Source organism: Rhamphochromis longiceps, linkage group LG10, assembly GCF_057381845.1.
Source record: "Rhamphochromis longiceps isolate RC_006_pf linkage group LG10, R_longiceps_female_GT1.1, whole genome shotgun sequence".
NCBI lineage: Eukaryota > Metazoa > Chordata > Actinopteri > Cichliformes > Cichlidae > Rhamphochromis > Rhamphochromis longiceps.
This window is the reverse complement of record NC_140566.1, coordinates 12,184,875-12,326,912: the sequence shown is the minus strand read 5'-3', so window position 1 is coordinate 12,326,912 and position 142,038 is coordinate 12,184,875. Positions and strand designations below refer to the sequence as shown.

General features: G+C 41.3%; 10 protein-coding genes across 19 annotated transcripts in view; 4 read left to right on the top strand and 6 right to left on the bottom strand.

The window, feature by feature from the left end:
- slc8a4a (solute carrier family 8 member 4a) overlaps positions 1-26,528 on the top strand; it is a 28,129-nt gene extending 1,601 nt beyond the window's left edge. Inside the window, exons 2-8 of the mRNA XM_085420203.1 lie at positions 1,100-2,515; positions 2,662-3,179; positions 11,862-11,968; positions 13,735-13,853; positions 19,509-19,608; positions 20,998-21,270; positions 24,726-26,528. Of these exons, the coding sequence (XP_085276329.1) occupies positions 1,175-2,515; positions 2,662-3,179; positions 11,862-11,968; positions 13,735-13,853; positions 19,509-19,608; positions 20,998-21,270; positions 24,726-25,105 (2,838 nt within the window). The 5' untranslated portion in view covers positions 1,100-1,174 and the 3' untranslated portion in view covers positions 25,106-26,528. The remainder of the gene's footprint in view (positions 1-1,099; positions 2,516-2,661; positions 3,180-11,861; positions 11,969-13,734; positions 13,854-19,508; positions 19,609-20,997; positions 21,271-24,725) is intronic.
- A 5,677-nt stretch (positions 26,529-32,205) lies between these two features.
- LOC146660371 (zinc finger MYM-type protein 1-like) lies at positions 32,206-34,493 on the bottom strand. The gene has a single exon (XM_085420202.1). It carries the CDS (start codon positions 34,474-34,476, stop codon positions 32,263-32,265), a length of 2,214 nt encoding a protein of 737 aa, XP_085276328.1. The 5' UTR covers positions 34,477-34,493; the 3' UTR covers positions 32,206-32,262.
- A 3,378-nt stretch (positions 34,494-37,871) lies between these two features.
- LOC146660370 (uncharacterized) lies at positions 37,872-63,283 on the top strand. Its single transcript, XM_085420196.1, has 5 exons — positions 37,872-37,997; positions 38,088-38,239; positions 52,738-54,860; positions 55,217-55,519; positions 59,836-63,283. Exons 3-5 carry the CDS (start codon positions 52,754-52,756, stop codon positions 60,099-60,101), a joined length of 2,676 nt encoding a protein of 891 aa, XP_085276322.1. The 5' UTR covers positions 37,872-37,997; positions 38,088-38,239; positions 52,738-52,753; the 3' UTR covers positions 60,102-63,283.
- A 9,171-nt stretch (positions 63,284-72,454) lies between these two features.
- gng3 (guanine nucleotide binding protein (G protein), gamma 3) lies at positions 72,455-78,687 on the top strand. Its single transcript, XM_085420201.1, has 3 exons — positions 72,455-72,941; positions 73,781-73,880; positions 77,170-78,687. The coding sequence occupies exons 2-3, from the start codon at positions 73,782-73,784 to the stop codon at positions 77,296-77,298; spliced, it is 228 nt and encodes a 75-aa protein (XP_085276327.1). The 5' UTR covers positions 72,455-72,941; position 73,781; the 3' UTR covers positions 77,299-78,687.
- A 74-nt stretch (positions 78,688-78,761) lies between these two features.
- Positions 78,762-81,890, bottom strand: banf1 (barrier to autointegration nuclear assembly factor 1). 2 transcript variants are annotated; one of them, XM_085420199.1, is made up of 3 exons: positions 81,741-81,890; positions 80,794-80,933; positions 78,762-80,346 (listed from the first exon to the last, which is right to left on the bottom strand). In XM_085420199.1, exons 2-3 carry the CDS (start codon positions 80,917-80,919, stop codon positions 80,200-80,202), a joined length of 273 nt encoding a protein of 90 aa, XP_085276325.1. In that variant the 5' UTR covers positions 80,920-80,933; positions 81,741-81,890; the 3' UTR covers positions 78,762-80,199. The 2 variants fall into 2 exon arrangements, with proteins under 2 accessions (XP_085276325.1, XP_085276326.1); XM_085420200.1 differs by having other exon boundaries at positions 80,794-80,953; positions 81,741-81,841.
- A 172-nt stretch (positions 81,891-82,062) lies between these two features.
- Positions 82,063-85,060, bottom strand: prdx5 (peroxiredoxin 5). The gene is made up of 6 exons (XM_085420197.1): positions 84,768-85,060; positions 83,450-83,584; positions 83,236-83,367; positions 83,043-83,081; positions 82,896-82,960; positions 82,063-82,394 (listed from the first exon to the last, which is right to left on the bottom strand). Exons 1-6 carry the CDS (start codon positions 84,861-84,863, stop codon positions 82,289-82,291), a joined length of 573 nt encoding a protein of 190 aa, XP_085276323.1. The 5' UTR covers positions 84,864-85,060; the 3' UTR covers positions 82,063-82,288.
- Positions 85,061-90,212: 5,152 nt separating this feature from the next.
- esrra (estrogen-related receptor alpha) lies at positions 90,213-101,849 on the bottom strand. Of its 2 annotated transcripts, XM_085420194.1 has the most exons (8): positions 101,589-101,849; positions 99,837-99,939; positions 93,562-93,945; positions 93,000-93,116; positions 92,780-92,893; positions 91,724-91,891; positions 91,085-91,354; positions 90,213-90,625 (listed from the first exon to the last, which is right to left on the bottom strand). In XM_085420194.1, the coding sequence occupies exons 3-8, from the start codon at positions 93,938-93,940 to the stop codon at positions 90,372-90,374; spliced, it is 1,302 nt and encodes a 433-aa protein (XP_085276320.1). In that variant the 5' UTR covers positions 93,941-93,945; positions 99,837-99,939; positions 101,589-101,849; the 3' UTR covers positions 90,213-90,371. The 2 variants fall into 2 exon arrangements, with proteins under 2 accessions (XP_085276320.1, XP_085276321.1); XM_085420195.1 differs by lacking the exons at positions 99,837-99,939; positions 101,589-101,849 and adding an exon at positions 98,731-98,887.
- Positions 101,850-106,538: 4,689 nt separating this feature from the next.
- On the bottom strand, positions 106,539-123,214 carry kcnk4b (potassium channel, subfamily K, member 4b). 3 transcript variants are annotated; one of them, XM_085420191.1, is made up of 8 exons: positions 122,799-123,214; positions 121,577-121,706; positions 121,023-121,284; positions 110,007-110,121; positions 109,731-109,891; positions 109,009-109,195; positions 107,716-107,858; positions 106,539-107,627 (listed from the first exon to the last, which is right to left on the bottom strand). In XM_085420191.1, exons 3-8 carry the CDS (start codon positions 121,209-121,211, stop codon positions 107,019-107,021), a joined length of 1,404 nt encoding a protein of 467 aa, XP_085276317.1. In that variant the 5' UTR covers positions 121,212-121,284; positions 121,577-121,706; positions 122,799-123,214; the 3' UTR covers positions 106,539-107,018. The 3 variants fall into 3 exon arrangements, with proteins under 3 accessions (XP_085276317.1, XP_085276319.1, XP_085276318.1); XM_085420193.1 differs by lacking the exon at positions 122,799-123,214 and having other exon boundaries at positions 121,577-121,709; XM_085420192.1 differs by lacking the exons at positions 121,023-121,284; positions 121,577-121,706; positions 122,799-123,214 and adding an exon at positions 112,236-112,349.
- On the top strand, positions 112,539-120,814 carry LOC146660365 (uncharacterized). 6 transcript variants are annotated; one of them, XR_014913525.1, is made up of 3 exons: positions 112,644-120,262; positions 120,401-120,500; positions 120,708-120,814. XR_014913525.1 is itself a non-coding variant. In XM_085420190.1 (3 exons), exon 3 carries the CDS (start codon positions 114,025-114,027, stop codon positions 119,926-119,928), a length of 5,904 nt encoding a protein of 1,967 aa, XP_085276316.1. In that variant the 5' UTR covers positions 112,644-112,940; positions 113,079-113,178; positions 113,386-114,024; the 3' UTR covers positions 119,929-120,802. The 6 variants fall into 6 exon arrangements, 3 of the variants coding, with proteins under 3 accessions (XP_085276315.1, XP_085276316.1, XP_085276314.1); XM_085420190.1 differs by having other exon boundaries at positions 112,644-112,940; positions 113,079-113,178; positions 113,386-120,802; XM_085420189.1 differs by adding an exon at positions 112,539-112,600 and having other exon boundaries at positions 113,079-120,802.
- A 6,437-nt stretch (positions 123,215-129,651) lies between the features above and the next one.
- Positions 129,652-139,336, bottom strand: adssl (adenylosuccinate synthase, like). The gene is made up of 13 exons (XM_085420186.1): positions 139,048-139,336; positions 138,468-138,570; positions 137,902-137,970; positions 134,287-134,337; positions 134,145-134,211; positions 133,914-134,021; positions 133,401-133,482; positions 132,639-132,765; positions 132,381-132,535; positions 131,843-131,967; positions 131,606-131,703; positions 130,563-130,712; positions 129,652-130,450 (listed from the first exon to the last, which is right to left on the bottom strand). Exons 1-13 carry the CDS (start codon positions 139,279-139,281, stop codon positions 130,398-130,400), a joined length of 1,422 nt encoding a protein of 473 aa, XP_085276312.1. The 5' UTR covers positions 139,282-139,336; the 3' UTR covers positions 129,652-130,397.
- Positions 139,337-142,038: the final 2,702 nt, after the last annotated feature.

Here is a 142,038-nt window from a genome sequence, read left to right as displayed (position 1 = left end):
GCAGGTGCCAAACATGCAGCTTTGCCAGACTGCTTCTGCTGTAGGTGTGCAACCTATTTCTGAGACAAGGATGGTCTTTAAATTTTCATTAGAAAACACCAGACACATTACTAGACATCTTTCCCTCTCCTCTTTTTTCACAGATGTTAATCCTTTGAAGAGTTTAGCACAGTACTCCCTGAAATGTCTATTCAGGCCATTAAGATACTGCTGGTGGGGGGGGCACTGGGGAATTGTTTTTACTTGTCCCCTGATGCCGTTTCCATTGCTTATGTAAAATTTTAAACTAAATTAAACTAAGCTAAACGGCAGATTGGCTGATCTCAGTGGTAGCCCGCATCTGTGGATTTCTCAGCTGATACCCATCTAAGCGTCAGTCTGGTTAATTTCATATAACACATGGTATTAAAGCTGCTTCAGCCAGCCCACGAGTTGCTGTGCATATGCATGCTGCTTTGCAACCCCACTCCACCCTGTCATGCTCTGTCTGACTTAATCAGAGAAACTATGTTGGCAAATATAAATTACTGCATGTGGAATGGATTCTTTTAGGTAAGGTGGTGATGATTGAATTGCACTCAGGCATCCAGCTTTATATTTCATACTAGACCTGAGAAGTGTGTTGGACTCTCTAGACACTAGAGCTGTTCCTCCTTTAAATCATCCTATAATATATGTACCAGTAGGGCTACCTAAGAACAACTGCTCCTTTCTTGTTATTCTCGTTGCCAGTGGATATTATTTTTGGACTCCCATCTAACTCGACAGTACCGGGTGGACTGAGTCAGTTTTTCCCTCGATACTACAAGTGCAAAGGGTAACATTTTCACTGCGGTTTAGCACAGAATGACCACATTATATGTGTGGGAGTCGTACAGGGTAGTTCAATACCAGTGACTCAACGATTAGTAGGTGCCAATATTTCTGGCTCTCTAAACTCGGACCAACGAAACTGATGGATCCCACATCATTTGCATACAAAAGAGCACTTTTGTGGTGCCATATTGGGGTTATTTTGAGAATATAACTGAATAATGAACATCTGACATGTGGCTTTCTCATCCACCAGGCAAATTTCTTTTTTTTTCCTGTCTTTCAGAGGTTCATGCGAACCTTCACATGTCACGTGCACTGATCTCTAGCATTAGAAGACTCAAAGCATCACCACACCATCATGTTTCTACACAAGCGTATCTTGAACTGCTCTCCACCTGCCACCCCATGCATGTTCATCTCTCTTCTGCTGGTTCTCCTCCCGGGAGTCACCCGGTTCTCCTACGGCAGCAGGGATGATGACATCGGCAGCAGCCCAGGCAACTGCTCCAGTGATGACAACTGCTCCGAGGGCGTGGTGCTGCCCATGTGGAATCCCCAGAACCCCGCAGTGGGTGACAAGGTGGCACGTGCCATTGTTTACTTTGCCGCTCTCATATACATGTTCCTGGGCATGTCCATCATCGCCGACCGGTTCATGTCTTCTATCGAGGTCATCACCTCTCAAGAAAAGGAGATCACCATCAAGAAGCCTAATGGTGAGACAACAACAACCACTGTGCGCATCTGGAATGAAACGGTCTCCAACCTGACCCTGATGGCCCTGGGCTCCTCGGCACCAGAGATCCTGCTGTCTGTCATCGAAGTGGTCGGCCATAACTTTGAAGCGGGAGCTCTGGGTCCCAGCACCATCGTGGGCAGTGCTGCTTTCAACATGTTCATCATCATTGCTCTCTGTGTCTATGTGGTGCCAGAAAATGAAACCCGCAAGATAAAACACCTGCGGGTGTTTTTTGTCACCGCAGCCTGGAGCATATTCGCCTACATCTGGCTGTATCTCATCCTGTCAGTGTTTTCCCCCGGAGAAGTGCAAGTCTGGGAAGCAGTCCTGACCTTCCTCTTCTTCCCCCTGTGCGTTCTGCAAGCCTGGATCGCAGACCGCCGCCTGCTCTTCTACAAGTACGTCCACAAGCGCTACCGAGCCGACAAGACCCGCGGCATTATCATCGAGTCAGAGGGAGATGCCATGTTCACTAAAATGGACTTGGAGATGGATGGACAGGGTGTGAACTCTCACACTCACCCCAAAGAGGCTCTGGATGGGATGCTGGAGGGCGTGGAGGATAGTGGTGGGATGAGCGCGGAACAAGATCAAGAAGAAGAGGCTCGCAGGGAGATGGCTCGTACTCTAAAAGAGCTAAAACAGAGGCACCCAGATAAGGACATGGAGCAGCTCATCGAGATGGCCAACTATCAAGTGCTGGTCCAGCAGCAGAAGAGCAGGGCCTTTTATCGCATTCAAGCTACGCGCATGATGATTGGAGCGGGGAACATCCTGAAAAAGCATGCAGCTGACCAGGCCAGGAAGGTGGTGAGCTGTCACGAGGCCAGCGGGCAAGAGGAAGATCCTAACACTATCTACCTGCAGTTTGAAGACTCTCATTATCAGTGCTTTGAGAACTGCGGCTCACTAAAGCTGACCGTGAGTCGGCACGGAGGAGAAAGTGGCTGCACTGTCAAGGTGAGGGGGGAAAGCACAGAGATTGCAAATGCTCAAGGTCAATTTTAAATCACCTTTAACTGCCTGAGGCATAAAGTATTAATATTAATATTTTTATTACAACTCCAGCCACTACATATTTGATGAAATTTTTTTTCCCTGCACAGGTGGAATACCGGACGGAGGACGGGACTGCCAATGCAGGTTCAGACTACGAGTTTGCTGAGGGCACGTTGGTCTTCAAGCCTGGCGAGACAACCAAAGAGTTCACTGTTGGCGTGATCGACGATGACATTTTTGAAGAGGACGAGCACTTCTACGTACGCCTCAGCAACCCGCGCATCGTGCACAGAGCCGAGGTCTCAGTCCTGGAGCCGAGCTCCATCACCTCCAGCAACAGCATGGTGGGCCTTCCCTCCCATGTTCCTCCAAAGGCGGCACTGGGCAATCCTCACATCGCCACCGTCACCATCTATGACGACGACCACGCTGGCATCTTTACGTTTGAGAGCAACTCCACAAGGGTCAGCGAGAGCGTTGGCAACATGCAGGTGAAGGTTCACAGGACATCCGGGGCACGGGGAAAAGTGGCTGTGCCCTACCACACTGTCGAGGGGACCGCCAAAGCAGGGGAGGACTATGAAGAGGTGTCCGGCAAGCTGGAGTTTCAGAACGATGAGACCATGTGAGTGCCAGTTCCTCTTGTTCATCACTTGATTAAACATCACCGCCCACACATTGGTACATTAAACTGTCCTGCTAGATTACTGTAAGTTATCTATTCTGGTAACGAATGAAAGGCCTATTTTTATGACTCACAGATACGTTTGCTCGGCGAAGTTTAGCTCTTTTCGCAGGGACGATGTGGGAGGATAAGAGGATATAATTGTGCGGCAGATAATGAAAGATCGTGGAGATTTAAAAGAACAAGAAAAAGGAGGAGAAGAGGAAGATGAAACCCAGAAACAGTTTCCTGTGAATGAATTAAATGCAGCCTGTTGGGATTTCTGTGGAAGTTCTGTTGAAGCTCATTGTAATGCACAACACTAAAGACTTCCCTGTGGAAAACAAAGGAAGCCCACACGAGCAACAGAGTAGAAGAGGGGGGAAAAATCAGACAGGTGACTTGCACGGCAGCTACTAAAACAGGTGCATGCACTGGAGCCCGTGTGGTTATTTTAGTTAAAGCATTCGTGGATGCACCAGCAGAGATGAGGAGAGAAAAAGATGAGGGAGGCAGAGTGCAGAGAGCGAGGGAGTGAGAGAGCGCTGGAAGAGTGATGTTTTTCCAGCTTTTCTTTCTTTCTTTTTTTTTTCACTTGAACGCTGTTTGAAAGGGCTGGCTGAATGATGAGTACACTTGTAGTGTTTGCTTTATGACGAGATGAGCAAAAGACCTGGCAGTTACACAGAACGGTTATGTTTTGTTTTTTTTAATTTCTTACTTTAAAAAAAGAAAGAAAATGCCCTCAACCGTACCGAGCTCATTACAAAATGATTTACTGCACGGCAAAGGACGAAACAAAGGAATCAAATGTGTCAGATGCATCCGTCTGCGCGAGGCTCGTGCGTAGGTGTATTGTGTAGGTTGGCCGAGTGGGAGGAAAGGCAGGTGAATACATGGTGTCAAAGAAAACGCAGATCTCCCTATTTGTCTTTCTTCTTTTTTTTGCCTCGCAGCGCAGGTGAAATTTGAATATACTGCTCTGTTTTTAGCAGTTTCCTCGCGCACAATCTATGCTTTTTCTCCTTTTTATGCATTAGTCTATGTGTATAATTAAGGCCGTATTAGAGTGCTGAATCTGCTTTAAACCCACATCAAGCAACATGTCGCTCCAAAGGGGAACTAAAAAGAGCTTCTTGAGCATCCAAAGCAATTAAAGAGAGTGAAGAGGGGTTAAAGGGGTCCCAAAAGTTCCCCTCATAGCGCAGTCAGCTACAGAGGCTGCAGTTAATGAGTCAATAGTGTATAACAATGTGAAATGAGAGGCAGGCAGCTGGCATCTGCATTCAAATAGAGACCGAGCAGTAGATACAGTCCTCACCTACTGAGCTAAGACTGTGCTCATTCGACTGTAGAAAGCTGACAGTGAAAGTACACTTCATAATATCTGGAGTCATGCTTCCCTTAACAGTCGATGTGCAGCAGTGGAGAGGACTGGGGGTGTGACTGTGGAGAGTGGGATCCAGTGGGGCAGGACAGTTTGTTATCAGAAAACAGATGAAAAGAAAACCCAGACCCAGCAGAAAAAAAATGCCAAAGCAGTGTTCAGCTACTCCTGTCCTCCTCGGAATAGCAAGCGAGGACTTAAAGGGGAATGCGGGAGTACTTTGATCATAGGTGGGAAAGGTTTGACTCAGATCTTGAATCGAAATTGCCAGGTCGAGCAGCTGACTTATCTTTTAAGCTGAATCTAAATGAGTTTTCTAATATTGCTGCTGGAAATGCGCTCATCTCTGCGTGCCACCCGAAGGTGTTAATGTTTGACTCTGATGCCGAGCCAAAAGTTCACCACTTTTGGAGAGCTTAAGTCGAAGACTGCCAGGCCAGATTGTGCTCCTCTTTACGCAGCGTGTGAATTCTTTATGCCAGTCAGTCCTGTTAAAAGATGTAGGTGAAATGGCATCATCTTGAAGCGTCGCCGTCGTTGTATGCGTCTATTTGTTTCTCCGAGACTATAAACTCACACCCTCTCTGTGTTAAATGCACGTCTGCGCTCATTACTGCTCAGCAGGCTGCCAAAGTTCATCGTTCAAAACCGAGCTGGCTTTTCATACCCGAGTGTTTCCCCGCTTGTTCGCGACAAAGAGATGACACTCGGCGACGGTCCTCTGGGCACCTCTGTGTTTGCGTGTTTGTTACAGGGTCTCAAGCTTTGTGTGTCTTTGTGCTCACGTACATCTGTCTTCCCCCGTCAATATTTGAGCATGCAGAGGAGCAAAAGAGGAAGCCAAGTTTTTAAGCTTTTGATGCGGAGCCAGGAGGAGCAGTTTAAAATCTAGGCATGCATATAAATAATAATTTACCATTGAAATTCTGCTCTGCAGTAAATAAATTATGATGTACAGACACAAACCTGAGCCAAAATAAACAAGCTGACATCAAGCGCCATTTTACATTCTGTGTTTATGGATTAGAGGAAGATCTGCAATAGACCCTTTGATGCTCGTATGTAGCATAATCTCATATCTGTTCTCGTTAGTGCCTCAAATATGCGCCTCTATGCACTAGTTGAGTCTGAAGTGGATAATGGGGGCAGTTACATAAGCTAAAACAGATAGAAGGGGATCACTTTTGAAAAGAAAATCAATACACTGATATTCTTTATCGCTCACGCCTGAGGTGCTCGAGCTCGATGACATACAGAACTTCCTGAAAGACAAACAGATTCAGGGCTTGGTAACATTAACACAAAACATTTGCAGACCAATGTTTACATATTATAGCTGTTTAATGTAACTTGGAGGTAGTCTCAAAAATATGTGGAAAAACCAGCAATGTAGGCTACTCTTGTTTATGTTTGGGCTGTTAGCCTTTAGCTTAGCAACTGCTGCAAAGAAGACAGAAGCTATAACTAAATAACTTTTTTATGGCATTTTTCCTTTATTGATAAGAAAGTGTAGACAGCATACAGGAAAACAGGAATTGCTTTGGGCAGACTCAGACCCCTGGCGTAACCTCTGGCATGCAGCTTCTTTATAAATCCTCATTAAAAAGAATGAAAACATCCAACTGCAGTTATTGCGTATCCTGTCCCTTCAAATCAACTTTTCAAGTAGCCACAGAGCTAATCACATATTAGCCTTCCTGCTTCCATGTCACAAAGGACGGCACTGTTTGTCAATCAGTGCACCACCATAAGTCACTGTGAAATTTCTTGACTTTTAATGGATAATAGACATTTGTGATCCCCAGTGGATGAAACATCTCAATGTGTTTTGTACTGGGGTCAAATATTGTACAGACAAACAGTCATGGTTCTCGGAGGATGGATCCTAATGTCTTTGATGGCCTAACGTTTTCTCTTGTGCTGATATGAGGTTAACATTTGTATCTCTGAGCGTAATATCTCTGCAATTAGTGCTACGAAATTAGGTCCACCAGTTAATGCTCACCTCTAGAGGAACAGTAATGAAGTGATAGCATCCCTCTGGTCAAAATCCTTCCCAAAGCCAACCGTGCTTTACATTTATTGCAAATTAGCAAGTGAACATACTAAATTGAGATAGTGAACATGTTACACAGTACACCTGAGGAGAATCAGCGTGTTGTCCTGCTGACATTAAAATTTACCACTGAGCTTAAATTCAGGGGAGCAGCTAACACGGCTGCAGGGTAGAAATGAATTTCAAATTCTCCTCGTCCCACTTGTCTCTCCCTGTGCTTATTAGTTCAGACCATTCTCCATTATGTTGCCACACATTTTTGCAAGTACAAGTTATCAGTGGTGGAATAATTTGTTATTATCAATGTCAAAACGGGTTTCTTTCTGTAGAAATTTTCTCTACATAATAACCCAACAACACAGTGGAGACACAGTAATGTAATGTAATGCAGCTGCTTTCTGTTTATAATAAGCTACACTGCAGCCTCTCTGGAGCTGGCTGAGATTCAATATCTTGCTCAAGGACACTTCAGCACTGTAGGCAGATGCTGACATGCCACTTTGATTCATGGCTCTTTAAATGAACGGAGGTGCTAGGTCCAGCTGTGGATTTTGACACACTGTCATGCATTCACTCGGTCTCCCTGCCGGCTTAATTTTTGTCAGGGTCTCGGGAGGGCAGAAGCTTTCTTTTTTTTTTCTTTGCAGCAGGCAGAGGGTAGAAATTAGAGACACTCTCTCTGGCTACAGAGTGAACACAGTCATACCTGTGGGCAGTTTGGAGTCTCCGGGCCTCATGCCTTACTGTATATGCCTCTGGATTGTGGGAGGAAACTGGAGCATCCTTAAGGAACCGACAAAAAATGTGGAGGAGAGGGAACCTCCAAATAAAAACAGAACTACTTTAAGAGTCACAGACGATATGTATGATGCTTTCTTTCTGTAGGTGACAATTATGACCAACCTCCTTTTTCTCATTTCTCTGGTTAAGTCAAACTAATCCTGATAATTAATTTACAAACAAGGCATACTTTTTTTAGCATTCAACATACTCTCAGTAAATGTAAGACAACTGCAAAAAGAGCCAGGCAGATGGAGAACAGATTACGGTTGTTGCAGATAGAGCAGAGATCAATCTTTAGAATGCATGCAATATTGTCTGTGTGACAGATGCAATTGGAGGTTTATACCACTGCGGCTACTCAGAAACTTTCCCAGGAATTGAGCCAACCGGGCAGCAGAGATGGCTGATGGCTCCGCAGTGTAATGTGATATGGAGCAAGCCAAGGATTTACAGTGTTGATAAAATCCAATTGTGTCTGTAATAATCAGAGTTTACATTGACTTGCAGCGACAGGGCTCATAAAGCAGGACTGTGTGCTGTTTAGAAAATGTATTTTTAAACTGAACATTTTAAACCCAAGCGTACGAAGGAAATTATAAAGGACCACAAATTTTAAAAGATAACTTTACATTTTGGGAAATGTGCTAAAATAAAAAAGAACAACTATGATTTTGCAGGGAGTTCTATTCGTTGTAAATAACTGGCTCAGCATGAATATTGTACAGCTGTGGTCAAAGGTTTACATACTTACCATGACAAAAATGAGGACTATGATTAAAAGCCCAGACAAACATCAGACAGAATTATGTCAGAATTAGGCCAGAAGCTTGTTAATGGTTACCAAAAAAAATCTTGTTGATGTGCAACTTGCTAAGGGACATTTAACCAAATGTTAACGGGGGATATGATGCTTTTGACACTGTGTGGTTTAAAAAATATCTAATACTAATATAAATTCAAACTTGTGGACCCAATTCTTTTTTCTTTTGTTTTTTCAAACTCATTATAGATGTGTGCTGTATAATCATTTCACTATGAACAAAGAACAGTTTAAAAAAATCATCAAAAGCCCAAAAGTATAATGAAGTTCATATAAAATGATGAGTATCTGTAACTTTAAGATGAAATCCACAAACTTACATTTTTACATCATCTAAACTGACCTGAGAGCTGTGTTGTTAGCTGTAGACTGGGCTCAGCTAGGCTAGCTGTTTCCCTCCATCCAGACTACATGCTAAGCTAAGTCGACTGCTTGCTATTCTACTTTAATAATTTGAGTGCAGACATTAAACTGTCATCAATTTTCATTTTCAGCAAGAACACAAAATTGCGTATTTTTTTAAAATGTGAGACTATTCCTTTAACGTATTTAGCTAGTTAGCAGGTGTCTGACTTAGTTTACTTTAGCTAACTTTTTTAGCTAAATCAGCTAAATTGTGATTATTTTTACTTACAGTGAAGATGAAGGCAGAACTTCATTGATTTCATATTTTGATTAGTTTACATGCTTTCATTGGTAGTCATTTACGTGCTGGAAACATTTAAAATTAAAAATGCATCACTTCATCATCTGAACTGCTTTTGGGTGGTGATGAGAGACAAAACCACTCACACTCTCAACCATAGACAGTTTAGAACCAGTCAGTCTAACAAGCGTGTCTTTGGATTGAGGGAGAAAACTGCATCACCAGGACTAAAACTCAGTAGGCACAGGGGGGAAAAAACGCAAATTCTACGCAGAAATGTGGCAGCATAAATTCTTGCTGCAGGTCAGAGTCTCTAACGACAGAACCACTGTGCGCATGAAAATTAAAAATGTGAAATATGTTCTTAAGCTTTGGGCTTTTAAGGCGTTTGAAAATAATCTGCAACTTTCAAACTCTGGTGGTACGATTTTCTTTGAAGAATTGAAGCATAAATTCAGCTTGAATAGATTTTATTTTGTGTGTGAGTATTGCAAGCTGCCCTGTTGTCATCCGTTCTCGTAAAGTATAACCAAACTTTTGAGCGTTTGAGCCGCTTACGTGCCGTGTTTCCTGCCAGGTAAATGACGCTCCGCAACGTGGTGACGTCATTCGGGGCGACTGGAATCGATAAGAGAATCGTTTGCAAAAATGGCAAAGAATTCCAAGGAATTGAAACAGTGGGAACCGGTTCTCAACAAGAACCGGTTTTCGATACCCATCCCTAGTTAAGAATGACAAGAGTGACATCCTGTTCATCAGAGGCTTCACATTATAAGCAAGCTGCATAGAAAAAAAGATCTGGAAAGTGAAATCTCAGCAGAGAATGTTAAGTGACGGCTGTGTGCAGACAGGAATAGGACCCAAGGTGCAGACTCCAGAGACAAACTTAAACCGAAACAGCTTTAATGCTGAACTCAAACATAACATAACTGGAAAAAATCAAAATAAACTAACACCGGTGGACTGACAAAACACACAGCAAAATAAACGGTAGATTGCAACACGGACACAGAGAAACACAGGGCTTAAATACACAGAGGGAGCAATCAGGGAAAGGGCAACAGGAGTGAGACACAGCTGGGGCAAATCAGGCCTAACGAGACAAAGGAAGCAAAACTAGACACATTAACATGAGACATGGACTTTCAAAGTAAAACAGGAAACATAACAGAGACTGAACAAAAGACACAGACTCACATGCAGTCACTACAACAGAGGTAGCTTTTATATCAGAACATTCTCCTCATCTCTGCCTCCAGTGGCTTTTGAGATTGCTGTGTGTTAGGCCTCAGTTACACCAACCTAATACAGACTGTGAAGCAGCACTTTGCCACCAGTTTCTCCTAGCGACAGCAAACAACCTACCACACGCACCAACCAGCCAGGGGAATACACATTTTTCTCTGGTGACCAGTGGTTTCCAGATGGTTGCAGACTAGTGTGCAGGACTGGAGTGTAGCAATAATTAAATCATCCGTTCTTCCATTCGTAACTGTCTTTTCTTTAGCAAGCACTGCTTGTCTTTAGCCACTCAGTTTTGCTTGGTTTATTTGCGCTGCTAATGCTTTTGAAATACTAACAAAGGTATTACTGATTCAAGTAAAATATATTTTTTTAAAAAGAGGGATGGAACTACTTTACGTGAAGGACCAACTCACCGAAACTAAGAAAGCAGGAGAACTAATCTCACCACAGCTGTTTTTTAGTCTGTTTTGAAAAGTCACTTTTGATTTTCTCGCGTTTTGCATTATCACCCACCTCTTTTTGTCTGAAATCAGTGCAAATGAGCTTCAAACTGTGGCAGCAGTTTAGAGTTAGACTGCCAGCTAATCAGCCCGATGCATTAAATGAACCCGGGCCCCTGCTGCTTCTCGACAGCCTTTAATTTCTCGTTTGGATTTTAGTGGAAAATGTAAATGTTCGTCTGTATATTCTGCTTATCTAGGTACGCTACGGCAAGACAAACAGTGTCTGCCTAAAATGTGATGTAATGTCAAAATGGCTGCTACATTAGCACAATCCACAGCAGCAGTGCCTTCACGGCGATTCAAAGCAAATATACCATGCACACAAACTCTTTTGTTCCTGTTGCGAGGTCTCCAGGCTGCGCTTCACGTTGCTCCCACTGGCATGACTTAGCCTGACATTAGACAGCCAGTGACGTATCGTTGCTGTTTAAAATAAACTTCTTCTTCCTCAGCAAGCAAAAGCTCTTCATGCGTGTTGTCAAACCCTGAGTGTATATGTGTAGACAGAAATAGACAGCCACCCACATATCATTAGGGAGATGGAGGGAGAGGGAGAGAGAGAGACTGGCTGTGACAGTGTGGGCGAACGAAGAGGGCTGAAGAAAATATGTCGGTCACAGTTTGACAAAGCAGCCTCACGTTTTTGAGCTCTCGGATTTAAGAGCACAAACTATATATATATGTCTTATCATGAGTCCCTGTGTAGATAGGTGACATAATTTCCACAGAGACAAAGGTAATAATTCAATTCCTCATGACTTCTAACTTGAGTGTGTGGGAGGGGTGTGGGCTATTTCGCTTTAGTTGTGCTCTAATGGAATTAATGGTGCAGAAGGAGTCCGCCCTCTTGTGGGGTGTTAGGAAAATTTATATTTTAGTCTTTTTTTTTTCTTCGTAGTGTTCGGCAGCGCATGATATTTGTCAATTTGGGGGAAATGTTGAGCTTCCACCTTCTTATCTAACAGATCTGTTTCATGATTCACTGTGTAGGCAGTCTACCTCTTAGCTACTCTGGTTTTATTTGAATGTGTACGAAAGCATAGTCTCAGCATTGGAAGCTGCTCTTACCTGCCTGGGATCTATTTTGAGCGTGTTTAGATAACAGAGGGTTACTGCAGGTTGACTCATACGGGCAGCTACTTTTATTTCCCCTAAACAAAGCTAATCCGCTTCTCCTTGTTCCCCTGACCCCTCGACCTTTAGGAAATTGCTGAATGTGAAGATCATTGATGATGAGGAGTACGAGAAAAACAAGACATTCACAATTGTGTTGGAGGAGCCCATACTGCTGGAGGTGGGACAGAGACACGGTGAGTGGATGACATCACTGTGTGCTACATGTGCAGAGTGATATGTCACTCTATTTGGTGGCTTGAGATAAATGTGTGCACTAAATGCTTGGATTAATGCAGATTAAACCTTACAGCACAACTAATCTCAAACTTCCTCATCAGGCCTTATTCATGAAGACTGAAAGTCTAATTGATGTACTTAAAATTGCTCAGGGTTAGAGTAAAAATGTCATTGTATTTCATCAATGTTATTTTTGAGAGCTTTTACAGTCAACCGTGGCTCAGGGGGTTGGGAAGCGTATCTGTAACCGGAAGGTTGCCGGTTCGATCCCTGGGCTCTCTGTCCTGGTCGTTGTGTCCTTGGGCAAGACACTTTACCCTACTGCCTACTGGTGTTGGCCAGAGGGGCTGATGGCGCGAAATGGCAGCCTCGCTTCTGTCAGTCTGCCCCAGGGCAGCTGTGGCTACAACCGTAGCTTGCCTCCACCAGTGTATGAATGCGAGAGTGAATGAATAGTGGCATTGTAAAGCGCTTTGGGTGCCTTGAAAAGCGCTATATAAATCCAATCCATTATTATTATTAATCATTCAATTCAGTTCAATTTTATTTATATAGTGCAACAACGGCTGCTTCAAGGAGCTTTATACTGTAATAATACAGAAAAAAACAATCAGATGACCCCTATAAGCAAGCACTTGGCGACAGTAATGGTAAATGGCCTGCATTTGTATAGCGCTTTTCTAGCCCCTAAGGACCCCAAAGCGCTTCACACTACATTCAGTCATTCACCCATTCACACACACATTCACGCACTGGCGATGGCAAGCTACATTGTAGCCACAGCTGCCCTGGGGCACTGACAGAGGCGAGGCTGCCGGACACTGGCGCCACCAGGCCCTCTGACCACCACCAGTAGGCAAACATGGGGTTAGTATCTTGCCCAAGGATATTTGGCATGCAGCCAGGGTGCAGCCTGGGATCGAACCACCGACCTTCTGATTAGTGGCTGACCTGCTCTGCCACCTGAGCTACAGCCACCCCAGGAAAAGCTCCCTTTTAACAGGAAGGAGAAAAGACACACTGTGGAAGAGAGCTGTAATTACTGTGCAATAGCTGCTTTTGCAATTGCATGTTAAATTAAACTAACTAACATCAAAAAAGTACTTGTAATACAACTGTGCTCATATCAATACTCACTCAGACTCTTTGCTAAATGTGATCATATTTTAATGACTGATGATTTGCAACCTAAAAGTACTGTGGATATATTAAAAATGTGACGTGTAGTCAGAAAATGTTTGGGAAAGTCCTGTTTATGAGACCTATTTATATTAATAACATACGATTCTGCTTATTATTTATTAAACATAATGACAATAAACACATACAAGAAATGATAAGCCAGTAATGAATGCAGAAAGAATATATCCCTGAAGTAAATTACTAAGTAGAGAATTCAAAACATAAATAACAGAATACATATTCACATAATCCACTATTATAAATAAAACCACTGACATAAATAAACCTAAATCCTCTATTCCAAGTACTTTTTATGCTCTTGATTAAATTTTGAGTATCAATATGCAGACTGCCGTGTTTTATTTATTTCAATACGTGTCTCCCCAACATCTCTCGCGTTGGGTTTACCAATTATGATTGGCTGATCTGTCACTCAGAGTCACTGTAATGGACCGTAGCACACACAGAGGACTGACTTTCATTATCATCCAAGCACCATGTAGGAAATCCTGGATGATAGTTTATTCTTGTGCTGCCCTAGGTGACACTAATGACAACAAGACAGCAGTGGGTCCGGAGGACGTGTCAAAGATGGGCTGCCCATGTCTGGGAGAGCACACCAGGCTGGAGGTGGTCATTGAGGAGTCTTATGAATTCAAGGTAACACAAAATCAGCAGCTTCGTAACTCAGAGCCGACATGGACTGACTTTACAACATTAACCTGGAAAAATGCAGCAATTTCACTAATGTCACAGTATTTTGGGTTAATATATATTTTACTTTTGATGTGTGATAAATTATGCAACTCATTAATCTTCCAGTAGATGTGTTCACGCATCATTCAGCTTGAATAGTCAGAGTTAAAGAATTTGTATCATTTGCCATAATGCAGAATTTATAGCAGTACTCCATCTGTTTTGTATTGATAAGTTGGGTGTTTTACAAGAGACAATAAATGGTAAATGAACCGGTACTTAAATAGCACCTTTCTACTCGGTTTGAGCACTCAGAGCACTTTTTATTACAAGTTTTATTCACCCAGTTCCACACATATTCATACAACACTTTCATCTAAGCACTTTATCTAACGTCCACAGACACACTCACATGCCGATGGATGTGTTGAGAGCAACTCAGGGTTTAGTATCTTGCTGAAGGATACTTTGACATTTGGACTGGATGAGCAGTGGATCGATCTCAACTCGGGAAAAAGTACAAATTTTTAAAAAAGAAAGAAACTTCAGTTACCTTAACACAACATGATATTAGGCCCAAGTGGCAACCTCAGAAGCTGGACAAGGAAGCAAGCCAAAAACGTAGTGGAAAAAAAATGCTGCTAATTCTGAAAACAAGCTCATTTCCAGAAACTCTCTTTAGAACAGAATTAAACAAATTTGCAGCCCGGTAAGAAAAGGCACTGGGATTGCTACTGCTAATTTTGGTATTCATGAAAAATGTGCTGAGGATGACTATTTATTTAATTCACTTTAAGTTATATCCAGACTTTAAGTTATGTTTTATTAGAGGCACGGTGTCTTCTGTGACGGGTAGGTGCTGACACATAGGAAAAGTCACTGAACTCTGCCTGTGAGCTAAATTTGTGGTGCCAGTGCCATTTGGAGCTGAAAATCTGATTGATGAGAGAGTGGTGTGCTAACGTACTAGCTAACGCTAGCAACCTTGGTTAGCAAGTAGCATCCATAGATTATATGGCAGCAACAAAATGACCTGCTGATTATTTGTCCTGCTAATAAAATACTAATACGTCACTCACCAAATCTGGAGTTCTTGGATGAGCTGTAATAAACAACAGACCATATTCTTTATCACATAGTTGTACACAAACATCAATATCGGCACAACTGTCAATCAACAAATGTTTGTGCTCCGCTGTAAGCCCTGCAGGTAGAATAATGCTCTTTTTACCTTGAAGGTCGAAGCTAGGCATGGCTAGCCGAATGCATTTCAGTAGTAGTCAAAAAAGCAGGTGCTTCCTAACACAGAGAGAAGATTCATCCATCAATAGACTCTGTTCATGAATAGAGCCTAATCAGTGCTTATCTAGTGAGTCATAAATGCACAACAGTAGTGGTATAGATTACATGTTCCATCATTTACTACTATTTAGTAAGTAAGTACTGCCTATTTACAAGATGCCATGTTGGTGTTTTGAAACCACAAGTGGTGAGGAAGGGGCATATCTGACTAGGGTTGCCAACTCCCTGAAAAATAAATAAGGGACACCTCGTGGCCAGTTCACCCTTCCCAGTGTGGTGAATTTTGTAGCTCTTTTTTTTTGTGTGAAATTATTTTTTAACCATTTGACTTGAATTTGATTTAAGCAGATGCATATTCTTTGTGATATGACCATATGGGAAACAAATGATCATTTAGGCATTTGTTTTTAGCTCAAAATGACAACATTAACACAGTAAAACAGGTCTCTTTCTTAAACAGAAGCCTGTCATGCTTAACTTTTGAGAATATAAGTAAATCTTTCTTTAAAAGAACTCTGTCCTGCTTAACTTAAAATTATATAAATTAATAGAAAACAATAGAACGAAAAATATTCTTGTAACAGTGCACATATAGTGCATTTAGTACAATTGGCTTCAGCTGAGGTATTATTTCAGCTTTTCTAATGCTAATCAGCTGCTCCTGTTTGTAAACCGGCTTGTTCCCATGATTACGCATCTTAACTCATCATCATTATTAATCTATGTATTACTTTTATGTATTAGTGATCTATTTGTTGTAATCATCTATCCTTGCAGTTGTTTATTACACAAAATAAATTATATTATCACACTTCTGGCCACATAGCGCTGATATTCACTGCACATGCCCATATTAACCTTAACCAGAGGGTTTAAAAAAAACAAACCAGTGTTTACATACCATATCTGCTTCTGCCGTGGCCTGGTGGACAAAAAATTGGTTAAGGGTTCCCCGAGCTTTCACGCCCCTCATGTTCTTCATGTGCCCACCACTAGAAGCATGCCTATGGAAAAAGTGCGCCGGCACACAGTGCAGTGCGCTTTAAAGGTGTTATCGTGCATTTTCCCAGCCAGGTGTTTTCCTTTTCCCATTCCTCCCTGTACTTTTGCAGCCTTTTTTTTCTTTCTCTGAGCAACAAACATTGCTGCTCTAATGCTGGGCTTACACTGTGCGATTTTTGGCCCATTTTGAGACGATTTTTGAGTCGTGCGACCGATTTGGTGATCGGCCCGATTTTGGCCTTCATCGTGCATCGTGTAGTATACGTGGGGTAACGAGAAGCGATTAACACCTCACGACCAGCTCCCGATCATCAATCGCTCGTGAGGGTGTCACCACAGCCGCTCACACTGCTCACGTGCAAACACGTAAACGTCGGTGAAAAAGATGGAGCAGCACGGCTGTGCAGCGTGTGATCTGGACACAAGCGATGGAGGCACAACTTGTAGAACTTTGGAAAGCTCATCCGAGCCTTTTCGATGTGGCATCACAAAATTATCACGACCACAACAACCGTGAAAATAGTTGGATTTACACTGCTGCTTAATCACAGCTGCCTGATCAATGTTTTTCATTAGCAATTTAGCAAAGTTGATGGTAGTGGTGTGTCTGTGTGAGTGAAAGACAGAGAGAGAGAGCGACAGATTTTCTGTTATAACCTTCATGTTATGGAGGCACAGTGTGAGCACTCAGGTCGCATCAGAGCATCGGGCGGTATAGTGTGAGACCCTGCATCGTGACCTACCAACTTCTAACCCCTGCGAGTCAATCGTGCAGTTTGAGCAGGAGCTGAATAACGTGACTGAAAAAATCGCAGTGTCTGCCCAGCTTTAGGTGTACTGTCGTCCGAGACTTGCACCGCAGTGTCGGCGTTTGTTTCCTTGTTGGCCATGCTTGTTGTTGTGGATCTGTTGTCTTCCGGTAATCTGAATTGTCATACTCGAATTGTCATAAGTGTGCTGTCAGCTCATTGGTCACAAAGCAGGAGAGGGGCTGGGAATTATGTTTTCAAACAAAGCGTTAATTCCATAAACATTTATAGACTACTTTTGATTCTCACTGTATTACGGGACAAAGTGCGTCCCTTATTAGCTCAATACGGGACGTGTACTTTTGTTTCTAAATACGGGACCATTCCGTTTTTTAAAGGACGGTTGGCAAACCTATATCTGACTGCGCCTTCACATGCTCATTAGCTAACAGCTATGAGCTGTATACAAGTGGCTAATCACTTTTTTTCAGTCCTGGAAAAGAAGTCTGTGTTAGCATTTTGTTTTTGTTTTTTTCATTACGGGAAATAATATTATGGTTCTAGGAACCTGTGGCTGTGCAATACACCTGTACAGCTAATAAATGTATCATGCTAACAAAGCTAGCTAGCATCGGGTCTCCACTTTAAGGTCACCTCTGGCAAATATAATTAAATAAATAAAGAATGTGACCTGTCCACTCAACTTAAGGCTTTAAAATAGTGATGGGTCGTTCGCGAACGAAATGGCTCTTAGAGCCGGCTCTTTGACGTGAACGACGCGAGCCGGCTCCTTATCGCGAGCCGTCACGTGGGTTTTTTTTTTTTTTTCTTTCTCTCAGCCTCTCTCTCGCACTTTTTTCCGCTTCACTCTGCACGCGAGCCTTGTGCTTTACGCTGGGCAGAGGGGGGAGGGGCGGTAGTTACACTCAGTAGCACAGGAACAGAGCCAGAGAGAGAGAAAGAGAGGCAGGGACAACAACATTAGAAAGGTATAGTAATCATCCACAACTATTTTCGGTTGCAGATGATAAAGGATTGAGAAAGTTTATTCATGCAGGTCCATATGACAGAGAATATGCATGTTCTTTTAGTTTTCATATTATAATTTATATTTAATTGTGTTGTGGTTTGCAGTGTTTTGTGTTCTTTTCACTTTAAATTTGTGAAAGGAAAAAGCTGAAAATTTAAATAGTTAAAACTTGAAATGTGAATAGTTGATTTTTGTATTATATGATTTATTTATTTCATTTTATGTGGAGTGAATAAATAAAAGTATATTTACGGTGGCCCCTAGAGACAAAGCACATACAAACTTCAAATCACGTACGAACTCTGAAGCATGTACAAACTCCAAAACACGTAAAAACACGTACAAACTCCAAAACACGTAAAAACACATACAAACTCCGAAGCACGTAAAAACTCAGAAGCATATAAAAACTCAGAAGCACATAAAAACTCAAAACACGTACAAAAGACAACAGAAGTGCTCCAGGATGCTGGGCGCAGTGTTGAGCCTTTGTTATCTTGTGGCTACACAAGCCAGCAAGTACCAACAACCGGATTTGGTGTGTGGTAATAACAGGTAAATGAACTTTTTTTTAAATTATTTGAATATATATATATGAGTGCCTGTGTATAAATACACAAACAATACACACATGCTTTCAATTGTGTAATTTAAGTGATCTAGTAGCTCTGCTTTGGAAGTTCAGTTCATGCTAGAAATGTGTTTTGGAGTTTGTACGTGTTTTGTCTCTAGGGGCCACCGCATATATTTATATATAAACATATATAAATAAAACCACTTGTTTTTACGTTAGTAATTCCTTTTGTGCATAATTTTATATTATTGTTAATAATAAATTAATTAAAGCAACAAAACAACCTGAAGAGCCGGTTCGGAGCCGAAAGAGCCGGCTCTTTTTAGTGAGCCGAACCGAAAGAGCCGGGTCTCTAAAAAGAGCCGGAAATCCCATCACTACTTTAAAACAATAATCCAAAAAAACAATGACTGACATGTAGTGATGGCATTTTATTTTTGTGATCATGAAATAAATAACCCCCTGTTTGATGTGTAGTCTCCAGTCACAATCTGAGCTAACCCTTATCAGATAACTATGACATCATCGCCATTATACTTGTGCTGGAGCTACACAGATACCACAGATTCATACTGCAATCCTCTGCGCAAGTAAACTGATCCTTCAGCTTAAAATGGGTGGTGCAGCGCTCTGAGACAATTTAGGAACATTTAAGCTGTAACATGATACTGCAGTGATATTAACAGCTGCAGTTTTATGAGTTGGCTTGTGTTTCTTCACTGCTTTAAAGCAGCTTTATGCTCGCACACTCCCTTGCACACTCCCTTTCTCCTGGGGGCTACTGGGATTTTGTGCTCGCATCTGTTTTGGTGACTCACCATTGCTTCACACTGGGAGGACAGAAGCTGGTAATTGTATCTTGATTCACCACATCAGTGTCCCCAGTGTCATACAGCACTAAGATTGTACTGAGTATGTTATTCAGTGTGTGTTAATGCACCTTTCTTCTGCTTTCCTTGCAGAGCACAGTGGACAAGCTGATCAAGAAAACGAACCTGGCTCTTGTTGTAGGGAGCAGCAGCTGGAGAGAGCAGTTTGTTAGTGCCGTCACTGTCAGTGCAGGTAAGTCGCGGCGTCCTGAAATGTCTCATCTGTTCATCCCTCTGAAGGCAGTCCTGAAGAAGATTGAGCCTGCAGGCTGGATCCGGTCCACCCGGTCCGCCTGTTGTGCAGCGCTCACTTAGATATGTCTTTAAAATAAAATTTAAAATGCTCCGTTTAAGATTGCATAAAGAAAAAAACATCCCCAGTTTAACGGAAAGGGTTGAAAGAGCGTACAAAAACAAATGCTATTTTAATTCATTTTTGATCATTCTGAGCTTATTTGCTTCATCCATTTAAATCCAGACAGTTTATTAAAAATGCATGATGAGGCTCATCATAAAAACTAAAAGGGCCGGCTCTTCCTCAACAATTAATGGTTCTGAAGAATTTATGACGATGTTTGTGGTATGGTGAATCTTTTTTGGGGGGTCTTTCCAAAGCTGTCTGTGAACCTTTTAGATCTGCACTAGTGCACAAATCATTGGGCTAAAAGCTCACTTAGACTCCCGTGATGTGTCATTTGGTTAACATACTCTTTTCTTTATTTTCTCTCTCTTGCTGGATGGAGAAACTCAGATTTGCATTTGTAATGTGCATATTTAAGATAGAAAGTACACTTCCAGCATGTCTCTGATTTGAAAAGGATTGCTCAAAGATGCTGAAGGTTTTACTGATCTAAAATATGAAGATGAATATGATGACAAATTGGCACAAAATTTCTGAAAAGTCAGGATTTTTTAGTGCTCATTCACTTCCACAGTTTGGGTCTGAGCTGTATTATGAAAAATATGATGATATTATAAATTATAATGTAATCTCCTGCCCTCAGCGATGGCTGTCACTGGAATGGTAGCTCTACTAATTGCTGTGCTTTGGTCGCACGATGACACATTTGTTTTTAAATGGTGTGACACTAACTACGAGCCCCCCGCATGTGTGTAGTGCACTGAATTGTGACAACTGTGATGACTGCTGTATTGAAGCCACTGTATTCCTGTCCTCCTGTGGTGTATTTGTTGCACGTCTTTCTTATCTAAGCACAACTGGTCCAAATCCCTTTTGGCTTTAACAATGATTTCTTGGCTGTAGATAACAGGAGCAGTATAGAGCAGTCACAGAATGACTATGATAACAACGTGAATGGCCACATACCACAAAAGCAGCCATTGTCCAAACAATATCCACATTCACAGTTTCATCCAACAGCAGTGCATATTAAATCTTCTCTCCATTTTACAGTATCTGTAGAACATTTCCCAAAACTGCCAGTGTCTGAACAAACACAGTAACTGAAACTAAAATTATATCAATTTCATGGTGGCTTTACGGTGCTCTGTAAAGCCAAACAGTGGTCTAAATGAAGGTTGTGTTTCGCAGGCTTTCATGCATCTTTTCTGTCTTTGGTAGGTGACGACGATGAGGAGGAGAGCGGGGAGGAACGCTTGCCGTCCTGCTTTGATTACATTATGCACTTCCTGACAGTTTTCTGGAAGGTCCTCTTTGCTTTCGTCCCACCGACTGAATACTGGAACGGCTGGGCCTGCTTCTTTGTCTCTATTTCCCTCATTGGCGTTCTGACAGCTGTGACCGGGGACCTGGCCTCACATTTCGGCTGCACAGTCGGTCTCAAAGACTCGGTCACCGCAGTGGTGTTTGTGGCCCTCGGCACTTCTGTTCCAGGTGGGCATCTGTGCTTGTCGTTCAGTCCTACCAGCGGCCTTGTCCTGTGTCTCCTCTGGGCTTTTCCCCTGTGGCAGAAGCAGCTTGCGTAACCTTTTCCCCCACCTGTGCTGTCAGAGGGATTCTCTCCAAAGCTCATGTCTTGGATATTAACAAGTTGTAAACAGAAAAAAAAAACCTTGTTTCGCTTGTTAGTTTCGCCCTAATTATAGTCCCATTTTGCTATTTCCTAAACACTAACACTGAACACAAAAAATGACTATGAAAATTAGGTTTTGGTTTAATAAACAAGGGTTGCCAACTCTCACGCTTTGAGACTCCTTCTTATCCTCTCATGCTTCCCTAAAAAATCCCGTGCCAAATAAGAGAAAGCCATGAAGCCCCCCTTTTTGAAAAAGTCACCATTAATGAATGTAAACTAGGTCTTAATATAAGAGTCAAATTCTCGTGTTTTCAGTTGTTCAATGATCCCTGAACTTGACTTCAGTAATTAGCCAGCTTAAAAATAATTATTCTTGACAGTCAGAAAACAACATTGTGCTTTTTTACACTGCAGACAAGTGATCTGTCACATACAGAGTCACAGTTTATTAGCTACACATATATTATTTGATACATAACGGCATTTCTCTTGAGTCCTGAACTCCTTGACAGCTGGGGGCCCATTTTTATTTTACTGTGAGTAAAAGTCAGATCTGTTTACGAGCCAAACAATGTTTCATCAATGAGAGAAAGTTTTCTATTTTGCAGTTTCACAGTAGGCTATTGGCTGTATTCCCATAACCACATATAGGATGTGGTCCTTCTAATCATTAATGCAGGGCCACAAGACTACAACAGCCTAATAACAATTAACGTACACACAGAGCACCATGGGTGGCTATTGTTTTATGAGAACAATATTACACAAAAACTGTGTTATTTTCAGCTTTAAATAACTGAGTTTCACAAAAATCTGGGTTGATTCTGTTCATCTGGACGCAGCATTTTCAGTGGGAGAAACGTTTCGTCACTCATCCAAGTGACTTCTTCAGTCTCAGCTGACTGCAGGTTTCCCCAGCTTTATAAACAGTACATCGCACAATGACTGAAATTAGCCCACTGGACAAGGGGCTGTGAGGTTGCTAATCATTAATATGCAAATTGTCATGACCACTGATCAACAAACAGTGTTGGGAAGGTTACTTTTAAAATATTTTCCACTACAGATTACAGGATACATGGCCCAAAATGTAGTTTGTAATGAATTCCGTTAAGTTATTCAATGTGAGTAACGTATTCTGAATACTTTGGATTACCTAATATATTGTCTTGCTTTTTACAACTACATGAATGTAATATTGCTGTGTGATTTATTACTGAAGGCTACTCGCCACCGAGCTAACATTGTTAGCTAGCATTAGCTGAGGTTAGACTTGATGGATAGCATTAACAACCTGCTGGCTGCAAATAATCATGTGCAGTTCTGAAAGCAATACCAACTAGATTTTAAAATCTTAATATAAAATGAGTAACAGTAGGGTGGACATTAGGTAAGGCTGCAGTTTTTGCAGTGATCTCGTGTAGAAAACTATTTCTGTATCAGTAATATGTTTTCTTTCTGTCTGCTTTCAGAACTGCACATGATTATTTGCAGCTAGCAGGTTGTAATGCAGCCTTCATTAATAGTAATAAATCACACAGCAATAGTACATCAAAGATACTGAAGTGGCACATAGCCCAGGTAGCTACCACAACTAATTTCGACGAATTTCCAAGTAAGAAATGAATTCTTGCCCGTGCACCGCTGGCTCTGTTGTGCTGGCTTTCGGTCCATTGTGTAACTGACGCCCCACCAACATTAACAGGACGCTTAGATAAAGCCTCTTATTGCGTGTGCTGTTTGGGTTTTCGGCAATGTGTGGAATTATGAACATTAGACCAAAATTAGACCATTGATCAAAGCCCACTGATCAATGGCCAGGAGTACCATTCACAGAGAGTTGGGGAATGGCTGCAATCACGGCATTTTAAGATGGTGAAAGATGTACCCTTAGCCCCCCCCCCTTCAATTCAGAGATGGTCTTTCCTTTTTTCACGTAAATGGCCTCCTTGACTCCGCGCTCAAACTAGCGTTCCTCCCTGTCCAGGATATGTACATCCTCATCATTAAAAGAGTGTCCACTGGCCTCTAGGTGTAAATAGACTGCGGAGTCCTGGCTTGACGAGGTTGTGCCATCCACTTCCCCAGAGGTTGTTTGCCATGTATAAATCATGGCAATCCTCCAGGTACTTAACAGAGTACACTACACTACTCTGCTTGTGTCAGGGGACCCAATCCTTGAGGTGGACCAGTTTTTGGCGCAACATGTTTAAAAGCCAAGGAGATGTGGTGTTTAGAAAAAATGTGTCTCAACCCTTTGGGATTTACTTACCTGGATGATTGAGCATGCATCAAGACAATAACTGTTTACGACAATTTTGAAACACAACTAACATCACTTTAAATGTAAGTGTTGTTTTTAATACTTGAATGAAAACCCTTTTTAGTCAACGACTGGAAACATGGACATCACCTAATCCTGTGTTTCTTCCTTTGCATTATTCTGGCAGGCCTTTACTCCAGCCATCTCCAGCTGCTGCTTGTTTTTGAGTCTCTCTTTTTGAGGGAGTTTGTATCAGTAGTGATTCAAATGACTATCTTAATACAATGTTAATTTTATTATCTATTTATATTTATATATTTATATTTATATCTGAGTATGATTTTTGTTTTCTTTGACAACCCTTTTTTCCAGGAAAGCCTAATCAGACTTTCATGTTTTTAAGTGTAACCAGAGGTTTGCACCTTGTTATTCTTGTCTTTGTATTTCCATTCCAAAAAGCATGTCTTGATTGTAGATTCATAAAATAATCCAGTTTTATACCTCCTATTGAGTGTTCTTGACAGAATCGATGAAACCAACCAAGAAATAACTTCTGCAATCATACACTTTAGTCTTCTGTAGTCTTTTGGGATGTGTGGTATTGCTGAGCTGAACAGTCCATTTATTCGTTGTAACCATGATCTAGTTTGTTGATTTGGCCACTCTTACAGCTTAGGCTGTGTTCCTAAGTTTTTCCTTTGAACTTTCAGCCTAATCATGGCCTCGTTGCACTTGCACGGACACTTTGGACTTACATGCTAAGAGTTCCAGTCACAACTACTAAATCAACTCCAGATCTTTAATGGCTTAATTTGGTAAATATGCCTCATCTGGCCATGAAATTACTTGTAAGTCAATTATTTTTGAGCCTTTGAAATTGGGAAACTATATACAGTATAATAATGGCGGTACTTCCTAAATTAAGGCTTGAATTTCCTTAAATACATGTAGTGCTTATTGTACAGTCCCTGGTGTTTGTGGCACCTGTACTCAGTCTGTGCACATTACTGATTACTTATATATATTTGCCTATTTCTCTCTCTTTTACAGACACTTTTGCAAGTAAGGTGGCTGCCATCCAGGATCAATATGCTGACGCCTCTATTGGAAATGTGACGGGCAGCAATGCGGTCAACGTGTTCTTAGGCATCGGAGTGGCGTGGACCATTGCAGCAGTTTACTGGTACACCAAAGGCAAGGTGTTCAAAGTGAACCCGGGGTCCCTGGCCTTCTCTGTCACCCTCTTCACCATCATGGCGCTGGTGTGCGTGCTGGTGCTGCTCTACCGCCGACGTCCCACCGTGTCTGGAGGAGAGCTCGGTGGCCCACGGACAGCCAAGCTTCTCACCTTCTTCCTCTTCCTCTCTCTCTGGTTCATCTACATCCTGTTGTCCTCCTTGGAGGCGTACTGCCACGTGCCTGGCTTCTGAGACAGAGGGAAAGGCACAGACACAAGCCCTTTCCTTGTTTTTACAATTTACTGAACGTGTTTTCTCTCCGTTTTTGTCTATTTTCACAAAGGTTTATAACTATTTGTATCATTAGTTATTATTAATACGGCACAGTATCTGACTGACTCTGATTCTTTGGACTTTGGTACTTTGCTCCCACCTATGCTGTGAAGGATAGCTTTAGCCACTGAAAATGAAGCTCTCTTGACTTTATTCCTTTTTTGAAATATTATATCACATGACACATTTATCTAATCATTTCTATCACCATAAATTATATTCTGCCACTTGATGCATACAGACAGCTTTTGGCATTGGATCCTTTCTCTCTCTGTTTGTAGATGTTAAGAAAGCACAAGATTGAAGAAAACGTCTAGAAGAATTCTCCTTTTTGGCCTTTGTTATATAGCGGAAACTTAAAGATGGTGCATGGGACGGCATTACATAGTACTTGGCATTTACATTAAGTGGAAGACAGAAGTGACCAGTAAAACATATTTGTGAGATGATATTTATTACTTAGTCTGTACAATTATTCATTGTATATCATGTAAAAGATGAACATTGTGCGTGAGAGTGTTGTGAAAGGTGTGCTTAGTTTTGCACGTTATCAGATAACAACAGTTTCTTAGTAATATATTTTAAAGTACCGTATGTAATATTTTGACATGGGTGTTGATGTGTTGATGTGTTTGTGTACATGTGAATCACAGCTGTATCATACTCTATTCACTGCCTGGTGCACTGTCATGTTTGACATAGCCAAGATTTTTTTGGAAAAATAGCCTTTTTTTTAAGCCAACCTGGAGCAGAGTGCCTGCTTTTAATTGTACAAATACTTTAAGCACATTTATGATTTTTGTGTATGCGTGTGTGTAGGTGGTGAGTGTGTGCTCCTTTGCACTCCAGCACAAATTGTCAAAAAGCATGGCACTGTCTCCATTTTGACTCCACAAAATGGTACGGGGTGGTTTGTTGGTAACAGAAGAGAAACAGAATTTGAATATGGATATTAAAAGGACTGCAGTTTTCTTATCTGTCATGCTGACACTGTGAACATTATTCAACAATATCTCTTTTAGGAAAAGCACAGCAGAGAGCAAACGGGCTCTTTTAAATGAGAGTGGAGTACACTGTATCATATCGCAATCACCAAACAAGTCCATCATTTGACATGGAAAATGTGCTAAAAGAGAAGACATGTACAGTGTGTCCCGAGAGTGTCTCCTTGTGTTGCACCGCAGTTGATACTGAAATCTGTTTTTTATTTAACCTAGAATCTGTAGAGCCATATTTATTGTAACAGTATAATAGTAGAGGTATTTATATGATCGATTTTAGTTTTATTGATATGCACGTTTAATGTATAAAAAAAGTGGAAATAAATGTTGCTCATTTATTATGCCGTTAGACGCCTTGTCATCTTAATTTAACTTTTTGAACGATGGTTTAGATTATACAAACCAGGTCGTCAATGACTCTCACAAACTACTCTTAATAAAGTTAAAAGTACAGTCAGCTAGAGACTAGCCAAAGAGTTAGCATGCTAAAGTAAAGGCATTCATGTGCTGTGGAGAGAAATTTTAATTCATGTCTGTACAGTCAGGCTCCAATTATGAGGGATGACACCTGTGTTTTATCATCGGAGAAGTGGAGTCTATCACCATTTAAAGCAAAAATGCAAATAAGAAAGACAAGACAGCTAGCATCTGGAAAAAATAATCATTCCTGACTTCTAGCTTCATCTCCTGAACTAAAGTGAGGGCTTTAAAACATGAAACCATGCACAAACATGCTTATTTATTCCTGATATTGTCAATAGATTAAACATATAACCATCCTTTCTCTGGACAGCTGACAACAAGAACAAACCAAACAACAACAAATGGTTATAAGCTAACATGATGCCAGCTAATGTTAGGTTCCTAAAAATCACGCTTTGAATCTGATAAACAGTATAATTATATTCTTACATTGTATGACAGTTTATTCACTAAGTGTCCAAGTCCAACAATGTTTGGTGTTTTACTGTGTTTTACAATGTTTTACTGATGCCAACTAACAGCAGCTAACAGCGGCATAAACAACAGTGTTTACCAACAGAAAAGCACAGAATATCTTCAACTCACCTTAGTGTGGTTGTTATTGGTCAGTTTCATTGACTCATCAACTCATATTGAAACTTTTTTTTCCAGATTTTTGCAGCTTCCTCCAGAGTAAATACATGTGGACACCCAGCATATTGAGAAGCTACACTCACTACAGATGAATTGTTTGTCCTACAGAGGCCACCAACAGAACTCAGTTGACAGCAATCTACAATTGACTAAAATATGGTGGTGAGATTTTACACACTATAACTTTAAGACATTACCTTTAGACAATGAGCGTAGATGTATTCAGAACTTTCCAGTTAGCATCAATTTTAAAAAGGCCCCTGCATGTTTTTCATATGTGCTAAACTACATGTCGGGACACAGTCTGCAAGTACATGACTGGCCTGTTTGGCATTGTTGACGTCCTACTGTGCATGTCTAACTACTTTTTCACTGCAATTCCTGAATTTATCAATGAGAGAATAACTATTATAGCCTCAGTATAACAGTAAAAATCAAAGCATCAATATAAAGACTCACAAATGTCGGCAGATTCCTGGAAGGTGGCAAATAAATATGAGAGAATGTAGTGTCTGACAGGTTAGGCGCATTTTAAAAGTGATTTAGGTTTCATCATGTTGATAATTGCCTGATAAATAGCAGCAGCAAAAACAGAAAATCATTTCAAAGAGAGGAAAAATGGAGAATAATTTCATCATTTTCCCTCGCTGCAGCATATGCTGTGTCTTAATAACTGTTTTTTTATTGCAGGCAGAAGAATGTACTAATTGCAAACACATTAACTGGGAAACGAGCCCCTGCTGAGGTAAAAGGAGAATATTATTATTTCTTGTAGGCGCATACATTCCACTTTTCACACTTTTGTGACTGTAAAATGTGAGTGCTAGTGCTCTGCTTTATAACTCAAAGGAATGAATTTTTCATTTTCTGGCAAAATTCATTCCTTTGAATTATAGAAAAGGAGTCCCACGCTCTGTCAACTCTCTGGCACGTTCTGCATTGAAGGTCCAAGGTGCCGTATATGTTGAAGGGCTGCGGTCTGAAACAGTTTTGAATGGGAATGCTTGGGAGCTGACGAGACATGCAGAACATCACGTTCTTTTGATCCCCCCTCCCCAGGTTGTTCACCAGGATCAGCCCTGCAATAGCACTGAGAGCAATTTCGAAAGAAGACCTAAAACAGGAATGTCAGAAGGAGAATGTTGCAGAATGGCATTCATTTGATTTATATTGGATGGGTCTAGCATTATTGAATAGAAAATGAGTGACTGACTTAATATGCATACATACATACATACATACATACATACATACATACATACATACATACATACATACATACATACATACATACATACGCTTGATGCTAAAAGCTTGCTGGATATGTGCTAGCTGTCTAAATAAGCAGGTACAGGAAAAGGTTTTTAAAAAGTGTGCAGTAGTAGCAGCAGCACGGAATTAAAGACGTGGATATATGAACATAGCGAAGCATTCAGTAGCTAAAGAGACAGATGTTTCCCCCAGGAGTTTGAGGAGCTTAAACCCAGGAATAACAGGACACCAGGTGGCAAATAACATGAAAGTAATGGTGCTAATAATTTTCTGTCCTCTGGTTGTGTGAGTAGGAAGCTGTTTGCTAACAAGTTCAAACAAATTCAATGGGAGACAGTGTCTGTGTTACAACTACCCTGTGGTCAAAAAATAAGTTTTGGAAACTAAGGCGTCCACATTTTAATTTCCTTGGACAGCGGTTCTTAGCTTATGTGTCCAACAATCATCCATTCTGCTTATCCAATTCTTGTTCCCCGCTGTCATTGGGCGAGAGGCAGGGTACACCATGGACAGGTTGCTTTGTTGCAGGGCTAACACAGAGAAACAGACAGTCATTCAAGCCTACAAAGAATTTAAAATGGCCAGTGAACCTAACCACACTAACTGCATGTCTTTGGACTGTGGGAAGAACATGGAAACTCCACACAGAAAAGCTCCGGTTTGATGGTGGATTCAGACCCAGGACTTTCTTCCCGTGAGGCAACAGAACTAACCACCACACCACTGTACTGCTCTCCTCAAACACTCCCAATAGTTAAAAAAAAATTTTTTAATTCCTCATATCACCCCCTCTAGTTTATTTCTGCACTTTCCATACCTTAAGGCTGTCCCGTTGTCAACAAATGAAGTGAACGACGACTCTCAGACCCTTTTATCCCTTTAAAGCCTGAACCCTGAATTAATTGCCAGAAAATTCAAATCTTTTGAAAATGGAATGTTTATTGAATCTTCTGACATTTTTTTCAAAAAGACACCGAAATATAAATTGGCAGATATGAGTTTAATTTGTATCATATTTGCTATCTCGCTTTTTTGGGCAATTTATTGCTTAAAAATGCAATGCAATTTATTTAGATTTTACAGGAGGGAAACACTCTGATGATATAAGCCTCAAAAACTCACACAAAGTGTGTCAAATACATACATGGCCCATTAGGGGCTTATTTTAACCCTTTCATATAAATTTTAGCTACTTCAAGTATATTTTGCAGCAAGCAACGTGAAGCAGTGTGTGCTTTATTACTCTGCAGTTTGGGTTTTTTTGATGATCCTTTTTTATTACATTTCTATGTTTTGACAAAATTGAGAAAATTTCCTGTCTTTAAAGGAAAGAGCATGGGAGAAGATCAGACTCTCGGTCCCTCAAGTTCCTTTGGCTGTGCAGAAAGTAAAAAATGCAAAATAAATAGTCCCGAACTGACGACAGCTAGACGCATTTTTTTATGCTGTCAAGGTAGCGTCACAAAGCACTGTCCCGTTTCTATTCACACCATTTTGAACCTGTATAAACCCAAATTCTTAAACACTGCTGCTAAAAACACAAATTTTATAGCAGTCTTTGGAGGGTTTGGTGCGTAAGCCTTTCGGTGGACTGGGCCGAGACACACCTTATTAAAAGAACAGTTTGCCATTTTTGCTTTCTGGCCAAGACTTTAACAAGAACAGGTAGGAAGATTTTGTTTCCTCTGGATGGAGCGAAACCCACATATTTCCAGTGTCTGTGCTAAACTAAGCCAACGAGCTGCCGGCAGGAACTAATTATGCCATCAATCTTCACATCAGACTCTCAGTAAGAGCGTATAAACATGATCAACTTGTTCCTTCAAGGTTAAGACAAGATCCTGACGGTTTCATCATCAACAAATTCACAAAGAAACTCCGCACAGCCAGATACATTTCCTCCTAACAGGTACTGCAGGTGGAACTGAAACCTCCTGCGCTATTTTATTGTTATACCTTACGGGGCTTCCTGCAGCGTTTAGTTGACACATTAGAAATAGACACATTATCTAATTTACATTGCACCTGCAAAACTTGATAATTCACATTATAAGATTTACTCATCATTATATAACCACATGCAGCAAGGGGGGAAAAAAGATCACCCTCACTCATCCAGTAGGATGTAAACTATTGTGTGGCCCATGCTGTTACAGTGATAGCCGTGAATGGGCCTGAATTAAGTCAGCTATGTGAAGCGACTCTAGTGCTGGCAGGGTGAGATCAATCTCTCAGCAATTAGTATCATTTTGGAGAAGCACAGACCGATTGTGTTTTGGGAATCACTGCAGAAATGCACAGCATGAGTGAAGATAACATCAGACAGACAGTGTAATGCTTTTGTATTGCTCCAGTGATAATTCTGCTGCAGAAGTGTCAATACAGAGATTAGGTTGAGGTGGGCCAATCAACCCTCAGGGTTTTTATTTTTTACTCCAAGGCTTCAAAGAAGCACAGGAAGACAAGTGTGTGTTGATTAGGATACAGTTTGTGGCAAATACATGTTTGGCAAAACTAATAGCTGAAAATTATAGTAAATGTGATGCTATGTGTAAACAAACAACATAGGTCAAGTGTGTCATAGCTACAGGCTGTTCTACTCCCAGATATGTTAAAAACAAGAGTAATAGGAGCCGGTGGACCCAGATCCCAGCCAAAGTGAGAAACACGTAAAAGTCAGTTCATTTTAAAGAGTGAGTGCCGCTTCCGCAACATCTAAATGTCTCCATTTTCAGTGTGTCTCAGCAGCCTAAACTGCTTAAAATGTTAAAATTAGCTTGTGGCTACATTCTACTTCATGATTTCACACAAAGAGAAGATCATTTCCTAATCAGCACGACACGCATGTCAATCATCTCCCTTCCTCCCGAAGAAAGAAATCTGGCTTCCCTCTGTTCAAGCTGAGATCAAAAATATCATACTGACATAGCTAATGGTGTGTGAGCGGGAGTGCAGATTTAAATTTTTATTTTTACGATACTTCAAATCAAACCTACAGAGAAAAACAACCAATCATGCATATTTGACAGACTTTATAAGTTTTTAATGAAATGCATAATGGGTGATAATGTAATTTGTCAGTTAGCTATTGGACTGGATTAATGTATTCTTTTTATTTATTCGTTTGTTGCTGATCAGATCAAATGTAACTATCAAATCTAATTTATTTATATTACATACTCAGCATGAGGCTGAGGCATGAGAAAACAAAGTGAGCCTCTATTGGTTGATACAAAAAGGTACAAAATTAACAAAGGTGATGAAAAAAGCAAGACTGTAACAATATTGTAATTTGATTGGGGATGACAAACGGGGGAGTGAGGAGACATGGGTATGAGCAATCAGTAAATCAGGAAAAGGCAGATGGGGAAGTAAAACTAATTCAGGACCAGGGGCGTCACTAGGTTTTAAGGACAGGGGGGGCTTAGCCCCCAAGAGATGCACACGACATGAACGAACGTAGTGAATGAGCACAAAATTTCACAAACAGAAAACAAAGACTGAGAAATTGTTTTCCTACTTTTTTGGACAGATTAAACATCCTAGGCCACCAATAGATCTATTGTTTTATTTCAGTCTGCTTTATAATACAGTACAACAAAAAAACAGAGGAAATGTGTTTGCCGCATCAATAACAAGAAAAAAACTGAAAATAAAAAAGTACATTTTTCTGGCTGCAATCACCAGTTACTTGGTGGGTGGAAGCATCAAAGAATGACGTCTGTTTTTAAGAGTGGCAAATCGGTCAATCACTCTGTTGTGACTCAGATGCTGAAGCGTGTCTTTTTCAATAGACATGACTGCAAGACTGTGAAGTCTTTTCTGACCCATTGTTTGACGCAGCCAGGAGTGCAGCCGACGCAGTGCACTAAAGGACCGTTCGCACGAGCAGCTGCTGACAGGCACTGTTAGGGCAACTTGGATGGTTGCCTTCAGAGAGGGAAACATGTCTGAATCAAGGAGGTTGTACACAGACAACATATTTTTGGGTGGACATCCAGCCTCTGTTTTCCGGGTAAGAAAGTTTCTGGCCACCAGAACCTCCTCTTTTTTCAGGTCAAGTCTGTAGTGCTTTGCAAGTTCATTCAAGTGTGGTTCACTCAAGAAGTTCTCAGATTTAGGACTGCATGCCTGGACGCCTTTTAGCAGCCCTGCATCTACACTGTAAAATCTTTGATCAAGCTCGCCAACCATCCGATCCACACAAGGGAAAAGTAACTCTCTTTTCAATGTGTCTGAGTTGTTCAATTCAGTGCGTGAACCCACAGTTGCCTCCAGGACAAAATCCTCCATTTTCCTCTGTTTGTGCCTTGTCTTGGCACCTGGTTCAGGGATACTGTGGGTGTTACACAGGGCCTTGGTTTTCTCATACAGCTCTGTAGCAAATGCATCTGAGTGTTTGCCCTTAAGTGTGTCACACACAGCTTGTTTGCAGATAAAAGCTTCTGCCAGGTCTAAAGTCTCTTTCTGCAGGAATTTGTGGAGTCCTTCGGTTACAGACAGAATCGACTGAAACATCAGTAGTGCATAGACTGCTGAGAACTTGTAGAGCTTTGCTCTGAGACCAACAGCTATGGGGGATCCAATTGCAGATAGGCACTCCAAAATGGCAGGCAATGTCTCAAGAACTGCACTGATTGATCGCAACTGACATGCCCAGCGAGTGTTTGAAAGTTGCACAAGCTCAGTTTTTGTCAATCCAAGCTTTGCCTGAGTCTCCATGAACTTATGATGATTGACTAGGGAGGTGCTGAAGAAAGAATACACACACTCCAACAAGCTGAAAAGCTCCACAGCCTCTGGGACAGCCTTGCAAGTATTGCACAAAACCAGGTTGAGTTGATGAGCATAACAATGCACATAGATAGCCTCAGGATGGAGCCTTCTAAAATGTGCTTGTACACCTCCAGTGGAGCCACTCATAACGGCTGCACCATCATATGTTTGTGCTACACACTTAAGCTCTGCAAGACCATAGTTTTGGATCTGCTGCTGAATCTCATTTGCAATGGACTGGGCATCAAATGATTTTATCTCTGCAAGTGCAAGGAAACGCTCCTTCACTGCCCCCTCTGACACGTACCTGACACAAACAGCTAACTGCTCTGCCTTTTTATCCCTTGCCTCATCCACCATGATGGAATAGACTTTAGACTTTGTCATTTCAGATACAATGACACTAGTAACTTCCTGGGCACAACAGTCAATCATGTCATTCTGGGATGTTGGTGAGATATACTGTGCATTTGATGGGGGATTATGTTTTTGAAGAAAAGGATCAAACTCCTTCAAAAGCTCCATGCACGCAAGAAAATTCCCTCTGTTTGGGCTGTCTTCACCTTCATCATGGCCACGAAAAGGGAGTCCCTGTCTCCCTAACATAGAGGTGACTGCAACAATTCGTCTGAGATACTCTCTTCTTTCGACTATCTCACTCACATTTGCAGTTGCTATCATCTGTGCAACGTTTCCCTGTTTGCTAGTTCCCTGGTAGCTTTTCCATGTAACAACACTGTCCTTATGTGTTTGTGCCATCTCATGCTTGCCAAAGATGACTAAAGCTTTCTTCCAGTTCTTGCAACCGTTACTGACCAAACTATCATGTTTGATGTTTTTGCCAAACACTCTACATGGGAAGCAGAAAGCTGCACTCTGGTTGACTGAATATTCTAACCAGTTGTGCTTTTCAAACCAGCTGTGGTTAAATGCTCGCTTCTGTGTACCAAACGTATCATGTGGATAGCTCTTCAGCTTCACCTGTCTGGGCCCTGTGTCTTTGTCACCTAAATCAAACCCTGTAGTAGAATGAGTTGCTGCAGCTGCTTCATCATTTTCCCTCTCTTGGCCTGTTTGCTCTCCTCTCTCTGTAATAACTTGATCTTCCTCTGCCTCTCGATCCATTTGCTGCAGCTCCTCTGTCTCTCCTTGCTCTCTCTGACTTGAACTTGCCTGTTGACCTTTTTCTCCCTCAGCCACTCCTTCTGCCTCACCCTTCAAGATACATTAAAACATACTGAATTGTAATGTAAATTGCTAATATCATGACTTCTGCTCCCGCTCCACAGTAATTTGTTGCTCCCAAATATTTTGAAGTTACAAACATTATATTTTGAGCACGCATGTGACTAAAATGGTTGCAATTTAAAGCCCTGAAAAATATTACTAAATTACTTGAATTGAAGTAATATTAAAATAGAACCCTCAAAAATATGTGAGTCAGGCTAATTTGACTTATATATATCTCTCTCTCTTTGCTCTCTCCACTTTCTAACCTTGACTCTCCTAAATAAAAGCTCAAGTTAAACAGGTCTTATATGTTGTACCGTGACTGAAATGTTTCATATTTCATATCCATATTGAGTCCCATAAAATTCTAATCAGACTGTCTGCATCACAAATGACTCCATCCTTTGACTCACCTCTCCAGCAGACGTCTCTCCCCTCTGCCTCTCTGTGCTCCTCTGCCCTGACTCCTACAGGTTAATGGGGATGGAGTGATTATTATTATTTCCACTGATGATAACCATACCTGAATGAGCTCAGCTGGATTTTTCAGAGCTAAAACGAGTGACAGAAATTAAAATTATGCTAACAATTTAACTTAGTGCGCTAGCCAGGTTTTTATTTACAAAATGGGGAACACCTGGTTCATTATTTACATGGGATTCTCTGCTGTTAGCTGGAGCTAACTAATTGTTACTACCAGCCAGTGATGAAGACTTACTTTCTTGAAAAACTTGCGTATATCCATGATTTCTTGCCGTTTGCCACATGCACGCTAGTGTTTCTGCAGGTGTATACGAGCGGAGTGTAAAGTAGCAGTGAAAACGAGGACTGGATTTTCAGTCATGTGGATGTCCCCTGTGAACAACTGGAAGGGATTGGATAACGAAGCACTGACGCTACCTTAACAATGTAAAGCGAAAGGGACCAACCGAGTTATGATCATATTTGTGTGAATAGCGACAGGTTTATATTATTATTTCTTTAAACTCATATTCCTGCATCTTTATATTGAATTTGTCTGCAAGTTCTGTAAAAAAAAAATCGAATAAGTTAAAAAAAAACAAAACCCAAAAAAAACCACCACCAAATTATTTAGGGGGGCTTAAGAATATTTTAGGGAGGCTTCAGCACCCCTAAAATAGGCCTAACGACGCCACTGTTCAGGACAGAAAAGAAAATCAGGACATAACAACCTGAATACTAACACTAACAAGAATATGGTACAAAGGGATCAATGCATAAGCGCAAGAGGAGACAGAGGGAGGCACAAATAGAAACAATGGGGAGACTGCTACAAATAATAACACTAATAAACGAGATGTGAACCAGAGTACAAGATATCACAAAAACTGAACTCATCACTAGTAAAAAAAAAAACTAAAAAGAGACTCAGAGATATCACAAAACGAAAGGCCGCTAAACGGGTAAATAATCACACTCACCAGAACTATAAAAGCACAAAATGTTAGAGATCAAACAGAAATGAAAGAGAAACCCAAGCTAACAAGAACAGAAGTGAGGCCACACAGAACACATTAACAGAGATGAAGAATCTTTAAACCCCAACTCCCATGACCCAAACCCTGCACCATGACAGATAGGAAACAGTGTGCAAGAAAAAAGCAAAGGACAGACAGAAGGTTGTGGAAAAGGTGAATATTTACATTTTGTCTGAACTTAAAAGGTCCTCGTTATTGCAGATATGTGAAGTGCTTTCACTGTACTTTCTCTGAAAGCATACATTTCACTGGAGGCTGAACATTCTGATAATAACTGTGGTAGCAACAATAGTTGGAATCCAAATAGCTGTTTCTCCACAATCATCTTATTGAAGCCCAAAGACTAGAATATCAGAAAATAATGCATAACTGCTGGCGTAAATTATGACTATTGACACAATGACCTGTTCAAACTACCTTTTGAGCCAAACATCTGGATTTATTGTTTGTTTCTCTATATCATTCTAGTGATTCAGGATGATGGAGGTCAAAAATGGCAAGTTAAAGTGAAACCGCTGCAGCCAGCTCATCGCTAAGAGCGGATACAGGCATAGATTCAGGAATCGAGCGGCCATCAGCCACCTCCTGTAAATGGATGATATCAAGCTGTATGCCAGGATTGAGCGAGACATCAAGTCACTGATCCACCTCACCAGGATATACAGCGAGGACATCAGGATGTCATTCGGTCTGGATGAGTGTGGCCAAATGGTTGCAAAGAGAGCTCCCAGTGGTAACAGGAGCATTAGGAGCTGTAACCCTGAAACTGGAGAGTTGGCTCCAGCAGATTCCAGGCACATCAGAGGTCTCAGTCTCTGTAAACTTTTTTTTTGTCATATAGATATTTCTATTCTATTTCCTTTATTGTGCTTACTGTAGTTCTTTATAATTGTCTTTATTGTTTTTTAATTATTATTAGTTCAATTTATACGTTTTATAAACAAACTTTGACATTTGAAACAGAAGGGTGCAGTCCTGGGAATCGCAAATAGGCTATACAGTACTGCACAACCCTCAAACCTGAGCTTGGGATATATACTGTACAGAGCCTGTGCTGCCAGTTTCAGGACAAAATCTGCTAAAGAACAAATTCTGAATAAAATATGCAACATTCAGGAGCTAGAAAACATTTTTAGTCTTCATCTTAAACCTGTAATCAGCTCTGCCAAAAGAAACAGATGTAGCTTTTACGTATTTATTTCATTTCATTTTGATTTTATTTTATTTTTAATCACTTAATTAATGAATTATTGTGGGAAATGTTTTGATTGGAGAGAGTTCCACGTAGAAGTGGGCAAATCAATCAAAAAAGCCACAGTGTCCATATCAGTGCTGGTACTGGTATCAGACCGATACTATAGATAGCATTGATACTTTGTTTCTATCCTCTTAAGTTCAGTATGTAGCCCACTGAATTGTGTTACATTTTTTTAATGAAAAAACATACCTCAAAAATGCAATATCTCTGTGGCTTTTTGTGTTGTCTGTCCTTCTGTTTAATTTATAGCTTATAACTTAAATGACAGAAGTGGACCCAAAGTGCCATAAAGACAGGGACATTTACGTTCCAGGTCTCCAAAAGTATCGGTAACGGTATTGGTATCGGCACTACTTGGTATCCGATCGATACCAAAATTCGCAGTACTGCACACCACCAGCTTTACATTATCCCCTCACTTTTTCACGTCCTCCTCCTCCAGCCCGCACGTGCTGCGTGCTCGCCCCTGAGTCCTTCCTCTCGTGCGTGTAGCCATTGGTTTGGGATGATGTCATCCGCAGTAGAGACAATAGAGCCCTCCTCCCCCGTCACTGTCTCCTCACACACGCTTCGCAGCTCAGAGTGACACACGCTCAGACGTGACGCCAGCTGAGTTAGCCAAGCACCCCTGATGACATTTCCTAATTTATCTGTTTACTGTGAGTCCGGCAGAGCTGTGCATCGTCTAGTCAAAGCAGTTTTTTTTTAAAGAAATAATTCTTATTTGTGATTTTCCTTTTTCTAATAAGCTTCACCTACAAACGAGCAGGCAGGGGAAGGTGTTACACAGCTGGATCATACCAACACATCGGGTCGTGCTATTCGGGCCACTGCAGACATGAGGAGCTCTCATTCCGCTGCGCATAAATGATGAAAACACTACGGGACTGCCACTCTTGATGTAAGTGATGTTATCTTTTATTTAAATTTATTATTAAGTAAGTCGTCGTAGTGCACGGTCCGGTCGGCCTGCAGCCTGTGATAGTCCCCCATCAGCATCTGCTTTCAAACGGTTTATCTCACAGCACAGATCTGCTCCTGAACGCCGTCATTGTGCAGTCATGTGAATGCAAGAGAGAGAAACAAGAAGAAGAAGGCAAAGCATGATCGTGCATTTCAGCGCTGGCTGCCGGATGCCATCAGTCATCTGTGTTTGCAGTGATAAGCGGCGTGTGCCATTTATTGTGATAAATAACTGCAGCCCCGTGGAGGGGCTAAGCAAAGAACGACACGTGAACTCTTAATTATGCACGTCCACGCTACATCAGAGGCAGGAAGTGAAGGTACAGGCCTGCTGGCCCGGGCCCGCATTAGCTTCATTTCTCGTCATAGTAAAGGTTAAAAGACCGTGCCACGGTGATGCGATTAAAATACGGAGAAATTAGACGGTGCGCCATCTACCGACTGCACAAACAGCAAGTAAAAGATTGGCAATTACTGGCCTTTAGTAAACATGAGTGCAGAGGAAGAATGCGACTGTTTATTTTCGCTTGTAGTAGTGCTGATGAGATGAGGAGAGCTTGTTGTTTTAAATAGCAGGATCCAGAGATTTTGATGCCATTTACAGAGAGATGAAGGTGCAGACACACATAAATATGCCAGCCTATGTAAGTGACTGATGACCTGTACCTCCACCATACACAGGAGGCTGGTGGATTACAGTTAGGCTGTGGTCAGAGTGAAGCATGCAGGTTGCTTAGCAGCTTCACTAACTTTACCAATGACACAAATCTGCAGGAGAATCACTGCAGTGGCATCGCATAGACACAAAACAGTTTCAGATGTAAACCTGCCCTAGGCTCCATTGTTCCTATTAATATCGCTCTTTAACCTGACACAGTCAGTTGTGGGTTTAGTGATCACCCCGCTGAGAATAATCGTTCAGCTCTGCTGTTCAGTGTTGACCCAGTGCTTCGGTCAACCTGTCCAGGTGAAAGCACGAGCAGTTCTGCTGATGGTCCAACGCTTCTGTCAGACAATGCTAAAAACCTCCATCTATTAAACCAAGGGAAGAGGCATCAAGGTGGCATTTAAAAAGTGGTTAAACTGATTAACAGCAGCTGATTAACTCTGAAATATTTTCAACTTATGTATAAAACACAGGAACATGAGCATCACTTGAGATTACTTAAAAAAAATGATCACATCAGAGTGATGTAGTAGCTTGAAGGACATGAAGGTTAACACCCTCATCTTTCCTGTGATGAGTATGCATATTCTTTATGTGCTTGAGTTTAATGTCAGAAGGCACACACATCAGGAAACCATAGAAACAATGTTACAGCCACGTAGGTGTCCAAAATCACTCTCTATGTTCTACTTTCACACTATATATAATGATAATGTGTGTGTCTGCAGTATTTCAGTGTCCTTAGAAAGTTCCTCATGGAAAAGTACAGTAGGTACATTGCATCATACAGATCCAACAATAATCACTGGGCAAGATATAAAATGGCAATGATAACTTGGCATCTTAAATATAAATCTAGTGTTGACTGAAGAGTAAACACTTAGTACCGTAGTAGCATTTTTCTCCATGTGGATGTGCATAATCCTCTGTAAATGGACAAAGGCCTCAAACAGGTCTTCTGTTGTCACACCCAAAGTCAGAGTCAGCAGACTAGTCAGGATGACTGTTAAGTGATCACAGGGTTTGATTGTTACCTGAAATGAATCAGCAAACTCAGTAGCTTCTCCAGAGTGGAGCTGGCTCGTTCTTCTCTGTTTCATGGGAAATTGAATATGTTTGAGTTTAAAACTTTTCGTGCTCTCTGACGTGTTATAGGCCACAGGAGATTAACTGATCACATTTGCAACCCTGCTGTGAGGAGAAGTGAACGATTCAGAGTCAGATAACTTTATTTATCCTAATGGGGGCAAGTGAGAGAGCAGAGAGCGTTCTATAGTGTGAAAGAGTGCAAGGAAGTAAAATAAAATAATATAAAACAACATAACATATACATTGAAGTATTGGTAATGATGGTAATGAATGAAGGGTTGGTTTAGAGACTGCTGGACTGTATGACTGACTGAAACGGGAGCACTGAATTGGTGGCAAGCAGTTAAAAGTAGATGATTTAATTTGGATTACGAGCTGGTATTTAAAAAAAGGAAAACTAATGTGTGTTGTCATCTGCATGCTCAAATACAGGAAGTCACTGCTTTTCATACATGGATCCTAAATCATTTATAACAAGACGTCTTACCAATGCGAAACGAACACTAAAGTGGTTGCTATGCAAGTGAAGTTCTGAAACATTACTAGTTTATTTAAAGGCAAACATACACTAAATATGGCCAAGTGAGTAATAACGCACAGGATTACCTTGATTTCTTTTTAAAGAAACAGCCAATGACAGCCTGTCTGATTAATGTGAAATAATACACTGAAACATGTGATCCGGCTCCATATAGGGCTCCAGACCTCAAATGAATCCTCCCAACATGACCTCAGAATCGCTCCCACTGTTAGTAATGATTAAATCATTAAGCGTTCCTCCTTCTAAATGTTGACGCCGTCGGCCAGCCTTGGCGCTGAGAGAGATGCCGCGACAGCCCCGGGGTGTCCTGTATTATTATTTTCATGCACACTCATACTTTCTTAGGGGAGGGGGTTTCTTTTCGAGGATATGAGGGAAAAATAGAAACCGAGTGTTGTTACCACGCTGCAACTAACAGATGCTGCTGTTGACTTTTTTTTTTTCCTTTTTTCTGTTCTAGTTGAGCGACTCTCTGTCAAATAGCATAAGGTTTCGGTGTTACCTGCAAGAGACAAAATGATTTGGGACCCAGTGGAGCTTTTCTGCTCTGCTCCTCCAAAGGTTCTCGTGTGTGTGAGGTCTTTAAACTAGATTTAAAGCCTTCCTGCCCGCCAGTTAAACCTTCCCCCTTCACTGGTTTAGATCAGGCTTGCAACAAATGATCACACACAGTCACTCAGAGGGCTTCGCTACGCGTTGTTACATCTTGTTTGACAGTTAATCTTTAAGACTTTTTTTTTACCTTTGTTTGTAAGAGTCGACATGTCAGAAAGTTACAGTGTGAGCTGAAATCCGGTGGATGGAAACGAGAACATTTCAAGAGTTTTAAAGGTAATTGAGACGGCGTTCTTTTTACAGAGATTATATATTCAAAGAATATTTCTCTTCTTATCTTTACCTGACAGAGGGCTCAAGTCCCAACCAACCACAAAACCTCTTCCTGAGCTCCTTTTGTCACTGTCTATTCTTAGATTTCTATTTTAGGATTGTCATTTCTTTGGCGTTCCGATAAAACTGCACAGAGCTTAAACGCCTTCCTCATTGTGCTGTTACACACCACAGCATCATTGTTTTTTGCGAGGTTTAAGAATACAGCATATAAACAGCAACGAATTAAAATACACTGACAATTAATGGCCTTTAAAATGTCCATGTGAACAAGAGTCCAGAGGAAGACCGTGAGTGTTTATTTGTGCTTGTGGTGATGCTGATGAGACGACGGTGAGAGGCAAAACAGAGTGCTAGCTAGATTCGCTAACCTGACTTTACAACCAAAGCACATCTGCAGCGTCATAACACAGAGGCAAACCAGTTGCAAACATAAACGTGCCCTGGGCTGCGTTTTTCCTGTTAATATGGCTCTTTAAATGTGACACGGTCAGTTGTGGGCTTATTGATCACCCTGCTGAGGCTAATCATTCAGCTGTGCTGTTCAGAGTTTGAACAGTTGACCCAGTGCTTTGATGAACCTGCCCAGGTAAAAGCACAAGCCGGTGATTAGCACTGGTTTTCTCTTCGGTTGGTAGTTGGTATTTGGCATTTTTGTTAAATTCAGAAAAGGAGAAGAAGAAGAAGAACTGCACAGATGTGCGAGGGTTATAACACCACACGTCCTATCACTTCTTTTTCTAGGTGTTAATTGTTAAATTATTTGCATGGCTTTTTGATAATCTTTCTTGCGGTGCAGCACTTTGGTCAACGTCTGTTGTGTTTAAATGTGCTATGTTCATAAACTGAGTTGACTTAATGCTCACTGATTGGCCAGCTTGTGCTGTTGCTTCCATCACTTTCTGTCTGCTGACTGTGGCGATTAGGTGATGTAATTATTTTGACTTTGCCTCCCTAGCCCGTAGTGGTGGAAGCTGTGTTGAGACCGATTGCTGTTAAAAATTAAAGCATGCAAAGAACTAACGCACACCAGCAGAGAGCATAAATGCCTTTTGAGCCAAACAGCAGGGCGTTTTATTTGAGATGTTGGATATTTAAGAATGGCCGTAAACGATCCTTGTGTGTCATTATTGTAACATTATCATGCCTTTGTTGGCAAAATACTCTGATTTGGGCATCTGAGTCACAACGAAGTCATCACATACAAGTGAGTTGCCAGACATTTCCTTTGTCTCAAGTGAATGCATCATTAGATGTGCGACTAAGGTCTGATTAGAGTGTGACTCACAATGACTTGCGCACATCTCTGTGCCGTTCTTACGCACACAATAACCAAACTTTTTTAAAAACTAGTTTCTTTATCTTGTCTAACTTCACTTAGTCTGAGGTGTCAGTAGTTGTCACTTGATGTCATTACAGAAAAGCCTGACGTTGATAACGCATTATTTATGCTGTTTTAAATGCGCTTCCAAAGCTTTGTTACAAATAATATACTACTGCAATCCAATCCCTTTTTTTCTGACACACATTAATGTAAAACAGTGTTGTAGATGTTAATTTTCTTGCACAAAAGGACAAGAACGTGACGGTAAAGTTTACTACGAAAAAACTGAGTCGACAAGGAGCGATGGTGAGCTGTTCCTGATGTTTCTATACAAGAAAAGGAAGAAAATGAGATTCTGGGTTCTCACAATAAGGCAACAGAAGGGAGAATTTCATGGTTTGATTCAGGAGTTGAAGCTGTATCACGCCGGCTTTCATACATATTTCAGGATTTCAGTGGGGCAGTTTGAGCTCACATCTGAGGTGGTAGAGAAATACTTTCAGAGATAGTCAGATTGTATATTCAGTAACGGTGCACGTTTTGTTGCCAATTGCAGGATTCTGATTGGTCAATATTGTTTATTTGCATTAGAAAAATTTGAAAATCGAGTTTGCTCCAAAGAAATAATTGCCAGAAATTTGTCCTACGAAACACAGTCGCTGTGAACGGTCACATTCACATTAAGCATAGGTGAGTCCGAAAAACATTTATAGTGCGTGAACGAGTTTCACACGTCTTAAAAATGATGTTAAAGCTGAGTGTACACCTAGAACAGCCAAAACTTAATTTACTAATACATAGAGTAGTGTAATTAATTACTATGTAATATGTAATACACAATCATACCTCAGTCGGTCAATAACACCTGACACTGACACATTAACCTACTTGTTTCTGTGTCAAAATGTTATTCACATCTGATTCTGACCCACTTTGGCAACCAGCTATCTGTGCTGGGTGCTTTATTAGTCATTATCATTCATATCATACTTAAGATGGGCAGGCGGAGCCTCGCTCCCTGCTCCCTTTTCCTATCTGCAACCCACTGCTGTCACAATTAACATTTCTACCCTGGGGCGTGTTGAAGGGGGGACTACATACTGCCGTGACTCCACTGTCAAGGCACCCAATGATGATGGGCAGAGTATGTGTTTTGCTTACATGTAGAACAAATTTTGTGCGCTTGGTACTTGGCTGCTTCTGGACTGGATGTTTCCCATAATGCTTTGGTGGTCAGCCAAGTGTATTATCAGTGTTTAGCAGTACAACAGAGGAGGAGTTTTCTGCTGCTTGGCTTGTTGAAGCTTAACGCCAAGTCACGCTCGAGTGTTTAAGTCCTGACAGGTCCTGATGATTGGTGCATTATTCTCTGCCATCAACATCCATGCAAGTAAAGGAAACTTGCTCTGTTTACTCTTTAATGAAGACATAGAGGTACATAGAGTAATTGGTCTAATTCACTAAGCCACTAAAATCACTAAGTCATATATGTAGAAAAAAAATTAGCTTTTATTTTAAGCTAGAATTTTAAAGGATTAGTCTGCACTTTTTTGCAAAGAGGGGCAGATTTTGCAGGCTGACTGAGCAGGTTGCAACTCCACCAGCTACCATTAGAGTTCAGAGACTCACCAGACGCTATGATGCTATCACAATACTTCACTCACAATAAGATAATATTGCGATTTTGCAATGTGTTTAGCATTGCAGTAGTGTATATTTTGATTTATCACCTTTTTTTCAGCTACAAATCACAATCTTCAAAGTTAAGTTTTGACAATATGTATTTTATCCAAAGTTATATCCCATCAGTTACTTATGGGGGGGGGGTAGATTGATGAGACTGACAAGCACACTCCCATTAATCAGTCTCTAGGGTAAGTTTTGAAGTTATATACAATCTGTTTATTATAATATAACAATTAAAAGTGATCAATTTTTGATGTGTTGCTGTCAACAAAGACAGAAATTCACATTTAACTATTACATTTGACCTCAACAACCTTACTGTTCTACAGCAGTGTAACCAGAATACAACCAGCTGGCAGCCAGTTAGGTTGAGTCAACTCGAGTTGTGCTCACTGACAAAGACTCATTGGTCAGCCAATGTTATCTCAGGGTGCTGGTGCATGAGATGAGCCCTCTTGTTAAAATACTTGGTTTCAATGTATTGCTACAATATCAAAATATCGTGATACTCTGCTGTATCGATTTTTTCCCTCTCTCCCGCAAAAGACTGCCAGCTGGTTAGCAGCTACTGAATGTTCATGCACTTACCTTTAAAGCTTAATATGTAATTCATTAATTTGTTCAAGCTGTGCAAAAGTGAGGGAGAACCTTTTAAGGGGAACTGCATGTAGGGCCATTTCCAAAACAGAAACAGTCACCACTGAAGTATTGTTACTCTAAATTTGAGGACAACAAGTCTCAAGGAAGAAATAGTCCTGCAGCGAACATTCCATTAAACTGAGAGTGGTATTGATCTCCTTGTGTTACTTCCAGCAAGAAAGGAAAAGAATACATTTTTTAAAGTGCAGAACATATAGTCCTGCTCTTGCATTGCTTCATGATTTTAAATGGGAGTCATCCAGCGTCATAACATTACATGATGACATAATTTTCACCAAACGGTAATACATAGGCATAAAGAGCTTACTTTATTCATTTTATTATTATATGTTATTAGTGAGCATCCATCAATAATTTGAATCAACACATTTCCTTTACATTTGACACTTTACACTACAGAAATCTGTTAACTAACTTTCACACCAGCTTGTGTCCAGTGCCCATAACTCTTTCTTTCCATCTGTCCGTTTGCTTATGTGTGCGGAAGAGCAAAGAGAGCAGCAGACCGCCTCTTGTCATTTTGTGCCCACTGTCAGCTCAACACAAGCAAAAATGTGGAAATGTGGATCGTCCTCTGACAGAAACAGCCTGTTCATCAGCCTCTGGAAACAAGTGACTCAAGATGACAAAGTTTCCTGCCATCCTCATGCTCAAGAACCCTTACTGTTATATATAAAAAAAAAGAAGCATGACAAAAAAAACACATGCAGTGGAAGAGATTCTTTAAATCAACCCATTTAGAGTTATTGAGCATCCTCAAAGTGGTGTTTGCTCTGCTGCTGTCTGCTCTGTGTTTGCTGTAAGGTGCATTGTGATGAAGTAGCTACTTAAAACGGGGGTGGGGTGAGAGAGAGCAGAAATATCGCTATCAATCTTGCAAAACCAGACAACCATCTGCTCCCAAAAAACACCAGCTCCCTCCCCTCAACAGCTTGTCCCCAAAAACACTCACTGCAATGCCTCTGCAGCTGGAAATGGACCACACTGCCTAAATCAGCACTGCGACTGATCACTGTGGGGTTATGCAGTGATGGCCCTCCCACTGTAAGCTTTACACTGTCCTCCTGTCATGCATATGAGGGCCTTATTGTGTAATGCATATCAGGATGCACTTCTTTTGTTCTCGAAAAAAAATTGTTGGATTTCTTTAAAATTGCCTGGTTGACATGGGAAATCACTTAATGCTTCATTCAAGGAAATTATAATTTTATTGCAGATATTTCTTTGCTGTGGGAGAGTTCAGTCGTATGGAAAAACATTAGGAATACCTTTTCTTTCTGGTTCTCGCCTGTGACTGTAAAGCCGTTATCTCTGCTCTGCTGGTGGAATATGAGCCGAGGGAGGGCGTCATGCTCTCCCCCGCAGGATCATGCAGCTCTTACTAACAGAAACTGAGTGGCACTCTTTTTTTTTTTTTCCTCCCCCCTTAAATATTGCTTTTAAAGTGCAAAAGTTTGTATTTCAAATCATTTTACTTTTATGTGCTCTAATTCAGAAGCAGCTAATGTGATTTAAAAGCTTAGCAGAGTATAGATATTTTTCCTGAAGTATTCACACATGAGCGTGTGTGTGTGTGCATGTGTGTGTGTGTGTGTGCGTGCGTGCGTGTGTGTGTGTGTGTGTGTGTGTGTGTGTGTGTGTGTGTGTGTGTGTGTGTGTCATTCATCCTGCGGTGCTTGTTTATTCAGTTTCATGTAGCCTGCTGTCAAATGTTTCATACAGAATCCTCAGAAAAGTGCTCAAAACATATTGAAAATATACAGTTAGCTTTGTGCACATACTGATATGAATTATGAGACTAATACACTTTACGTATTACATACAACAGCATTATTTACCATTATTGAAATGTTGTGTGAAGAGTCAGAGTTAGTAACACATTAATTTGGCCCATTAAAATGCTGAAAGGGTTTCTTTTCTAACTTTCTTTAATATCTCAGTGAGCGATAAGCCAGTCCCTTTTGTGCCCATGCTCTGCCAATATGCAATAACAGACTGCTCTTTGTTGTGCATCTGTGTGCGTGTGTGCGTGCGTGTGTGTTTTGGATGCAATTAGAGACAGCCTAGGATCTGTCAACTTCAGCTATTAACAAGGCGCCAGCAATGAAAAACTGTCAAATCCTAAATTGAAAATAACAAGCCTGTTTCTGTGATCACAAAACAATGAGTTTGCCCTTTTAAAAAGGCTTCAAACAAACCCTGTACACTTTGTACCCTCACTATTATTTTAAAAAAAAAATACAATTACTGGAAATGCGTCAGCCCTCGGCATGTACAGCATGTTGGCAGAGCAGGTAGCTTGCAGACTTTTATCAGATTCCATTAGACGAGCAGGTTAATTAGGACCAACCGACTGCAGTGATTTTACATAAACACAGCTAATTAAACACAAATTTGATTACCGTATTTCCCGGACTACAAAGCGCACCTAAATATTAGCCGCACAAGCTAAAATCAGGGGAAAATCCTGTTTTGTACATACATTAGCCGCACCTGACCAAAAGCCGCAGGTGTTTCAATGTTGACTTATCATATGTAAGAGAATATGCACAAAGGGAATTGTCAGGAAAGAGATGGCTGTTTGGAGACATCACTTTTATTAATATTTTGAAAAACAAGTTATGGGTACATATTTGCACATGTAGTACATAACAGTAGCCTACAGCACACCAGAAAAATAGATTCGGACTACCTTTTAGGCTCAGGTGCAGTGACACAGCTTTAACAAGAAGAAAAGTCAGTCATTCACCACCATCTTTCTCTTCTTCCTGCGCACTAAAACCACCAAAGTCCTCTTCTCCAGTGTCGGATACAAACAGGCTCAGGATGGCTTCGTCATCCACTCTTCTTCTCTCCTTCGTTGTCACTTTCAAAACCAAAGAAATCCTCATTGTCAGTGTCAGAGTCGAACACCCTCAGAAGGGCCGTGGCGGTGTCCTCCTCTCCATCATGCAGCAGTCCAGCCCTTCAAAATCCGTTGGTGATCGTGGATGTTTTCACACTTTTCCACGCTGTCAGAATCCACCGGTGGAGTTGGGCATAACTTGCTTTTTGGGCATAACTTGCAAGTTTATCGCCGCTCATCATCCACGACTCCCGCTGAACGCGTACCGCTACTTTGAAGTTTGTTTTTCGCGCTACTTCGTACGGCACTACGTTGCCTGGCGGACGGACATGTGACTAACATACCACTCTTGAACCCCGATCCTTCCGCCAGGCAACGTAGTGCCGTACAACAGCGGAACACACAAAACAAATCGTCTTACGATATGACAAAAATCACGGACAATCTATAGAAAAGCCGCACCTGACTAAAAGCCGCAGGGTTCAAAGCTTGTGCAAAAAGTAGCGGCTTATAGCCCGACATTTACGGTAATCGTTTTATCAACAGCTCTCATACCCTTGTTTTATTCTCGCGTACTAACAACCCAATGTGCTTAAAGTATTAGCATAAAAAGTACTTGTTCTGCTGGGGTTTGTTAACCGTCCTCCAAGTACAGGATTTTCTGTGCTGCACAAATATGGCTCTTTTTCTGTTGTTTCATATTGCATACACACATTTACATGTTGTTAAATGTTGTGTAATTTGAGGAGTTATTTGAATAAGAGAAATAAAAAACTAAAGAACATCTCAAATGTAACTAGGGCCTTTAAACTTTTTTTATATAACTGCTTAAAAAAAGTTTGGAGCCGCTGCTCTTTAATTCTTGGACATTCTTACTTTGTGATATTTTCTTGAAAACATCAAGTTTTTCTTATTTCAATTTTAATTAAATGCTCTATCTCACAGTTATAAATAATTTTAAGAAATCCTGGAGAAATCCTTTTGGTTTGGTCCATTTTGGCCAAACCTGACCTCTGAAATCCATCTAACCCTGCCAACCAGACCAATCACATCCAATCTCCTTGGCAGATGTGAAAATAGGATCTTTTATCAATCTTTAATGTTGCCTTTGAAGCACCGAATGGGCTTAATTTAGAAGATTAGGCAGAATTCCTAATTGAAACTTTAAAAGCTGTGGTGTCTTTTGTTCTTGCTGTGAAACAACATCCTAACATCACTGGTGTGCTTTGAGTGTTTTCCTTTTTTCTCTGTAGCTGAGTGAAAATGCCACTAACCAGCCTGCACTTTACAGCATGTGACAGAAAAGTAATCAGAGTGATAGAGACTTCCACCATGACAAAACTGGGTCATTGTAACACCCACCCCCTTCACCACAGGCAAGGCTGAAAGAGGAAAAAAAGATGAGGATGTCATCACCAGACTCTGTGCGTGGATATAAGCATGGGGACGCTGGAGCGCGGTTTGCTTTCTCTATGGGTTGGTAACTGTGTTGTGGTGGGACCGAAGGCATCCCCAGATCACTTTGACGTGTCCCTTCCTTCCCCGTAGTCTGTGGTTTATAGTGTCACGTTATAATCTGCCTCCCTGTATTTTATCTCTACCCTCTTTTGTTTCTGTCAGCCGGTGTCGTCCCGAGCTATCTGTTCCTCCCAGCACCCACTTTAACCTGTTAGTCTCCCATTGTGCTGAGAGACTTTTGAATGTTGCTTCACAGTTGTAAGCTTAAAAAAGAAAATCCACTCTCAACAATCACTCTCTAAAAACAGCTCTATGTAATTTACCAGGTGGATTGATGGTCTTCTAGTTTGCTAGATCTGCTAATATAAAAAGATCAGTATAGGGAGTGCCTTTATGCTTTTAGGCTGAGGGTTAAATTGAAAGAAGTAAACACCGAGGGTCAGTCTGTGAAACCCAGCCACTGCAAGTGCCTGGTTAGCAGCAGTCAGTGTGATCAAATACCGAAAATTAAAATTACAGCTAGGAAGGCGTCTGAGATGACAACATTCAAAAGATGGTTAGAAGTTAATATAATCCTGTGAGGTTTATTTTACTACAAAAAGGTTCATTTCTAAACCATCTTAGTTTGTGATTCATTTTTGAAGTATTAAAGTATTAAAGTAGTGAGTATCTAAAAGCTTAGCCTAAAGGTGTTCTACACATGAACAGTGCTAATAAAAAGCTGTGGAGGGGCAGAATGACAAATTAAACATTAATTTAGGTCTTTTATCAAAAAAATGCTAAAAACAATGAGAGCCCCAGTGACACAGGCCTAGAGACTGGTCAGCAACCGCCTGGCAACCACTGGTCGACTTCTCCAACTGGTCGGCAAATGGTTGCTGGTAGGTGAAAATGGTCAGAACGAGGTGTACAGGGTTGCATTAGAAACCTCCTTAAGATTGCATCATTGCTCATTTGCACAATCGCCATGGACACCCATAGAGGGCACCAACTTATCTGCAGTCACTAACTTCTGGCTGTGTGGTAGTGAAACAGAAAAGTGTGGCACATAATGGAAATGGATACTGTTTCCCTTCAAAGTAAAAGTTGAAAGGTTCTGTTTGTAGTAGCAAGGCACAACTTTAACTTTGAAGAAGATTTGCATTGTTTCAGTGCCACTGGGCAACCAGTTGGTGAATGTTTGCAGACAAGTCAACATCTTCCATGTAAATGTTTAGCAACCAAGGAGGTTTTTGGTGTAGCAGATTTCATCTGGCAACTGTCAACAAACCAACCGGACAGAAAATACACATTTTTCTTAACAAACGTCAGTTGCACAGCTCTGGGCTTGTGAGACTGATGCATACAGAAAAGGCTTAGGTCCAGAAATCAATTTTCAGTGACTGAAATCAGTTGCCCCTTTCACACTTCACTAGTTTATACCAAATTTTCAATCCCAAAGCATTAAACATTAAACAAGCAGACATTAAAACAGCCTCCCACGGCTATAAGGTTAACCAGGCTGTACACCTTTTATGGCTGAAGTAAAGGCAGGAGTTAACGAATAGTTTTTATTTTCTTTGTCAGAGAAAACTGTGTTTAGAGCTCAACGCGAACATTAGCATCCTAATATCCTCCCAGCTGACCAGCCCTGGCACCAGTGCAACCATGTCTGCTAGTGTGGCAAAAAGGAAATTAAAGCAGTCCATCAACCAAACAACTCACGGCACAGTGAACATCACAGACAGAGTATACGTGCCAATGGGTGGATTTCACCTCAACGACAATAATATGTCATTTTAACCTTTCAAAGCAGACCTAGTTTATAATGAATGTACCAAAAAAAAGTAAAAATTTCAACTCTGACATTGTGAAGTAACTGCAGCGACCTGTTATTAGAAGCATTACTCATTCAGACAGTTTAATGCTATAGAGACACTTCAATGTGTGTTTTATTATTACACTGACTTCATCTCTTTTTGCTGCGTCATGATGTGAAAACTTTCTCTCCAGCTGAGCCGTGTTGTTGTCTACGTGGTGACCTTCTGTTTATACCATGGCCTGGACAAATGCTTGTTTTTAATTGGCCCAAAGGATGTGGTTAAATTAGTTGCTACCAAAGACAGGGTGAACGGCCTAATGGCTGTGGGCAGGAAGTCTTTCATCTCAGATAATCACAAAGTGAAGAATCTCACTGAGCCATTAGCTAACTGTGAGTCACTAGGATGTTCCGCAGTGAAAATGCACTGCAGAGACGGAAATACAAAAAGACATTTTGTGCCGAATTCAACAGATTGAAAAACGTTAAGTGCCCAAATCAGCTTGGCATCCACATACATATTTCAGCATACAAACAAAATAAAGGCTACATAATGTTAACATCCAGAACATACTATGTTCAGCAGTATATTCAGCTGCTTTTAACATGGTCTGTTATTTCATGTTCACACATCTTGTTGGGGACCTCTCAGAGGGATGAAGGTTACTGAAGCTTGTTTGATGCAGCTTTTGCAACAGAGCTGCTAAGAAGCCTCACTGCTATCAGGATTAGCTAGGATTATTTGCTGCTAACAGCAAACAGGTACACACTCTTGAACCTTTGGATTCAGAATCTCACAGTTGAATGCCAACAGGATTACCCGGGAGCAGTTTCAAACTGAATGTCAGATTCCTATAAATACAGATGAAGGTTAAAGCGTCTGTCCACTGGCCCTGGTATAAGCAGACTGAGATTGTGCAGTGCATGTTTAAATGGATTCCTTAAAAGTCATTACTCCTGTGATATCCATTCACCTTAAACATGCACCTCTATGGGTCTTCACTTCATAGAATTTCTCTTTCATTTGCAGCAAGTATGAAGAGAAATACCACCAAGTTAATAAAGGTCAAAACAGAGATTGTTGGTCGGTTGTTTTGTATTGACTCTTGGCATGGTTTGTCACGAGGAAGACACCTTTACAGGTGACTTACAAAAATATACAAAACCTAAAAATCTGTTGATGTTGTGAAAATAGTTGTCATTATTGTTGAGGATTTGGAGCTTTACATTTCACAAATAATTTTGCTCTTCAAAAAAACCCACTGAAAGCTGTAATTACAAAAAATCTTTCATTTGCATCTGTGTACATCATACAACTCAGGAGCTGCAAGGCAATGTTCATAATCTTTTATGAGCACGTGCTGTTTGCATCTAAACTGAAGGAATGTAAAATGTGCCCCTCATTTCCAGTGTATATGTGAACTAAGACTAAATCCCTGACTATTTTCTCTATCTCTCTTTTTCCCCTTTCACTGGACAGCTTTGCATAAACCCAGATGCCTCCCCTCCCTCTTGACGAACGCATAGTGGTCATTCAGCGCCCCAAAAATTTAGCCCTTTGCGAGGCTTCCCCACAGACTATCCCGCAGCACTCCTCTCATCTCACAGCCTCCTCCAATGGACAAGTCGCTCAACCTGCTCATCTCCATCCTTCTCAGTCCCAATTTTATTCACCCACCTGTAAATCTCTGACTCTGGAATGCAAGCGCAGGTCCTCTCGTGTGCAGAAATTCAAGGGCGACCAACCTGTCCTCCCGGCGGCCGTCAGACACATCCCTAGCCACTGCCACAGCAATGGCACGGTAACTCTCGGCCCGCGTCTGCCCTCACACACGCATACTATTGATATCAGAGTGACATTGGACAAAGGAGGAAGAGGTGGTGGAGGAGGCGGAGGATTCAGCAACTCATTAGGGCGTAGCGGGAGTATAAAAAGTGGCAGAGGGAAATGTGTCTCTTCAGGGTTCGAACAAGGACAGTGTGAGAGAAAAACCGGAACTGCAGGGAGGCCAGGTGGCGTCGAACACAGGCCACAGCGAATTCGTCAGCTGTCATCAGCCCCTGGTGGGGTCCTACAGTTTGTCCCCGCCCAGGCGCAGCAGCATAAGTTTAGGAGTGAAAAGGAGAAGGAAAACACTGGTTTTCTTAACAGATGTGACCACGAGTTTTCCTCTATAGGTCACAGGACAAGCACCAAACTGGGACCGGTCCATCAAAGCCTAAATAGTCACAGTCTGACCCACCACCACAACTCTGTCCCTTTGCCCCATGCTGCCATCCTAAACTCCACCTACCCCCCATCTCCTTCCTCCCAACCCACCTATGTCGCAGCCTCTCTTCAGCAACGTAGACAGCCTCACCCAGCCTCTCAACCCAGGGATCACCGCCCTCACCTTCTTCATGGTTTACCCCTCTCTCCTTGCTCCTCCCACGCTGGAGGGTTCCCCAGCCCTGACCACACCTGCACCATCGACTGCGCGCACCCATTCAGTTGTGGCTGCTGGAGGTTGGTAAGATGCAGAGGGTGTAAAGGGCACTCGGCTAGCTTTCAAGGAGGTGGTGGAAGCACTTCCACCTCATTTTCCTGTGGTCACAATGTTGGAGCAGTAAAGAGAGGAGGTAAAGAAATGGGCCTGAGAAATCTGGGTGGGTGTCTCTCCAACGCCTCCACCTCTAACACCTCATCTTCTAACAGCACTGCTTCTGAGTGTCGCGCGGGCCTGTTCAAACCTCTCCGCTGTGCCTCCTGCTCTGGTGAGGCTGGAAACTTTGAGAGTCCTGCTATTCTTCGCAAAAAACTTGTAGGAGGATGTCTTCCCTGCACCCCGCTGTCCTCTTCTGCCCCTCTGCGGGCAATACAGAGCTGCGTCACAGGCTGCAACCCCAAAGCTTCCCAAACGGGCAGTTCCACCTGCAGCTACTGCAGCAGCGACCCCATAGTGGTCACATACAACCCTCGCAGAGGCAAACCCCCAGGAAGAAGCATTCCAGCAGCTCATCCGATGTCTGTGTATCAAGCCGATGATGACGACTACAGCGTGCGCACCATCTGGCCCGAAGAATTGGCCAAGAAGATGACCCACTCTAAAGCTCAAAAAAATCACTGTGCTGGGGGAGGTGTAGGAGTCGCGAAAACCTGTGCGAGTCAGACCCAGAATGGCAGTAATGGAACAGGGCTCGTTCTCCTGGACTGTCAAAACCTCAAGGAGTACGCACAGACGCAGCTCACAGACCACGCTGGACGGAGGCGGCTTCAGCAGGGCAAAATGGCAGCCCTCGATTTTATGGGCTGCAGGTCAGGACCGGAGTACGACGACGGTCGGAGCTCGCTGAAGAGGCTTTTGAATAAAGCCGAGGATGCGGGAATGAGCGATGGGCCTGACCATGACGAAGACGCAGCATATCCCTCCTCCCCCTCTCCCCGCTCTGCCTCCCCACCGTCACCTGTGTCCTTTTCCCCTCCACCATCCGCCCCCACTACGCTAATCAAACCCAAGCCTTGGCAGAGAGACAGGGAGGGAGGACACACTCTGTCGTCGGCTCAGTCACTTCACCTGGCCTTGAACTCCCTGAACAGAGAGCAAGATGAGGAGAACAACAGAAGTAAGAACAGCTTAAAATCCAATTGTGCTGAGGCCATTGCGGTCAGTGATGTAAACCTGGGTCATAATAGCTGGTGTCAGCTTGTTTTGATCACAGCTGTTGATCAAAAATCTTTTGATTAGCTTCATTTTATGACAGTGTTAATGTTCTAGTGCAACCTGCTTTTATAATCTACCAATAATGCACACAGAATAATATGACCCACTTTTGCATCAGGGACAGAATTGCAGATTCACTTTAGTTTTTGTCGTTGCATTGTATTGATTTTTTAAGTATTCTCTTGATTTGGTGCTTTGTTGTAGCAGCTACTTGTTAACTCGCAGTTAACACCACCTCTCGACACTATCATTTCCCAGTGCGCCTCTCTCTGCCGCTCTCCTCTTCCTTGCCGGCTTCTCTTTCCGATGAGTCTGTGATGACTCCTGATGCGGAGAACGCTGTGGTCAGTCCCATCCTGCCCTTCCTGTATCTGGGAAATGAGAGAGATGCTCAGGACCTAGACCTGCTCCTACGCCTCAACATCGGCTACGTGGTCAACGTGACCACACACCTGCCTCTCTACCACGTCAGTTCTGGACTGCGCTACAAAAGGATCCCGGCCACTGACAACAGCAAGCAAAACCTTCGACAGTACTTCGAGGAGGTTTTTGAGTTTATTGGTGAGTGCTCCACCTCTTGTACATTGATGTGTGCAGTGTTGGGCACTGTGGTGGGATTACTTTATTAGGTAATAAGTAGGGGTGCAACGATACTCGTATCGATATTGAACCATTCGATACAGTGCTTTCGGTTCTGTACGCATATGTATCAAACAATACAAAATAAAATTTTAATTTATTTTATCAACTTTCCTTCTGACGATGCTGTCTGTGTTGAGCGCTCAGTGGATCTGCGCTTGACAGTGCAGCCTAGGCGGAGTAGTCGAACGCAGATTCACTGAGCGCAGGGCAAGCTAGCGAGACAGAAGTTAAGCTCTCCTTGCAACATGGCAAATTGAACCTCCCCCACCCTCATTCAGATCTGGCGTTTGGAACTATTTTGGTTTTCATGTGATGTATGACCCTGAAGGTAAGCGAGTCATGGACTAAAGTAAAACAGTATGTTGGATGTGCCATGCAATGCTCAATTACATGGGTGGGAACTAGTGTGTTAGCGCAGTTAGCTCGTTAACGTGTTGGCACGGAGATTTGCCGTGTTGTGGCGTTAACGTCATTTCAACGAGATTTACGCTGACAGCACTAGTGGGAACACAACAAATATGACTGCACATTTACACCGACATCATCCTAGTGCAAAGACAAGTGGAAGCAGACAAAAACAACAAGCACGCATGCTACAAACTTTACCCTAGTCATTTAGACAGCCGTTAGCACATGATTCTCCTTATGGGGACCTGATATGTTTAATATGCTGCTGAGAATATAGCCCAGAAGAAGCGTATAGTATAGCTTTTATTTTGGAAAGAGCCATTTCTCTGTAATAAACTCTCTTTTCCAAAGATGAGTGATTCCTCAATCAGATACAGGGCTCGCAAAATCGGCTGCCCGACGTCCTGGGGCTAGCGATTTTTCCAGTTGGGCTACCAAAATCTATCTCTGCCCTGTCCGTCGGGCTATCGTAGGACGGAAAAATATATGTCAATGCTTTTGCATTCTTTCGGAAATGTAGCTGGGTAATTATGTCATTGGCATCGATGAGCCACTGTCAGTATGTGACATATTGAAATCATGTTTGAATTTGCGCTTGTTTTTTGCTTTCACTTGTTTCACTTTGCAATCGGGCGAACTGTGTATAGAGAGCGACAGCACTGATTGGTGAGTGATGATAATTTGCGCACCAATTCCTCTGACATCGTCTTATCAATCGTTAGCTTACTATGCAAAAATGACAGGTGAAATCTCCCGCAACAAGCTTAAACATGTGAGAGGTTGATCGCGCAGAGAATCGATGAGCGTTATGTGAGTGCGTGTGCAAAAGCAGCAGGATATATATTGTAGCGGATCAGGGCTGTTCGGGGTTCTGTTTGTACAGTTATGTTTTGTTTATGTTGCCATAGTGACGGGTGACGCCCTCTCGCTGCGATGGTGTGTCCTTCCGGGGTCCTTCGTTGCTGTGCTGTTGCCGCGCTGAGCAGTTAGCTAGCGGCAGTGTTCTTCTGCAGATGTTAATAAACGGCTGTGCTCCCTGGCTAGCTCACGGGAAGCAAGACCAAACGATACCTCCGTCTCCTCCTTGTCTGAGCTCGCCACAATATTTTAGTTCTGCTGAGCCAAATAAGACAGGTCAGGGTGAAGAAGTGACAGCCAAAGAAAAGCTTACCACAAAACGGAAAAGTTATGACAAATCAGACTATAAGGCAAAAAGAAAGTTCAGCTTTATGGTTTCATGGACAAAAGAATTTCTGTGGCTGCAATATGACAAGCGAAATAACCAGGGCTGCACATAAGTGGTCCGCAGGTGCGCATTCGCTGTCAAAATAAAAAACGGGCACAAGATAAGAAGTTGCAACGCGTGTTTGCATACATAAGATTTTCAGGAGGAGGACAGACATTTGTTTAGAACTCTTAAAGATGTCGAAGAAGCAAGCTCCTTTAATCAATTACTGTGATGTTCCTCCACCTCCAAAGAAATGTCAGAAGGAGTCCGAACCACAAAAGAAGCACGTATTCTCGGAAAAGTAGTTGCAGGAGGTGAGCTGGCTTCAAACAAATGATGAACGCACAGAGATGTGGTGCGGAATGTGCCGTGAAAATTTAATAAATGACAAATTAAAAAGGCATGAGCATTTTTTTTTGTATCGGAAAAATATCGAACCATGACACCAAAGTATCGAACCGAACCGTGAATTTTGTGTATTGTTGCACCCCTAGTAATAAGGGGTTAAAAGTTCTACTTTAGTAATTACTAGTGCTGTCAGCGTTAATCTCGCTAAAATGATGTTAACACCATAACCACATTAATGCGGCAAATCTCCTTTAGCGAGTTAACGTGAATCGCCCCGTGCGAGGGCTACACAGCGTCAACGTGTTAGCGCGGTTTGGCGTTAACGTCATTTTAACGAGATAAACGCTGACACCACTAGTAATTACATTTTAAATACTAATCCAAATAATGGGAGGCTTAGCTTGTTTGTGGACCTACCAGCATTTATATAGAAGCTTGATATCAGTTTCTGCATTACGTAGAGACAGACGTAGTACATGCTATCTTAGCTATCTTTCAGATGTAAAAAGGGCTTTTACCAAAAATGTCAGCTTAGGTGCTAACTAGTAGCTGTGTCAGCACTGAAATGGTAAACCTACTGCCAAGAATTAGCAATTTTGTTGTGAGTGGAAGCTAGCATGCTAACATCAGAGCAATGCTAATTTTTAACTGTGCTAATTTATGTGTTATGTACAGAATGCATTGCATTTGGGCATGAAGAAGCATCAAATTACTTCATTAACCAAGAAACATTATTGAGAAGCAAATCTAGACAAAAAATGTCAATCTGGGCCAATCTAAAAACCACGATATGATTATGACACAGATGACCAGAGTGGGCATCTATAACCAATATTTCCCCGAGTCATGCCCTCTCTTCTAATATTGTTTTGAATAAGCACATGTGTGTGCAGGCACCCACATAGCATCTTAAATACACTGATCAGTCACCTTATTAGGTGAACCTTGCTGGGACCCCGTTTGCCTTAGAACGATCCAGAACTTTAAACAATGCTCAGTTGGTACTAAGGGGGCCAAGCGTGCCAAGAATTTACCCCCCACACCATTACGACACCACCAGCAATATGAACTATCGATAAAATGTAGCATAACACTTCAGCAATCTTCTTTTGGCTTATTTTGATGAGCCCATGTGGATTGTAGCTCCAGTTGGCATCTGGTGTGGTCTTCTGCCATGTGATTATTGTGTTAACAAGCATTTAGCAAGGCGGTGATAATCCTGTTTTATTAAGAAACTTTATTTGAAAGAGAGAGGGGCCAAAGAAGACGTAGAAGTCTGGAAGAAGAAAAATTCTAATTTTTAAAATAAAATTTTGTGTCCTAGTCAGCAAACCTTTTAGAGTGTTTTAGTAGATTTCACTGTTGATTCTATAAATGTAGTTTTTATGTACTAGGAACAATGAAATTAAAACTAATTAAGGTAATACATCAATTTGTCCAAATAAGTGCCTGAATGACTTCCAAGTGGCATACTTCTAGGAGGACACTGGTCTGAACTGGTGAACTTATTTGTACCAGCATTTCAACTGTCACGGTCCCACTGCTCTTCAAATACAAAAACAAGCCTCTGTCTCATTACTGCGACAGCTAGTGAGCTCAATTAGTGATGCATGGTATGCAGGTAGGACCCGCAGTTGGTCTTGTTGATAAAAGGATAGTGTAGCAAAATTAAGGTTAACAAGCTTCCCCTTACCAGAAGATATAGGAATGACATCGAGCATATGTTTATTAAGACGTCGAGCAGATAGCTGTTACTGTCACTTTTATTTTTCAATGATGAGCTAATGTTCAAACAGTGGTTACTCAGTGTCAGAGTGTTTGCGGGATGCTTTATTACTCCTTGCTGTGACTTCAGGAGTCAGGAGACTACTGAAGTCAGTAGTCTGCGATAACTGTTGCCTGGTAACCTGCTTTTTCTTTTTGTACTGAAAGAGAGAGGAAAGGCAGTGACTTGCAATGTGATCGTTAGTTCCTTTGTTTCCTTTAAAAGCTATTGTGTTAGTGTCTATGAAGTGAATTGCTGACTCTGTGCCATGCACTCTGTGATTCATCTGCAAGTTTATTTAATAGCTGGTAAAACTTTTTCTTTAAAGTTACAAATGAAATGAATTATTAAAAGCAAGTGCTGATGATGTACATGTTGCTAAATGTGTGTTACTTGTGTTTAGAAAAAAACTGATGCAGTGTTAGGTCATTTTTTTACTTCTTGAATGAAAACTGAGCTCATCCGTTTTGTTGCTCTCATCCACAGAGGAGGCATATCAGAGTGGACAGGGAGTGCTGGTACACTGCCAGGCAGGCGTGTCCCGTTCTGCAACCATTGTCATCGCCTACCTTATGAAGCACACCCTCATGACAATGACAGATGCCTACAAATACGTGCGGAGCCGCCGTCCTGTGGTGTCGCCGAATCTCAACTTCATGGGCCAGCTTTTGGAGTTCGAGAGGGACCTCAACTCTGGGGTGACTCCTCGCATCTTGATGCCTAAGCTTAACGGTGTGGAGACGCAGGTGTGAGAAAGGTCAGGGGTCGCGAGTGTATGGAGGGAGTTAGCGCAGGTGAAAGAGAGAGCAGGACTGAAGTGGCATTGATGAGGCATGAAGGGAGGACTGGAAAATGCTGTTGTGTTTGGCAGTTAGTGCACTTTTCATACTGTGAGACAAAAGACTGGACGGTTCAGTTGTTTAAGTAGTCGTTCTTAGACAACTTGATCTCCATCCAGCGTCTTGTTTTTAAGATAATGTGCCAATATTTTGTATATATCTAACATCACTCAGATATCTCAACACGTTTTTCTTTTTCGTCTAATGCCTCTTCCTTTCCATTCCCATTGTTTACAGTCACAGTAACACATTGGAAGATACTGACTCTGTTGCCATGAATCATAAATGCATGCAGAAATGGAAAGGAGGGACTTTAATACTGCTTCCACTGAACCGCTTGGATGCTTCCACCATATGTAGCAACACAGAGGTCATTTCGATGCACTTTATTTCCCGTGCGTTTGTTTTAGTATCACCAACTGAATTGTCACAAAGATGAGAAGAATTTGTCATGCAGACCTCAAACAGTGTTTTTGGTTCATATTAACATTTTTCTTTTTGTTGTTGTTGTTTTTTACTAATTTAAACACTGTACAATAGAGCATTATGGAGCCAGGAGGGAAACGTATCACAAAACGTGACAAACAGAGCTTGATGCTGGTAATGGCAGTTTTTATTTGAGTGAAGCAGCCTGTGTAGTAGAAAAGAATAGCAGTGCAGTATTGAACATTACACTTATTATGCAGGTTAATACACTAAAAGAAGCTTGTAATGAAAGTGGGAATGAGAGCGCAACACCTTTTTTTTACACTCTATGATTTCAAAAAATATTTAAAGGTTTTTCTGCTACGATGACACTGTGCAGTGTGCGTTGTTTCTTTTGTGGTTACTTTATAAGAGAGATGTTTTTTTTAAGCATGGATTTGTCCTGTTAGGGGGCGTGGCCCAATATTTTTTCAAATTAAAGAGCAGACAATAGTTTGATATAACATTAACATTTGTTTAATGTTAGCGTAGCCTATCTGGTTGGAAACTGTGAGCTAAATTGTTTTATTTCTGTGTTTGTGGTAATTTGTGTTGTTTTTGTTTTTCTAAACAGCAATGCGAAAAATAGATGCTTTTATTTTGTACCGTTTTTTAATTGCGACCTAGGCGTCGTTTCATAAATGGGATCGCCAGAACGGGGCTGAAGTTATTTTTTTCATGAACTTTACTACTTTACAAGTCCTCGAGACAAATATACTTTAATATTTTCATACCTTTGTGAACAAGTTGGAGGTTTTTAGCTGATGCTAAGGTTGTTAGCCCCTGTTCTTTCGCCTTGCTTTCCATACTGAATTTCTTCCTCGTGCGCGTCATGACTATGCATTCTCTTTCATTATGAAGGCTTTGGTTTGATTAGAAAAGGGCATTTGTTTCACTGTGAATTAGTCCAAATGTAAATCCTATTCAGGTTTAAGGTGTAACATACTAAAACAATGAGACTTGCGTTTGAAAACGATCTCATTGCAAAGTATAGTTACCTGACTTCCCCTTAAGTTGCTTACAAACTAGTTGCTAATAAAAGTGGTTGCCTAATAAATAAACCTCTAGGCAACCACTTTGAATCACAAGGAAATTGCACCCAACTGACTGCAACTGTTTAGAGACAGGTTGCCTCCCGCCAGGCAGCCTGTCTCTAAACAGTTGCAGTCCAGTTTGAACTGACTGCAATCACTCTCAGTCACATTGATTGCCATCATGTTGCATTCAATTATAGTCAGTCTGCGTCGATGAGAGAAACCTGTCTGTGATGCATCTCTTTGCAATAGGACTCGAATCAACTTGTTGTCTGCTGGTTGGATTCTGGCCGTTTTCCTACAGAAAAGCAACAGTGCTGAATTCCTGTATCATTTTGCAGTAAAATTGCTGTTCCTGCAGCAGCTATGTCACTATTTCAGAATAAATAGATCTATTTCAGAGATTCTGACTGAACTCTGAATGGAAGTCGTCTATGGTTATGTCGAGACTGCAGCAGGCTTTGACTTCTTACTGATTTTTTACAGTTAGTCATGTATTATCACAAACAGACTGCATGCCGATACCAGACCGATAGCAGACTACCTCTGTCTCACTGCTTCTTCGCATTGGGCCAAAGTCATTTTAAAGACAGCTGACTGCGAGTGGTTGCATATCGGGTTGTCGTTTCCAGAGCAGCAATTTCAAAGACAAGATCGCAAATTCATTGCACATGGTTGCAGTAATTTGGGTTGTGCAGTGGTGGTCTGTCTGTAGCATTAATGTGAGGCTTTAAATGAGGCATAACTCATCTGTGAACTGATTAGAGCTGCTGTTTTGAAATCTGCTAAGGTAGAAAATTAGTTTATACATTTTCTAGTCTGATATCATATGTGACATACAGTATGTGGAGTACTCTTCCCAGCCTCAGTTTAACAGGCACAGAAATAAAGACTCAGTCCGTCAAAGAAAGGTCTACAAATAGGGGACATTTGTGCTTGTTTTCCATTAATCCAACCATTCTGTTTATCCTGAATCGCAGGGGGGCTGTAGCCTCCCAGCTGTCGTAGGCTGTGCTCTCGCCTCTTAGTCCTTTAAAGACAGAAGAAAGAAGTGGTAGTGCAGACTTGCCAATGACTGTAAAGTTCAAGGATTTGGAACATGTTTCTTAATAATCTCATAGCTGACCACAATGTGACAATATGTCAGGTTACAGGTGGAAGCTACGACCCAAATAAATCCAGATTTGCAGACAAATTCACAAAATTCAAAGCTTTTAAATTAATTTTACAATATGTTAACCAAATCCTAGTTGTTGCTTCTTCCATATTTTTTAACTAGTAATTTAAAAAAAATCCCCTGATACAATTTTCTAAAACCAAAATGCCTTCAGGTTAAGCAGTTTGAATAAAACTTTAAGAAGTTATCCTGAAACTTTTTTGGATTTAAGTGACTTTAAGAAAAGGTCTATATTTTTCTACCGTCTTCATCATGTTGGAGTGCCCGTTGTTGTTGTTTTTCTGTTTTTTACATGACTCTTTGTTTTGTATACGAAAGACCGTCTGTACGGAATGACATCTTCCTACTCTGCTGTGATAATGTGGATCGGATCTTCTTTGAGTTGCAATGCATCCACTGTTATCAGACCTCTGTAAACTTGGGAGTGGGTGGGTGGGTGTTTTTTTTTGGGGGGGGGCTCAACTCGCCGTATTCCTGTTTTTACCTCTCGCCTTTATTTCAGCTGGAGAAACATCAACCAAACGTGCAGTTCGCTCCTCCTGTCTCTCCAGCTCAGCTCGCAGTTAGGAGAAGGGGTAACGTTTGAAGAGGGCCTCTTACTATTGCTCCTTTTATACAGACTTTATATGCAAAGTGGCTGCCGAAGCAATTTCTTTGAATTCTACACTGTATGGACTTGCTGTGCAGTCGAGTCGTTGCTGACCTCAGATGTTTGTACTCGAGAGACAAATCGAAAGGAAGTTTCTCTTTAATTGTCATGAACTGAAGGGCCAGTGTCTCTGTGAGTGTTCGTATGTGCGTACAGTTTTTTCTCCTTTTTTTTTTTTGTTCTCTTTTTTTGCACTTGAAAAGAGGAAAGTTGTTACTGTGTGTAAACCAGTGCATTGCTTATTTGTGGGAACTGGATTAACCTGGTTTGTATTTTACTGCTTCTTTTTAGATATTGTGTTACTCCCTGTACCAAATACTGAGTTTAAGGATATTGATTCATTGGTGTGATGATGATGATGATGATGATGATGATGATGATGGGGTAACTCAAGAGAAAAAGTAGACCACCCCGTTCCTAAAGGGGGTAAGAACTCTTCAGGTTTGCCTATCAGAGTAATGCTGTGCTGATTCGCTGTCCTTCTTCCTCCAGAGACCTAAAAAAAACCTCATGTTATCGAACCTGTGATGCTCTTCTGTGCCCCCCTTCCCACCCTTTTCATAATGGATTGTTAATCTTAAGCAAATGTAATATTTTCATATTGTAATAACTGGTCCTCGTATTTAGAAAACATTTTTACCTTCATGTACCGACTATACTCTTCATAATTCTTTGAGGTGCACTGTGACAAATACAATGCTGCTATATCACAAAGACTATTATTCTGCACGTCACATTTAGCCGATGCCAGAAGCTAAAGGTGACAGATACAAAGTGGGCTCAAATACAGAGGCCCTGCTTCCGTTGTTTGAATTCAATCCAGGCTTCTTTGTGCTGCCTCGGTGCGGTGTATTAATCTCAAAGCGACTTCGTGCACAACTGTAGGATCTGTAGCTGTCCTGTTGGTCTTCCTTTACAAGCATGACTGGATGGAAAGAAAGAGTCAAATGTAGCAGTTTCTAAAAGCTCATCTCATTCCTGACAGTGGTTAAAAAGTCTGTGATGTCTTTTTCTGCAGATTAAATCTATTCCAAACACAGAAGAAACAATTTATGGGTGAATTCTAATTAGCTGATTATTCCTAACCGATTTTGAACCATCGTGAGGTTTTTTTCAGCAGGTGATGGTGCAGATGTGGAAGCAGTTCTGCTTCAGTGTTCTTTGCAAATAAGCCCACATTTTGACTTGTTTGAGAGGCAGTTGTTACGTAGCATTACTAGCAGAAGAAAATCCTGACAGACAAAAACTGGGGGACAGCATCTAACAACCATTGGGGAATTTTGCAGCAGTTGCACCTACAGCCACTAAATTCAGTGGTTTCAGTTTTGTGTTGCCATTGTTGTAACAAGCACATTTTTATTAAATAGAGTCAAAATAACTACTGAATGAATTGCCATGAAATTACATTTTAAGTCTTCATCAGTAGATGACGAGTTATTAAAACATTGCTGCCTGTGAGCTTCAGCTGTGCTTTGATGTTCATCACTAGCTAAACTTCATCATGCATGCTCACAGTAACAGTGGTTAGCACAGTGATCTTTAACTGTTTTTATACACACATGTGAGTCCAGATACGCTATCAATGCTAAGAAGTTGGCACCAGACATGCTGGCTCCAAAGCTACTGGACAGCTACTGATGGACTACCGATGTTAGTAATTATGAGAGAAGTAAACACAAGAAATGTACCAATGGTTTGCAGATGCAGCCCACAGATACTGTCTCCCATGATTTTCTTCAGATGGAAATCAGTAAAAGTCATCTACGTAAGACTTTGGAACATTTTATTCCCGAAATGTGGGCTTGTTCTCAGAAAGCCGAAATATCTCTGCACCAGCACTGGCTTCAGTACAGCGTCAGTGGTAAATGATAGCCCAAACCAGCACTGTTGTCATGGTGCAGTGCTGTTCTAGACATAATACGAACTTTTGGGGGGGGGGTTGTTTTTAAGTGCATTACAGAAATGTGGTATGCCTCAAAACAGAAGTGTATTGCGCATAAACCTTCATAGTTTTAGCTGCTAGAGTTTCTGCGGATTTTTTTTTATCTCCATGAGATCAAGAACAAGTTGCCCAAAGTGATTTTTGTTGGGGTTTTTTTGTTGTTTTATTTTGTTTATTGGTCGACAAGTTGAAGCCTGAGCTATAATAATGCCTAAGGAAAAAGTTCCTTCAACTGAAGAAAAACTCTTTACCTGACTTTCACATTCAGGCATTTTGCCTGAATATATTTAGACCTGGTTTCATTTCTATCCGTGTAAAACAGAATATATTCTTAGCATAAACATGCTTTGAGTCTTATAAACTCTGAGAATATTGAGTAGACCTCAGAAATAGTCCAAAACAATACATCAAAAAATTATAGTGTAGCACAAAACAATATGCAAAAAAAACTAGTGGTGTTATTCTTAAATATTCTTCAGAGAATCTGTAACTAGCAAATCAGCCAGTGTCAGCCTTCTGATATATATCTCTGATGTACACCGGCCTTCATTGAGGCTTCCGGGACCTGCCAGAGAGAAATGAAGTTTGGAAGCTTAAAGTTTTGAAATGTAAATGATGAAAAAAGTGATGTGGGTTCAAATTCTTATCCAGGCAGGAGTCTTGTGCAACACAAAAGCACACCAGCTGCAAATAAGGTTCTTTGTGGAAATGCTGTCTGGACAGTGGCTGCTAACAAACTCGTTCATTCATGTACTTTCTCTTCCATTTCTTACATGTTTGATTAGCAGCAGCTCTGATTACACGGGTTCCTGTGTTGGTGACATGACTGAAGATTTCCCATCAAGTGATTAAACTGCTGTCTTGTCTCTCTTTTGTTGGTTATAGCTGAATATGATAATGTTACCATAATAGCATCCCTAAAGTGTGTGGTGCAAAACCTGATGGCTGGATTGTGAAGTTGTTCTCCGTGTTTATTTCTAGTAACCACACTGGAACTGGCTCTTTTAATAAAGAAATTCTGAGAAATGATTATGTCTGGGAGTGTGTGTTGTACATTTAAAAAAAGAAAAAAAAACCTGTAAACGCTCGGAGAACACAAACATCCAGTGCACTGTGATAGGCTGATGTGCGCCCTCTTGACCGATCACCAGCACTCTCTGAATGGAGTCAGTAGTGTCTGTTTGGAAAGTATTGAACGCTTAGGTTTCCGTCAATACAAATGACCAATTGCAATTGATGATTCTTATGATCACCCCACCCAGATCTGCTTTGCTCATCATTATATAAAACTGGTTTGGGATTCACAGCACTGCGATGGAGCACCCCGGGGCAGATCAATCAGAGACAGAGAGGTTAAAACCAACTCAGCATCTGCCTGGTAATAACCGCTTCAAATAAAAGCAATACTGCATCAACTATATGTAACTGTGGGGACCACATCACAATGAACCTTTTCCTTGTGCATCAGTCCATACTGAAATACAGTACCTTGCAAAATGTAGGCACCTAACATGTCTAGATCAATTTGTGAATTTTGTAGTCACAAATATCCATGAATTCATTTATTGAGGCTAGTCGCATGAAGTCACCTGACTTCCTGCACACATTGCTAGAACGTTGTCAGCCATATTGGATGTGACACAACCACCATTTCCTAGGGAAAAATATGTCTTCCCCAGCTGGTTGGCAGGGGTTTGGGACTGGACCAGTGATCACTTTGGTTGCTAGCCAGTTGCTATGGTTGCCTGTAACTTTTCATGTTTATCTGCAAATACTTGCTACTAACTATACTAACTACTATTTGGGCAGTAGAAAAACATAAATGGAGACTGTTCACCTTCAAAGTAAAAGTTGCAACTCAGCATTGCAGCTGACATGTTTCAAAAGTCACAACTTCTGCTTTGAAGGTGAACCTTGTGTTGCAGTTTTCATGGTTTCACGACAGATTGGAGAGTCCTGGACAGTGTTCGTAGACAAGTCTGTCACTTCACCGCAATTTGATTTATACAGCGCCAAATCAAAACACTAAACTCAAAGTGTTTTATCTTTTTAGGTAAGTACCCTACAATAATACAGAGAAAATCTCAAGCAAAAGTGAGAAGGAAAAACTCCCTTTTGACACAAAGAAATCTCGATCAGAATCAGGCGTGCATCTGCTGGAGAGGCATGCATCTGCTGCGACTGGTTTGGGGAGAGGGCAAAAGGAGAGAGCAGAGGGGTTCTGTTCAAACTATGACCATACAATGTGCTAGTGACCAAAGGAGCCACGAGGAGGTTTTTGCCAACCGGTTAGGGATTAAGCATGTTTCCATAGCAACAGATGGTTGCCAGGAGGTCACTGACAAGATGTAGACCTGCATGACTGGTGCTTTAGCAGCCAGCTTCCCAGCAACCACTTGCAACCAGTCAGGAAATACACATATTTGCTTGCCAGATGGTTGCAGACCAGTCCCTAGGCCTCCACGAGTGATACATTATTCACTTGATCCTACTTTGTCACTATAATTGTCAAACAAATGGTGGACAAGTTAACATTGCATGGTTAGGGGTGATGTGTATGCAAAGCCTCGGTATAATAAATTTTGTTTCCTGGAAGATGAATCCCAATGACTGGGGTAATTCCCTGGCTCTTTTTTTTAGCACTATCATAAGACTCATGAAGTATTGGTTGGTTATGTTGATATTTGGTGCATACATTCATATTTCTCTGTAGACATAAACTTTATCATTGAGCCTTTCATTCTCCATCTAATCAACTTAGCAGCCATCTTGGATTGAATCCATGTATTTACTTTGCAGTCTGTATCTAAGTGAATGGGGAGAGCCATAAATTGAGAGTTATATCCAGTAAAGCAAGAAAAAAAAAGGTTTGGCAAAACGTTGCACCAAGTTAAGTTTTTTCCCCCATTAAGTTGTACTTGTACTACACGTGCACATGCATTGTTTCACATTACAGCTTTTAAAACCTTCCCATTTCAGCTGTTGATTGGACTACATGGGTGATAACTATCTTTCATGTTCAGAATTCTCCCATAAATTTCTATTCAGGATCCTTTGAGTGCCTTATCTAATGTCTTTGCTGCCACCTGCCAGCATTGTGAGCATGTTAGCAGTCTGATGTTGTACTGCCTAGCAAACACAGACAGTATAAAAGAAGCTCCCATGATGTCCTATTGTGAAGCATTAAGCTGAATATTTTTGGTGTTACCATCTGTGTGTTTTCGAACCAGATGTGACGAGCGAGGGGTGGATCTGACTGTGGCTCTAATAATGACCATGATTCACACAGTGATCTTCATGTTTTATTCAGTACGACCTGAAACCAGCGTGTGAGCCCATTAAGTCATCAGGATAGCTTTTACTGAGGTTGTGGACCAAAGGAACCGAGAGCTGTTTTTCCATGGATTTCCAGAAAACTTATTGCAGTCAGAAGAGCCGTTTCCTCCTCCTCCTTATACTTTCACGTGCTCCCTTTAGGTCTCGCCACAGTGTATCATCTGCCTTGAACTCACCCTACGTCTAGCATCCTTTAACGTCACACCAACTCTCCATGTTTTCCTTCACTGCATCCATGAATCTTCTCCACTATACCTCCTCTGCACATGCCAAACCATCCCAGCCTTGCCTGGGATGGTTAAGACTTTGAAAGACTTTGAAAGTCTTAACATCTTTTAACTCTGTCACCTCCAGCTCAGCTTGCTGACATCATAGCAGGTCCCACTGTCGTCACGGAAACCTTTCCTCCCAGTCTTGCTGCCCTGGCGCTTATCTCCACTCACTCCACCCTGCCTTTACTCTCTTCTTCTCTCTTTTGCCTTGTCCTTTTCTTTGGATGGTTGACCCCAGGTTTCACTGTATCTGCTCCTTGCAGCTTTACTGTTACACCTGTCTCCTTCTCATTGGCACACATGTAATCTGTTGCGTTTCTACTGATGAATCTAAACCATTATGGTGAAGATGGTGACTGCTGTCTTTGAGGCGTCAGAATGTTCGCATCGTTGCAGTTTACTCCAAAACGTATCAGAGAAAACCACTATATGATATTCAGGAAACTGCTTGTAGCGCATTCAAATATTACTCAATGGTGAATTTCCTGAATGTTTACATAGTGAAGCTTTTGTCGGACACATCTTTATCTCAGCTGCTTGCACATCTGTTGCCACCTTTAGTACAGTGTGTGGCGGTATGATGGCAACAATCTACTCGCTACAATTGCATCAGTCTCCTGAAACCAGCCTCCTATCAAAGTGTGGGCATTTTACAAGATAGCTCATCAACCAGTGATGTGTGATGACTCAGAGGCTATTGCAACGGATGCTTTAATGTGAAAATGTCCACACAGATTTTATTTAAAAGCGCCAGCTCTTTTTACAAGCTAGAAATCATCAGACATAAATGGTCCCACAGATAATGCATTAAGCATTTTGCTCTTCGATACGAGCATTTCACCGACTGTTGAGCTGACACACACCCAGCGTTTCAGCACCACAGCGGAATCAATGGCCCCAAATGGCTTAAAATGAAAGTCTTTTACCAACATTGTTTCAATATTTATTGACATCAACCTCGAGGCAGAGAAGTGCCCTGCGTGCTACATGCTTTCAGACAAAAGCAAGGCAGTGACTGGGTCACAAGAGTTTCTCTTGAAATTGCAGTGTGTTTGAGAGGAAAGTGATTATCCCTCTTTACTTATGCAGGGAGATAACAAGACAAGATCTTATCCTCGCTGCCATTTTTCTGCCTTGTTATTGAAAATGGTCCTAAATTTGTGTTTGCTAAAAATCATTTTCCTATCAGGTGCATAGAGTGAAGCTGCAGTAAAGACATAAGACTGGTTGTCTCTCAGCTTTGAGTCTCCAGATTCATAGGTCCCAGTGTGGCATGGCAGTAATTATGTTCAACTTAATTAAGCTTTGTTAATTATGTAAAAAGGAGTAATAAAAGGTCATTAAAGGCATCATTTAAAGGATGCAAAATGAAACACCGAGTTAACACCTGAAATTTTGCTAAACTGGATTTATGCACATTTTAAGTTGACCTTTCACCGAGCCACACCTCTATTTTCTCCTGCATTGTTTTCCCACTTACGCTTGACACCATTTTTTTTTTTCATTAGTACGGCATCAGATAATTAGCTGACTTATCTGTTGGATGTGCACCCACACTAATTATAACAGAGAATAACCTGCAGAGATGAAAGAGGAGCTCTGGTAGACCATCTGGTGAGTGCTTTAGACACGGCTCCTGCAGTCATGTAGTGGTTTGTACCTGCTGTCGTTGTTTTTTCAGAGTTTGTGCCAGCACAAAAAAACTATCATAGGGTTGAAACTGGTTCTCACAATACAAGTAATGTTACCAAATACCTGCTGGGTTCATTTCTCAGATGTGCTGCCTGAAATGGGTCTGCTCAGCAGAAAAATACACGACAGAAAAATGACCTGAAAAGCAGTGAACTTCTACAGCTTATATTGGTATATACTGTATTCTATACCATACATGTTAAGAATAAGAACATGAACTATTCCTCTAAGTCATATCACTAAAATTATATCAAAACAATATGGTGTGATGTGTGGTTTATTACATATATAGTGCACAGCAGATGTGTTCAATCCAACATTATATGTAACGTATTCCTGTTTCCTGTGTTCTTTGTTAATGTTTTATCAGTTAGCATTAAATAGATTAGAAAAGAGCAGCATTATCGTGCTAGAATTTTATAATTAGAAAGCCACTAATGACGACACATTTTTAGTGGCTTTCCTTTCAGGTTTTGATGTTGCTTCTTGCTGCTGAGATTTGATTAAATTCTGCCGGCACCATCCAGCAGATGGAGTACTTGAACCTCAGTAGCAGCTTATCTTTTCACCTTCCACCATTGTATGCGCTGCAGCAGAGTAATCAACAGTAGAATAAGTCATGTCTGCACCATATACAGTACAATAGTTAGTTGAAATTAAATTTGTGATTGTCTTCCTCCACTCTCTCTCTCTCCATGCTTTCCCATCCACGCTCCACCATTACACTGTCTAATAAAGGGAAAAGGCACGAAAATTATTATTTAAGAAGAAAACAAATAAATGAGCTATGGCCTGTAACTGGAGCTCATTTATTGCTGGTGGTTATAGGTTATGCGGGAACCACTCACACCTTACCATGGCACAAATAATGTTCACTGACATGCACAGATGTCTTTTTCCTTCTCATTTTTAAAAAGAACAAATTATTTTTAATGAATTTCACTTTGATTTGGGCAACTTTACACCAAACACAAAGTTTAAATTCTGTTCTACTGTATTATTATTATTATTATTATTATTATTATTATTATTATTATTATTATTATTATTATTATTATTATTATTTCATACCAACGTTGCAACTTATGGCAAGCAAAACGGACAAACTAGCTGGAACGCGATACGCCCCTCAGTAACCAGAGACCATACAAATGAAAAGATTCCACAGTCGAAAAAGAGATGAGAAGGGCAGCAGCACAGCGCCATTAAAGCCAAGAAAACACTAGCATAGCAAAGATGGCGTCGGACTGCTTTTTCAAACTTCAACTCCGTGTTGTAGGTTTTCAGGCTGTCTACTCGAGTTTCTCTTAATATAATTAACTTTGCGCAATGGTCAGTATTCTATTACTTTATAGTCCAGTCTTCACTGTAGAGTTAAACACACAGAGTGGTGTTTTTCTTCTTCTTGTACATAGCGACAGCCATAGCTGTTGTTGGCGGTGAGCTAACGGAGCTCTTAACTTCACAGCGTCTTTGGTCTAACGGCGTCGTAAAAATCTGGTTTCTGACAAAATCTACGTCCCTTCTGCCATTTTCTTTTTCTTTAACATTATAATATGTACAAATTGAGCCACTAATCTGAATTATCTGTAGCACATAATTATTTAAATGCTAGCCGACATCTCCCCAATTTAAAATGTGATGTAAACCATTGAGCCAGACTGCAGCAGTCCCCATAGCAACAGAGGAGAGGGTGGACATCACAAATGGCACAGAGACGCATCATGATTCACACCACTGGAGCTCACGTCCCAAGCTGTGTATAGCATTTTAGCACTGAAAACTAATCCCAGACCACACAGACAGCCCTGCTCCATGTCAGAGATTGAAACCTGAGAGATTCCAGTTGGCCCCAATTTCCTCAGCACAAACGTGGTACAATCCACCCACATTAGAAAACCTTTACCAATGCTCCCCCCTCCCTCTGTCTGGCAGGTACCACTCACTGCTGAGGGGGTTATCCTATCCATCCACCGCAAATCTAGCCCTCGTTGTGGCAGAATTGCAGTGCATTGGACTGTACAGAGCAGGGTACCATCCAGGCTGTTGTCTGTGAGGGGTGGGGTCCGGCTACACTCATACCACCAACCATAAGCTGACAGAGGGACACCAGAGAGGCAGAAAAAGACAGGGGAAAAAAGAGAGAAGAGGGGGGAAGACTGCACCTGAAGAGGAATATAATACGGGTAAGGAGAAAAGGGGGGTGGATGGAGGGAGAAGGAAAAAGACAATGGGGAAAGGTCCAGAATGGTTCAAATAGATTCGTTCCTTTGATGCTATGCTTTTTCCCCCCCTTTCCTTCCTGCTGACAGTCCATTTAATTTCAGTCCTTTTTCCATCTGTGACACGTTTTTCCCCATTTGTTATATGTGGGCATCATTTCGTGAATGGCTGCAGTGGTTATTTCATTCCACATTTGATATTTCTGTGCCTGTTCCCGTTCATAGTGGGAGAATCTGTGGGCTATAGTGAATGATGCTTACCATTTGGCCCAGTTTGTGTGTTGCCTTTGCATTTTTGAAAATATATGGGAATTTGATCCCATATCAGATATCAGATGACATAATGTGGCAGCTGTGCCGATTCTGTGACACAGTATTGACTGATATTTATAATATCTGGCTTCATGCTTGCCTTAAAGCCCAGCTTGCCTAAATACATAAATAATATAATGCAATTTTTGAGCACAGTTTTTTTTGTCTTAAGAGCTTTATATAATGTATTTGTCTAAAAACTGGTTCTCATGTGTATTCCATTTGATTAAGCAGCTGTTATTTAAAAATAATAATAAAAATCCTCTTAATAAACCTGTATAATGGCAATGAATAGTGCCACCATAGCTCACTGCAACCATATTTGTATTTCTAATATTTTTCATGGCTCTAAAAATCCATTCAAAGTGAAGGATGCATGCAACACAAAAACAGTAAGATGATAAATTATTTTTTCATTTCAGTCAAACAAATGCACAAATCTACTGAATGCTTTTCCTGTCTCTTCTATACGTCGCCGTGTTTGTGGCTAGGATGAAAGGAGACACCCCAGTGAACAGCACCATGAGTGTCGGCCAAGCCAGGAAGCTGGTGGAGCAACTGAAGATCGAGGCTAGTTTCTGCAGGATAAAGGTGAGGCGCACGTATTTATCGTGAAGTTTGGTCCAAAACAGCACAAACGAAAGTTTTCTGCTTTAAAAAAATCAAGAAAGGAATTCTTTGATATGTTGTGATAAGTCAGTTCTGTCAGATGCTAATAATTGTGCCGCACAAACTAAATGCAAGTTTGGTTTGAAGATTTTGTTGTAAGCGATGATGGGTAGGCAGTGATGACCTTCTCAAACATACTTTAAGTGAAGGCTTCCCACTGGAGGCTTTCCAAATGGTGTTTGGCTTGCATGATGTTCCTAATTGCATCAAAGCCACCTTGCAGAGGCACCTTGCCTCTTTGTAAGAAATAATCCACGAGCGTTAAAATGAGCAGGAGGCAAACTTGTCTCATGCTACCATGAGAGCAAAGTTTTAGAGATAAGCTTTATCTGCTGGCACCTCTGGCCAATAATCAGAACCTGAAGCAGAAGGTTTGTCTTCACAGAGGTCCAGCACTCTTTCAAAACCTTTGAAACATCTGGCTGTTCAATGTAAAGGTTGAAATTGTTGTTAGAGAGAGATCCACATAAGGAGCACAAGAGCTAAATAATAATTCAGTTAACGTTCAGTTACTTTTATGTTTGCACATTTCATGCTCATATTTAGATTTTATTAAGAAAACTATCCATTCATACATACAAACATCATTTCACGGTCAATCAAAGCAATTTTGAGTCAAGTAAGAACATATTGAATTTTAATTGTTGTTGATGTGTTTGTGGTGTTACTATGTTTTATCTTCTTTACATAATCTACAGTAGTATGTCCATACAGACACATTCAAAATATTATCTACTGTGTGTGTGTGTGTGTGTGTGTGTGTGTGTGTGTGTGTGTGTGTGTGTGAGAGAGTGTGAGTGAGGGGGTGGGGGTGGGGGGGGGGTAAATGGGGTATTTTTTTGGGAAATACCAGCCATTGTTAAAACTATAAGCCAGTACAGTAGCGGGGCTTGTGAGGGTCCTACAAAGATTTCATGTTCTGACTGTTCCACAGTGTACCTGTGAAAATACAAATGAGAAAGAGCAGAGGCCAAAATAATGCTCATGCATATAAACGATCACAGCAAAGATAAAGATATACAGTGGGGCAAAAAAGTATTTAGTCAGCCACCGATTGTGCAAGTTCCCCCACCTAAAATGATGACAGAGGTCAGTAATTTGCACCAGAGGTACACTTCAACTGTGAGAGACAGAATGTGAAAAAAAAAAATCCATGAATCCACATGGTAGGATTTGTAAAGAATTTATTCGTAAATCAGGGTGGAAAATAAGTATTTGGTCAATAACAAAAATACAACTCAATACTTTGTAACATAACCTTTGTTGGCAATAACAGAGGTCAAACGTTTACTATAGGTCTTTACCAGGTTTGCACACACAGTAGCTGGTATTTTGGCCCATTCCTCCATGCAGATCTTCTCGAGAGCAGTGATGTTTTGGGGCTGTCGCCGAGCAACACGGACTTTCGACTCCCGCCACAGATTTTCTATGGGGTTGAGGTCTGGAGACTGGCTAGGCCACTCCAGGACTTTCAAATGCTTCTTACGGAGCCACTCCTTTGTTGCCCGGGCGGTGTGTTTTGGATCATTGTCATGTTGGAAGACCCAGCCTCGTTTCATCTTCAAAGTTCTCACTGATGGAAGGAGGTTTTGGCTCAAAATCTCACGATACATGGCCCCATTCATTCTGTCCTTAACACGGATCAGTCGTCCTGTCCCCTTGGCAGAAAAACAGCCCCATAGCATGATGTTTCCACCCCCATGCTTCACAGTAGGTATGGTGTTCTTGGGATGCAACTCAGTATTCTTCTTCCTCCAAACACGACGAGTTGAGTTTATACCAAAAAGTTCTACTTTGGTTTCATCTGACCACATGACATTCTCCCAATCCTCTGCTGTATCATCCATGTGCTCTCTGGCAAACTTCAGACGGGCCTGGACATGCACTGGCTTCAGCAGCGGAACACGTCTGGCACTGCGGGATTTGATTCCCTGCCGTTGTAGTGTGTTACTGATGGTGACCTTTGTTACTTTGGTCCCAGCTCTCTGCAGGTCATTCACCAGGTCCCCCCGTGTGGTTCTGGGATCTTTGCTCACCGTTCTCATGATCATTTTGACCCCACGGGATGAGATCTTGCGTGGAGCCCCAGATCGAGGGAGATTATCAGTGGTCTTGTATGTCTTCCATTTTCTGATGATTGCTCCCACAGTTGATTTTTTCACACCAACCTGCTTGCCTATTGTAGATTCACTCTTCCCAGTCTGGTGCAGGTCTACAATACTTTTCCTGGTGTCCTTCGAAAGCTCTTTGGAGTCTGATTGTTTGAGGCTGTCTCTTTTATACAGATGATGAGTTCAAACAGGTGCCATTCATACAGGTAACGAGTGGGGGACAGAAAAGCTTCTTACAGAAGACGTTACAGGTCTGTGAGAGCCAGAGATTTTCCTTGTTTGAGGTGACCAAATACTTATTTTCCACCCTAATTTACGAATAAATTCTTTACAAATCCTACCATGTGAATTCATGGATTTTTTTTTCACATTCTGTCTCTCACAGTTGAAGTGTACCTCTGGTGCAAATTACTGACCTCTGTCATCATTTTAGGTGGGGGAACTTGCACAATCGGTGGCTGACTAAATACTTTTTTGCCCCACTGTAACTCAAAACAAGGATGAGGGTCTGAAACATCCATCGATCCTCCCATCCGTTTACTTATGTTTATCCACTTCAGGCTCATGGTGAGGCTGGAGCCTGTCCCAGCTACCATGGAGCAAAAGGTGAAGTGGACCCCGCACAGGTCACCAGTCTGTCGCAGCTCTAACACTGACAACCATTCCCAGCCACTCCTATGGCCATTTTAGAATAACCAATCTAACACACACAGATCATGCAAACTCTACGCAGAAGGCTGGCTGGTGGATTCAAATAGAGGATTTTCTGTCTGCAATGCCACTATACCACCCGGGTTAAAAGCAGCATGCAAAAAATCAATAACTGTCGCTATTAAAGCACCTTGAGATGACTCCTATAACAGCAAGAGGCATCTCAAGGTGCTTTAAATTCATTTAATATTAATCACACAGTATTATAAGCAAGGATTTGGCGACTGTGGGGAGGAAGTCACTAAGTTCCTGATTTTACAGGGAAATTACCTGCAAATCACCAGGATCAGCCAGCTCCCTACTGTGACCACTCAGAGGCGGGATGAGGGGAAAGTGTAAAGGGGAAAAATGTAATTAAATGCTCTAAACCCCATCGTCTCCACCTCCAGGTATCAAAGGCAGCAGCCGACCTGATGGCATACTGCGACGCACACGCCTGCGACGACCCCCTGATCACCCCCGTGCCCACCTCAGAGAACCCCTTCAGGGAGAAGAAGTTCTTCTGCGCTTTGCTTTGAGACAAATCAGGGATTGTTGTGATGAAAAAGTACAACTGTACAGTATGTACATCTATGTACAGTATGTACATGTACTTCCAATCTGAATAAGACATTAATGTACTATAGTAACGTTGCATAAAAGCTGCCGATGTACAGTACATAACCAACTACAAAATGTCTTGAACTAAATTCTTATACTGCGAACATCTGTCTCAATGTTAGAGGAGGGCAAACAAGAATAATTTAACATTTAATCAATAAAGAGTTAGAAAAATCACAAAGTTGCTAAAAGTCTCAAGGGAAGGGGGAAAAACAAAGAGCGTTCATCTGAAAGGAAACACATGCATCTCATGCTCAAATAGGTTACAAGTAACTGCCAGAAGGGACAACATGATCACCAAGTATCTTATTTCTCCACCAGTCACAGGCAACAGATTCATATTGAAACTGGGAACCTAAATTACATTAGGTCTCGGCATTATGGAGGACATGTCTCAGCTCTCCCCATTTAAATTCCCCATAAATGAGAAGACTAATGCCGCGTAATCAAACACATTTTCATTCTTTGTCTACTCGTAGGCAGAGGTCATAACATGGATGCTCCTCTCACAAGTAGCAGCATTTTTTTTCTAATCTAATCTATTGTTGACCTTCGTCATTCACTGTTTAGCCCTGTCTTGGCAGTTACTTGTTTACAACTGGACACATGCAATTGATTTGGGGGGTTTTGGGAGTGGGGGAGGGTATTAAGATTTTAGCCTCTTCTTTTTTTGCTCATTTCTATACTATTGCCGTAGTGTGGATGTGGACGTGTGTGTATGCATAGGTGCTACTGTGAAACTTGAGCAACAATTCTGTGCATCGGATCACTGTCAAATTGAGATTTTGTAGTTAAATAGCACACACACACAAACCCAAACACATTCCAGGAGTTATGGACTTTCAACATCTAATCTAAGCCACTGAAGTAAGATCATCTAATCGGTTATTCTGAGCCTGTCATAATAATAATTTTCTAATTCTTTAAGACATGAAAATAAAAACAAGTAAATGAAGCAGTCTTAATGTACTTTTAAGGACAAGTGTGCATCATTGTTATTTTAAATGATCAGAGGATCTCCAGAGCAGGGGTTCTTAGTGGTTTCCAGAAAAGTCATGGATCAACCAGTGTCACTTTCTCCATCTAAAGTACTATCAGCTGTTAAGTTTCAACACCACTTTCATAAAAGGAAACGAAAAACTGCTCTTCTCGTGTCCGTGACCTGGAACTTTTGGAAACGCCTCCCTCCTGCTTTGGAGCATTCAAAAAGAAAAAAGAAAAAATGAGTGACATATTTTCATCATGTTGCAAATATCTGGAGCTTTGGCAGAAAAAAGGGTAACCATGGAAACGAAGCACTGAAATAAAGCCTCCTGTCATCAAACATTTTCTGTCTCTTGGGGTGTTCTCTGATAAAAATGCACAGGAAAAAAAAAACATGTTCAAATGTGATACTTGCTTTTTATTGTTTTATAATAAAAGCAATAGAAAAGCTGAAACCTTTTCACAGTCAAATGCAAACACGTGGGCCTGCATTATAACAAAGAGCTGCTACACACTGGTTACATCTTCATACAGCTTGATAACTGGTGGTGGGTTTCAGCATTTGAACGGAAGATTAGGGAATACAGTGTGAACATGCAGTGTTGTGGACTTTATACTTCTTTAGACCAAGTTAAATGTTTAAAGTAACATGCATTAAGGCATCTCATGTCTAGAAATTCAAAGACAATACATAGCTCAGCTATGAAGACCTGACCTAAATATCAGGCTCACTGTTGTAACAAAATGCACACAGTGTAGGATTTTCATTTAAAGCCACTTAAACCAATAAAGGATATTTTATTTGTAAGTCACATGACAGTGGATTAAGAGGGTTTCTCCGCTCTTACTCAGCTTGTAAGTTGCAGAAAGAAAAGAAAGCCTACTACTTTTAACCTACTTTAATTAGCTGCTAACATGGTTTTGCTAGATCTATCACTGTGGGTTTGGATCAGGATGGCTGCTGTCTGACGCTCACCAACTCGTAACTTTGCTTTCACGACCTCCACAGAAGGTTTGCATTTTTTTACTAGCAGCACAACTAGCTGTGATATCGAGCTTTCTAACAAACACAATATCTAAGTTACCAGCAATAGAGACACTTTTATTATTGAAAGTATTGTTTTGTTACATTGGCATCTTTATTTATATACATTTCAATCTTCAAGTCCAAACAAGCTCAGAGTAGACTAGATGTAGGACTGTGGTGTGTCTTCATTTGCAAGACACAAAGATAAAACACTTCACATACATATATCTATATAAATCTCTAAATACCAGTGTCAGTTGAATCTTTTTTTAGGTTTAGTTTTCAGGTTTCACATTAAATTAGCCAAATCTTCTGCCAAACAGACAATCCTTATCAAGAAATCGTTGAAGCAGTGCTGGTGGAACTACAGTACATGAAACTGTGATGATGTGCTACTTAAAAAAAATGGACAACTCATATCAAACCTTCCAGTAGCATTTAAAAACAAGCAAATGGTGCAAGCAGCCCAAAAGCATCAGGTGACTACAGGTGTTAGTGTAGATTGTACAGGTAAACCATCACATTAAATAGAAAGAAATGTGCTGAAATAAATGAAAACAAATCGTGAAGTTAAAAAGAGTTTACCTCTAAAACTGCCATAATGAGCTTAAAATGGTAACTTCTTAACGCACTGTCAACAATGAACACACTAGAAATTTACATTTTTTAAATTTTGAACAGAAAGTACACATAGTATTCCAATAGTTGGGCCACATGGATATTATAAGCAGGGGCTGAATTAAAAGAAAATCAGAAGAGGTAATGTACAGCTTGGACTTCAGAAGTACAAAAACAAATGACTGAATGTTTATAGGAAGGCATCGCACCATTCCTTAAGACAGCCATAGCAGTCACCTTGTTGTTTGACATTTGCTCCGCAAGTGTCCTTCAGCCAATCTCGGAAAAGCTCCTCGTCTTTCTTTAGCACTAGAAACTGTCCGAGGACGACATATGCCTGTGGAAGTGGATGTGAAGACACAACACAAGAATGTAATTAAGACCGATGGGCGAGTATCTAAGAATGAGCCACATCTGTTCTGATAACGAGCAGATCCAGTTTTTAACTGAACCTGAAAAACTGCACAGATGAGTATTTGTTTGGGTGTGTTTGATCAAATTCATAGCTCATTTGACAAGAGAACAACTCTTCTGCGACAACAAACGTTTACAGATGTCCAGAAGAAAAACTGCAGCTTGTTTTTCTTTACATCACAACTTTAGTTGTGCTAGTTTTCCAAAAATAAGAACTAATCTGTTAAGCTTGCGTCAGCTGTGATATACTGCTGCTGTAAGTTAAGATTATTTCAATATTATTCAAAGTAATCAATACCTACTAGGTAAAATAACTTAAAATTACTGTGTGAATAAACACACTGCAGAAGCTAATCAAAAACCAAGTCACCTTGTCAAAACCCTTATCCTCCAGTCTTTTGCCAAGGACTTCTCCGATGCCTGCCAGAGCCATCACTGGCTTCTCTCCCATGGGCTCGGCCACGAAGTCTTTATGTTTTTGGGATGTCGATGACATGGTCTCTTTGGAGTCTGTCAAATAATAGCAGGTGCTAAACGGTAATATAAACAGATCTGACAAGTGAAAACAATACTTACCCAATTTCGTGAAAAGAAAGAATATTTCGTAAAATTACAAATCTAATTTTACTTATATTTTTATCAGTAACTGATAGACGGCACAGAAACTTCTTTAGACAGTAGTTGAACATGATATGGTTTAATGTTTGGCTACTCATGTCAACTCTAGTTATGAACCAAGCCTACAGTGCGAACATATCAACAAGTGCCGTATCTTTCTCTACAGCAATGACTTATTTTATGGAGCTCTGAGTGCTAATGCTAATATATTTAACATCTGGGGTTACCAACTGATCGTCATTACAGAGTAGCATCTAGTCAGACTCACCAAACACAACTACACCCGTGAAATATTTCGCCTGATTGCTTAACGTAAGTGCAGTACAAGCAGTTGAATTGCGCGCGCAACACATTTCAATGCTAAGCGTTTTAGCACACCGAGCTAAAGTTCACTAGCTTCCAGTTTATATTACTGCTTTTTTCCTACATAGCCGCAGCTTCTTGGCGGGAGATATGTCCATCTCAAAGCCAGGGCTTGCTCCTAAAATAATCACAGACTATCAAGTTAATGCTGTAAAGCTAGAAATCAGGGGCTCATATTTTAGGCGCCTACAAATTAGCCTAACTTGAGCTAATGAAGCTTTAACGCTACTAATCTAATTTTTATTTTTCCTATGAAGCTCATTTACAAATAACCTCTTCCTTTGGGGCACGTCTGCGTTTATCACAACAAAAACCCACAGCTGCGTATCAACTTACCCGTTAGTCTCCCGTCCAAGCTTGATATTAACGTAGTTAGCTGAAAAGCTACGTGCTTTCGATTTCTGTATAAGCACCGGCGACCACAATGCAATGCGCAGGCTCTCTGCGGCTTCAGGTCAAAAATCGCGTGACGTCATTTCCCCCTGATTTTGATCTCGCAGGATAAACAGACAAACCTCTAGGGCATAACCAACTTTTAATGAGGTATTTCGATTATCACGTTTATCATAAATTATAATAAGCACGTCTTCATTTTTGCCTGTCACACGTTGCTGAGGTGGCAGACACTTTGTAATAAACAGGCAAAGAAAACAGTGTATATTGCTTTCAGTGTGCATTTTATTAACTAGGGAGTAACAGTATACACAGACTGATGCACCGTCCTTAGGATTGGCTTTCATGTCATGGTTGTGCGCATTAATCATCTTCTAACTCAGCTTCTGACACCAGCATGGCATTTGCATCAGTCTTTGGGTTGAGGAGGCGAAAGCTTAAGTAGGTTTATAACTGCAACTTTCACAGTAGCTCGGGGTGTGCGGCTTCTTTTATTCAGCTGACAAAATGCTGGAAGCCAGGCTGCAGGTCAGCCCGGTGCCATCTGGCTCCACATTGAGCTTCTTTACAACTCCGTCTTCCACCAACATAGAATATCTGAAACAACATGAAATACACACTCCAATCTACTTTAGGTAAGACCAACAGAACAAATAACAGTTATGTTGTGTGCAGTTTGTCTTTAATCAGTATGGACAGAATTAAGATTGAAAAATCAGTAGAAACTTCACAAACACTGCAGTTATCTGCAACCTTTGCACAATGAATCAATTGCAGTGGTAGAGGTGCAAAAGCAGGTAATGTGCAAAAGGCCGTATGTAAAAGCATTTCCACTCACTCGCTGCTCCACTCTTAAGTGAGCAGTAAAGTGATTCTGGACAGCTATAAAGTCAACATACTGTGTCATACATACTGTGTCATCATAAGTGTACTATTGTGTAGTGACACTGTTAGCACACAGAACTGCACAGAAAGTACTTATGTTCAAGGCAGGAATGATTGTGGGAACGATTGTGGGGATATAGTGCATAAACTTTCTTACTGTGCAAACTTGTTATTAATAAAATTCAGGAATTTAAGACAAACAAAAAAGGTTACCTCTTGGATCGCTTATTCCCAAGTACCTGCACGATTTGATCACTGTCAAGTAACAGGTCAACTGCCTAAGGCAAAGAAAGATGAATTAATAGTCAGTCACTAAAGCTTCAAGTAGAGCTGGAATATAAAGCAGATATTGGTTTTTACCTTTGTGAATGCTCCAGTGGGATCAGCCAGCATCCGCACCTGCAGAGGAAAAGTGGCCATAAGCTCAGCATTACTGCATCCTTAAAGTTCATTTTGGCCATTTCCCAGGTCTTTGTCCAAGACTAACATGTCACAGAGCTCTCTAATTGTTCAGAAAAGCCATCTAAATGCAGGTTGTTCAGTTGTACTCTACCTTTCCATCAGCTCCATGCTCTTTTCCCCATGCAGCCATGACAAACGCATCGTTGACAGAGATACATGCTATTTCCTGTATACCTTTATTCTTCAGTTCTGCAGCCTGCTCCACAAAACCTGGGAGGTGAGTCTGAAAACAAAAAAAAAAAAAATAATTAATAAGGTCAGCTGATTATCAATGTGTACAGGCACTGTTAACAGTGTGGACTCACTTTGGAACAGCCAGGTGTAAATGCTCCAGGTACAGCGAAGAGGACTCCTTTCTTCCCCTTAAACAGTTGATCCATAGCCACCTTATTCCCTGGCTCCCCCTCCTGGACCTCCACTGCAGGAATATGTTCACCCACCTGATGAGAGGCGAGATGACAATACAGAACAATGGTGACCTAAATTTCACATTACTGAAGTGAGCAATACTAATGTGCATGTCTCTGGAGGACATTGCATGCACTGCTATTTGTGTTACGTTTAGCCTGCACTTGCACAGAAGTGCTGCAGGATGACACAGTGGAGGGAGAGGGGTTTTTCTCTACGTACGTACGAACGATAGATACAAAAACACACCCATCTAATATTCAGCTTCCTATTTATTAATAAACAAGGCTTGCAGGATCTTGCACGGCCACTGGGGGGCGACAAATCATACAATTAGAACCCATCGGTTCTCTGATTGGATTGTTAAATTTGTGATTGACATGACATTGACCAAATAGGTTCAAAATTCGTACTTGTAACTTGAAACTTGAGTGCAGAGTTTCACACGTATTTTTTGGCTAAGTCCACAAACAAATCTTTTTTTACGCACACACAAATTCTTGTTTCACATACAAATCCTGATTTACAAGTACAAAACTGATTTACAAGTACAAAACTGATTTACAAGTACAAAACTGATTTACAAGTACAAAATATTTATGACCACAATTTGAGCCCATAAAAAAGCCGTATCACCCATAACAAGAGACAATAATCTGAACTGCAATGCACTTGAGTAACGTTATCCTACAAAAAATGGGTTAAATAACCCAATGTTGCAACGATTTGCATGGCCGTGAAGTGAATTCAGAAAAGCTGCAAGTGACCCAAATACAACATATATACTTATACTTGGGTGCACATATACTGGCCGTGATTTTGGCTGTATTTAAAACAAACAAACAAACAAAAGAAAATAGCGGAATACTGCCTTGACGGGCCTTAAAAAGTACCATGAGTGTGCATCTATAAAATAAACAAGCCTAGTCGACTAAAGAGAAGGTGAGATTGATTTACACGCAAGCTACGCTCAAAATGAGTTTAACAGGTGGGGGAGGAAGGTGCGGAGACAAGCACCGACAGGACGGCTGTTATTAACAACCGATAATGATGAAGATAACGGCTGTCACGGGGACGGAATTCACACGGATAGTTAGCATCGTGAGCTACAAATAAACAACGTAACCGCTTTATTTAGCAAGTTATAGTAAAACGCACTGACACAGTCGCATTTGGCTCGTGCATGTCCGGCAGCGAAACGCTCGCAAGCCTTACCTGAATCGGCATTTTGGATGTCGGAGTAATGTGCAGTAGTCTAGCGCTCTGGAGCACACGGGAACTTCTGAGTACAGCGGATGTCACGGGGAGCATTGTAGCTGTTTAGCAAGCTATTAGGAAAGCGGTTGGTGGGGCTTTTATCGTGCCGTGTGCGCTGCCTTAATTTCCGCTTGGACACGCCCAAAGCTCACTTGTCACTCTTACCTCGGGTACAGTTACCTACACTGCTGTCCCACATTAGGTCTGGCTGTAGGTACGTAGTTGCCAGATTTGGGCCCGCTAAGCCTTTATTTACTGCGCCATCTGCTAGCAAACCCACATGTCTACAGTTAGGGCTAGAGACTGAAAGTAGCCCGTGGAGCTATAGCAGTTCCGATAAAGAAAAATAACTTTGCACAATGCAAGGGAAGACTTCACCAAAGTCAGGAAAATGTTATATATGTGTGGGCAGATGGTTCACATATTGATTGTATCAATACCAGTGACGGTATGGGTATCGGATGGATGTTTTGTTTCTATCCTCCTAAATTCCCACTGAATTGTGTTAGTAATTTTTTGGAGGGGGTAAATGACAAAAATATACCTTATATGCTGGCTTTATGGGTTGAAAGTGTCAGCATTGGTATTGGCAATACTGGCCCTGCATTTACTTGGCATTGAGTCAGTATCCAAATTTGCAGTATCACACAGAGCGAATATTCATACTTTTATACTATTAGGCCTTTTTCACAGAAAAAATGATGGTTTGGTTCCATGAAGCCTGTTAGTGAGCCACAGCAGCGAAGTAGTCACACAGTGTATGAAGCCAACCCTCCCAAATCGATCACAGCCCTTGGTTATACACCTGTGTTTCCATTGCTGTGACAAATTAAAAGCAGGCTCTAAAAGGGCTCTTCAGGGACACAAACGCCTTCATTACTCACATCACATTTTGACTGCGTGTATAAAATATGCTACAGTACATTTAGCCCACCATTAAGCTGCTCCTGCTATTTTGGCATCTGTTAAAACATCTTCTATGTGTTTTTTTAGACTTTAAAGACAGCCTTGTGTGTGCGAATGGAATTAACCAGGGCTAAATGTAGTTAACCATACTAAATGATTAAAGACTGAATTGTTATTTCATTATTTGGATCAACCACAAACATTTATTCAAAAATGTGAGTGAGCTTCTGTTGTAACACTGGGCCAAACTGTATTGATTCACTGTTTGAAAATTAAAATGTGTGACAGCATATCTCTATTGGTCCCTGGGGTCTGGCTGCAGTATAAGTCATAAACCCTGTCCTGTCCATGTTAGCAGATGAGACTGGGATAAAACTAAAACAAAACAGCTCTCCTCTTAAAAATTTTTTCAAAGAGATGCTTTCTACCATTATTATTAATTTTCATCATGCTGATTTGGGTACTGGGGGCCTCTGTTAAAATAAGTTTGATTTTAATTACTAAATGCTGTAATACCGGGGAGAAATCTCTATTTGGGAATTACAGACAGAGTAGTGATGTGGAGAGGAGATCCAGCATTTCCACAACAACTTTTATATAGTGACTTTTATATTGTGAGTCAGCAGCATGTGTAAACTCATGGTCCTGGGGCCAAATCTGGCCCTTTCCAAATTTTAATCTGGTCGCCAGCCTGTTCAGGTTCTTGGTAAGTTTTTGCTTTGTAGTAATTAATTAAATGTAAAGGCACACCTACGCTGCCACTACAAGATTAGCTTACAATTTGCCAGTTAGGCTATATGATACATGTAAACAACATGACCAAAGGTAGTTGATCATATGATGATTGGCTATGGGAGACTTTTATAAAGCTGTGCAGACAATACTAACAATTATTCTTTTACTTATTTTACATTTCTGTTTCGTTATGCCCCATATTACCAGGATCTGCTATATATTTTATAAAGGAAGGGGGCAAATATATGACCTGGAGGCCAAAAAAAAAAATCTTCCAATCCAAGTCACTAGGTGGCGTTGGAGAATGGAAAAATTACAGAGGAGAGGGGCATGAATTTTGCACTTCATATTATCATAACTCACCATAAATACCGGCATAAACCATTAAATATGTCCCTGTTGCTCACTATTTACTTAAAAAAAAGTGTCTACAATGAAATATATATTTATACATACAAATAGCTGTGGCCATACCGACTCTGACTTTGCCTGGATTAGCAAGATCCATGTCAGGAGGCTACTGGAACAAAGGGGGGATGTTGCACAGGAACCTCAAGCTCCACAGTCCTGTGCAGGATCTTTGCTGTTCCAACAACTCTTCTGGACGCTCTTTGGATGTTGTTTCTGGGATCTACTTGGGGGCCACTGCACCAAGTGCTCCAATTACCACTGGGACCACTGTTGCCTTCACCCCCCTGGTGCTAAAGAGAAAACCTGGGGGCAAAGCAAGGTCCAATTCATCAACAGTTAAGAGCATGTCCAAAGGTGATATGGTCAAAAATACGACGACACTTACAGCTTCAACAGTGGTCTTCATCACAGTACCCTCATAAAACACCCCCCCTCCCCCCGGAATACACATGCATACACATCCACAGGGAGAGATGAGACCAATGGTATGCGGTGGTGGTGTGTCCATTTATTACACAACACAAAGCACCTACAATAATCCACTCCCTTTTTGCGTCAGACAGTGGAAGATCTCACTTTTTTTTTCACAGTGATTTTTATGTGGACAAGTTTAGACACGGACATCAAACTTTGATCTAAATGGGGAAAAAAAAAAAAAAATAGCCTACACACAGAAATTCACAGCCAGTATCACACAAAAAAAAGAAAGCAGTGTCAACAAACAACAGTAAATTGAGTAAAAAATAGAATTTAATCATTTAAATAGTCTTTCAAAATACAAACATTGATTTGAATTTCTAAATAATATACCGTTTAGTAGCTATTCTTAATTATAACTGGCAATGCTTATATGTACACCGTGGCTATACAAGGAAAGGTGTGAGGTTTGGTAAATTTATTGTATTGCTTATTTATATTAATGCGCACGTATGCAAGTAGACCCACAAATGACTGTATGACATCAACAGTGACACTGCAAATGGCCCTCCACCCTAACCCCCGCCGTACCTAAAATGCTAGTGAAAAAAAGAAAAGAAAAATCTACCTTTGCATATATGACCCGTTAATATGGAGAAACTTAGCGGCATCTATGTTTTTGCTATCTTTAAAAAGGTTTGAGAAACATGGCTAGAACACAAGTTTTTCTTTTTAAAAAGACAGACGTATATAAGCTCAAACTTATGAAAACAAGACCAAACAGATCCATCAGTGTCACATTTTGCCAGATTTCCCATTCCACAGTGCCAGCTGTTGCTTATGTAGCACCCATGGATTAGCAGTTGCACTGTTTTAGCTTTACCACCACATCAACTGTGACACACACACACACACACACACACTTTCTCTCACGAGGCATTTATGAGCCATACACTCCGTAAAGAAAACAGAAACAAATGAACTGCGGGACATTCGGTATGCCCACTACCCACTTTTTAAAACTGACAACAGATCACGAGTTACATTTGTCTCCACAGTTTGTTTGTTTTTGGCCATCTGGCTTACTCTGCCTCCTGAGGTAGCCTTCTGTAGCCTCACCATGCCACCGGACCTATAGAGCCAAGTAAATTGATCCCTAAAATCACAATCAACCTCAGACGACACACACCTGTTTACATTAAAAACACAATCAGCATTCACTTTATCCAACCCCACAACAGTGTGTTTACAATGTAAATAAAATACCCTTAAATCCTAAAAAGGAAATTGTATGAAAAAAAGAGAAAAAAAAAAAAGAAGCAAGTTTCAAGTCTTTACAAATTTCAGTACACTGTGAGCTGCACAAATAAAATTATAATTGGGGGTGGGTGGTTTTCTCACATTTGCTGGCTTTTTTTTTTGTTTTTTGTTAGTTTTTTTTTGTTAAAATGTCCACTACAAATTGCATGTTTCTGTTTATTTCAGTGGAATTGTACATGGCTAAAAGATTAATGGCCCTTTTGGCCACTAAATATTATTTTTAGGGATCTGATTTTATTATCCGACACTGTAGCTTTGCATCGCATGGAAAGCTTACTACAGTGATCATTTATGCTGTAAATATACAAACCTGCTGAACAGTAAGCAGGACTTCCACACATCCAAAAGGGAAGATGTTGCATTTCTTGTTGCCCTAAGCCCATAATTGGGCACTTGCAAAAGTTCAACAGATCAGCTGATCTCATATAAAAGCATCTGAGATCTATGCAACATTCTTCACCACTGCAGAAAAATGCAGCAATGTCTCAACGTACACGTATCAATCATACAAATTAGTGTTACACATCACAGCCCACAAATCAAACAGGACAGACCTTTTCTTTTTTTCTTCAAAAACACACCTGCTGAAGTCAAAAACTGTGATTCTAGTGGAGTAGAGAGGGCAGTATACTTTTTTTTTTTTTTTTTTTTAAAAAGCAGATGAGGCATTTCTTTTCTAATCGCTCGTTGCCACACTAGCTTTAATGTCCAAGAGCCGTGTTCGTCCCTGATCTCAGTGTAGCTCATTGGTTTCGACTGCATACGAACAAACACACATGCTTGCTTGGATGGAAGCCTTTTTTTGTGTGTGCCAGTAGGATTTACATACAACACTTTACATATAAATTAACTTCCAAGCGGAGCATTTTATGTGCATACAGTCTTCATATACACTCCTCCTGGACTGTGAATCCATTGCACAAACTTGTAAAAAGACAGCTGCACTCACACCAGCGGCTTCCGCTTCACAATTTAATCCCCAAAGTGCTGCAGTTTTTTCTCAAATGTTTTTTTTGTTTTGTTTTTTTTAAATGTACTCATTTGGCTTCCCTGACCAAACCGGTTTCTACTAGAAGCTCGATTTTTTTGTTGTTTTTTTCTAAAAAGCAGCGCTTGGGGTCCCAAGAGTGAAGTACTACTAATCGAGGCATACAAATAGATGTCTCACCATTTGATCCACATTTTGAATGTGACAGACAATATTCGAGTCGTTATATTGCTTTTAACATATTGCAAGAAATTCCTATGACTTGCCTACAACGGCACACTAAACTATAGTAAATACAAGCACTTAGTGTGCACTTTATTCTGACCCCTTGTTGGACTCTCAAGCATTTTGCCGGGTATGTTATTATGGCTTTTCATGAGCAGATGTAGTACTATTTTTAAGTTCAAAAGCCACATGGTTGCAGTCTGTTATTCGGTACCTACATGTTGTTCTTCAGTGGTTAAGTAACTGCAGGTTGATGCTGTGAAGAAACATGCCGTGAAACGGTTAGAACTAAGAAATATTCTGGCATTTGTGTTAAATGTTCTCACGTGAAGAGCTTTTTACTGAACTCTGACAGTTACATCATTCTGTAAATGGCCAATTTCCACTTCACATTATTTTCCTTTCTTCCTGTGGCCTAAAGGAGATAATGATCGTTTCCTCATTATTAATTCTGAAATGAAAGCTGTCCTTTTCCATAAAACACACATCCACTCTTGAAGAGTAGCTCTCTGTTTGGGGCTTTCTCTGAATCCACTCTACTCCTGCTCCTGCGTTTCTCTCTAGGGGGAGTCCATCATGGCTTCCAGCATCTCCAGGAATAGTTTGTGCATGGGCACCCCACCCCGGGTCTTGATGCTGTAGAAAGTGGTCAGAGCACGGCCAGCAGTCTGTCGGAGGAGAGGCAACGTTAAAAGAAGACGTCCTGCCCGCTGGGGGTCGTCTGGGCGCCGCTGACATTCCATCTCCAGCAGGGCCTGGTGGAGGAGGTCCCGCAGCTTCTGCACGGCCTCCATGTCCTCGATGTAAACAGAGTCTGACAGAACAACAGGGAGCACATGGTGAGGGAGTGTGGAGGGTGCTGAAATGTTCTCAGCTTTTGTCACAGAAAGAGAGGCTGCCTTGCCCGGTAATTGACTACAAACAAACTAATGTCAGTTGTTATTTATTCAACAAGCAGGGCCTGTAGTTAGCACTCATTGTAGGTGGACCTCTGAGGGACAACTACATAAAGGTTATGAGATGGGTAAACAAATCGCATCATATTTACACTACAGAGAGATCATTTGTGAGTTATTCAGCTACAGTGCGGATACCTGCAAGAAAGCAGAAGACTAGCCTTTAAAACTGGGAATATACAGTGTTACAGTGCACCTACCACTACAAGCTACAACAAAACGCTTCATAAGATGCGAGAAGTAAAGGATGTGTCAAAATACTGAATTCTGATTTATATGTTCCCATAGCTGCTTGTCTGCAGCTGCAGTAAAAGTACCTGAGTTGGTGAGTGCGATGGCTTTTAGCATGACAAATTCCTCCCGGTCCACGTTAAGGGCACGGAATCGGCGAGCGAGCTGACTAATAGCTGCATTAAGCTCTGTCAGTCCGGCTGCACGTGACATCTCCTCGTCAAGGACAAAGTCCTCTGCGAACACCACCTCGTCCTCACAGCCGAGCGAGCGGTACGCTACGCCCAGCACGAGCACCTCCAGCCACACTGACTGCAGCACTGACATCTGGTCTGCCAGAGACAGAGACAAGAAGCCTGCAGGAGAAAGCACAAAGAAAGGGACACATTTAAATGGAGGATGATGGGTTTACTGGTACCAAGCTCCAAATAATGGTTTAGATATTTTAACCAGCTTCATATGGGAATAAATAATTTCATCTGAGCTCTTAGAATAAGGTCCTCGTCTCTTGACATTAAATGCACACTGATTTGTTTTGACTGTACATTTTCTTTAAATTTATTCAGCCTTTAGAGCCACGCTCATGCAGGCCATTCATAACAACAACAATCAATATTCTAGTCATGGTGTGACTGATGCTCTTCAGCGAGCCTGGAAGTCTCTTCCGCTGTTGCCATGCTATTGCTGCCTCTCCTCCCCTCCTTTATTCTCTCTGCATCTCTTACCAGGAATGTGTTTGGCCCAGCCGATGATCACAACCAGCTCACGGTCAGCCAGGTCACAAAGGGTGGTGAGCGTACGCTGGGCCGTGTCCGGCTGCAGAGGGTCGGGCATGGCAAATAACTTTTCTGGCTCTGCTACTAGAAGGTGGGACACGATGATGTTGGAGGAATCTGTCACAAAAACACACAACAAACAATGCATTAATTACTGTATACATTCAGACATGTTGATACCCACAACATCAGCACTGTCATTATCTAAACAAACGCATTCAGATATATTTTGATGATCTCCATTACTCTTCACTGTATTATACGCAGCGCTCTATGTACAGTATATAAATATGGATTTTAAAAATAGGCTTAGGATCTGCCAGCTTTGCCTGCTGCTTATGATCATTATTCTATGTTTATACCACAGCCAGATTCATGTAGCTTGAACAATCCAGGTCAAATTACATTAAATTAAAATCATTACAGAGCCAAAGCTTTTCCTGACCTGCTGATTTAAAGAGTGAAGACTAACAGTGAACCACATCAGGCACTAGGGGGAGCTGTGTTGTAGCTAATTCCAGTTTATTCCAGTTTTGTGTGTTGCTTTTATTTTCTGAGGAGCTTTCCTTTAAAACTTTACATTTTTAAGGGGAAAATTGTTCATTTCCAAACACATAAATCCACATTTTAACGTTAACTCAGTGCAAAGGGGAAAAAAATCTCCCAAATTAACCAAATCCATCTGTATTTCTCCCTTTTTTCTACATCACTATCTTTCATCTTCTTTCAACTTCTTGTCATGAGTAACTTACTCCTGGCCCGGGCTGCGCTCTGCCTGTTAGTGATATGCAGTAGACATTTCTGTGAAATTTAGTCACCATCAGTGTAAGAATTCACGAGTTATAGCCAAAAAAGTGTTTCATGTTGCCACGGTGACCTATGACCGACTACTAATCAGTGCATCCTTGACTCGAAGGGAACTTTTGTGCCACATTTGCAGAAACTCCTTGAAGGCTATTTCATGACACACACAAAAAAAGCATAATACAATTTATCAAAGCTCACTTTTTTCGCTCTCCTTTGTCAGCGGTAGAGGAGCACTCTGGTATGTTGCATTCTCCACTTCTGGGCGTCTTTTGTACTTCTGCCTTCCACCCCTGACCCTGTCCAGACGAACTCCTACATTGTGCAAGAATCAGCAGTTCTCGTTTAGGTCAGCAATAAACTAAGCAACTGCACAATAATGAACATATTGGAATAATAATCAAAGTCTGGTCACACTCACCCTCTTTAAGCATGCCTACTTTCAAGCACTTGGTGAAGCGGCATGCCTGGCAAGCCTTTCTGCGCCTTTTAGTGATTTCACACTCATTTGATGCTGGACAGCTATATTCAATGTTACCTATATGAAGAAGCAGAAAATGTTAATCTCAACGAATGTACAAATAAATTCGCGAAGAAGCAAGTGCCTATACTCTCTCTTATCTTTCAACCACACACACATTCTGCTATTCCTCTTTTTTTATGTCCTACACTCCGACTATACCAATCCTCATACAGAGGTGTGACAGTGATTTTGTTACACTCTCTGGAAAGTTACAGAAATAATGTCAGGAGTTCATGAAGGTCCCAGAAACAAGCAACAATATGAAAGATTTTCAAAACTGCATACATTTCTTGTTTTTTGGGACAAAATAGCTTTTTTTTTTTTTGGAAAATCAATGAGAAGTTTTAGCGGTATTCTAGAAAACAAATACGTGTTTTATACTCTATGTTTTGTTGTGAAAACATTTAAACACATTTAAAGTGCTTTACCTGTCACTAAAGCAAACTTTACCACAACACACCTTGAATGGTTCTCTTGAAGAATGCTTTACAGGCCTCACACGATGCAACACCATAATGGTAACCTGAGGCCACATCCCCGCAAACGAGACACAGCCTCTTGGGAAGCGTGCTCAGGGCGTACTTGCATCGACCTGCCCCATTTCCAGCGGAGCCCTCCTCTGCCCCATCGCCACCCTCATCCTTGAAATGGCAACGCAGAGCTGGTGTGTACAGTGGCGGGGAGTAACGTTTAACGTTGTCTCCTCGGGTCACTCCGCCTCCGCTATGAGAAGAATCTGAGGAGGCCCCGCCAGGGCTGGTCCGACCTCCCCCGCCTCCCTCTGGACTACTTGGTTCTGCCTTTATGTAGACATCTGACCGACGCTCACGGGAAGACATGATGTCTGCAGGGCAAAAGGAAAAAGAAATGTCAAAGTAAATAATAGCACAGAGACTTTTAACTCACATCTATATCTCTGAGAAAATCATCAGTCACAGATTTTCATGATAACAAACAAAAGTAATAAAATGATAAAGCAAAGAAAAAAAGGATGTAAATAAACATCTCAGTAGTGTAGTGCCCCTTCATGGGCTACAACACTTTACCATATTCCCACCCCAGTCTTTAGTCCTTCTTAAAGCTTTTTAAACCATCAAACTGTTTGCACTACTGTGTGGGATTTGTGATGGTTTGAGCATAAACACTGTAATCAGAAGGAAACAGGCAGCAGAGAGAAAAACATTTCAAGTTGTGGTGATGCAAATGCTGCTTTAATCTACTATCAAATTAACCTCAACTAACCTTCCCTAAACTAAATGGTAAATGGACTGATTCATATATAGCACTCTTCTACTCTGAGCACTCAAAGCACTTTTCACAACTTGCCTAATTCACCCATTCTCACAAGCAGTTTTTTTCTATGCTCTTTCTATCCAACATTTACACTCTGATGGATGCATCTTGCCCAAAGATGTTTGACCTGCACCACCAACCTTCTGATTAGTAGGAGACCTGCTCTACCACCTGAGCTATATATGTATGTGTGCTTAAAAGTACAGTGTGTAAAATCTTACAGCAGATTGTAGCTCACAGTCTACAATTGCTGTAATCAGACTTTTGCATAATCTTAGCCACTGTAGGACAAAGACATTAAAACACATTACGTTTAGACTGTACCCCATAACAGCAGCCATTATGGGGAAACGCAGAGCATCTGGGAACATGTTTCTTCTACTGTTGCTGCATAAAAACATTTTTGTACAAACTAAATTTGAATATATTTAAATAATATCGACACTTGGAAAGAAATCAGGAATGAAAAACTGATAAGTGTCAATGAAATATTTTCTAGAATTTTACATTTTTTCCCTCCAGTCATCTCAAACACTCTTGTCGCCGTTCATCTGTAGAGAGTACAGGGTGTCACTTTGTTGTCTACCCAGATGTCAATATGTGCCCGTGTCTATTTATTCTGAATGATTAAAACTTTGTAAAATGAGTCTATTAGGAATCTGTAATTCAGTGAAATGTACTTCTGCCCAATAAAAGCAACACCGAGTATCGCTGTTAAGAATGTCCTGAACTTTTCTGTCAGTACGCGCTGCTGTTTTTGTTTGTCTGTCAGCTGGCATAAGTGAATGTTTCTTTGAAGAGGATCAAATATTTCTGAACTCATACATGACATGAGAATGTACTCACACTGTTTATCAGAGAGAAAGTGCAATCTTTAGGACACTCAAGCCTAACATTAGCTGACACAGCGTTAGCTTTTAACCAGTTGTTGTTGTTGTTGTTGTTTAGCCAGCTCGTCGCCAGCTATCCAGAGACGGGAGGGTCATCTGCTGACAGATTAGACCCCTGACTTCAGCTCAGGAGATGAGGCTTGAATGAGAAGCAAGGGGATATTTTACCCAGATGCCAGTGGTGTTGTCTCTTTCATTTGTGTTTTCACTTCTTTGGTCAAGGGGACCCCCGCTCAGATGATGAAACATAAGTATGAACCTTCCTATTTGGAGTCTGAGGATGCAAACATAAAATAAACTGTCCCTCCAAATGCTTATGAGTTCTCCCTTCCTCAACCTTTGACATTCTACATATGTGGCTGGTCCTCTACATACATACAAGAAAATGCCATTTGGCTTCTCACACAATTTAAAATACATCCTCCACCAATTAAAACAATTAATTAATTCAAGCACTCCGCAAATCAATGCCTGAACATGTGACTGCATGAGCCAACTGCAGCTGCACCTGGCAGCTCGAAGTTTCCTGGACTAGTCTGGATGTGTAACACTTCATTAAATGGCTGATGCACAACAAATATTTAAATGTCTGGCACAGCAGAAAGCAGATAATCATCTAGTGACTAGAATTACTCCCTACTTTAGAGAGGTTAATCAAAAATAAATCATATTCAGCAACACAACTTATTCAACCACAAACTGCAGTATGCACAGACATGAAGGCCAAAAATAAATGAATAAATAGTGCAATGGTTGCTGCAGTGAACTTTCCAACATCAACTCAGCCATCCTTAAAAGCGAGCCTTTACCGAGCCTCAGCAAATCCATCCCCACACTGAAATCATCAAAGTAATCACGTTCCATTTGGCTAAAGGCGTGTGTCCACCAAACACTGTGAGTAAGCAAGACTTCAGGAAAACGGTCACCATAATGGACAAAAGAGCGATTCTTGAAGTAGTAATACCTGACGAGTATGTGAAACATTACTGGGGAAAAAGAAAGGGTTTATCTAGTTCTTTGAGTTTTATTCGCATCCATCATGCAGGTGCAATGAATTAAGTAAAAAACTTCATACTATTTGTCATCAAAGATTGGTTTGTGAACATTAACAAACAGGAATGTGGTGCAACACAAAAGTGAAATCAGTGGCCTGTTCATTTAGTAGTTTTTTTTTTTAAATGTTTCTTCTAAAAAAACACACTGAATTTAGATAAATAAGTAGGTCCAATTTTATTTTGACACAAAGATTTGTACAAACGTGAAATGAAATGCATGAAAGTGCAACAAAAATATTGTCAACGATCTTAATGAATAATTATGACAAATAATCATGACCTTAATGCTGAACAAAATAATCATGATCATCATATTGGCCATAATCTTGCCTTCTAAAGATATTAATGAAAGCTATCAAAAACACGTCGCACCTAATAGAACTACACCTCTGTCATATTTCAAGTCATTAAGATGTCTAAGGTGAGTGAATGGAGGCCACTGTGCTATAAAGAAGTCACTCAATCACATAACTTGTATTCAAATAAGTAAGCAAAAGTAGTAGTCTGTAGTTCTAACTTAAATTATGCTAGCAAAAATAGTAAACATGTTATATTTGGGATGTTTATGAATCTCAATACAAGCGTATAAAAAAGTTAATGAGTCTCAGTACACAGTCGAGATGGCACTCCAGCGAAGGAGAGAAGTACGCAGAAGATGTTGTTTGACATAAAAAATGAAAGAGAAGATTCAATTACCCAAGTGAACATGCACTTCTAATACCAAAATCTGCATCTCTGTGAGTAATTCTGTGTAATGCTTTTAAGCTCAACTTAGTTTTAAAGCCAAATGTCAGGGTTCTTAATGTCAACCATCCATATAAAATAAGACAATCAGCTTAAGAGCAGTCTGATCTCTGACATATAATGTAATAATATCAATGGGGCATCTGAGGTTTCTCGTCTTTATGTAACTTAACAAACTGGTGGGCGAGTGTTTGCATGCACAAACTGACCACCGCTTTGCCCAGCCCAAGCGAGGGTCATCAATTCAGAAGAGAGCGGATCACGCCTGTATTTAATCACTATAAAGACAGACAGTTGATAAATTGCCACCAAAACACTCTTGACATGTTTTATTATTCTACCTGAAACGAACTTTGTTTTCTTGATTTGAATTGCGAAATTGAGAAAGTAACCGTAACGTGAGCATGAACTGTCTCTTAGCTTCACCTCTTAAGCATTAATGCAGACCCTTACTTGAATGACTGTGTTAATAGATCACTGCGTGAGGACGTTGAGGAGGATTTCTGCAGTCTAAATAGCCTCAATCCAGTTAAGTCCTCAGTTTCTCTTGCACACATAGTAGCAATCTACTGCAATTATCCAACATTTTTCTATTTGTTTATCAGGTGGGCTGATAATCCACTCAAGTCTCGTATAATTACAAAACATGTGACTGTGACAACAAAAACAGTGAAGATTCTGAGGCTTTTTGTGATATAATCAATAAACATCAGTCCTGGGCTGGTCAGCTTTGAGTGGTTTATCTCTGTCAGTTTAAAAAATTACTACTAATTACTACTGTGTCAATAATAAACAGCCTCTTGTTCAGACATATTTAACATCAAACTGCACTTCTAAGACATGACCATCAGAAAAGACCTTTCTGTCTTTGCTGATGGGAACCACTGAGAACAGAACAGAGAGCCTCAGACTGAAAGCACACTATGAGAAAAACAGTCAGAGTTAGTCAGTCCTACTAACAGTGTCAGTAGGTACTTCCCAAGCAAGTAAGCCTTTATCATACTTATTGCTGCAGCAGATAACCCAATCCTATGGTTGCTGGCATACAATTTTCTTTGGAGTTTGCCCTCTCTGTATATGAGAGCTGTTTGGCAAGCCTCGGACACGTCAAAGAAACTTATCCTGTTTAAGGTTTAGCCTACCTGGACTCACTGAAAGCTCAGTTAATCGCTCAACCAGACAGTACCAGTAGTAGCACATAAACACAGATACTGAACAGTGTCATTTGGCTTTGCTCGGACTTGAGTCAGATCATCAGGTCACCATGTGCACCCGCTGGCCAATTCGACTTCTTCTTTGGGAAATGTCGGTTTCTTCATAGAAAATGTTAACAAGCATGCGATGATAGCTCTCTGGTTACTCATTGATTCGACTAAAGCAGCGCGTAAAACCTAAAGAGGTCTGCTAAATAGCTCTGTTATCTACTTTATCAGCCATAGAAACGCGTGGTGTTTGCTGTAAACTAATTCCAGCGTGTTTGGTGTAACGTTAGCATGAGCTAGCTTCAAGAGTAGCGAATACATAAATGATAACTGTATGTTAGCTAACTAGGCTAGCTAGCCTACGTTAATCCTGACTATCCAGCTCTCTCCCCCTAGGGCCGAGGTTTATTTTGGTCACTCTAACCCGGACTAGGCTGCATCTTACCTGAGCGGTGACTAGAGCAGCACTGAACGATAAGTCTCCCCACGGTGTGCTATCATGACACAGATCCAGCAGAAAAATCAGTATCCAGACCACCAGCTCCTGCTAGCTCGTGCTGGCTATGTGCGGAGATGGGCCGGCCTACAATCGGCTTTCCCTAACAGCTGGGAGGCGATGCAGGCTAAGCACATAGTAACACTTTCACACTGTCATCTGACTAAAGCGTGTTTGTAAATGTCTCATTTTAAAAGTTAAGCGTCATATATTTACTATATTTTTTGAATGGAGTAAAGGAAGATCCCAAATTATACTGATCAAATATAAGATGCTTCATTGCCAGCTGGAAATCTGATTGGCATTGTCAGAATTATAAGTTAGCATTGTTAATGAAGGATGCAATTAAACTTCTAAACTGTAATATATATTATTTTTGATCAAATGTTTCAGCTTGCTTAAACTAACAACAAAGTTACAATAATCTAGGGGAAGACAGCTAAACTTTTAGCTCCTGGTGTTACACACAAATGTATACTGCTGAAGATGTGTTTCCCCTCACACAGTATCCCCAAAACAAAAAAGAAATTTAAAGTGTCACTGAAGAGCCACAGGCTGATACATTAATTGTTCTTTCTTTCTGTCATCTATCCGCCTCTTGCCCCTCCCTAACCCATATTTTCTGTTTGCAGAGCAATCACGGCCTGTCGTTTCAAGTTTGTGCCCTCATGATATAATTTCGACAACAGACCAAGAGAAGTATCTGTGTTTAGCTGATGAGCCTGCTTTTCTCAAACAGGAACATGTCCTGGAAAGTGTATGACTGCAACAAAACCATCATAATATACGGGTAACATATATAAGTAATGAAAAATACGGTTGTGGCACTGTAACATTATTTTCTGTTGTTTTTACTCAGCCTCAATCCTTCTACAAACTTGCTCATATCTGTGCATGTCCTAAAGGCGTCAGCTGAAAGTCTACCACAAAGTCTACCTTTATAATGACTGAATTGTGAGGAAAAAGAGGCACTTGTTAACACATAATCCCAATTGAAACACGGCATAACGGTGTAACATTTCATCAACATAAAAGGTGACGTAGGAACAGCTTACCTGTTTGGTGACCTGGAGCTTGAAGCCTGTGTATGTCTCACTCCAGAAGACAGCTCAGTAAAATGATATTGCTGTGGGCTGAAGTCTGCAGTTACCGGGACACCTGCGAAGCAAGCAAACGCTTCTGAGAGTATTCCCAAAACTTGCAGCCAAGCCAAAGAGTTTGCTTTTCATGTTTGCCCTTTGTGCTTTGAATGGTCAAATCCCCACAAGGACACCGCGTCCGGCCTCATAATGACCATAATGTATGCAAACTCGCAGCAAATGATTGGCAGGCTCCTAACAATAACTGTGGAGCTAATCTTCACATGATCCAGAGGAAGCATGTGCTCTGCCAACAGTTTTTGTTTCTTCTCTAATGAGGCGTATGGATACACCTAAAACCAACTGTCTTTCCAAAAATACATAACCCAGCCTATCTATCCAGATTTTTACACACACTGCTCATACCCTCCCCCTTTACACTGCGTGACACACTCCAAAGGTCACAGTCACAGGAATGCTTGAAGGGCAGACAGAGAAAAGCCAACACCTTGTCTTTCAGTCATACAAAGTTATAAACTTAAGTTTGGTGATAAAGCTATGTAAATAATTAAATTACTTAGGCTTAAAAACAAACACAAAAACCCCAAATGGAATAGTATTCCAGCTTGTTGTTAAAGTCTAAATATGACTGTTAAAAAAATGCCATATCCCAAAAAAGGACACCTATTTTAAGCAACTTTAAAAGTGTGCAAGGCTCTTATATATGAAAACAAACTGAGATGCTTTTCCCATTTTGTCTGGAGGTTAAAACAGCTGACAATTTCATTTTTATAAGTCGTTTCAGTTTCAGACTCTAATCCCAGTAGACTGTTGCACCCAAACAGCTCCTTGTCATAAATGGATTTCCAAGTACACTTTCTATTACATAAGCAAAAAGTCAAATATCACACCTCGACAAGCTCCTTATGTCTTCAACCGTTTAAAGCTTTCTTATCGTGGTTTTGTCAGGGGCAAGGTCTCCGTCAGTGACACGGCATCACATTCACAGACGCGACACTAAACTCAGTTTAAGGGTTTTAAATGCGGCGCACTGTGGAGACAGGGAGAACAGCACCCAGGGGTGACCTTGCCTTACTGATCTCGGACCGGTGAAAGGTTAATTGCCGAAGTGGATTATGCCTTAAGATCAGGGATCTCAATCCTGGCCCAGGAGGCTCGACAACTTACATAGTTCGGTGTGTTAAAACCGAGAGAAATATAACTCGGGAGATTAAAATACACAGAAGAGAAGTTAAAGTGTGAACAACTGAAGAAGAAGTGCCGGAGGGGCATTCTGCACATGAGAACTTGCTGTTTAAGTAACAGTATGCAAGAAAGAAAAACAGAAGAAAACACTTATCATCTGCATGTTGGTCTTTATTTTCTACATTAACGAGTGTGGCTTACTGGTGACTAGAGTACTAACCACCAACGACTCCTCTAGCATTTATTGAAGCATGAATTAGTCCCAAGGTATACATGTGTTATAAGCTTGAAATATGGCGTGCACTGCAAATTATCCCACAGTGTAGGCTATTAACTATTTTCCGGCTCGTGTCCCATAGCCCCATTAACGTGGTCAGGCGAACTTAGAGCTCTTTCGGGCAAATCGTGCATGCACATCAGGCTGTCGTCAAGACAGCTGCCACGTCCAAAAAACACTAATAATGGGCAAAACACCCCATGTGTGCTCAACCTCGGAAGTGTAGGCTAAGACAAGATACTTACTAGGAAATGTAAAAACATCACGGGGTCGTTTTTGTTCTTAAATATTTGAGGTCAGTCAAGTCTTTGCGGATTGCAAGTCCACTGGCAGTTGAACTGGATTAATGGCGCCGTAAGAGCCTCGCGACGTTTCTCACATCGCATCACGATGTTAGCATGTAAAAAGGGAGATAACAACAACCGGCGACACAATGTCTTCGCCCGGCTGTTCGGCTCCGTCCACTGCTGTTAAAAAATTCCCGTCTTCGCCTTCCACAACTGAGGTTGTAGCTGAACCTTAGCGTCAAGTCTCCAACAAAAACAGCATCCACATCCGGTAAGAGTATTTCACAGCAAAACTCCGTCGACATATTAAACCTTTCAAACATTTACCAAGCGGGAAGATGACCAAAAATAAAAAATAATCCAGTACAAAAGTCTCCCTCCTTTCCGTCAAATCCGTAACACATTTTAAAAAAGATAGAGACGCTGATATTCTTAAAACGAACTCTAAATGCTGCTTTTATTTTAACAGTTCAACTTCCGGCACACCTCTGGCTTTCTTCCGCGCATTTGACGGAACTCAGTGACGTAGCCTGGATCTCGTGCCTGCTCTCCTCCCTCTGCCACAATTTGCGTCCACTGGGTCTCCGTTACGTCTGCACGCACCTACAACCCGCGTCATCCGCATTTTAATAAGGGCCTGCAACTCGTGAAAAAAATATGACCCACTCCACGTTAATTCGCGTACAGTCAAGGTGTATTCATTCATTTAGTCGAGCTGCTTCAAAGTGCTGATTTCAGACCATTGAGTGCTTTTTATAGCAGTGAACCCTTCCACACTAAAGAAAAAAACCCCACGGCTTTCATATTTGCTGTGAGATTAAAAACACGGGTCTGTTGTATTATTATACGTTTTGTGGCCTATATTCAGAAAGCCTTTATGCTTAAAACACCATAACGAAAATGGCTTTCTGCAACATGCTTTATTATTATAATTATCACATTAGCTATAGGGCACAAAATGAGGCTGCATGTCCTTTCCAGGACACCTCTGTGGAAAATGTAGTCATGCTTTTGGTCTTGTGACGCTGACCCGTCTCACTCCGCCGCTGCACAGCATCTGGACATGAGCCAAGGAAGAAGAGATGAGGAGAGCTGTTCCAAGGGTTGAGAAAGTAAAATAATTAAAGGATAGTAGTCTGAATTAAAAAAAAGGAAAGAAAAGAAAAATACTTGCTTGGAATACAAAGTTCGCCCCCTGTGTTATCCTGTATGGGCTTTTGTGTAAGCCTGCTCTACCAAGGTTCACTTTATTTGGCAATTTTATTATACAGCAAAGAAAACAAACGATTTTCTTTTGTCAAACTTAGAAGCCTCCTGCTTCTAGAAATAGTCTGCTGCCCCCTGCGCTCCCCAACACGCCTGGCAACAGCTGGCATTAAGAAAGCAGAGGAGTTGTCACGAAAGAGTTGAAAAGCTTTTCTACTGGTGTGGTGAAAGTGGAGAGGAGGGGGAGGAAATCAAGAAAGACAAAGAAATCGGAGTAACCATAGTAGCCTATTATTTAGATATCTCCACCCCAAAGCTGCCCGGCGTGATCCGGCTCTAATTATAGCCCAGTATACGTTGGTTTCAACTGAAGCAGTGAGCGCTGTGTCCGAGGTGCGGGACAGCAGGCTCGCTGTGGTTACATAGATGCGGCGCGCTCGCGGGCAGGATTTTCGTGGCGCGCGCCTCACAGGGAAAACTGACGGCGGTGTCACTGCGACCTTGAAGCAAGGTCATTCAGCCTGTGCTGCAGAGACTGCAATTCTTCTGCGGGACTGCATCACACTGCTGCAGACTCTGCATTATCCGGTTGGAGGCGAAACCCGTCATGCTATGTTCGTTAGATTTGCGCACAAATCTGTTTAAAGCGTTTTGTACGATTGTGTTTAGCGTAATAATATAGGTCTAAACACGTGACTGCGCATTGAGTGTGGATGTGCGGGAATCAGAAACCTAAAAAAGAAATAGAAAAAAACACAGTGAATGCCAGATGGGGTCCCTGCGGGTGCTCCTCATAGGGGGTCATGACCTGAGACAGGTGTCAGCTGATAGGCTACATAAATTCTAACAAGAAGCTCTTTTTTTCTTTCTGTATCCACAAAAGGCACTGGGCACTGCATTAGTGAGTCATAGCCAGCACGACTGACTGAAAACAGTCTCCACCTATACTACAGACGCTTATTATTAGACTACAGGCTGTAGCAGGCTGATTCCAGAGTGGGGCTGAACTCATTTAGTGCACTTAGATCCACCTTAAAACTTAAAAAAAAAAGAAAAGAAAAGCTGGTCATACAGATTCAGCCATCACCAAAAAATGCAAGAGAGCACAGGGGGAACATTCTCTTCACAGATGTTTTATGCTGCTCTGCTGTGCACATGCCATGTTGTAGTGGTTATGAATAGCAAGGTCAATGTGCGCAAATGTGGGGTGAGATCAGAGAAGGCTGATTTGATTATATGTTCAGGATGGTCATGTGAGTGCTGACTAACTCTGTCAGTTTTGTTTGAAATGACCTGTATCGGACCGTGACTAGAGCTTCAGTGTGTCCTCGTTATGGGGCAGCTTTGGGGATATGTCTCTAACTGACACTACACTACAGTCTGTCTCTTCTTTTTTTAAAAACCTGAATACAGAAAAGCTTACATATTTACAATCCTATAAAATATTTATTTATTTCGATTTTAATTTAGAGTGGAATTATTCTTTAAATCCAGGCCAGTAGTGCTTTAGCCCACCCATGTGGCCACCACTCGACCCCTGGTGGCAGCTCGGGGAAACTGCAGCAGCGGTGCTGATGACGTTATAGCAGCTGAGCAAGTGTCCTCCAGTTAAAGGTCACCCACTGCCACTGCACATCATCGCTGTCTCCTGACTTCCTGATTGCAATGCCAGAACAGTGCCTTTTCTTTTTAGACATCCTGCGGGGAAAGTGTCAGATTTCCAGAGGCCGGTCGACCACTCCGTTGTTTTCTGCGCTCTGCTTACTCACCACGCAGACATGACTGCAGGCTGCAAGTGTGGCATCTAGGTGGTCACAAACAAGCGCACACAGAGGGATAAATTTCAGTTTTCAGTTACAGATTAGATGTGTGAAGTACAGTTGCATCTTTGACATTGAAGGTTTGCGCCACCTGCTGGCCGTGTTTAGAGAGAAACAAGCTGAGGAGGAGGAGGGGTGTGTATCTACATTAGTGACAGTCTCAACTTTTGTGTATCTGATATTTTGTAACATTAAGGTACACCGGCTTTCCTTTAAAAAAAAGGATACATAGAACAAAAGAGCAGCAGTCACACTGTACTGCTGCACTGTGTTTGTCCTTGGTGCCATTTTCAGGTTGAAACAAGCTAGAATTTCAAACAGACTATCATTTACACGAGTCAAATGAGCAGCTACACAGCACATTCTTAAAAGGATAGACTGACAACTCAAAGGTCCATGCTATAATGCTATTTATACACTGCATTATGTGTGATATGCAAGTCTGACAGCGTATGCCTGCTTTTGTCTCCACCAGCCTAACCAGGCCTATAGAATGCATTAAAGTCAATGCTCGAGTTACTTTATCGTGCTTAGAGTGATACTTTTTCTTCTTATTGCTGTTTGTAGCTATATGCCATGTTTTCTGCCAATATGGCTGCACGCTAAATATAAACTTTTACTTCAAATGTGATTATTTTTGACTCTAAACTAAGCATCTGTTCAGTTGAGGAAGAATAAAGTATTCTCAAATCATCCCCTCAAATTAGAAAGTGATTTTTAAAAGCATCTTCATTTTACCAGTGTTTTTTTTTAAACCATTGGTCCTCAATTACCAAACATATACATTAGCCCGTTCTTGCATCATTGTGATGTCATAAATAAATAATGATGAATGATGAATAAATAAAAAGTGTTTTGTACAGTAATCTCTATGTCCTTTTATATGATATATTACTTAATATGTTTATTGAATTACTTTATTTCAAGGTCAACTATGACCTTGGGCGCCAACCATGAAGGTCAAGGTCAAATGCTTAGCCAGCCTAGTTACTCGTGTCCCTCATACAAGGCCTTGTATATTGTGAAGAAGGTTGAAGACCATCCGTAAAAATCGTGGGTATTATAAAGTTTTTACTGAATTTCACATTGACTGAATTTTCACCAAAATGAAATCACCTTGAGCTGTTTCCTGTATCTACCATCACACAGAAATTGGAAATGATATCTGGTAAACTGTGGACACTAGACTGCTAACAAACAGGCAAACAACCAGACAAACAAACTGAACTGTTTACATACTCCCTGCGTTTCCAGGGAGAATGAACTGAAATGAACCCATTCATCCAGTTTCTTAGCTGCTTATCCAGTTTAGGTTTGCAGGGGGGCTGGAGCCTACCTGTCATAGGGCAAAAGGTAAGGTATACCCTGGACAGGTCACTAGTTCATCATAGAGCTAACACGAGGAGACACACAAGCATTCACACCCACAGCATCAACAGTTAACCTAACATGTATGTCCCCCATACAAATTCTACACAGAACGGTCAAAGTAGCTCAATGGATTTAAATTCAGAAACAGGAATGAACAGAAGTGTGAGAGATGGGGGATGATGCTGGAAATCTTTGAAAAATGTGAAGAAGAAAGAAAATTGAACTTTTAAATTTATTTCCATGTGTTGCACCTTTTCCTGTTGGTAAATACTCCACCCCTCCTTGCCATTCCTACTACAAAAAGGAATTAAGTAGAGATAAACAAACTAATGACAGAAAAGCCTCTGTTTGTCACTATCTACTATAGAGATTTGGGGTTTTATTATAGTGGGCCCACAGTTAAAATGAAAATATTTTTTTAATATAAATAAGATGATTACTATATTTGCCTATTGGTAATAAAATGCTCAATTCATTTCTTGTTTTATTAAAAACAACTTTATTAGGCAGATGTATGTAGTGCAATAGAATTCAATGCATTTGGCCATGAAAATCTAAATATAATGCAGTTTACAGGATTTAAAAAAGATTTCAATACATACCAAAAATGTACAAGAGGATCTCGAGTACCTGTTTATTTGTTGGAGGGATTCAGTAGTTACTGTCACAGATCAGAGAAGCCTCTCTTCAGCACACTGGTGTATAAAGTTTATCGTGACTACTATAAAGATTGTTCACAGAGTCGTACTGCACTTCAGTCCTGGCCCACTAGAGAGCAGTAACTCCTCAGCAAGTAAAGGGAACACTGGCATGAAAATCTCTTCATCACCTTTAAGGGAGGCATAAACACTCACATGCTAAGAACATTAAATGCAAAACCACACGTGGCTAAGGCTTCGACATCTTGTTTTTATCTTGAATGTCTGTATGCAGGCACTATATATTCTACAATTAAAACTCCTCTGTCAAACGAGACTCAATACATTTGCTATCATTCACAAGGCTTGGGTGGCAAATCTGGAACGGATCTGGGGTTTCTATTGGGTTCCTTCTTGTTAGTGCTGTTGGGGCTGTTGTTTTTGTGGTTCCTCTGAGGAACTGGCCTTCTGTGGCGTCTCCTTTTTGGCTGACGGGGATTGGGCTTTGTTGGATTTAGCAGGGGATCCAAATGTAGTTTGCCGCTCTGAGTATCCGAGGACTCGTCAATAAATGCAAGGTTTTCACCAAAGTAGTCCAGAGGCTGGGACAGGTGGGGGTCAGGAGGAGCCTCCTCCTGTTTGGGTTCTGCAGGCTTTTCTTCTGGGACTCGCTCCGTCTGAGTGGCCTGAGAATCTGTCTCCGATCCAGACCCTGACTCATTAGAGGAGGACGATGATGAAGACGAATATGACCCAGACTCTTCCTGACTCTCACGCTGCTCTTCTTGCCCCTCAGGCACCCCATTAGCTGATACACTGTGACCATGGCTTCGAGGGCCGTGGCGGCGCTTTCTCCTACGCCGTTTAAAGGGGTCATCGATTTTTCCTGGCATGCGAAAGTCCACCGACATATTTTGGATGTTCTGAGTCCAGTCAGTGGCGTGGGCTCGCAACTCCTCCATCTGAAAGGAAAAGGATGAAAGCAGAGGTGATGGAGAGGAAGTAGTGGAGACAGCAGGTGATAAAACAGGCATAAAAGAACAGGAGTACCTCAGCCCTGGTCTTCTTTGAAAGAACCCGGAGCCAGTTACCAATCATTGTGAGGATAGATGCAAAGTATGCAAGCCCCAACAAGATCCAGAACCACACCAAGGGTTTGTACCAGTGGTCGCTGCCTTCCTTTCCTGAATCCCCTTTGACACAAAGACACATTATACAGAAGCAGGAGGTAAAAAGGGGCCAGCGCATTCACACATCCGCCCATGAAGCCATCCATTTCCATGGAGTAAATAAACTGTTAAGATAGCAGACTAGCTAATCAATAATTCATCTGTGAAGAAAATCATCATAAATAATTTACGACATTGTCCGCGCTAAGTGAACTTAATGCACCATGACTGACAGCTATATTTATGGATGACTAATTAAGTCATAGCTCCTACTTATCAACAGATCAATACCTTCAACGAAAAAGAAAAGTATGAAAAAGTAAATGATATAAGCTATACTGATCTGGAAGCTATGATTGTGTTTCAGCTGCATCACTTTTATAGAGCCTAATAAAGCAGGATGTACACTAGTGGCAGGCTATGGGCATCCGTGGTGGTGCACAGGGTGTGGAGAGTGGAAAGGATCTCATCTTAATAAAAATAAAAACAAAAACAAGCACAAAAAAATCCTGCAGACTAATTATTGGGGAGATACTGGTGGTCTGATGTGACCTCAGGGGTGAAATAAACCTGTCCTCTCTGCATAAAGTAAGGGTGAGCACTGACTGTCTGAAGAAAAACCTGACACCAGATCCACCCACCCACTTATCTAGTTTAGGGTCATGGAGGGGGCTGGAGCCTATCCCTACTGCCGCCTCTCTCATGCTGTATTTTTTGGTGTTTTGTTCCTCCAGCTGTCGAAAGCCTTAGTTACATATTATTGCGCAATTTACATGACGAACTGCTCTCGAATAAATAGCACAGCTGATTATCCGGTACTGAAATAAAGTCCGCCTATAAAAGCATCAAAGTTTCAAATGTCAGCTTATCAGTAATAAAGTTTTATAATAATCAAATATGTCAGAACAAGCAGAAGGAGCCATTTAAAAACTTTGACAGTATCAAAACACATGGATTGGGTGGGGGTGAGGGGGTGGTGGGGATCACCTCCCTTCAAGCTCTTATAAAGAATGGAACTATCAACAGAGACCAAAGCCATTTCTTGTAACTGGCTAGAATGATAAAGGGCCACCGCTTGAACTAAAATAATACTGAGACAGATGGCCTTTTTCCATTTCCACTTTCCTATTCTGTGTGCACCACTGCAAACCAGCGTGGGTGGTTGATTATATACCTGCAACATAGTCTCCAAACCCCACTGTGGTCAAGGTGATAACCACGAAGTAGGCTGATTCCAGCAGGGTCCACTCCTCCACCTCTTGAAAAATGAAGATTGGCAGCGCAACAAAGAGCACGCAACCCAACAGGATGGACAGGACAGCTGAGATCACACGCACGATGGTGGGACTAACTCGCCATTTCTGTCAGAAAAGGATAACCAATTAGTTCCATGAATATATAGCCTGTATATAAAAGATGGACGTGGTGACGTGATGTCACTCATTTCTTTGTGAAGTCATTTTTTAAGCCTTGAGTTCAGTCTTTTCGCCATCTCCTCTTTAGCGTTTTGAAACCAGACGTCATGAACGAGGTTTGGGTCTGACTGAGAAACCAGCCTGCCAAGCTATGCCGACTCTGAATCTTATCCTATTTTATCACATTTCTGACACTGATTGGACCCCAAATATACAAAATAAAAATCTTGTTATGTCTGAGAAGACTTGATACCATCAACTGAGGCCATAAATGTTTTGGATGAAGGGAACCAAACGCTTCTATGCAATTGAGACCAATTTCTTCTTTTCAAATACAGGTGTAGGCTTTAGATGATGTAAGGCATTGGCTTCACTCTTCAGACCCAAATGTTAGATCCATCTATTATTTATAAAATCTATGGATAAGTATGTTTACAGTGGCAGTAAAGAAGACATTTTAAATATTTTTTGAAGCTCTGACCAGGAAGAGCTTCTCTATCTTGGCCACAGTTTTCCTCAGCCCAGTACCCAGATGGTCTCCCACTCCAGCGAGCAGGATACCAAACATTGGGATTCCCACCAGGGCATAGAAGATGCAGAACAGCTGCCCTCCTTCTGTTTTGGGAGAAATGTTTCCAAAACCTGCACATGTGGGATCAGAGGTAGAAGAGCAGTTGTTTAAAGACTTCAGATGTAATTAATGAGTCCCATCATGCAATTAAATTTAATGAACAAGGACTTTTAGCTGGACACCAACCGATGGTTGTGATAATGGTCCCTGAGAAAAAAAAGGCACTGGCCAGATCCCATTTGCTGACAAATGTAGCGTTGCCTATGGGATCCACACCTGCTCCAGTGGCCTCCACCACCTCCTGGGAAGGGACAGTGGGGGGAAGGTTAGTACTTAGTTGATGAAACACTCCAATAATTAATGTTTCACTGGAAAAGAGGCATTAACAAACACACGAATGAATGAACCCATCCCTGCTACGGGGTACAAAATGCACTGTCATGATCAAAAGCAGGAAGTTAGCGGCGATGAGCAGCTGTGACGGCTCCATTCTGTCCCGGGCATATCGAACCGCTTACAGCACAGAATCAAATTCCCTGATTAAATTATCGGAACATAAACCTAAGCATGATGAGGTTATGAATTAACTTGGCCTCTGCAGAAATCATTAAAACCAATCAATTAAAAGTTTAGATTGAAGATTGTAGAAATGTCTACTGCCAAGTACGTCTGTCCCAACAGATTAGCAGAAACTGACTGAACTTCTCACCCTTTCAAATTCTATTTGTGCAGTGACAACTGACTAAAAGAGTAGGTTTGAAGTAGGAATCAAATCAGTGACACTGTAATTACAAGATATGTGCTGTAACTGTTCGGGTATCAGTGAGCTCTGACTTTGCATGAATTTACCTGCATTCTAGTGGATACAGGAAGACACTGCAGTGAGGTTTTGTGTCCAGAGGGTTTAGCATACGATAATTAGGTTACTTTTACTCCTCAAGTTACATTAAAAGCGAGAGGCAAATTATGAGGTTAGTCATGCGCACCTCAGTCTCAGCCTGTGTACTCTGTGTACCGCAGAAAGGGATGATTTGGAGCCAGAAATATAATCCTTAGTAACCGTGTTCAAGAAACGTCCTGGGAATGCTAACCATAAGTGAGAGGTTCAGGTTTTCATGACACAATTCCCTCACAGATGTAGTGAAATACACAACATACATGCAAACAGCAACTATGAAAACACAATGGTGTTCATACTTTACATGCTATCAAATGTATGTGATATAGAAGTATTAATTAATCTGCTTATTATTGACAATCATTTGTCAATGTCACATGATTGTTTAGATAGCCAGCAAAACTTTATAAAGAAGGAAATTGAGCCAGGGGATGTTGTCACACTGACTTCATGAATTGCTTGAAAGATTTAATATTTATCTATATTCTTATATTTATTTAATTTCAGCGTACAAACTGGCAGCTGTAAAAGTTGTAATTTCGCTTATCTAAGCTCAGCTTATACTGATATACAAAAGGAGACCCTGCACTGATAGCCAGACCATGTGAAAAAAAGTCACGTGGAGAAAGTTCACCAAGCACACCTCATTATTTATTAGCCTTTCAAATCCATAAATTTAGAATCTGGGGTTGGCAGTGATAAGAATGTCTATACGGAGGGACAGCTGAAGCTCTTATTTAAATCTGACATCTCGAGTCTGCTGCTCTATCTGGTACGGTGGTGTCATCTTGCCAAGAGCTGAAGAGCTCCCTAAGGTTTTCAGATAAACATTTACAGTGACGAATCAGAAAGTAGCTGCACAAATTTTGCCTGAATTGAAGACCTCCGGAAAATTCTTTCAGTGTCCAAAAATAACATTAGACAATTACACAACATGCCTACATCAAGGCAATGATACTTTTGTTTAATAAATTCTTCAATAAAATAAATGTCACATGATCAACCACATCAATATCTGCTGGTAGAAAATATAGCATGATCTTTGATAAAGTATGGTGTGCTATGTGACAGATGCTTGAGGAGGAAACTGCAACTAGAAGATGAAACATCTGAATGTAACATCAGTTCGGTGACACATGATCCACAGTGGCTCAATAGCAGTTTTCGTGTAAGCCGACATTAAGTGCATTGTGTCCCCACTTCTATAAGTGCACTGAGGTGCAAAGTTCACCCAAACCATCCCAATCCTTTCTTTCTTTTTCTGATGGAACCAAACGGACGCTATCATCACATCACTGGCTGCATATTATGAGTGCATTTTTTTAAAAGCACAATATATTAGTATCTACATGATTTTAATCAAGCAAATTGTCAAATGCTCTTTTTACAAGTAGAGAAACAAGAAAGTGTTTCAGCTTGGACTTCTTACTGTGCTCACCTATTCATTTGGATATTTAAAAAAAACACACCTAATCGCTCATGTGCTTCCTCTAAATAAACACAAAATACAACAAGACCTGCTTGCGTGCTTCAGTGTCCTTTGATCCCTTTAACCTTTTCCCAAATGTCGCCGAGTTCATGCGTAGATCGCTTTGCAAGCGTAAACAGTAATTTACAATGTTCATTCTAGAGTGAGGACAAGCGTCTCAGGATCACAGCTAGGTTGCCAACGCTCGACCCATCTGTGGATCAGCTGTCACGCAGTTACACTCATGAAAGGAACCTTGCATAGCTGCTCTGACCACACCTGTTATCTGGCTCATAGTCGTCGTGCTGTGCCGCTGCACTGTGTCACAGCAAAGCTCCACTGAACACGTTACACATCTGAATGATCATCCTAAGGATCCACAAACTCAGCCAGTGCGTATAAAACATGAAGCAGGTATGTGTCACGCACTCAGCAAAAGTGTATTTTTAGCTAGAGAGGCAGTCGGCATCAGAGGTCATCATGACACTTGTTTGGAGTTTGTTAATATATGATTAACAGAAAGCAGCAGCTGGGCAAAGCTAGAGTCACTTTTTGAATGCAAAATGTGTAGTTTCAGTAACTCAAAGTTTGCTGTATGCTTGTAATGAACCGCTGATCTGTACCATAAGTCATCCTTGCGGGGGTTGTCGGAACTGTATGCGCAGTCGCACTAAGGACAGATGTGATCAGAGGCATGCCCCGTAACGCGTATAGAGCAGTCTGTCGCGGCAGGAATAAGTTGTACAAAGTCCATGTAAGTTACGATAATACTTTGATAAGTATGATAAGTGTGTTTCTAATGTAAGGTATGTTGCTGCGTTTGTATTGTGAGCTATCTGAAAACCCTTTTATTCTTTATTTACGTTACTTACATCCATGTGCTATTTTTTAGCTAGACATGTGTGTCATGCAAGCTAGCAGCACCCCATGAGAAACGGGCCGAAGTGTTTAAGTGTTTACCGGAGTTTTGCACCCTTGGCAAGCGGACTGAGGTATGTGATGAGAGATGATCTGTTGTTATATTTTATTTAACTGAACTGTGTAATCCCTTGATGCTGTTTGAAGTAACCCCTTTTGTTTTATTTAATCTGTGACTGTATATCTCAGAATTACTTGTTTGAACTTGCCTGAATTAACTTAAGCTCATTGTTATAGTTCAAAGGGTACTGTACGGGTATCAATTTTTTCTTATTTTATAGTTTTCACGGTGCTCAACGTCCAGAGAATGAGCCGTGTGTGGTGAGGAAATAAATGGCTGCACCCGTTAGAGACTCTTCTGTCGTTCTTGATGCCAAGGGCTGCTACAGTGAAAACTCATCGCTGCCTTGCAGCCATCTACACTCATCTTATTCTTTCGTCGAACTGTGAGTAAAGGAGTGTATCGCATCATCTAGAGACTACTGGATCAGTAAAGGACTCAAAATAAGGACATTATAAATACAATGTCATGCACACCTTCATCTTGTAAGCTGTGTGAGCAAATGATCTTCAACATGGCAGTCTAAAGTAATGCAAGAAAGAAAGACCTCTTCTGTATTTAACACAGTAGCATGTAAAGTTGTGATGCTGAATATCCCACATTTCTTGCATCAGAATGTCTAAGACTGAATCTGGGCTTTATGCTATCAGTTGTACTTCTGTAAAAACTTAAGTGGCAAATTGTCTGATTTGAGGGCATCATCAGTATTATTTTGGTTTTGTTGCCAGTCTGTGAGGTTAAAGGTGTAAATATCTAAGTTGAGTGTTAATAAGTTTGAAACCACCACTCAACCCATTTGAGTTAAGATATATACACTTAAAAGGGCAGGTGCAACAAGCCAAAAATAAAATTAATAATAATGTTGTCCCCTGTTGAAGAAATAGACAAATCTACAGAGGCACAAGAGGCCAGGTCCAGCTCCAGAGAGCGAAGACTAACAGAAAAGGGGCAGGAGATGCATGAACAGGAGGCCAAGAAAAATGAAAGGTCATTTAGCAAGGCATATGAGTCCTGGAAGGAGTTAGCAAGAGGAGTTAGAACAAGGCTGAAAGGTTTCTGCTCAAACGAAGACCTTGTTAGAACACAAACGGACATTAAGGCTAAAGAAGCATTAATGCATGAACTGTATGAGCCTATCCGACGTAATTATACTTCTACTCCAGATGTTGTCAAGAAAATGGATGCGTGTGTTGCCCTAACAACAGAAATTTGTGATCTCATTAGTAAACGACTAGAAGATATAGATAAGACTTTTAATGACAGGCTCGAGAAGGAGCGTGTAAGGATGATATTAAGTAAGGAGGAGTATGGATCTGTTTTTGGGAAAACTGAAACAGAAACAGTTATTTCAGAGCATTCAAAGGGCTCAGATTCATACTCTGGAGCCACATCTACGACTTCTAGCAAACGTGTGGATGCCGAAGCTGACCTTGCAGCTAAACTAGAACAGGCGAAGGCAATGCAACGAATACATGAACAGCAAGCCAAGTTGAGTAGCTTAGAGCATGAGTGGAAAATCAAGGAAGCACAAATGATTGCAGAAATGACAGCAAAGCTAGAGGAAGAGAGAACTAAACTGCAACAGCTACAGGCAGAAAATGAGGTAAAAGTAGCAGCAGCCAGAGTGAGAGCTTACAACAACTACGATGGATTGGAAAGCCTTAAGTATGAAGCAGATGACAAATCACAACTTGATAGCCAAATCATTGAATCTCAGAATCCATTGAATCCACAGGCTGAATCATTTCGACCTCAGTGTGCACCACCTGAGATTTTGCAAAGGCAACAGGAGGTCAGCTTAACACAGGAGCTTGCAAGCTTGTTCGTCTCCAACCATCTGCCTGCACCTGAACCCACAGTGTTCACTGGTAACCCTTTAAAGTTTATAGACTGGAAGATATCCTTTATGGCATTGATTGGCCACAAACCCCTCCCCGCAGGCGAAAAAATGTTGTACTTGAAAAGTTATCTTGCTGGTGAGGCACGGAAGGCGGTCGAAGGATTCTTCTATCGAAACTCAGAAGATGCATATCAGGGTGCCTGGGAGATTCTTCAGGAGAGGTATGGAAGTTCATTTGTCGTCCAAAAGGCTTTCAGGGATAAACTGATGAAATGGCCAAAAATAGCTCCCAATGACCCAGTAGCCCTCAGAGAGTTTTCAGATTTCCTTCAAAGTTGTGCCGAGGCCATCCCTCATGTTAAAGGGCTGGCAATTCTAAATGATTGTGAAGAAAATCATAAACTTCTCAAAAAACTGCCCGAATGGCTGGTACGCAGATGGGGTCGTGTTGTTGTGGATGAACTAGACAGATGTCAAGAGTATCCACCATTTGCTCATTTCACCAGATTTCTACAAAGGGAAGCTAGAATAGCCTGCAACCCCATTGCTTCTCCCTTCTTATTAACCACTAAAGTTACAGATGAAAGGCTTCCTAAGAGAACCAAGGCACTCAGCACCAATGCTCAAGCTAAGCACTCTGCAGGTAAACCAGGGACCTTAATTTCAAAGCCAAGACCACCATGCTTCGTCTGCAACGATGAAACACACGGTGTCGCCAAGTGCCCAACCTTTGCCACAAGGCTTCCTGATGAAAAGAGAGCTTTCATTCGTGAAAACCGTCTTTGCTTTGGCTGTTTAAGAAAGGGTCACACTAGTAAAGAATGCAAAAGAAGGCACACATGCACTATATGTGGTCGAAATCATCCAACTTGCTTGCACATAGAGAGAATTGAGGGAGCCAGTGAAATGTTAAACAGTGATTCACCATCTGCAGGAAATGAGACAAAGGAAGTCCGCAATGTCATGTCACACACATTGACAAGATACTCCTCAGCTACGTCTAGCATTGTTCCAGTTTTTGTGTCATTGGCAGAAGACCCCCACAGTGAGATTCTCACATATGCTCTGCTCGACACACAGAGCGATTCAACTTTCATCTTGGGAGATCTGGTCTCTGCACTAAATGTGAAGACTCAGCCAGTGCAATTAAGGCTCAGTACAATGACAGCAGTAGACACAGTCATAGCTAGCAAAGTGGCTTGTGGATTGCAAGTTCGTGGGCTCCATAGTGAGTCGCATGTTCAGCTACGCCAGGCATATACAAGGGATTTCATCCCAGTCGATAAGTCTCACATTCCTACAAAGGACACCGCACTTCAGTGGCCACATCTGAGGCAATTGGCAAACAAGCTGCAGCCACTTCAAGACTGTGAAGTGGGATTGCTGATTGGCTATGATTGCCCATCAGCACTGGCCCCTCTAGAAGTCATTGTAGGGTCAGAAAACCATCCATTTGCTCAAAGAACCGTGCTTGGCTGGAGCATCATAGGATCAGCAAATCCATATCTTGATAGAAAGGAACATCAAAGCTTTGTACACAGAGTGGCAGTAAAGGAAATGCCATTGCCTCCGGTCAATGATGTGTTGAAGGTCCTAGAAATGGATTTCAGCGAAAGAAACTATCAAGATAAATATGTTTCTCAAGATGATGTTCATTTTGTAAAACTCCTCAGCAGCACAATCACAAAAAGGAAGGATGGACACTATGAGATGCCACTTCCTTTCAAGGGCAGCTCTCCACCTATGCTGCCAAACAACAAGCGACTGGCTGAAGCTCGTTTGCAACACCTCAAGAGGAAGTTAAGGTCCAACAGGCAGTACCATGACCATTACACAGCATTCATGGAGGAAACCATCAGCAAAGGTGTTGCAGAACCAGCCCCCCCAGCACATGAGGGAGAGACAATTTGGTACATCCCACATCATGGGGTGTACCATCCTAGGAAACCAGATAAACTTAGGGTGGTCTTCGACTGTTCAGCCAAGTTTCTGGGCATCTCTCTGAATGACACCTTATTGACTGGCCCTGATCTGATAAACTCTCTAGTAGGAGTTCTCTGCCGCTTTAGGAGGGAAGCAGTAGCCATCACCTGCGACATTGAAAAAATGTTCCATCAGTTCTATGTTCCACCCAACATGCGGAACTACCTGAGGTTCCTATGGTGGAAGGGCGGTCAGCTGGAAACAGAACCCCAAGAGTATAGAATGGCGGTGCACCTTTTCGGTGCTGGTTCCTCTCCAGGGTGTGCCAATTTCGGCCTTAAATATCTTGCACAGCAATGCGAAGCCGATTATCCTTCGACTGCTGCTTTCATTGAAAAGAACTTTTACGTTGATGATGGACTGACTAGCGTCCCATCAGTCACAGAAGCTACAGACCTGATTATCAATGCACAGCAGCTGTGTAAGACTGGAGGTTTACACTTGCACAAATTTAACTCGAACAAGGTGGAGGCGCTATGTGGTGTTGCGCCTTCAGAAAGGGCAGTAACCACCGGACCTCTCAACCTTAGCCTGGATTCAACAGCGGAGGGTCACGTACTTGGCATTCAGTGGTCAATAGAAAGTGACACCTTCAGCTTCAACATTGACAAAAGGGACCAACCCTCAACTCGTCGTGGTATCCTGTCCGCTGTCTCCTCCCTCTACGACCCTCTGGGTCTTGTAGCTCCCTTTATCCTGAGTGGTAAATGTATTCTCCAGGAGCTGTGTCGCATGGGCGTAGGTTGGGATGATCAGCTTCCCGATAGCCTACATGCACGGTGGGAGCAATGGAAAAGGGATCTACACAGGCTAAAGGAAATAGCGATACCCAGATGCTACCATCCTCCAGACTTTGGCAACATAGTGAGGGTGGAACTGCATCACTTTTCAGATGCCAGTAACATAGGTTATGGTGCATGTTCCTACCTCAGATACAAGAATGGAAAGGATGAAGTACACTGTAGCCTTGTGTTAGCCAAAGCAAGAGTCGCACCAACAAAGCTCATGAGCATCCCAAGGCTGGAGCTTTCGGCTGCAGTAATCTCCGCAAGGCTAAGCGTCATGTTAAAAACAGAGCTCGGCATGCAGATTGATGAGGAATTCTTTTGGACTGATTCCCAAGTTGTATTGGCCTACATCAGCAATGAGGCACGGCGATTCCATGTGTTTGTCGCAAATCGTGTTCAGCTAATCCGAGAAACCACAAACCCTGCTCAGTGGCACTATGTGGATACGGCAGAAAACCCAGCTGACCACGCTTCGAGAGGTCTATGTGCAGGGGACATTCTGTCAACGAACTGGTTATCGGGTCCTAAATTTCTATGGAAACCTGAGATACACCCAACACTACATTTTTCACCAGATTTGCTAGTCTGTGACCCTGAAGTTAAATCGGTGAAAACCTTTGCCACCCATGCCAATGAGCAAAATGACATTCTGAACCGTCTAAGCCGCTTTTCCAGCTGGACAACGCTCATCAGAGTAGTTGCAAGAATTAAGAGACTAGGCATGAAGTCAGATCGTGTCAGTAGCATTGTGACGGTAGAGGAAAGGAGAAAAGCTTGTGAACTAGTAATCAGTCTGGTTCAGCGACAAGCCTTTTTGCAAGACATAAAGACACTTCAGAAGGGCAACTCTCTTCCATGCTCTAGCCCCCTAAGTTGTCTTGATCCCATCTTAGATGAAGGACTTCTTCGTGTAGGTGGAAGACTGACAAAGGCAACGCTCAGTCGAGAACTAAAACACCCGGTTATCCTTCCAAAGGAAAGTCACATTACAAGACTAATACTGTCTCATTACCATGCCACCATCTGTCATCAGGGTCGCAGTCAAACCCTAGCAGAACTCAGAGCAAATGGGTTTTGGGTGCTTGGGGGAAGCAAAGCAGTTGCCAAGTTAATACATAAATGTGTGCAATGTCGAAAACTTCGGCGCCCCACCGAGGAGCAACGCATGGCAGAGCTCCCGAAAGAAAGGACTGAAGCCTCCGCTCCTTTCTCGTACTCTGGTATGGATTGCTTTGGTCCATTTTCCATCAAGCGGGGCCGTAAGGAGTACAAAAGGTATGGGCTTATCTTTACATGCCTGTCTTCACGTGCTGTTCATATCGAGATGCTAGAAGACCTATCAACAGATGCATTCATCAATGCCCTTAGATGCTTCATCAGCCTCAGAGGAGCTGTTTGCCAACTCCGCTGTGACCAAGGCACAAACTTTGTAGGAGCCAAAAATGAGTTCAGAGAGGCTCTCAAACAATGTGACATGCAGGCACTGGAGGCTTTCCTGGCAGACAAACAGTGTGAGTTTGTTTTCAATGCTCCTTCTGCAAGTCATGCTGGTGGCATCTGGGAACGCCAAATTAGGACCATTCGTAATGTGCTAAATGCCACTACTGCTCAGTGTGCAGGAAGACTAGACGATGCCTCTCTTAGAACTTTGTTTTATGAGGCCATGGCTATTGTAAATAGCCGCCCCTTGACTGTGGGCAGTATCTGTGACCCAAAGGCACCTGAACCTCTTACTCCGAACCATCTTATACTGATGAAGTCCAAAGTTGCTCTACCACCACCTGGGAAATTTGTGAGAGAAGACTTGTATGCAGCGAAGAGGTGGCGTAGAGTACAATACTTAACTGAGCAGTTCTGGGGTAGGTGGAAAAGAGAATACCTCATGAATGTCTCCACAAGACAGAAGTGGCACAAAACCCGCCGTAATCTAAAAGTGAATGACATTGTTATCATCAAGGAAGATATGTTACCAAGGTGTCAGTGGCAACTGGGGCGTATCGTTGAAACTATCGAAGGCGATGATGGTTTAGTCCGTCGGGTCAAAGTTCAAGTAGGAGTCCAAAGTCAGACCAAGAAACAGGACCGTGCTTTCAAGCCCCCCATCATCGAGCGGCCTATTCAAAAACTGGTGGTTCTTGTTGAAAGAGAATAATAACAACCATGTTATTATCTGAGAGGAACTGACATACTGACATAAACAATGTAACAGTCCAGGTGGCACCTGCTCTATGATGTTTGTACACCTGTATATTGGTTGAAGTGGTCTCATTTTGTTGTTGTTCAAATCATGTATGATTAGCTAGTTTGTAAATCATAGCATGATTGGTGGGAGTGTAATGAACCGCTGATCTGTACCATAAGTCATCCTTGCGGGGGTTGTCGGAACTGTATGCGCAGTCGCACTAAGGACAGATGTGATCAGAGGCATGCCCCGTAACGCGTATAGAGCAGTCTGTCGCGGCAGGAATAAGTTGTACAAAGTCCATGTAAGTTACGATAATACTTTGATAAGTATGATAAGTGTGTTTCTAATGTAAGGTATGTTGCTGCGTTTGTATTGTGAGCTATCTGAAAACCCTTTTATTCTTTATTTACGTTACTTACATCCATGTGCTATTTTTTAGCTAGACATGTGTGTCATGCAAGCTAGCAGCACCCCATGAGAAACGGGCCGAAGTGTTTAAGTGTTTACCGGAGTTTTGCACCCTTGGCAAGCGGACTGAGGTATGTGATGAGAGATGATCTGTTGTTATATTTTATTTAACTGAACTGTGTAATCCCTTGATGCTGTTTGAAGTAACCCCTTTTGTTTTATTTAATCTGTGACTGTATATCTCAGAATTACTTGTTTGAACTTGCCTGAATTAACTTAAGCTCATTGTTATAGTTCAAAGGGTACTGTACGGGTATCAATTTTTTCTTATTTTATAGTTTTCACGGTGCTCAACGTCCAGAGAATGAGCCGTGTGTGGTGAGGAAATAAATGGCTGCACCCGTTAGAGACTCTTCTGTCGTTCTTGATGCCAAGGGCTGCTACAATGCTGTTCGATTTAGTTAGTTGCAGTATCATATCAGGTAATATCGTGTCATGTAGTATCGTATCGTATCGTTTCGTGTCTTATTGTTTAGTATTGTATCGTAGCAATCAATATGACGCTGTACCTGATGGAGATTGTAAAAGAGAAACAGAAACAATTTTTACATTTTCGAAATAAAAGCCAGATAGTGAATGGCTCCTCTCTGTACCTCTATAAGAACCTCCAGCTTGTCTGAGTCGACACAGGAGAAGTTCAGCAGGAAGTCCCGGCGTGTGTCCTGCAGCTTCATGTGCACGCCCTCCTCCTGCGGAGCCTCCAGGGCACGGAACACCACAGCTCCCAGCACCAAGTAAAGAAGAACCCCCGTCAAGATGGCGAGCAGGGTGGAGCAGCGCATGGCTGCACCTCCACTCAGTCCAAACGTTGGCTGCTGCTTCTCTCTGCCAGCCTCAGCACTGGAGTTGCTGCAGCTGAAATATCAGCAACCACACAAGTAGACTGGTTACACACTGACTACGGAGCCTGACAGTAGCCCAGGCTGCCCACACGCCTGCAGCAGCCAGACTATTAGGTCCACAGCAGGCATTAAATGGACTCAGTCATCACCACTCTGCTGACACACATTGAATGCAACATCCAGCACATAAAGCCTGCTCTGTGACCTGCCTTTAACTGAACAGATGTTGCATGAGTATCTATAAAAGATAAGCGATCCATGTCATGAATAGCTAAAACAGATGCGATCATAACAGTGGTGCTCACCTGTTAAGCCGCCCTAGTTGCCCCCGTTTTCGTCTTTTCCAGTCCCTCTCTGTGCTGGCTCTGAGGATGGAGTCCCTAGAGCCGTAACCACTGGGGAGCCCGTCCCCCTCACGCTCTGAAGGAGGGGACACTACACGGGACCACAGACAGATTTTTATGTGTAATTCAGCAGTTAGTTTCAAATGAGTAAAGAGGAGCAAAGGGCTCACTTCCTTTAAAAAAAAATAGCTGTCAGCGCCAAGGATCAATGACAAAGAAACAAAGCCCTGAGGTGTGGCAGTGCAGTTGTTGTTGTTTCATACATCATCTGTACACATATGTATAACAGAAGCCTTTAGTTAGTGATGACCCCCAAAAAAGGGGGGGTTTCCAGCACTGGATGGAAAGTTAGAGAATTATGATTTGGTTTATTCCCTTTAGGTGATGTTGATCAAAAGTTACAGTGCTGGTGTGGAACAGCGGTGGAACTAAAAAACCAACAGATATGTCAGACACTTTCTGGGAAGTTTAGGAAATTATTTAAGAAGGTAGTATTTTCACTGGGATTTGATAAGTCTGCCACTTGCTATTCATTTTGCATTACTGGTCTGTAAGCCAGAAAACGAAAACAAAAGAAGCTCTCATCCTCTGAAGTTCGTTGACTGTGGTGCTGTAGTCAGCAGGTCCGCTGGATTGGATCCAAAATTAGAGCAATAAATTGTCACACTATGACTGCAAAAAGCACTTGGGCTCCGAAGACTTTTACAGCTGCTAGGACTACACAAGGGGGCAGTCCATTTACTGAATTAAATGCATTCCAATCAGGAGTATTTATGAAGCACATCCTTTAACAGCATAAAATTACCTTAAATATTTGGTTTGTATATACAATCTCGTAGATTTGTAAAACAGTCAGTAAAATAGAACAAATATCCAAAGGTGCATGTGAGTAACCGTGTAACTGTAGTTCTTTAAAGAACATACTTATCTACACTACTCCAAAGAACATCTAAACACTGATCACAGCAAAGCAGTTATTCAACGTAAACATATATAAGACTACAGCACAGACTGATCATGGACCAGCTGACAGAAGGAAGTTGTTCTATCCTGTGCATTAAGTCCCAGCAGTGCTTCTGCAGCAGCTAAGCTTTATCCATCCACAGTGATACCATTTTATTACCACTTAGAGTCCCTCTGGGTCCATAAGATTCATGGTACTGACCAGCCCCTGTGTGCTTACCTCAATATGTAGGATCGTAAGATTCCAGAGAAACGGCCACCTCATGCAAAGCGTTTCAGGAGTTCGAGCAGCTGCATACTGGGAGTTTGTGTGTGTGAGAGTGAGTGTGTGTGAGAATGATGGCTGGTGCTGAGTGCACACGCAGCAGAAGATACTCAGTCAAACTGACTTTATATAGATAGTGAGGGAGTGAACTGAAGTGAGACAGAGAGAGAGAGAAGGCGGAGATGGTGGTGAAGCTAGACTCAGCTTGTTCAGTGTCTTTTTTAAAGATTTCAGACGTGCCGCATGCACATGATGCAGTTTGGATCGTTTGCTTTATTTTGTCATTTTAACGTTTCTCCTGTGCATGAGCATGTTACAGAAGAACCTCTGCTGAAATCCCACGTTTTGCAAAGCTACCTCTGTATCTCTGTGGGATCAATGTTTAAGATTTATTGCCATCTGATTGGTGTTACTCTGCAAACTCTGCAGCGGGAAGCCAGCTCAGCCACCCTTCACCCAACCCTCAATAACCTGTCTTCCTCACAAGCAAGAACTGCTGCTGTTCCCTCTGTGTGTGTGTTTACAGGGTTGGGGATACGGTTTTTTTCTAAGAAAACTAAGTGAACTTTCAGACATCCAGAGTAACATTCAGCTCAACACATTGCTGTTGCAGATTTACGAGTCCTGGAGTTATATTATACATCGCCCCAAATCAGGAAGATGGGTGTTATAGGTGATTTATTACACTCATTTCCAGCTCTATACTTTTATTCTTGGTATCTGAAAGAGTAGCTTTGGATGATTTACTAATACCGGGCCTTGGTGTAGCTCCTCAGCTTACCAGTTTGGACAGTGGCTAACTTTCTTCTGATTGGCTGCCCCTCGCAAACAGAAGGCTTAAGTGGCAGATAGGTGTGGCTAAGATGACTATATTAGGGATGATAACCATTCTCACTGACATCATATGCATAGAGATGGGGAAAAAAATGTTGGAGTGCTTACTTGCACCTTGTAGTTTGAAAAACTGAGCATGTTCATTATGAGCTTCTGTCTCTGAAATATTATTATTATTATTATTATTAATGACAGAAAGTTCCAGCAAAACATAATAGGTTCCGTTTAAATTTTAATACATCTGCAGAAAGTTTTGTTTGCCTCTGTTTCAGCTTTTCACTTTGCCATCTTCCCAGATTTAGAGAGTACTCATCAAAGGCTTGGAGAGATCTACTCATTCGACTTTATTTCCTTTATGTTTTTGTAATTTTTTTACAGAACAATACTGAAGATATCAAGACACAAAAAGCACCCATGGAAACACAAAAACAATAAATAAATCTTCACAGTGCCTTACCCTGGAACAGTTTTCCATTAGCTGGAGTCTTTTGTAAGGTCCACATGTGTATTAACTACATGCTAAACAAGCACATTTTTGCTCACTTCAACATGTCACTTAATGTCAATTAAGTCTTGTGCGTTCATCAGAATCGACCCGGAAAGACTCCAGTCTGGGCCACTGGCCCATTCTTAGGAAAACATTAAGGAGGGCATTTATTTTGGACGTTTTACTGTATTTTTACAGGTTTTACAGCCATTGCTACTGATACTGATACAGACCACTCCCCTGGGCATTACCACACTATACCAACCAGAACTACAGATGTATTGCTTACAATTTAAGCTCAGAGAGTCATGATGACAGATTTTTTTCATTGAGTCAAGCAGAATTTCTTTATGTGGAAAAACTGAGACATACCATTGCACTTATTTGTCTTACATTAAGATATCTGAAGGATTAAATGCGTAGTTAAACTTGATAAAGAAAAGAAAGTTTCAATGTTCAGGCCCACTTAAGATCAAAATGGGCTCCCATGACGCTTTGCTAAAGACACTTGATTTATTCAGAACTCAAGGCCATTGAAAGCAATTTCCTGAATGTAACATCCCACAAAGTTTGTAGAAAAAAATTGCTTTGTGGGAACATTATTCTTCAACAGTGCACAACTTGAGTTTCTGGAAGAGCTATTTTACCAAGAAGCAGAGTGCTGGAGAGCTGGCAATCCCAAATGACATGGTTAGGGATGGGTTGGGCCACAGATTGCAGGAAAAGCAGCCAACTTGTGCTCAGGGTGTGTGGGAAACCACGTGAAGTAACAATCTGTTGTAAAAAAAGTGAACAGGTATTTGAAGAATCAAATACCTTAAACATTTTTGTTTTAACGTGATCTTTATGCAGTCTAAGCAGTTTTATGTATTTTAAAAAAAACTATATTTCAACTAATAGTTTTGATGTTGACACCGCTTTGAAATGTGGAAAATGTCCAGAAAATTATATGACAGCATAAAGTGTCTTAATGAAGCGCTGAGCTATCAGAACAGCTTCAGTGTGTTTTGAGAAGGATTATTTGGAATTGTGCTGGAGAAATTTATCACCGTTCATTCAAAAGATATTCCTTTTATTGGCGTCTTAATGAAGTCGGTGGGGAGAACTGTTTAACTGGATGTTAATTATTTTTAAAAAATGTCCCATAAGTGTTAAAGTGGGTTGAGATTTGTTAACAGACCATTTCATGCTCTGTAAATAACTCAGTGACCACTCTTACCTAACGCTTGGAGGCACTGTCATCCTGGAAACGATCGCTCTCATCTGGATAAAAGTGTCAAAGTGACCAGAACCTTATTTAATCATCTAACACTAAATCTGATGAACGGTTTTGCTGTTTTTCACACAGGAGGACATGAAGATTGTTTTCACCGGTTGGGCAGTTAAGATTACCACTCAACAATTAATCCAACACATCTATAATCCTACACTTCTAATTCATTTTAACCAGAAGTCTAAAGTACGTTATCATAAGAAATTTAGGGACAGATTCACTGCGATCTTTCCACCTCCATTTTCCAGGGTTAGGCTGAGGGTTCCTTTGAAATAGTAATTCAGCTGATCCTACACAGGTTGAGATACTGCCCTGGCAAAAATTGCCAATTCACCACGGTAGCCATGCTGATAGTCTGCTGAAGTCCCCGACAGCTACAGGTGCAAAAAGCCAAACTTCAGGACAGTTGAACGATGCTGAACATCCAACCAGACAACAGATCACTGTGCTGCTGTGCGCTAAAGCTGAATTAGGGAAAGAGATTTGAAGAGCTGAGGGTGGGGTGGTGGTGGCGAAAAAACATTTTGGGATTGAGAAGATTGGGACTGACCACCTAAGCCAACTGCCGTGGTGGTCAGTGGTGATTGTGTGTACTGCTGTTTCATGTCAACTATTCTTTAGCGAACCTGCTTTTAGTTTGTTTGTTTAAATCAATAAAAGAACAGCTGAGTGAAATGCCTGTCCATTTCTCCTTTTGGTGTGGGCTGATTTTATTAATACTTCTTCAAAGAACTCTGTGACTGGTGTTTGTCTTATTTAAATTGCTTTATTTACTTGCTTATTTACACTGTGTGATTCACAGCAAACAACTGAGGGATGCACTGCAAAAAACATTTGACACATCCAGGATTTCTTGGTGTTAGAACCAAAAACCCCAGTCAGAGTTATGAGTATCAACACGGTGGCATGTTAATCTGAATTTATAAGGTCATTATAGCACTACGTGTGAAAATGTGAAACTTTTAAACGTCAAAGAATCATCGGTTCATTCAGGTCTGTCACTTTATCGCAACTTAATGGGAATGGCTTTAGATTTTTGCCAAACACGCAGAGAATCTGGTGCCTTCACAGATGTGCAGGTTACTCCTGCCATGCATGCAAATGCACGCAATTATGGCTCTTAAACAGTGCAGTAGATGCAGAAAAACCTAATTCCAATGATATTACAGTTGCCTAAAACTAAACTAAAAACTACAACTAGATGTAAAAAAAAATATCTTAGCTCACAGATATAACAATAAAAATAAGACTTTTGAAAACTTTTAAATTCAAATGATTTTCAAATACTTGGAAAACTGAAATAAAATAAAAATGTAAAAGAATGTATCATTAGTTTTTGTTTATTTGGTAAAAAATTGTTATTACATGTTATTACATCTATAATAATACCTATGTCTAACGAGCAAACCAACCCAGAGGATGAACTGTAACTTAAACAAACACTATTCAGAAAATATTAAACAAAATAAATTGCAAGGCAACATTTTAGAGTATCTTTAATGTGCAATTTTTAAAATTAAAGTTCCTGGATTCATTTACATTTTACACTGCGCACCACCTTTTTACTAGTTTTGTAGGATGTACATGTTACTGATAAGAAAGTTCGGTGTAATATATGAATCAATGTTAATCAGCGATTACTAAAAGCACACTAAGTAACACCTTAGTCCAGCTGGGTTATCAGTTTAAGCGACAAAAGGATGTGAGTATATATTACAGCATGATAGCAATTCCTTAGACAAGTGCATTATGTTATGTATTCAGATGCATTTGTCTAAGGAGTTTATGCTAAGTGAGATAAGCTTGACAAGTCTGTCTCCATCTTTTCCTGCAGATACTTTGTACTCGATCTGTGCGTGCTGAGCAACAGCACTGGATTTATTACGCGCACTCGCCAAATAAACTGTTAAATGCGTTTAGCTCCTCAATTCAATCTGCGTGAGAGCTGCTGTCTCGTTCTTTCAAAATCTGAACACAGTCCAACTGCAGTGAAACAGGTGTCTTATTACTCCAACTGCATAAATCATGACAGCACGGAGTAAGAAGTGGGTTTACAGGAAAGGGGAAAGAAATGCAGATGCAGAATTCAGTGGTAAACAGAGTTCTGCGAAAATCAGGAGTTGCTCCCCTAAAATGTACCTCCTGCATAAATCATACCTGGAAAAGCTTTTTTTTTACTTTAGGGAGTGACAGAAAAATCACTCCCAAAATATACTCCTCTGAGAAGTTACGCAGGAATCAAAAATTCATAACAATTCATGTTATTTCTCATAGTTAAAGTCATCATGCGAATAAGTTACTTACTTCTCGCTGACCAGTGCTTATAAGTGTCCTTTCAGTTATATGTGTGATCTGGTAATCTGAAGGTGAATTCATTAAAGGTCCATCCAGCGGGAGAAGTGGAAGCAGGAACCAGGCACAAACATTGGAGGCAACAAACGCTCAAACTGACTGACCTGATGTAAAATGTGCTCCCAATTACATGTAAAAGGAAGGTGGTGGTAAACAAAAGAGAGGGAGGGGAAGGGGGCAGAAAGGAGGAGGACTACGCTGCTATTATGAGCACTTTATTTTCAATTAAGCCTCTTTGCATCTACTGCAAGCTCACTTTCTGGCATTTTTGATGATGCAGGGACTTCTTAGACTGGAAATTGACTGATTAGCAGACGTTTGCAATTTTAGTAATTTAAGGGAAGATGCACTTCCAACGCGCAGAAGTAGGACAAGCATCAGCAACAGACTGATGTTTTTCATTTTTTATAGCAGCATCAAGAAATCAAGTCTTCGTGTACTTTTATGTACCGATTGTAAACTGTGGTTCAGGAATTCATCCTTTACCAGCTTGTGAAGTTAAGTATTTAACATATTGTTATGGGTTTAAGTATAATAGAAAACAAAGCAGTGAAATCTGAAACAATCACTCCAACAAATTCATAATTAACTGCATAAATTTATAATGAAATTGTTGAGCCAATAAGAGCACAAGACTACACTGAATTCAAAACTATTTTGTGGTGTTCGGTAGGAAAAATTTGGGGTGATTTGGTGAATTTATTTTTGCCCCTCCCAAAGGCATGGACCACAGTGTGACCAGTGTGTCCAACTTTGAACCAGATAATTTTGTGGTGCCATATGGAGATATAGGCAATGCTATGCAATGCAGCTGACATGCAGACTGAGTCTAACACCACACCCTGGCACTGGACTGGTAGGTAACATTATATGGTGGGTTTCTCTTATAGCTGCATCCACACTGGTAGCGATCCACAGTGCCATGGTGATCAGAGGCCATAGAAAGGAAATGACATTTAGCTATTTAAAAAGAAAACAAAAAAATAGTTGAGATTACTGTTGGTCGTCACTGAAATGACGACCAATGAGAGAACAGAATCCCACTGACATATGACCTGGTAGTTCATTGGTTAGAGGATTATGTAGGCAACCAGAGCCTTCAATGTCCAGTGTTTTCAACAAGAAATTTCACTTATTATGTGGAGGCACCTTTAGGGTTGGGCGGGGCACGGCCCGATGGTTCAGCAGTAAACCCAACCAAAAAAGGAAATATTTTGTAATTGTAAAGTTTAAAGTTACAACAACAACAAGACTTGAAAAAAATAAATAAACACAAACATCAGAAACCTGGTGATTCAGTATTTAAAGTTAAGCTGCTCTTAATGGCAAAATCAATTGTGGGTTGTTGCATCTCCCCATCCGTCTTACTAGTTTTGATACAAGATATTAAGTTTACACACTTTAATCATTTAATTTCCCACCAACAAACACCCCATCATCATCCTGAGATGTCCAATGAGCAGCAGAGAACACCTGTGTGCCTGTTCAGGGCCTTTAACCCATTAGAAAGTCTGAATATCTGGGAAGCCCCAGTACAGTTACACCTCTTATCGATTGGCAAAAGAATCCACTTTACACTCTAATCTAATACCTCCACGTTCTGAAAAGCTTTTAAACTCTAGAGGAAGTCAACTTAAAGAGGGTGCAAACCAAGAAAGATTGAGAGAAAAAATATTTCAGGGTGACAGCGGACTGAAAAATGCATGAAGCTGCTGATAGACTGAGCCTCCTTTCGTCTCTCAGTCTGCTAAAACCATCAGGAATACTGAGATCTGTCCAGAGCAGGTTTTTTTGGAATAAAACATGCTTCCAGAAAACAATTCACTGCATTAGGAAAGAAGAAGACTCTCTAAATATCAGGGTTTCCTTTTGTTGACTTTTATTTAATAGCAAGTTGAGTAAGCATCATACAAGATGGACCAAATACATAAAATGATCAACTAACGTAGCAAATCTGTGTGTGGATGTGAAAATGTCTTCAACTAAAGTTGCTTAGTGTCAATTTATGCTTTTTTTTTCTTTTATTAACAATTGTTTCAAAGCAATACGTCCATTCCAACAATCCCCATAGAGCGCATGTTACAAACTTAATGAGATTGATTCATGTCTGGTCTTGTAAAGTGATCTAAAATTGCTCAATAGAAAAGTTCACAACCACAACATGGCTCACCCTCTAATAACAAAGTCGGAAAATAACCTTTTAAATACAAACGGCTTCCACACCTGTTCATCAGTGGCTCTACAGGTAAAAAAATAACTGCATGGTGAACAGATGTCAAATGAGCTAAATTAGCCTCCAATGTTAAAAATATACTGAGGAATGGCTTCAAGAATAATTGACTTTTTTGTACAAGCTTTTTAAAAATCAAGACCCTCATTAATACGTAGAATCGGTGGAATGCATAAATTATATCTGAAGAATTACCGTGGATGTGTTGGACAAGCAGCAACTGAAAGGCTTCACAGGTACCTTTGCTGGTAAAGTATTCCTACCGGGTAGAGTGTGCATTTTAAACTCTTCTGGTAAACCTATGAAAACCTCAAGGTATCATCTGAGCTGGTGTCGAGGACTGCAGGGGGGAGGCGGGGGAAGCAGAAGACGGAGAGATCAAAACAGTTTGATGATGCTCTCCCTGGACTTGCCGACTCCGACCCACTTCACTGAAATGAGAAGACGCAGGGACCAAAATTCGATTGGCAGGTTTTGGCAAAGCGAACAAAGACGTTGGCTGCAGTTTCCATCCCCATTAAACTAAAGTATCTCTTTACAAACCTGGCACTTGCAGGAAGTCCTCGATGAACCGAATATAATTTTGAGCCTGCACCGGAAGCTCCTCGAAACTCCGAGCCGTCTCCGTGCTGCAGCACCAGCCGGGCAACGTTTCGTATTCCACTTTCACTTGTGTCAAAACGTCCATGTTTGCTGCAAAAGAAGCATCGTTCAGAGAAAAATCGGTCCTGGGAAATCCAGCGCACCGGCCCACAAAAACCCACTGAGCAAAAAGAAATGATAACGTGCTGTTTTTGTGCAGCTCTGGTGCCATTTTAAACAGAGGAGACCCTTCTGATTCATTAACTTCATGATTCAACTTCTTCTATTTGGCAGTACAAACAGAGAGATGAAGACGATAAAGCTGCGTCTGAACAGATTTTGACAAACTCAGGATGTTGCACTTCCTGTTGGGAAAAAAAAAAAAGCTGACCCATGTGAAATAAAGACCCCCCCCCCCATATTTCTGTCAATAAAGCTGGAGTAGGCAACATGTTTCTAGGCATCTCTAACAAAAAGAAGAAGAAAAGAAAAATCTATAATAACTTTTCAGCATATTGTTGTTTAAGTGGTCTGAGTAGGAAATGTGCAAATGTAGCCTGCTAAGGGCCACAGCAGCAGATCAGGTGAATAACAAGCGAGATGTGAGATACAGGCACGATGGATGTAAGCAGAGAGCAGCCACCTCAGAGAGCAAATCCTGTGTGAAGTCAGGAATCAATCTCAACTTCCTTTTATGGAGCACAGTTGTGTTTGTGATTGTCTGGGTGGAGGGGTCTGGATAACTGACCAGCCATAAACAATCAAAGACTTCAAAATGTCACGCGATCAACTGTTAGACTCAAATGTATAAGGATAGCACTATTCTGAAGAATGTGTACATCCTCACATCTTTTCACATTGTTGTGACACTTGTTTCAGAAGTTACTGAGTCACAGAAACACTAAATCCTGACTTTAAGCTCTAAACTGGGCTCAAACTGTTCTTTCGAACCGTTGCATTTATACCATTTTTCTACAGATCTAGAAAACCTGGGAACATCCTACCTGGAAAACTTGGCAGAGGTTGTCCATTAACCTTATATGCCACGGCCACTTTAATCTCAGGCAGCGTGTCCAAAATGTCCAGCTTCGTCAGAGCAATTCTGCAGAAAGAATTTGTGTTCAGCTTTGATCACAACACAAAGAGCACATGGTGAAACTTGCTTCTAAACATAGCAACGATGCCAGTAATTACATCAGCCAGCGAGGGAAATATTCTGAAATCGTTTGAATGTTCCTTACGCAGAGAAGCCATTGACCATGTGGGCATATCTGACCAAAATCAGGTCCAGCCAACCACAACGCCGCCTTCTGCCCGTGGTCACACCGAACTCTCTGCCTCTACTCTGTAACAGATTCCCGGTCTCCTGCGGAGCAAGAAAGAGACACACAAAGTCAGTTTAAAGAGGGGAAAAAAACAATAAATAAATGGGAAGCATATTCCTTGATTTCAAGAGGCAATCACACCAATACTGCTTGCTCTAATAACTTTACTTTGTACAGAAAGTCAGATAAACATATATTCATCTCTAGTAACACCTGCATGCACACTCCACTGTCATGCTCTCTACAGTACCGGGGATTTGCTGTAATCTGGGGGATCTGAATTGACGTAAGTTTGGCCACAATCATGCGTCTGTAACATCAGGTTGGCAGCTGACCACAGAGGCTGAGCAACTGATGATGTTACAGTCCATATTGGACACACAGTAGAAACTGCAGGAAGTAACTAGGATTTTTTTTAAAGCACAAAAAAAACAATTTGTGTCTTTTTACTCACGTTATCCTGTTCTGTTGGAAACGCACCAACACCCACACGGGTGGTGTAAGCTTTGACAACGCCGTACACTCGGCCAACATAGGACGGAGGCACCCCGAGTCCAGTGCATACGCCTCCAACGGTGCAGTTAGAAGATGTCACGAAAGGATACGTGCCTGAACAGAAAAACACCTGTTAATGTGAGGAAGCAACAAAACAAACAAAACACAACACGTCCATCATCTCAACTCAAATATTTAAAAACCTGTAGATGCTCACCAAAGTCAATATCCAGGAGAGCAGCGTTGGCTCCCTCCACCAGGATTTTCTTACTGGGTCCAGTAAGAGCTCTGTGCATGAAGTACACCCCGTCAGTTACCAGAGGACGCAGTCTCTCTGTGTATTCCTGAGAACACACACAAAAATATCACTTGATGAAAATCTATAAGACTTACCTATACTACTAAGTAAATAATCCGTTTATAGTGCTGTCATTAGAAATCATTTTTCTCAGATACATGAAAGTCCAGCAAACATGGCTGAAACCCTGACATCCCCTCCCTGATCGAAACTGGCCACAGCATGACAACAAAAAACTGAACTGTGGATAGATGAAAGTTTACAGAGGTCGGGTCAGACGGTCTCTGTAAGCTGATTTTCTTTGAATAAGTTGACCCTCACAACAAAAGGTTTAAACAGCAGAGGAGTGGGGCTACTCTGCTCACAGCCATGCACAAAGATGTTATGCAGCTATCACACTAATCAAACAAACTGGACGGGACTCAGGCACGGTACATGCTAAGATAGTCAGACTACAGGTATAGGTCCACTATCTTAGCCTTACCCCTGTTAACATCACCTGTGTTTTTCCTGCTATGAATACAATGAATATAAGAACTCCCAGTAACACAGGCAGCTAAATGAAATTCAGCCATCATTAACCTTTACACCTGTGATTTTTCCTCTTGTGATGTAGGCCCAACACCAACACCTGAGCCATATAATACCATGAAATACCTCTATGTGATAAGCAGATCTCACCTTCAACTGTTGCAGTTCGCTGTCGATGTCGACATTAAGGTTTGGGTACATGGTGCGAAAATGTTCCGCCAGCATGCGAAACCTGCAAACCATGACGAGCAGGACAGATTATTAGTTAGACACGTTAATGCATGTTTATGTGGAGCCTGTCTTTATGCAGCTGTGCTTCCACTGATTAGAGTTTTAACCTGACACACAGGAGAGAACGACTACGTTACATAAGGTTTCCATAAAAGCTTTTTCAGCTGTTTTCCATAGATGGGTGCTGCCACCTGCTGGTAGGAGATTGCATAAACTGACAATAACTGGACTAATGTGTTATAACACCTCATGTTTTGTCTGTGAGATGTTCCATTTTTTTAAAATCCTTAAAATGTATGCCTAAACTTGCCATCTGACCAATCTATGATTCAAAATCACTTAAACAGCGTTCCTGTCGGCGGCCACATTATCACGTTATGGTGAGGTGATAAGACTGTGCAACATGAGGTAGAGAAAAAACAAAGCGCTTACTTCTCCTCAAAAACTTTGAAATCTGAGACGAGGTCACAGACTCGCAGACCGTTCCGGGCAGCTTTCGAGGAGTAGGCAGGACCGATGCCCTTCTTAGTGGTCCCTAAACTGGAGCACGAATAAACACAACAAAGTCTATTAGGAAGTGCACACTAAACACAAAGTCATCCCCAGTCTTTAATGCTGTTATACTGCATGCTATTATTAACAGTCATAAAATATTTGATTTACTTTTTCCCTTCTTGCTGCTGCCTCTGCTGCTCCTGGATTCCATCAACAGCTTGATGGAAGTTGAACACTACAGGAGGACAAACGGGACTGTCAATAAGAACACGTGTGTTACTCAAAACTTTGAGGAGAAACTCTTACTCACCGATGTGGGCGCGATCTGAAATCTTTAATCTTTCCTCCCATCCTTGTAATCCTGCACAGGAAACAACGATTCACGTGGTGCAATGTTTTTACTGCAGGAAGCATCTTTTTTCTCTTCTTCTGCATTATTATTGATGCGTGCGCACACACACACACAGACTAATAAACATTTGCTTCATGAAAAGCATAAAACCACTGAACTAGTGAGATGTTAAATGTTGAGAGTGAGAGGCGAGACAAGAGCATGGTTACCACTTTACTGTCTCACATCTTCGTTTAACACTCAGTAAACTTTATAGGCCTTTTCCACTCGAACCTACTCGGGTCCGATCTGTTTTCAGGGTTTTCCATTAGGTGCCAGGTACTTTTTTAGTACCTGCTTGGCCGGAGTTTCCAAGCAATCTGAGACAATCCGAAATTGTGACATCAGGCTGCACGCCACCAACTGGCTAGTAAGTGGCATCAGAGTCATGAGAGTGTCTCCTTAATGAAAATCAAAACTGTCATTTTTGAAACCTGACAACAAGTGAAATGGTTACACAGAAGAACACTGTGATCACAGAGCGTGACAAAAAAACCACAGACTGAGCAGCAGGTATACCATCGCCTCCACGTGCTCCTTTGTTGTGGCATTCGTGTCACATATAAATGACATCACGAGACTCTCGGTTACGTTGCTATAACGACTCCCCGCACATTAAGTGGTACTCAATTGTAATGGAAAATGAGTCGAGCTGAGAAGGTACTAGTGGAAAAGGGGTATTGGTGAACTGAGGACACCCACTGCACTATTTCTTTCTTTCTTTTTTTTATTTATTTCTTTTGTTCTTCCTTGCAGTGTAACTAAAGAAGAACTGGCATATATGTTGCTGCACTTTTATGCATCTTCATATTGCAGCACACCTCTTCTCCCCTTCCTCTGCAGTGGGCAGACTGCAGTCCCTGTAAAATAAATATCTGATGATTTATATAATGAAACAATGCTTGTTTACAATTTTACCGGATTTTGGACAGCCGTTCTTCCTCATTTGCCTTAGAGCATTTCCAAATATTAAGGAAGGGTGAAAATGACTCAGTCTGGTGTGACAAACTGTTTTGAAGGATTTCACACATTCCTTGAGCCTTTTGAACACCTGAGTATTTATCGTAATAGCACACAAACCCAAATTTGTGACTGTCATGACAGATTTACGGTTCCAAACATTGTTCAGTTTTATCCAGTTTAATCATCATGGAGATGCAAAGGAAAAGACTATTTGCTGGAGCTGGAGTTAGTCGAGAAACTGTTTTACTCTTGTTTTATACAGTGGGGCAAAAAAGTATTTAGTCAGCCACCGATTGTGCAAGTTCCCCCACTTAAAATGATGACAGAGGTCAGTAATTTGCACCAGAGGTACACTTCAACTGTGAGAGACAGAATGTGAAAAAAAAATCCATGAATTCACATGGTAGGATTTGTAAAGAATTTATTCGTAAATTAGGGTGGAAAATAAGTATTTGGTCACCTCAAACAAGGAAAATCTCTGGCTCTCACAGACCTGTAACGTCTTCTGTAAGAAGCTTTTCTGTCCCCCACACGTTACCTGTATGAATGGCACCTGTTTGAACTCATCATCTGTATAAAAGACACCTGTCCACAGCCTCAAACAGTCAGACTCCAAACTTCGCCATGGCCAAGACCAAAGAGCTTTCGAAGGACACCAGGAAAAGTATTGTAGACCTGCACCAGACTGGGAAGAGTGAATCTACAATAGGCAAGCAGCTTGGTGTGAAAAAAATCAACTGTGGGAGCAATCATCAGAAAATGGAAGACATACAAGACCACTGATAATCTCCCTCGATCTGGGGCTCCACGCAAGATCTCATCCCGTGGGGTCAAAATGATCATGAGAACGGTGAGCAAAGATCCCAGAACCACACGGGGGGACCTGGTGAATGACCTGCAGAGAGCTGGGACCAAAGTAACAAAGGTCACCATCAGTAACACACTACAACGGCAGGGAATCAAATCCCGCAGTGCCAGACGTGTTCCGCTGCTGAAGCCAGTGCATGTCCAGGCCCGTCTGAAGTTTGCCAGAGAGCACATGGATGATACAGCAGAGGATTGGGAGAATGTCATGTGGTCAGATGAAACCAAAGTAGAACTTTGTGGTATAAACTCAACTCGTCGTGTTTGGAGGAAGAAGAATACTGAGTTGCATCCCAAGAACACCATACCTACTGTGAAGCATGGGGGTGGAAACATCATGCTATGGGGCTGTTTTTCTGCCAAGGGGACAGGACGACTGATCCGTGTTAAGGACAGAATGAATGGGGCCATGTATCGTGAGATTTTGAGCCAAAACCTCCTTCCATCAGTGAGAACTTTGAAGATGAAACAAGGCTGGGTCTTCCAACATGACAATGATCCAAAACACACCGCCCGGGAAACAAAGGAGTGGCTCCGTAAGAAGCATTTGAAAGTCCTGGAGTGGCCTAGCCAGTCTCCAGACCTCAACCCCATAGAAAATCTGTGGCGGGAGTTGAAAGTCCGTGTTGCTCGGCGACAGCCCCAAAACATCACTGCTCTCGAGAAGATCTGCATGGAGGAATGGGCCAAAATACCAGCTACTGTGTGTGCAAACCTGGTAAAGACCTATAGTAAACGTTTGACCTCTGTTATTGCCAACAAAGGTTATGTTACAAAGTATTGAGTTGTATTTTTGTTATTGACCAAATACTTATTTTCCACCCTAATTTACGAATAAATTCTTTACAAATCCTACCATGTGGATTCATTGATTTTTTTTTCACATTCTGTCTCTCACAGTTGAAGTGTACCTCTGGTGCAAATTACTGACCTCTGTCATCATTTTAGGTGGGGGAACTTGCACAATCGGTGGCTGACTAAATACTTTTTTGCCCCACTGTAGTTGTGGTGCAAACACTCTTTCAATACAGTCAGAAGACATTCAACACACATGTTCACTGCACTATTTCTGAAACGCTGTCAGCCAGTTTGGAGCCTCCTAATTTCAATAAGCTCTAAATGTTTTCAGATCTGTTAGGAAGGCCAGTTTTATCTCCCAGCCTCTTGATACGAAAGCCATGCTGCTGGAATACATGCAGCATGTGCTTTTGCAGCATCTTGCTTCAACATCCAAGGCCTTTCCTGAGAAATCTCATTTAATGCTGATCTTATTCAGCATTAAATAGGGAGAGATACTCATACCATCACAGATATCAGCTTATTATCAAATGATGGCATTCCTTGTGTATCTGCAATTTTGAAAACTGGCAAATGTTACAAAAAAATAAAAAAATCACTCTGGGAAGCAGTTTTTATAGCCAGAAATGTTACTAATTAACATAGCTGGTTGTGAAATAAGCAAGTTAATTAGTACAATGTTGTTTTTAATATTACACAACACCATCTCACCGTTTCAAATCCAAAATAAATCCAAAAACAAAGATATATAAGGGTTCGTCTCACTCTTATTTATTTATTTTTTAAATATTATATAATGCCATTTTACAATACGTCCCAGTTTTGTTTTAATAATACAAATATCTTTTTTTTTTTGGGGGGGGGGGGTAAATCTACCCTGAAATGATCCTTTATGCTGTGACACTGTACCTTTGCCTTTACGCAGATTCTTTTCGGCCTCCTCAAACAGTCCCGGCAGGTGTATCACCACTCCGTTACCTGTAAGGTGAAACTGAACTTTTAACAAGCCTCGTATAACTCATCTTATACACTTTAGCATCAAGTGTTCCAGTGTGGGAAACAAACTGCTCATGTTTTCCCTCAGCTTTTGTTTGGATGACATCTCAGTGCACCCCTCTCCCAGTTTCCTGTTTTTACAGTAAGCCTACTGGAAACAAAAGCTATTAAAAGCATGACATCCAAACAAAACATACAATAAAGAGATGAGGAATGAAGCACAACAGCACACTGTACATGGTTTAATTCCTGTGGCTGTAAAACTGCACTGACTAGGAGGTCTTTTTATTATCTAGACGAGCCTTAATAACACAGGATCTGGGTAATGTCCTTAACAGCGTGAAACAGACGGACTGATAAGACTGTCTGCCTGTCTGCGTATGACGTTCACTCTGATAAAGGTGATTATTAATGCGTTATAGCATCTTCATCACGCTTCACCATCAGCGAGACTTTCAAAACTCAAGGCTCGCCCTTACCAATGAATGAGATGGCCTTCTTGTTGAGCACCCCACTGGGCAGCAGATGGAAGTCGTACTCCACAGAATCCACAACCACGGTGTGACCTGCATTGTTTCCTCCCTGTGAACACAACATAACATCCATAACCTGCTCACAGCATAAGACCGATACAATGTTGTGTTGTGGTAAAACATGTTCAGTGTGAACAAAGGGTTAAAAGCTCCTGTTCCTGTAGGCGCTGTGTGGCTTTAACAAAGTAAACAATAGCACTTTTATTCGTAGGTGCGTCATTCCATTATATAATGTCATGTTCACGGTCATTTGTCTAACTCTGTAAAACTGTATGGATTTCGAAGCACCACATTAGATTACAAACGACCGTACTTAGGTAGTAGTGCTCGTTAGCGCCACAGCAGCTCTACATCCGGGGAGGTCAGCCAAGGTTGTTGACGTCGGTCATGAATATTTAACTGCAGCTAAACGGTGACGAGGCTCTCCATAGCCCCGCGTTATATTCACAACAAGCCCAAGAAAAGTGTAAGAAGTGGTGTGTTTAAGGGTAAAAGGTGACAAAAGATCGACAGCGTAGCTTGGTACCTGGCACCTGCACACAATATCCGCATCCATGGCGAGTAAGTCCACTACTTTGCCTTTTCCTTCGTCTCCCCACTGCGCTCCGAGCACGACGGTCACTTTGTTCTGCGGCTCCTTCGGAGTCCTGAGTGGGTGCTCCTGCGGGACACCCTCCCGCGGTCGCTTAACGACCGGCTCCCCGTTCAGGGACGTGCTCTCCCGACCGTTAACGTTAGCCATGCTGCTTTCGGATGCCATGCTGCTTGCCCCTCTTCCCGCAAACCGGAAAATCGTATTGGCGCGTTCTCTCGTCTACGGGAAGTGCTCGACTTCCGCTTTACGGGACATCCTCTTTTAGCTTTACCTTTTCTTCCCCCTGAAAATAAAACATACGTGTTCACACATAATTATTATCAGTATCTATCATGTCAATTTATGCTGACTAACTGCTATATAAACGCCTTGTCGGTCAGTTAAATTGTTTTTTTTTGGTGTCTAATTCAAAAGTAACACACTCACTGATCTCCACTTCCGCTATCAAAGGTTTTTTTTTCAACATTCGTGATTTTCTTTTTAGTGTATTCTGTTTTTTTTTTACTTTACTTTTATTGTATTTAACTCATCAGTTGGTAATTTGAGTAATAAATTAAAGTTCCCTTTTAAAACTGCAATAGAGAGCAATTCAGTCAGAGGCACAGCAGAGGGCACCAGTGAGCAAGTCATCTGAGAACACTGAAAGACTAAATTAATTATTTACGTTGTTGCACTGTCAGTATCTACGAAGCTGTGTTTTTAAAAGAAGAAAAACGCAATAATAAATCTAAAAATATACAGCAAACCTAGGTTCCTATTTTTGTTCTATAAAGACAGTACATGCATGTGTCTGATCTGCCACAGGGAAACTTACATTGTTGAAATAATAAATAAATAAAATCGCGCCAACGTTGGTTTGATGTCAGGAAGGATAGCTGGACGTTATCCACAATAAAATCTTACACATGTGTTTAAGAGATAGCATATTGTGTTGGCTCAGTGTGACTGCTGTCAGAAAATATTGGAAATTACGTGCGCTGCTTGCTTCATTCCTTAAGTCAAAATGGCGGATGTTGTAAAGTGGCTCGTTGTGCTGTGACTTCCCAAAGACTAATATAGAGGTATTTTACTACAACAGAGAGTAATACAGAAGTTTACAGCACGAAATTCACACTGGATTCATTTTAGCCTGTGTCACAATTCCCCCCTCATATAAGCCACCCCAAAAGAGCAGGAGTTCACTGATCAACCACCACATTCAGACTCTAATATTGTAAAGACCCCCACACCTTGCTGTGGTGCTTGGCACAGACCCTTTGGATCCTTATGTTGTGGGGTGGGGACTGTGTGGACTGAGCTAGTTCCAGCAGGTCTCACAAAAGCTCGCTCAGAATCTGGAGAGTTTGTAGGTCGTGAGTCGATTTCTTTTTGCGCCCTGCTGCTGGGGGATGGCTCTGTTGGGGAGTGCATGATTGTCAGGATAGTCTGCAACACTGTGGTAGTAGGCACTCCAGTTCATGTCACTGTTAGTTTCTTGCTGCACATATCAGTTCAACTATCAACAGAAACAAACGGGTGCACTGAAGTTTATTTTCTGGAGTACAAGTTTAAATACTTCCATATATTTTAAATATATATATTCATTTTGCACAGTTAGTCCAATACTCTACTACTGCAGATGTAGCCATTTTCATTTTATTGATGTAAGTGAAGTATTTAAAAAGAAAAAACTATAATATATGCTTGTTGGAATTTATACGTGTCAGTATTTATCTCTTGCTGAAGTGTTAGGCACCATGTGAGGTTAGTATAACTGTAATTTGCTGGCAATATGCTTGCATAACGGCAATAAAGATCATTAATCTTCCCACATCTGTCTTATCTGTGCAACACTGTGCAGCACAGGGACAACAACATTTCTTTTAAGCAGGAATTTCTCTGATCATCACTGCATCATAACCCCCTGATAAAAACAGGCAGAGCTGATGGTAGCTTACCTTTTTACCTCAGTTAAAGTCAAACAAGACTCCTCCTGCACTGCCTCACACTGTATTATGAGGAGCAGTCGAAGATGGCTGAATGTCATGAACACACAAACTCTCTGATAAGAATTCATTGTGTTTTATTTATTAAAAATATCCGATACAACATTTAAGAGTTCCACAAACATGCAACATATTTAAAACGGTGCATTCAAAAAGTGAACATCCTTTGTTTAAGGATGATTGTTATAATAATGCATTTGCCTGGAGGTTGTATTTTAATTAAGAGGACATTATATAGCTCCCTGCCACATTATATATTATGAAGACATTCATTATATAATTTCCAATATGGAAATCACTGATTTATGACAGGTTTTTTAGTAGGGTTAAATTTATCTGCACTACTTGTTGCCAGTTTAATTTACAGGCATGCAGACACATCAGGTTCTGCACTGGTCCAGTGTCACATCAGCACTTTTGCACTGAGCTTACTTCCTCTTTGCAGTTAGTATCATTGTCCTGTAATGATAAGTAGATCATAAATATATTCGTGCAATATGCTGGCGCACTTTCAGGGTGAGCTCGTCATTTACAATTTCACTGTTTGAGGTTACAGGTGGTTATTTGAATAGACCATCAGTGCAAAATGAGAGACTCGCTGAGCAACACAATAAGGCTTTATTCACCGTATATGCTTTTCTTCAGCAATGCCATCTTAAAAAAAAAAAAAAAAATCACAAAAAAGTCACAGTTTATTTATTAGTGAAGGCACGTGGGAGATAAAACCGTTGTGTACCTGTACACGCTCAGCAGGACGAACGCGGCAGTGGCCTACAGAACTGACAGGCAGAGGCTGGAAATCACTGGCTGTCAATTCATAGGTCATCACCTTGTGCCCCATCTCTCTTTAGCTACATATCGATCTTTCAAAGATGCAGTAACCCACACTCACAAAAAAAGCAGAATGGAAAATAAAAGCAATTGCGTGCTGGCTTCT

Excerpts from the sequence above, each read along its gene's own strand:
- LOC146660371 (XM_085420202.1), bottom strand. The coding sequence starts at position 34,476 with ATGGATCGAGAGGCAGAGGAAGATCAAGTTATTACAGAGAGAGGAGAG.
- LOC146660370 (XM_085420196.1), top strand. The coding sequence starts at position 52,754 with ATGCCTCCCCTCCCTCTTGACGAACGCATAGTGGTCATTCAGCGCCCC. Across the intron at positions 54,861-55,216 it reads AGATGAGGAGAACAACAGAA|TGCGCCTCTCTCTGCCGCTC; the intron begins GTAAGAACAGCT and ends ATCATTTCCCAG. Across the intron at positions 55,520-59,835 it reads GGAGGTTTTTGAGTTTATTG|AGGAGGCATATCAGAGTGGA; the intron begins GTGAGTGCTCCA and ends TCTCATCCACAG.
- gng3 (XM_085420201.1), top strand. The coding sequence starts at position 73,782 with ATGAAAGGAGACACCCCAGTGAACAGCACCATGAGTGTCGGCCAAGCC. Across the intron at positions 73,881-77,169 it reads CTAGTTTCTGCAGGATAAAG|GTATCAAAGGCAGCAGCCGA; the intron begins GTGAGGCGCACG and ends CTCCACCTCCAG.
- banf1 (XM_085420199.1), bottom strand. The coding sequence starts at position 80,919 with ATGTCATCGACATCCCAAAAACATAAAGACTTCGTGGCCGAGCCCATG. Across the intron at positions 80,347-80,793 it reads AGGATAAGGGTTTTGACAAG|GCATATGTCGTCCTCGGACA; the intron begins GTGACTTGGTTT and ends CCACTTCCACAG.
- prdx5 (XM_085420197.1), bottom strand. The coding sequence starts at position 84,863 with ATGCTCCCCGTGACATCCGCTGTACTCAGAAGTTCCCGTGTGCTCCAG. Across the intron at positions 83,585-84,767 it reads CATCCAAAATGCCGATTCAG|GTGGGTGAACATATTCCTGC; the intron begins GTAAGGCTTGCG and ends GCCTCTCATCAG. Across the intron at positions 82,395-82,895 it reads GGGAATAAGCGATCCAAGAG|ATATTCTATGTTGGTGGAAG; the intron begins GTAACCTTTTTT and ends ATGTTGTTTCAG.
- esrra (XM_085420194.1), bottom strand. The coding sequence starts at position 93,940 with ATGTCTTCCCGTGAGCGTCGGTCAGATGTCTACATAAAGGCAGAACCA. Across the intron at positions 93,117-93,561 it reads CTTCAAGAGAACCATTCAAG|GTAACATTGAATATAGCTGT; the intron begins GTGTGTTGTGGT and ends TTCTTCATATAG. Across the intron at positions 90,626-91,084 it reads CATCGCACTCACCAACTCAG|ACTCTGTTTACATCGAGGAC; the intron begins GTACTTTTACTG and ends TTGTTCTGTCAG.
- LOC146660365 (XM_085420189.1), top strand. The coding sequence starts at position 114,025 with ATGTTGTCCCCTGTTGAAGAAATAGACAAATCTACAGAGGCACAAGAG.
- kcnk4b (XM_085420191.1), bottom strand. The coding sequence starts at position 121,211 with ATGCGCTGCTCCACCCTGCTCGCCATCTTGACGGGGGTTCTTCTTTAC. Across the intron at positions 109,892-110,006 it reads GACCATTATCACAACCATCG|GTTTTGGAAACATTTCTCCC; the intron begins GTTGGTGTCCAG and ends CCACATGTGCAG. Across the intron at positions 107,628-107,715 it reads CAAAGAAGACCAGGGCTGAG|ATGGAGGAGTTGCGAGCCCA; the intron begins GTACTCCTGTTC and ends TTTTCCTTTCAG.
- adssl (XM_085420186.1), bottom strand. The coding sequence starts at position 139,281 with ATGGCATCCGAAAGCAGCATGGCTAACGTTAACGGTCGGGAGAGCACG. Across the intron at positions 134,212-134,286 it reads TTCAGATCGCGCCCACATCG|TGTTCAACTTCCATCAAGCT; the intron begins GTGAGTAAGAGT and ends GTCCTCCTGTAG. Across the intron at positions 132,766-133,400 it reads GCGAACTGCAACAGTTGAAG|GAATACACAGAGAGACTGCG; the intron begins GTGAGATCTGCT and ends GTGTGTTCTCAG.